Below are 144,179 nucleotides of genomic sequence, written 5' to 3' on the forward strand. Positions count from 1 at the left end.
AGGAAGCTCAGATCCGATACTTTGAAGGGGTTAATGTACATTTTGTACTATAAAATGTTTTGTTCACCACCAGCCAAGGAAGAAACACCCTGAATAATATCTTGTCCTGATGTCCACAGGAACCCACAAACTGTCATAAGGATTGATACAGTCAGACACTATTTTCTAAGATGAGATAGCTCAAATGTGATCAGAACTAGACAAGACAAGATGGCAATTGGTGAAAAACAATTCCTAGCCAGCTTTGGACAGAGCTTTGGGGCTATATACCCCCATTTCTATCAAGGCTGCTTCATCATTGGACCAGCTGATCTGTGATGAACAATTAAAATCTAGAGTGTATCCAAAATTATTTAATGGTGGTCACCCTGATAAGGTTAAACCCCCCTTGGACATTTATCAAATGAAATTAATGGGCCCTAATTAGATCTCAGCTGATGAAATACTCCGTCATAAATGTGACAGATATGCCATCTGCTGTATTACGATCTCCATAGGATATAATGGGATCGTAATATGGCAGACGGGATAACCATCATATTTGTGATGGAGTATTCCCCTCTGTCAAGATATAAATCAAGCCCTAACTCTGCTCCCTCCCCCATAAATAATTTTCTTGAAACTCCATAATCAAATAACAGTTCGTCTTCAACATTAACATCTCAATATTAATACACTATTTGTATTACTGCCAAATACAAGTAGTGTTACCTGATTAAGCCTAATGTGGCACATTTTCCGACAATGATTGTGACTGTCCTATTGTTTTCTCTTCTTCTCCTAGCTGTTCATCTTAAAGCTCTGCTTCACTTGGTCGGTAAAGTTAGAAATATGCAATATTTGAAACTTGAATGGAGGAACAGTGCGAGTTCTATTGCAATGTTTTCTTGTGACTGATAGGAAATAAATGCATAGAAAAGTCAAGCGACATGAGGCAAAAGTGTTGTTTGATTTTGAGATTGTTACATGCATAAAATAAATAAGCACAAATAGGCTAGCATATAAAAATGCATACTTTACCTACGGCTTATATATACTTATTTGTCTTGTTATTAAAGTGACTTTTCAGACTTCCCATCAATAAAGCATCCACTTGACTCAAGCAGAATGATTACGTTTCTTCTGTTAGTTTCATCAAAGAGTCCCTTAATATTCTCATTGAAACACCCATCCATCCAAGATGTAAGACAACCTATTCTTTGGCTTCCATCACAGCTGTCTCTATAACCTCTGGAGAGCAGCTCTTCATGCCTTCTCCCATCAAGTGTGCAACAAGGGAGAATATGCTTTTTAAGCAAATGCTACAAACGAGGGGGATGCACATGGTGTTTCAGGACTGCAAAGCTTGTGGTAGAGGTGCAGTGGCACTGCACCAGCGGTCCAACTGCCATATTACGAGTAGAGTGGTTGGACCTCGAGGGGACCACCAAAACCACTATCCGCGATCCCTGGTGATCTTGCGTTGGTCTGGGGCAGTAATATGCTTGACTGTACCGCTGTGGCACTGCCAAGCATTTTACGAGTTTCTCCACCCCAGCCTTTTCATGGCAGTGAGCCTGCTATAAAAAAGCTGGTGGTGGGGAAACAAAGGGTGCCTTACAGAGCCCGCTGTTGCCTCTGTGCACGGAGATGCATGCAGGGGTGCTCCTTTTGTGACCCCCTGACTGCATGCACCCCCTTTCCTGTACAGCATGGATTGCACAGGCAATGCAGTGCAGTAATGGTCTTAGGTGCTCACATTGCATGGCCTTTTTAATAGGGAATGGAATGTGACCTTTGTGCCACCCACCGCGAGACAACGAAGAAACTCGCAATCTGGCGGTGGGCGGCAGTCGACTTTGGCGGTCTGGGAGTGGGCGATGGCTTGGAAGCCGGCTCCCAGACCGCCAAAGACATAATCAGGTCCAAAGTCAATATTTAGGTCGGAAATTTGAATATTCTGAATACACACTCTGCTGTAATTTGGAAGCTTTATACCTGGTATTCAATAGATAATTGATTTAATCTCAGGTACCTACTTAGCAAAAAAGCAGCCCAGCAATTCAATTGCTATTGCTAATGGTAAATTATTATTTAAGCTAACCTTTATTTTAGTTTATGGGATAACAGACATGCATATCTGTAGGCCAAGCACTGTGGCTATCGGTGCTGCAGTTTAGGATTCTGAGTCTCCAATGTTCAAGATATTTTCCCAAAACGAAATGTTTTGCTACAATATGGGTTTCTAATAAAGCATTTAGGGCCTTATTACGTTGAGTGTCAAAAAGCCTCCGACATCAGGTTGGATGCTTTCCGAGCCTCATCGTCGGTTTCACTTCCGACAGCCTAATTACAATCTAGGTGGTCCAAAGTGGAACAGGCCGGTCACTTGTAACAAATTGAAGTCTTTAAGTCCAGTATATGAAACAGATTAGGTTTATTGAAGATAAGATTCAGGTCAGGTAGATAAAATAGAATAAAGTAGATCCAATAATAGAAACCCCACCAGGAGCAGTTGGACTCCAGCTCAGCCTCAGATGTAACTGTCCCTGCTTTCAAGCATACACAATTGGAACACTATGTGACATCATAGATGCCTCCTGACAAGTAATGACAAACACTAAAGAAGGACAGAGAAGAAATGAAAGCAGAATGCTACATCCCTCCTTGAGCCAGTCGGTCAGCCGGAGACCAGCCATAATCCCTATGGACAGTGTTTCCATGGTAGGAATTACAATGCTCGGTTTCTGACAGGCTTTCCATTCTGGGCTTTCCAACATGGAAAGACTGTCAAAAAGCGAGTTTAGGGGTCCCTGGGAAGGCCCCCTTCTCCTTACAACATTCAGTTGTGGGCAGAAGGGACACATATGGTGCCCCCCTGTTAAACTCAAGGTGCCTGCCACATGGTGCAGGGATTAACACAATCCCCCATTTCTCTATGGGCGCTTGTGCTATTGCCAGTATACGGCCACAGCACAAGCTTCCATAGAGAAATGGGAGAATGCGACCACACCATTGTGGTGTCAAGACATATATTTTAAAGTGCATAATATTGATGAGATGAGTCCATCCTGGTGCGATACTTTTCATGCCTCTGGCTTATTGCTAAGTGGCTCAAATTTATTTTTAAATTTATACTAAATTTTGCTTTATAGCTGTGAGCAAATCAAAGTGCAGGACACCTTTTACATCATAAGTCTGGAACTGTGATGGATAGAGACGCAATTTCAAGTATGGCCTGCCAACCTGTTTTGCCCAAACATGAGCTTCTTCAGGGTGCTGTACTCCGGACAAGGTCATAAAATGAGATCCGCAATTCTATCGAGTCCATGTCAGTACACTCTACCTCACCAGGCGGGATACTGATGCCACCGTACACGGATTGCAGACTCATTGTTACTTTGAACCACCCCTTTCCTCTGACACGGACTAAACGTGGCAGAGGCAGAGCACCCTGGTTGCTGACCCTCATCGGACCATTGGTTACCTTTAACACAAGGGAACCTACTCTTTCAATTGATACGTCCTGACACGGACTGGAAAGAATTGCGGATCTCATTTTATGACCTTAGCGGAAGTACAGCACCCACCAATAACCCTGAAGAAGCCTATGTTTGGGCGAAATGCATTGGCTGTCCATTTATGAAAATCCAGCACTTGCTAAATAAAGACACACCAAGGCTACAAACAACAATGTGGACTCAATTTGTTTGAACACTGTACCCTGTAATTATTGCATTTACATGTTGCCTCTCATACCCCTTGCATGAACGTTTAACTTTATGGTCATGTGGCAGTTGACCATTTGAGGTGGGCATATCCCGGAAGGGTAGTGACTAGTCTGGGCAGTGCAATCCTCTTGAACACCCAGCTGCCTCCTCCAATAGTAACACAATTTAAAGTGTATAATATTGGTGAGATCAGTCCACCCTAGTATGCTAATGTATGCTAATGTGCAAGCCTCTGGCATATTGCTAAGTGGCTTGAATTAATTGTAGAATTTATAGATTGTTTTGCTTTATAAGTCAAAACCAAGATAAATAGAGACACATTGTAAAGGGCATAATATTGTTGAGAGATGTGCACCCTAGTATGCCAATTTGCATGCCATTGGCTCACTGGTAAGTGGCTCAAAATATTGCTAAGTAGAACTAATTATTTTTGAAATGTATTATCTGGTTTTGCTTTTTAGCTGTGAGCAAATCAAAGTACAGCATACCTTTTACATCATGTCAGGCAATGTAATAGATAGACACATTGTAAAGTGCACAATATTGCTGAGATCATGCTGCCCACACGTGCCAACCACTGTGCCTCTGACTGATTCATAAATGGCTAAAATTAATTTTTGAATTTGTAGTTACTTTCTTTATAACTGATAGCAAATCAAAGTAGAGTGCACTTTTTACACCATAAATCAAAGAAACATTTTAAAGTGCAGAATATTGCTGAGATGAAGCTGCCCTAATGTGTCAATCTACATGCATCTGGCTTATTGTTAAGTTTTCCAAATACATCTGTGAACCTTTGGGACCTGTTTACGATGCCGGGTCGGAGGCAATTTTGGTGAGGGAACCGCCCGACCATAGGTCAGCGGTTCCGAATTTCTGATTATGAGGCAACCATGCGTGGTCGCATTTCTCAATGTGAGCTTGTTCGGCTGGTAGACACTGCCTGCAGCTCACCCTCCCCTTGAGAAATGGAAGTTTGTGAAAAGCCCTGCAGAGTGAATGGATTTTCATAGGTGCCCCCCATGTCCAGATGCAGAGGGCCGGGGTAAAAGGGTCCTGCTAGGGTCCCCCAATGTCACTTTCTGACAGCTTTTCCATGTCAGAAAAGCTGACATGTAAAGGCCAAAAGCGACATCATAATCCCAGTGTCAGAAATGCCATCATTAAGGGATTGTGAGGAGCTTCCAAATGAGCCTGTCGAAAGGCATTCGTCGGTCCCTCAGACTGCTGCCTCCGACTGCACGCATCCTAATGCGTCGGTTGACCGCACCAGTAGATGCGGTTCTGACCTCAACCGACAAGCTGTCAGTTGTGGTCCGAACTACATCATTATGAGGCCCATCGTTTATTTTGCTTTTTAGGTGCTAGCAAACAAAGTGTTTCACATGTTTTACACACACCATGATAGATGGAGACAGTATTTAAAGTGCAGAATGTTTCTGCAATTAAGCCACCCTATTGTGAATAGGTTCACCCCTCTGGCTTATTGCTAAGTGGCATGAATTAATATTTGACTTTATAGTTCATTTAGCTTTTTAGCTGCTAGCCAATCAAAGTACAACACACGTTTACACCATAAATCAGGAACCATGATAGCTAGTGACATGATTTAAAGTGCATGATATTGCTGCAATCAAGCCACCCTAATGTGCACAGAATAGGATAAAGTACACAATGATGAAAAAACTTGCTGGCCACATGTGTAAATGTTCATGCCTCTGGTTTATTGGTAAGTGGCACAAATTAATATATAAAGTTATAGTTCATTTTGCTTTTTAGAAACAATGACTTCAAAGTCATAAGTCAGGAACCGTGAAAGATAGAGAAATGATTAAAAGTGCTAATAGTAGCAAGACCAGTCTGCCCTGCTGTGCCAATGTCCATACCTCTAGCATATTTTGTGGCCTTGTTAAAACTTTTAGCTTGTATTGTTTTAAAATGTTATGGGGTGTGTCTGCAGGTGGCTAGTTGTCCTTCCCTCAGGCTGGTGTTAACTGCTGGCCATCTCAGGTCCTAAGCATCCTGAACTGAGGCATTAGGACAGTCCAGGCATGATGCTTGCACTAGCATAACCATTAATAAGCCAGAGCACTGTCCAAAGTTCAACTTGCCTTTCAAAATGAAAATATTTGACAGCCATGTAAATGTAGATAATGTTGTTTATATCTATGCAGTTATTTCTATGGCTTTATAACGAGAGTTTGACTTTGTTTCTATGTTAGCAACGCTGTCAGCTACTTCTAATAAATGCAGAGGTTGTGGCTCTGTTCTGTTATAATACGTTTTTAATTCTCTTTCCTATTGATCCCTCCTACCAGAGTAGTCTCTTGGTAACCTCCGTTTCAATATATAAGCTAGTGTGGCCAGGGATTGGGAAAGACATTTGATATTTTAATTGCTAATTTATATTAGGTTATCTCAATGTGCTTTTTGCTTCAGAATCTTCAGAGGACACCTTTTCCTTTATATGATAATTCAGGAATCGTATTAGATATAAACGTAATTCAAAGTGCACAATACTGCTGGAATCATACCATCTTAATTTGCAAAGATTCATGTTTTTGACGTATTTCTAAGTAGCACGATTTAGTACTTTAACTTATAGTTTGGATTGCTTTTTAGCTACAAGCCAGTCGAAGTGTAGTGTATTTTTTACTCTGCAAAAGGTGCACCATGATAGGACAAACTTTAAAGTGCACTATATTGCTAGGAGCAAGCCGCTCTAGTGTGTAGAAGTTCATATGTCCTTATTATTATTAAGTAGCACAAATTAATATTTGAATGGATAGTTAATTTGGCTTTTTAGTTGCAAGCCAATCAAAGTACAGTCTACCTTTTACACTATAAAACAGGAACCATAATAGATAGAGACGCGATTCAAGGTAAACAGGATTTCTGCGATCAGGCCTTACTAATGTGCAAAGTTTCATGCCTGTGGCTTATTGCTAAGTAGCTTGAATTAGTATTTGAACATATACTTCATTTGCTTTTTAGCTGCAAGCCAATTAAAGTACAGTGCACCTTTTACAATATAAAATGGAAACCGTGATAGAGACACAATTCAAAGTGCACAATATGTCTGAGATCACACTGCCCTAATATACACAGTATCATGCCTCTGGCTTATTGCTAAATGGTGTGAATTATTTTTTGAAGTTATATTTCATTTGTCTTTTTAGCTGCAAACCAATAAACCTATATTGCACCTTTTACACTCTAAAACAAGAACCATGATTGATAGAGGGACAAGTTAAAGTACAGAATGATACAAAAACATGCTGACCCCATGTTTCAATTATCATAACTCTGGATTATTGCTAAAGGGCACACATTAATATTTGAAGTTATAGTTTGTTTTGCTTTTTAGCTGCTAACCAATCAAAGTACTGAACACCTTTTGCACCACAAATTGGGACTGATCATAGTTACGATTAAAGTGCAAATTGATGTGGAGACCATGCTGCACACCTGATCACATTTGCAGGCCTCTGGCTTATTGCTAAGTGGCATTGGATAATATTTGAATTTATAGTTTCTTTTGCTTTTTTGAAGCAATGACTTCAGAATCATAAGTCAGGAACCGTGATGGATAGAGAAATAATTCAAAGTGCATCATATTAGCGAAATCAGTCTGCCTTGCTGTGCCAATTTCCATGCTTCTTCCATTTCATGTGGCCTTGCTACAACTTTTAGCTTGTTTAATAGAATATTGTTTGAAAACTTCTTTAAGGGGTATGTCTGCAGGTGTCTGCTGTTGCGCATCATTGAGGCTGGTGTTAACTGCTGGCCACATCAGGTCCTAAGCTGAGGCATTAGCACAGTCCAGATGTGATGCTTTAGCGGAGTTCACTTTAGGAAGAAGTAATTCAACTTTTCATTATCAGTGTGAGCCAATTTAATCTTTTTAAGGAATGTTCCTTCCACCTGAATGTCTGTATAAATAGCAGCCTTATTTCCCAATAAACACCAGTACTTGAACAGCTCTGCTGAATCTAGACATATATAGGACCTCAGAAATGTTTTATGCTTCCCAGAGTCCTTTGTTCTTTCAAACATTTAAGAATGATTCACCTGTGAGGTAAGTCTATATATTTGTGTTATCTTTGCAATTTTTTCCAATATTTAATGCTTTTAATTAGTGTTTCCTTTTTGGTTGTTTTTACATTAGTGGCCAATAAGTACATTTTACGTTTGTAGCCAGTCTACCTACCTGTTGCATAAATATAAGATTTTGATGATTGGGATTTACTCCATGATAGCTTTCAATTTTTGCTGAAAGGTAACCAAAGAATCCTGTACTATTTGATTCATATTTCATGAACAATAAAAGATTTACTATAAAGTGCAGAAGATGTTAGCTTTTAGAGTTGTTATTTTGACTTTATTTTTTCAAGTAAATCAAGAATGTACCCTGGAAGTTAGCATTCTTTTTCTCATTCCTGGCCTTTCCTCCAATGTATAGACTCTAATAAAAGGAGAGTGTTGCACTGTCATTTTTCTATTGTTATTTTCATTTTGTGTGCCACATGTAATGTCATGTAAAGCTGTTTTCTTCATCAGTTATTTTACCTGATATTTGAATCTTTCAAAACTATTAAAGAGGCGTCACCAGAGTGTCACATTTTTATATTCTGGTGGCGCCATGTGCTGCAAAATCATTATTAGGCCACAAAAAGCCATTTTATGTGTATTTTCAAGGTTTTGTAATTATGTGCATAAAAGGGCGCTCCATGGGTGTTGCTCAGGGTGTTTCCACGCAACACTCATGGAATCTGAAGCATTCCCAGATTTACGAGGAATCGTAAACCTGGGAATGTGTCAGATTCATACACCTTCCTAGGAGAGGCGTAGAAGTGGCACAACAGGAGAAACACTTGTATTTCATCTTGTTTTTTCCTCTTTGTATGCATGCTCCATTCTGCAGCACACAAAGAAAGAGGAAAATGCGATCAATGATTGTTTTTATGCAGGAAAGTATCTCTTCCTGCAGAAAAAACAATCATCCCTGCAACACAGGCACCTTTGCAACATGACACAAGGGTGTCTGCATTTGTGCATGGCTGCTGTTTGTGCACCAGCGCAGGGGAGGACAGCAATACTCCATATCTGCTCTTTTGGCACACTGTAGCACAGCAGGAAGGCGTGCTGCACTGCCGTGTGTCAAAAGATTGTAAATGAGGCCCTATGTGTTTTAACACTTTTGATAATTTTTATTCTAGTGCCTTTTAATAATATTAAAAGTGGGTGCTGTTCCTCTGTTGGTGGAGCCTGAGCAGTAGGTGTGCACCATCCATCAAAGAAAGATGGTGGTAATGGAGTGATACTAGGAGGGGTCGGGAATTGCAGGGGATCCCGCTTTAGCGGAACTAGGATCCTTACACACCCAGCAAGCTAGGTGTCATACTTCATCATCTGGGCCTGCTCCTCATTGGGTTGGCGCTGCAATACCATACGGGCACCGGTGAAGGGGCTCTTTGTCGGAGATCTTTTGTTCCTTTGCCGTTTGATGAAGTGGGGGTGTGTGGCAAGTGAAAGTGTAGATACAGTGAAGTGTAGTGAGTGCGTTGGTAAAAAAGATCGGATATTCCAAAGGATAATTTTATTCAGGTTGGTTATCCGCCTTATTTAAAATGTGTGAAGAGTGGCAGCTCCCCTGACGTGCGGGTTCAGTTGAAGCTACGCTCATCTTTGTGTGGTCAACATGTTTCTTGTCTCGTGGTTATAAACTTCTGTGGCAACCTAGAAAGTGAAAATGTATCTACACTTTGTTGTGCTGCTAATTGCTAACTACCACTATGGAAGAACACTACCTCTTGAATCCCCAGTAGTGTTGGTTGAGGACCTCCCTGTAGTTGGACTATCTCCTCAGCTGGTGCGGCGAGTCAGAAAGACACCTCAGAAGATGGTGTCATGTCCATTGCGCGGCCAAAGCGATTCACCTACCCTCTCCGTCTGTCCCAGTGGTCCAGTCATGCATAATATATAGGCCTGTGTGCTGCACCACCACCAGGGAACATTGGTTCTCGGCCGCAGCCGGCGAAGCAGTGGACAGTCCATAAAGCCACCTTTTAATACGGCGGCCACAGCACTGCTACCGCTGTGCCACTGCGAGTCTGGCCGTTAAAGACCGCCAGACTCGAAATTGGGCCCTTAGATTTCTGAGTATTTACATGTTTAATTTGCTCTTACACGTTTATTATAAAGTTTAATAAACATTTTTATTGTTCCTTATACTTTATGATAGGGAGATCTCCAATGTAACTATGCAGTCTTCCTATGGTATAACATAGGGAAAAGTAAAAAACTAATTACCTAAACAAATATGTATTTATTTTTATGTTAAATATTAACGTACATCAATTATGTATATTAATTTTACATGTAGAACAACATTACAAAAATGCTACAGTGATAGTTGTTTCATTTCGATTTTGAATTTTATTTAAATAAAATCATTTTGCTTAAGTTTGAATTAAAAAAGAAATTCAAACGTACAATAAAATACATGTTTATGTTATGTATTAGTAATTACTAATAGTGATGTATAAAAATAATTTAGTTATTTAAATATATCTTAATAAAATTAATGTACCATTCATTTATACATTCATTAATTTTAATTTCAAAATTCATCCTTCAAAATTAGATTGTTAAAATATTTTTGATTACATAATGATTATAAATAATTTAATTTAATGTAAAATTATTTATAAACATATATATATATATATATATATATATATATATATATATATATATATATATATATATATATATATATATATATATATATATATATATATATATATTTATATATATATAGCACTACCTTTAATAGTTTCTATGGTACGATGCTGCAGTACCAGTGGTTGGCCATGTGTGGTGATTGACTTCATTTTTTTTGTTATGTATTCTTAAATAATATATTTACTATTAGTCATCTTCCCTGCATTTGGAGTCATCTGTGAGACTTTCTTTAGACCCAGTTGATTGTCCCACATCCCTTACGCTCTCCTGTTTCTCCAGCACCCTGTTGGTCGGCACAGCATCAACCGCTTTGCTGGCCATTGGGGTTTTGGAAAAACTGTTGGTTGAGCAGCGGCTGTGGTTTGTATACACTCTTTGCTGGCTTCCTGTCAGTGGTCTAGTTAGATGTCATTAGGACAGCATCCATTACTTTACTATTTTACATTGAGATATTTTTGTAGATTCTGAATTATTGTAACACATTCTATTTTAGTGTTTGAATTGAGATCGTAAATGCAAGATCACAGTAGAAAAGGATATTGTGCGGTGTCTTCTTAATTCTGATGTTGGCCTGTCCAATATCCTTTCGAGGGATGAACACTGTGGATTCTTCTTAAGTTTGATCTTGACTTGTCTGAGGTATGGATGCACCATACAGATTTAGAACATGGAGAAAAACAGTTCTTGCTTGCAGGAATTCCAATTGAAAGGAAATAGCCATGGGGCAAAAAACCTCCCGAACAAGAAGTGGCTTGGCAGCTGTCAAACTGGAGAAACTCAGGTGGCTCTGAAGAGTAACAACTGAAGGAATGCTGTCATCCCAGAGGAACATAGAAAGTAAGTAACTAGGCAAGGTAACTGTCTTGTACAGGACTGCAAACAACTTGGGGTGAGAAAGCAAAAGACACACAATTGATGACATTGTTCTGCATTCTGTCCATGAACTGTTGTTTTTGCATTTGTAACCCTGAGTTGTTCGGGTATGCTCATACATGAGCCCTGTGCTCTCCATGCCACTGGAATCAAGCTATCCTGGCTGATGAGGGCTGAAAGCCCAAACCCGGTCCTAGGATGCTTGTTTTCAGTCCAGGCAGGGCCTGGCTTTGCAGTTCAGCTTTGACTGTTCCCATGGGGCACAGGGTCACGACTGATTTGCATATGGCTGGGTTCAAACTGGAATGGCACGGTGAGCAAAAAAAAACGATGGATTTAGGCCCAGATCTCTGTACTGGGGTGAATGTATGACATTGTTCTGCATTCTGTCCATGTAGTGTTGTCTTTGCAAACAACTTGTGACACAAGGAGTAGACTCCTGAAATAGTGCTGAAAGGAAGCAGGTAGCATGAACCAGGAAGCAGCCAAATAGGAAGTATTGTCTTGGTGGATTTAAAACTGAAATAAAGAAGTGTGATTAAATGTCAATATTGGATTGTCCTTTAAAGGAAATTTCTGGAAATTTTTGAAAGGTGCATGATGATGGTCTTGCATGTATTATATATTCCCATTCACCCTTCAAATACAAGTCCTCTTTCAAGTAATATATTTTTTTCTGGCCTTCTTAATACATTACCTGTCCTTGGCTGGCACTGGAGTGGTTAGTGCTGCACACAACCAGGTCAATAGACTGACACTCAATCAGTGCGAGAATGCCCTTTCGGAACTTTGTACAGAGCTGGGTCTAATTGTGAGATTTGAGTCTGATTATGGGATTTGATTGCTGAGTAAGAGAACACAAGCAGACCCTTGCCATTAGCTATGGAGGCAAGATTTCTGCAACTCCTTCTTCCGCCCAAGTTTCTAGACTAATGTTCTCCTTCAGAACAGCTCCTACAGCAGATCTGGCAAACGTAAGAGTTTTTTCATTTTCAATTTGTAGCCATCACTGCATTTTACCTTTGTTACTAGATTCCATTCTGAAGTGTTTTTGCAAACACATGTTGAGGCATATGCATTCTTTGTATGTCTGTTTGACATATTGTCGGTGACTTTCCTGGGCTTTCACTTCTTGAACCAGGGTGATTTACTTGGATCCTGAGAATGGGACAACAGTTCAATAGTGGGCCTATCTGAAGAATGTTAAGAAAATACATTGATTCTTGGGATTTACACATTTTATAGACAGTTTATTTAGTACTACTCCTCAATTCTTCTACCAATTACACATTAACTAAGATGAAGTACCATTTGTTTGAGCTGCAGCTTAAGAAAATGCCTTCAGTTAGCTAGAACCCATATTTACTTCTGCATCTATTTCTGCAACATGCTGGTCACGCTCTTCGAGTTATTGTGGCAAAAATGCATCTTCATATGCAATGGGTCTATTCTGTCTCAAAGACATTCCATATCACAACATCTCACGGCAGAGAAAGGGTGACAATTTGAGAAGACTTTATCCATTGCAACATCATTTACAGGGGTCTGTACATCCTGTAGTAATTTAGACCATAAGAATTTAGGTTGTCTTAAGTCTGTGAAGTGCATGAACTCCAGACATGCCCATTGATAATTGTTCTTCTCGAGTGTCAATGATCAGGGGCCAGATGTATGCATGCGCAAACAGGTTTGCGACCCGTTTGCGCATGCAAAAATACCTAAGGGCCTTGTACAAACCCTAATTAGCGAGTCACAATTTATTTGCAACTCAGTGTTAGGAATGGGTGTTTCAAGGGCGTCCCTTCCTAATAGCGCATTTACGGGTACAAAACAGTCGCAATTTACCACTTATTAAACACTTGGTAGCCCAAGCAAAGAGCATGTGAGTAGAAGCAACAAATAAAGTCCAAATGCCTGTCCTGGATGTATTCATCTTGTTTTATTCCAAGCTTGCAAGGTATCTTTCAATTATATCCATCTTCTTAACGAAGTGCCTTCAAACAACAGACCATGCCAACACGTGTTTCGTCCACGCGGCTATTCACCATGGACTTCATCAGGGCTAAAAACAAGAAAGAATGGCCTAATTACATAACACAACTCTATTGCAACATATGGGAATAATACATCCTTCTCCCATAGTGAAAGTTCCATAAGTGCAGTAACCAAAACAAAACATGCAATGGTGCAAAAACTAGATACAACATGGTCTACAGAAACACGGGGCGACTAACTGTATCTCTACGTGTCCCTGGGCAAAAATAAAAAGACATATTGCCATATGCCTAAGAATTGAAAGAAAATCACCATATTAGTAAAAGTGTATTCCCATAGTGAAGAGTTAAAATCAAACATGCAAGTGCACCTTGCACAAACCCTCAAAAAGTTAGGTGATCATTAATAGTAAATAACACCTGTGCGCCTCAATTCATATATTGTAAGTGTAGCTAGCACTTACCAAAGAACAAATATTCATGAATATCGAAAGTAGAAGCTAGCGTCAAGAAGATTCCTCTGAATTCCTGGGAAGTCAGATTACACCACTGTAATATGGGTAATGTATTACTTTAAGGAATGTTGGGTAGGAATGTTCTGTCTTGTAGTATTCTTCATAGTAGAATGTTTGTATAGGCAATATTGGAAAACCTGCTTTTGAGCTCTTAGCTGGCGGTAGTGGGTCCTGTTCATTGAATACATTTATTCAACTTGTTTGGAAACCTTGTCTTGGATTTCATTATTGAAAACCTTACTACATTTATTGGCGACGATATTTCAGCTAGACCCACTGACAGAAGTTTCAATTTCACAACTTTAATTGCTTTACCTAGAGCTTTATATTTGACTCTAGTGCTGACGGTTTGTTCTTTAAATAATTGTGTGTACAGCTATTTCCGCTTTTGTTCTGCCAAGGGGATTTGTATATGTGGTGGAACCGCCTGGGAATTGCGAATTATTGATGTTAATTACCTTCTTGTCTTCGTTGCTGTTGCCGTTGTCGAGCGCGTTGTTCGAGTGGTAGAGAGGAACTCGGCATCTTTTAAATCTGCAGCACGTCTCTGTTGGTGTGCATCTTTCGATTTGCACAGCAGCTTTACAAATTGTATCCTGGATTCTGTAGCCAGTGCGCACTAGAGAGGCACATACGGAACAATCTCTGACGTTTGATCATCCAGTGGAGAAATACATACGTCATTACGCTACGTGCCTCTATTTTGTTTTTGCAAAATTAACATTGGTTTCCTAGCAACAGTAGCGAGCGCACCGTAACGTAATTATCATAGTTGGATCATATTTTTTTTGTCAGCAACAAGAAGAAGCACATACCATCATTTTTAATGTACTTGGAGTATTTATGCTTTATTTTCTTCTCTTTAAACGCTCCATTTAATGGTGTTAATTGTTTAAGATAATTTCTTTAAAAATAAGCTTACTACATTGTATAACTTTACACTTAACTGTACACTTCAAACATTTTATCTGAAAATTCTATCAAAATGCCTGCAGATATTCCAAAAGTGGCTGTGGTAGAAATGAATTCAGCTTGTAATGGAACTAATGTAAATTTCACATCACACAAGAATGTAGTTAAGAAGAGTAGTGATAAGAGGGTTGGTGGAACCTTTTATGGATGTGTTTCTAAGTTTCATTTGGGTAATTTTCCTAATTGTCCTGTCCAAGGGAGGCGATGCAACAATTGCAAAATAATTGGAGATCTTTTTAATGTTTGTCATGCAAACAAATCTGAGGTTAAAGTTAGTCAACTTGATGTTGAAAATGATATTTTATCTGATGCTATTAGTAACATATCTGTATCATCTGGTGAAATTAACGCATTAGGAAACTCTGAGAAATGTTGCAAAGGGTCCAATATGTGATGTAAAAATTGGCGTAATTGATTTAAATGTTATGGCTGATTCAGGGTCTCCCATTACAAAACTCGCTGAGAACACATTTTACAAATTTTGGTCAGGATAGTTACTGAAATCAACTACTATCAACCCTAAGGCTTTTGGGGAGTATGATATTATTATGAGGGGTTGTTTTGATGATAGCATTTTATTTAAAAGAAGAAACATTTACACAAAAATGTATGTTGCAGTTAATGGGTGTGACATTTTGGGATGGCAAGTTCAAGCTAAACTAGGAATCATACTAAGACCAGGACATGATGAACCTGTCACACTATGTGATATGCCCATTCTTGCAGTTCAGGAAACTTTTACAGAGGATTGTTTTACCCAAAAATTACACATTAAATTTCCTGAAGTATTTACCAACAAAATTGGCGTTAAGAATTTTGAACACACCATTATATTAATAAAAAGTAACGCTGTCCCTGTTATACAGAAGGTTAGACCCGTACCCCTTTCAGACAGAGAAGATCTGAAAAAATGACTTGATAACATGTGTTCTCAGGGCATAATTAAGCAAGTACATTCCTCAGAAGTGATTTCGGCTGCTGTTGTTGCTGGCAAATGTTCTGGGGATATATGCTTGTGTGCTGATTTGAGAGTTCTCAATAGAAACATCCTTGTAGATTGCCATCTTCTCCCAAGGATTCATGAAATGTTAGCTAGAGTATGAGGAAGTAGGTATTTTTCAACTATTGATTTACGCTCTGTGTAACATTAAAAACCTTTATCTGAAAGTTCCCAACATCTCACTACATTTGTAACACCTTTTGGGGTATTTATGTACAAGCGTATGCCATTTGGATTGCCATCTGCAGCAAGTGTATTTCAACGCTTAATGGATCACATTTTTGTAGATCAGAAAAGTATGAAAGCCTTCCAGGATGACATTTTAGTGCACACAGAGAGTATGGGACAACATATTACGTTGTTAGAGGAGGTTTCGAGAAAGTTCGGTTCTCATGGGATGACTGTCAACATTGATAAATGTAAATTTTTAACACAAGAGGTTAATTATCTAGGACATAATATTTCAGCAGAAGGTATAAAACCGAAGGCATCATTGTTGAAAGGAATTAATGATGCAGCTGTTCCCAAGGACAAAGATTCACTTAGAGCTTTTTTAGGCTTAAGTGAATACTATGCACCGTGTGTTCAAGGATATGCTGTTATTGTTCAACCTTTAAAGGATCTCTTGAAAAAAATGCCAATTAGGTTTGGTCTGAGGAATGTCAACAAGTTTTTGAATCAGTAAAGAAATTAATTACTACAGCTCCAGCTATTAAACCACTTACACAAGGTGCAAAATGTATGATTACAGTGGATGCCAGTGCTAAAGGTTTGGGTGCATTTCTTAGCTAAATAGTTGGAGCTGAAGAATGTACTATTGCTTTTGCTTCACGTACATTAAACATTGCTGAAAAGAACTACAGCACAATTGAACGTGAAGCACTGGTGTGTTCTTGGCTATCTGAGAAATGAAAAATGTACATTTGGGGAACGAAATTTGAACTGCACATCGATCGCAAGCCCTTAATATATATGTTGGGTGATAGTTGTTCGAATAAAGCTTCTTCAAGACTTATAAGGTTATTGGCTAGGTTACAGGAATTCAATTTCGAGATAAAGTATATTCCAGGAGGAAAAAATGAAAGAGCGGATTGTTTATCAAGGTTAACTGTTGCAGGAGATGGTGTTTCTGAATGTGGAAAACTGGATTGGGAAGATGTGTATGTATTCACAATTAGTGACATTAATGAACAGTTTAAGATATCTGAAAAATAATGGTTGGAGTGTTGTGACATAGATGATTGCATGGTTCAGGTAAAGAAATTTCTCATAGTTGGTTGGCTAAGTGACAGGTGCATGTCAATGGATTTAAGATGTTTTGCACAGGTTGCATCAGAATTGTCTCTATTTAATAATATCTTGGCTAGACAATATGTATTTGTTCCTCCAGTCAGTCTCAGGTCGAAAATTATTTCACTGGGACACCAGGGACATTTAGGAATCTCAGCTACAGTGAAGAAAATCAAGCCAATTTATTGATGGCTGGGTGTTGACGGTCAAGTTCAAAGATATGTGGAAACGTGTGCTGAATGTTTATGCTCTGACAAGCATTGAAAAACTTCTACAGCTCCTTTATGTCCCGTTAGTTGGCCAAACAATGCTTGGGAGAAAATTCATCTTGATTTCACTGGTCCCTTTAACGTTTTTGGAGGTGACAAGAGATTTCCTATTGTTGCCATTGACTACTCTTCAAAGTGGTTATATTTTTCATTTGTTCGTAGTGCTGATTCTTCGTCAGTAATTTCATTTTTGAAACATCTATTTAGTATTGAAGGTAGAGTTAAGGAAGTGGTTACCGACAATGGGTCCCACTTTATTTCTGGTGAGTTTACATTTTCTATACAAACATGATGTCAAGCACCTTAGGGTTCCATTATATAGCCCAGATTCCAATGGTTTGGCAGAAAGTGCAAATAGTTTAATTAAAGAAGGTGTTTAGACGTCTGTTGCAAACAATCTAGATATTGCAGAATATTTACACTTTAAAGTTTGGAATTACAATATTATCGCACAGAGAACTACTGATGTAGCTCCTTTTGTTCTGTTGAGAGGAAGAAAACCCAATTCTGCTATTAGTCCAACATGGTTATTAGAAAAAGTTGAGCGGTATCATAATGTTGATTTACAAGGTGTACGTGAACATGTAAAAGAAAAACAGAATTGTTATAAACAGAAATACGACATAAGAATGCATGTAAAAGATGGAACTTTGAACATTGGTGATTGGGTTTTGATTAAAAAACCTAATAGAGTTGGTAAAGGACATTCCAAATTTTCGGAACCTATAAAGGTTTTGAAAATTAACAAAACAGCTGTTTTACTACAAGAAAAAGGATGGTGGAATAGTAAGGTTTTAGTTAAGGTTACTGGGGAACAAGCCAAAATTATTTTACAAAATGTCAGTTCTGGTAGAGGAACTGTAAGACAGGATTGGTTTGATATAGACACTGTAACACATTTTAGTCACAATGTAATTGTGCAAACTCATGAAGATTGTAATAACTATGACAGAGGTGATTTTGGAGACAATGTTGCTAGGATTGCAGCTTCATCTAGTACTATTCCTGGAAGTGGTGGAGTCAATTTAATCAGAAGTAGTTCAAGAGTAAGATCTGCTCCTTTTCATTCCAGAGATTATGTGTATTATTAATTGAATATTGTCTATGTAAATTTCATATATATATATATATATATATATATTTTATTTTATTAAGGAAAGGGGGTACGTGATATGGGTAATGTATTACTTTAAGAAATGTTGGGTGGGAATGTTCTGTCTTGTAGTATTCTTTATAGTAGAATGTTTGTATAGGCATTATTGGAAAACCTGCTGTGGAGCTGTTAGCAGGCGGTCGTGGGTCCAGTTCATTGAATAAACGTATTAAACTTGCTTGGAAACCTCGTCTTGGATTTCTTCATTGAAAACCTTACTACAACCACTCGCAAATGGGAAGGGGTCCCCAGGGGACCCCTTCCCTTTTGGGAATGCATGGAAAAATATTTTTTAAGGGCAGACTGTGGTGCCAGACATGAGCTGAGCCCAGCAGGCCACCATCCCTGGGAGGGCCAGCCATTCCCAATGGGGTCGCAAATTGCAAATATCTTATTAATATTCATGAGCCTTGCTTTTTTTCGACCCCATAGCAATCGCTAACAATGTCTCTGTACAGTTGCTTTTGAGACTCTCAATATTTCACAATTTGCGAGTCACAAAAGCAAATGATTGTACATCTGTTGCTAAATCACATATAAAATAGGGAGTTAACATGGAAAAGCTGACTTTTTTTGTCACGCAACACATATGTCATCACAGTGCCCAGCCACCTTCTATCTTAGTGATTCCAACAGCAAACAACAACTTCTTTAGTTAAAAAACAAAAGAGTCAGGGCGGAGCTACGGGAGCACTCTAGATGGCCGCGTAGGCCAGTAGCTCCGAGTGAACCACGCCTCGCCCACTACTATCCTGTGCCCATCCTGATGCGCCTTTGGCTGGCTTGTTCTTTAAAAGTGAAGCGGTACGTATCGGTGCTACTCTGGGCCCGCGGCGTGGTGCTGGAGCGAAGCAGTGTGCCTGTGAAGTTTGGGCCTCTGCTGCTATTAAAGCCAGGAACTGGCATGGTGAGACGGCCGGCCACGAGTGCGACAACACCCGCAAAGCAGACCGGAAGTTGTTGGCCACACGGTCTTGCATCGGGCGAAGTGACCTGTGCCCCCGCGACGCCGGCAGCGGAGCGCTGACTGCGATCTCCCCCCCGCCGGGACCTGAGTGGTGTCCTGGCTGTACTCCCCGGTCGGGATCAGTGGTGTTGGATGAGTGGGAGACCCGCGAGGCCGTGATTGGTGGAGGTGCCCGCGGCTGCGGTTCCTCTGGTGGTGGTGATTCCTGAGCACATCTACTGACCCCCCCCGAGCAAGGGGAGGCCCAGCCCGACAGAGTGGAGGGTGGGTGACTGTTTGGAGCGGCGCACCGGGGGTCTAGCTATTGAAAAACCCTGAGTTGTGGTGGGCTACTGGAGGAGAGCTGGACGAAACTGAGGTGGGACTTCTCATTGTGCGCTTACTGCCTGCAGTTGCAGACGGAGGGCCACCTGCCATATCACCTCTCCTGTTTTGATACTCCTGCGATTGCCTGGTGTGACGGACTGTGTGGGGGGCTTCCGGCCACCGCCTCAGCACTGCTAGTGCCTTGGGGACAGTTGGCAGTCGCGGCGCGGCTGAAGCTTCCCCTGGGGTGCCCAGTTGGAACGGGAGAGGCTGGTGGTGATTGAACGTGGCTGTTGGCCCCATTGGTGGGCGCCTCTTATGCACTGAGGATGCGGACGGGCAGTGCCCCGCATGGTGGTCTATGGTCCTGGACTCCCTCTGCTTCACCTCCATCTGTGTCTGGATACAACTGACCCCGGGGCACGTAGAGTGACCTGCTGACCTCACGACAAATATCTCGCCGCTCTGGTGGTCGATCCACCGCACAAACACAGGCTTTTCTAACGGTGGATCGACGGGCTCGGATTAGCAGTGGCAGCATTCCTGTTTTCCGACAGACCATCATCGCGGCCACTGTAACTGTGGTCTTGTAGCCCTCCACGAGTGGCCCTACATTGGCGGCGCGGCTGGAGAGTGTGAAGCATCCAACCAGGTCGACTAAGGGGTCTCGAACCATTCAAAGTAATAAGTTGGAGCGCTACACGCAGCCCAGGAGCTTGCCTTCTGGGTCGGGACGAATACTGGACGGGCATAGAGAGTCCGTGGGTCCTGCACCAGAACCCACATTGCAAGATGTGATGGCCACCATTGATGGGGTCTAGACATCCCTGGGCCATCAGATGGAGTCACTGGATCATAAGCTGGACACTGTGTCCACTGAAGTTAACCTGATCCGAGCTGATCTCACCAAAACCAGTAAAAAGATCAAGTCGCTGGATGTCAAAAGCGTGAGCTTGACGGACGACGTGTCACAACTACAGCAGGAGGTTCGAGCTCTCAGAGCTTCCAGTGACTTGACGCACCGTAAGCTGGTTGAATACGAAGGACAGGCTCGGAGGAATAACGTACGCATAATTGGCGTTCCTGAGAAAGCTGGAGGTGTGGCCCCGGATTTCTTCATTGAAGACATTATCCTTAACCATTTGAAACCGAAAGGGTTGGGACGCTTCTTCACGATTGAGTGAGCTCCTAGAATTCCGGGGGGACGGAATGATCCAATGATTGCAAGGGTGCTCAATTTCAGAGACACTATCCTGCAGGCCTCCAGATCGGGGGGCCCTCTGAACTATGAGAATTCCACCCTCACCTTCTTTCCGGATTTTACTCAGACGGTGCAGAGGCAACGGCAGAGTTTTCTCAGAGTCAAGAAGCGGCTCAGAGATAGGGATTTGAAATACGCTATGTTGTTCCCGGCCAAGTTGCGCGTCGCGGTTGCGGGGAAAGTTTGGTTCTTCGCTAACCCTGAAATTACTTCAGATTGGCTGGAGGTTCTTCCCCCTCAGGAAGATCTTCGGGGAGGAGGCGGCGAGGATGGACACGAGGCACAGAAACAGGAATGATAAGTATCGATGTGGTTTGAGCAATGCGTTTCGTAGGGAGAGGGACTGCTTCCGAGACATTTCTATTGAGCGGCCTTTCTGCACTGGATGTTACACACGGTGTAAGATATTGTTTTTAGGGGCAGGGGCGGAGATGCGGGGCCCTGACATCCGCCTCTGATCTACGTTTAGATAATTGGTTAGTTAGAGCATGGGGCGAAAGGGCATGCTGCGAATTGGAGTGTTGGCGAATGAAGCGAGCAGGGGTGCAGGGTGGGGGTAGAAGGGTTGGGAATGTTTTTGTGTGGTTGTTGTCTTCTGCTCTTTTCTTTCTCCCTTTTTTTCGAGTCAGGTGATTACAATGTAGTGCAATGTTCTAAACATGGGTTGAATGGCACAGGGTAGTCGAGGATCGGGGATGAGAGTGCTGAAATGGAATGTGAATGGCTTGGGTGACAAGATCAAGAGAGGGATGGTTAGCCAGCTTATTTGGAGACACTCCACGGACATGGTACTGCTGCACGAGACGCACTTAGTCGGTAGTAGATGCTTGGCCCTCCATAAAGGGCAATATAAGTTGGTGGCGCACGCTGGGTTTACCACCGGCTCTACGGGGGTTGGGATTTTGTTCAAGAATTCCTTCAGCATTTCCGTGCAGGCTACGTGGCTGGATCAGAGGGGCAGGTATGTGGGAGTGTCGGGGTGAGTGGGAGACAGGATGGTCACCTTTCTATCTATCTATGTACTGCCGGGCTTCCAGACTGAGACTTTTTGTGATTTGAGCTCAGCCTTTCTTACGCTGCCTCTGGTTAGCCTAGTCTTGGGAGGCGACTTCAATGCCGTATGGGATGGAGAGTTTGACCGTAGCCCACTTGGAGCGATTGACAATCACAGAGGTGGCTCTCAGAATTCCTGGATACGTTAGGGTTGGGTGATAGCTGGCGAGTCTGACACTGACACATTTCACTCACATTTCAGCAGCGCATGATAGCTTGTCTAGGTTAGACTATGTATTGCTGCCAGCGGCGACGGCGATGGCGATCCAAGAGGTGAAGTATCTTGGCAGGGGTATTTCTGATCACTCTCCACTGTGGTTACAGCTTTCCCTTGGTCGACCGGCAGTGGGCAGGATAGCTCCACTCAATGCCTGGCTGCTACAGGAACCTTCTATTAAAAAAGAGGTACTTCGAATGTCAGACTGTTAATTCTTGGAAAATGTGGGCTCAGTCGACTCTTCGCTGTCATTCTGGGAAGCATATAAAACAGTAGCGAGGGGTGAGGTCCTGTCCTTAGTGGCGGGGAAAAAGAGGAAGAGACAGGCAGAAGTAGCTCAGAAGAAGGCAGAGGTTCTACTTTTGATGGAGAGGTTTTCTAGGTTGCCACCTTACTGGGACTCCGACAGGAGGAATATAGGGCCTTAAGAGAGATAGAGCGATTGCTCAAAATAATGCAGTGCAGAGCCGTATATATGAACACGGCGATAAAGCCGGTAAACTGATTGCTTGGCTTGAACACGGGGAGCGGGCATCCAGGCTGGTTCATGAATTGGAGGGGATGGAATCCCGTATAATCACAGATCCGCAGGCGGTGGCAGATGAGTTTTCGGAATACTACCAGAAGGTCTATAAGCCGGCAGTGAATTCACCGAGGCTGAGAATAGTGAAATGATCAAGGACATTGCTATGCCAAGTTTGGCGGAAGAAAACAGGAGCTATCTAGATTCTCCTTTTTCTGATAATGAAGTTGCGCAGGCCATTACACAGATAAAACCTGGCAAAGCAACGGGCCCCAATGGGATACCGATCGAGCTCTACAAGTTAAATGCCGGTAGACTTGCCCCACATGTCCGTGCCATGTTTTTGGAAAGCAGAGAGAAGGGTCAACTTCCTTATGACCAACGAGTGGCCAATATAGTAGTTATACGTAAAGTGGGTAAGCCTACGACACAATGTTCCTCGTATAGGCCCATATCGCTTTTTAATGCGGAGCCTAAAATAATAGCGAAACTCCTGGTCACCCGACTGGTCAAGGTGATTATAACTCTGATTCACCCGGACCAATCAGGTTTTATGCTGCTTCTTAATACGGCGCTGAACTTGCGGAGGCTGCACAGCGTTCTTGGGGGATCCTAGAGGATCCACGAGCCGACGGTGCTGGTCTCTCTGGATGCCACCATGGCCTTTGATAGAGTGGAGTGGCAATATCTTTTTGCGGTGTAGGCGAAGCTGGGCTTTGTTGGTGAGTTCATCGGTTGGATGCGCCTATTATATGCAAACGCCCTTGCTAGGGTGGTTGTCAACAACTGTAAGTCTAGTGATTTTCCATTGGAAAGAGGCATGAGACGGATGCTTGCTGTACCCGTTACTCTTTGCACTTGCGATGGAGCACTTGGCGGCTTGGGTCAGGTGGGATAGATCGATACAGGGTTTACAATGGTCACCCGACTGGGAGGACAAAATCTCGTTATATGCAGATGACATTTTGCTCTACCTTACCAAACCCAAAGAATCTTTCCGTAACTTTTTAGATATACTCGTCATTTTCGGTGGCTACTCCGGATTGGCTATAAATTGGGCAAAGTCGGTGCTCTTTGTCCTGCAGTCCTGCCCAATACTGATTGAGACGGTTGGATTTAAGTATTTAGGCATTTACATTACGCTCGATCCACAGTTGCGCTACATCAATAACTTGGTTTCCCCCTTGAACAAGTGTAGGAAGGATGTGGAGCGCTTGAGGGCGCTCCCACTCTCTATGCTCGAAAGAGCCGCTCTCTTTAAGATGATGGCTCTGCCTTGGTTCTTGAATGCTTTGCAGAATTCAATGGACCCGGTGCTGACCTCCTATTTTCGGGGGATTGAGGCTCTTCAGCGGCAACTCCTCTGGGATGGCATGGCCCGTATAGCATTCATTAAGTTAACTCTCCCGTGGTTCGATGGCGGGATTGGACTCCCAGACTTGAGAAAGTACTATTGGGCTTCACAGCTGGCTGCAGTGAACCATATTATTTATGGACTCCCAGGTGATCTAGGCTACGCCATGGACCGGGGTCAGGCCCCGGGTGGGATGATTGATAGATCCCTATACTTAAAGCTGGGAACGTTTTCATTGACTGGCCCGACCGCGCACGTGTTACAGGTGTGGCACACGGCCAATAGATATCTCGGTTGGGAAGGCAGGTTGATGTTGGCCACTCTCCTATTGAACTCAGAAAAGCTGGGTAGTCTGTGGAAAACTAAAGAGATTGACAGGTGGGACCTTATCGGAATTAAGCAGATAAAGGATGTGTGGGGGAAGGATACAGTGCATACATTTGAGTCTCTTAAACAATTGTATAGTTTACACGATAATGAACATTACAGATATTGGCAAGTGAGACATGCCCTCACCACCCACATCCCTAAGAACTCGGTGCTCCGGGAGGCGTCGCCTCTTGAGGACCGAGTGCTGGATGGACACATTCCCGAGAAAACTATTTCTTTGATGCATAGTGTGATATCGGGTTCCCAAGGCCTACATGCTCCGTAGATAACCCACTTACACTGAAAGAACTGTTGGCACGGAAACTGAAAAGTACAAAGAACAAGTTTATTAAGACCCCATGGGGTGGTGGTACATTCCTACAGCACCCTTCGGTAATGCAAGAAGTATCACACCGAACGTTGGTGTGATTCGATCTTTTATACATTTTACAGGTAATAAAAAGATAGGCGGAACAAAGTTACAGAGCTTTATGTACATATATGGTCATTTTTGGAACACAGCCAACTCATGGGAGGGGTTACAATCTCACTGGTCAGTTGGGCGGCACATTCCTGAGGGGTGACTGGTCAGTTGGGACTGCGCATGTACAGGCTTGACCGTTACTAAAAATAGCCTGTTGCTGGGCAAACTTGAGTGGTCAGTGGCACGGACAACGGACTAAAGGGCACGCTGGCCACGAGGCCGCTCATGATCTAAGATGGCCGCCGTAACATACAAGATGGCGTTTTCTAATATAGCCAAGTTAAGGAAAATAACGTGTAGCAAAGCCAAACGCTAACCCAGCCATCGTCAAATTACGACAGACGACCCTTTTAGCGTTTAGCTGAAGCTACCTCATAGTGGACATAGTCCGGGTATTCATCCTCGATATCAATCAGCATTATTTGAGCAACTTCTTTATGTAGTACCATTTCATTCTGAGCAAGAGTACGTCTGGATGGGATGCAGACCGATAAACACATGGAACATAAGGCAGGACCACATTGCATACATAAGCATATGAAAAACAGTACCCCAATAATGACACATAGAATTGTTAACAGTTTCCAACCCCAAGCTGACCAGAACCATCCTGAAAGAGTCCAAGTTCTATTATCTGGGTGTATTTCGGCAGCTATTTTGTGCAACTTCGAAATGGCATCATAAACAGATGGCGAATTATTAGTTACGTATACACAGCAGCTGCTTCCGATAATTCTACATGCCCCCCCACGGTCAGCTAGAACCACATCTAGAACCATTCTGTTCTGAAGCGTAACAATCCTAGAAATCTGGAGTTCTTCAGTAATATTCCCTAGTGCAATAGCAGTATCATTGGCTACAGCCTCAACAACACGGGTCAATCGTCGTATTTTCCGACTATTCAAAGCAGCCCCCACAAAGGAAAACAATCCCAAATTGAAGTCCACATATTGTTGCAAAGCAGTATCAGTCTGGTCGATGTCGTCCAGAACAACAGTACGTTTAACGCGATTCAACACGAAGTCGTGATAAAGTACATAGTCATTATGATACATTGGTGGGGCAATGAATACAGGGGGCAATACAAAAGATACGTAACAAGTGCCTAACCATCCCAACGGGAGCTGATGATAACCCTTTGTTCCACAGATAAAATAAGTATTACGAGATGCCACAAACGATATGCCATTCGGACTGTCAAATGTGAGTATAGTGTTGCATTCACTTTTTCCAACCGGGATTGTACCTTTATTATGTATGCACAAATCAGCTTTAGTTGCAATAACATTAATAACATGTGAACTGGATACGTTAATGTTCCTTTGGTTGCTGTAAATATGGGGTGCAGATGCATTGTCGGGGCGGTATTCCTCCCATTCAAAGCGAGTACCCTCAGCTCGTGGATACCCATCCCGGTCATGATAGCAAATTTTATTCAACCGAAAAAGCACCCCCCCTTTCGTTGGCCATCGCAAAGTAAATAGAAGAGTGTACCAGGCATTGCAGGATCCATTATGTGAAAACGGGAGTGGAATGAGTGGAGTGCCCCCTTTCTTCTGATGACCAGGCAACATCCCACACACCCAACAATTGGACGTATTTGTCATATTATGAGCATGATGCAGAATCTGAATAAAACTATTGTTCACATAAGTCTGTCGGTGTCGTTCTTCATGGTAGGGTAAGGTGAAGTGAAAATGTTCAAATGGAGCCGGGGTAGTCGGCAGCAAATGTTCACGTGCAGGTACCACGAGTTCAACTACCCAAGCTATCACTGCTATTACCACAATTGTCAAGACGAATAAGATGGCACCAAGTATTCTTTTATCTCGCGATGCAGTGGACGCCATAGTTCAAAGAGTTCACAAAGTCTCAAATAGCTCAAAAAGTTCACAAAATCATAAATGTACATATATATATATACCTAAAAAAGAAAAATACGGTGCTGAGCTCCGAGGTAGCCGCTGTTTTCTTCTCCGGGGTCAAGACGGGTGTCGCTACTCTTGGCAGAACTGATCCCCCCCCCTTGAGATTCCCGGTCTCCGTTTCACAAACCCCAGAGCGGTAACCAACCAGTCTCGAAAACCAAAAAAAAATCTTCTTATCGTGGCCGCAGATTGTAACGCTGTCGTCCAGAAACAGTGTGGTCCGGGAAGGCTCCCTCGACTTCAGCCGACGTCACAGCTGGGCTCTTTTCTTTATCCAGAATCTCCTTGTAGTCAGTCAACACGGCAGGATTCACCAGGTCCGGAGAGACACGCCGGCAGTGAGTTGAATGTATCCACCTCTTTCTGTTGGTCACCCGTACAGCTGTTCGGGTAGCCAGGAGGACCTGCTCGGGGCCACGCCACCTCGGTTCCAAGCTGTTCGCCCTCTCAAACGACTTCAACATCACAAAGTCACCAGGACGAAGATTGTGAGCCTCTCCAGTAGAATTGTCAGGGAGCGCTTCTCGAACCTGTTGATGAATAGAAAGCAAATCATTTGTCAATCGTGCCAAATAGTCATTCATCATTATACAAGGCACATCATGTATCAATCGCGGCTTAGGCACTCCCCAAATATTCATAGGCCTTCCGAACACCACTTCATACGGTGTGAGGCCTTTTCGAGAGTGGGGCACTGATCTGAGAGAGAGCAATGCTAGCGGTAAAGCATCCGGCCACTTCAATGACGTGGATGCTACAATCTTAGCCAGTTTTAGCTTCAACGTAGAATTGTACCGCTCAACAAGACCTGCCGACTGAGGGTGGAACACAGCATGAAACTTCTGCTGGATCCCTAACCCCTTCAGCACATACTCCACAATTTTCCCGACAAAATGAGGCCCATTATCGCTCCACAAAAATTTGCAAACTCCGAAGCGAGGAAAATACTCCTTAAGCAACACCTTAGCTGTTGTCAAAGCTGTATTATCTTTCGTGGGGAAGGCCTCAACCCATTTGCTAAAAGCGCATACCACCACTAGGATATACTTAAGGTTATTGCAACGCTCAAGCTGGATATAATCCATTTGGAGTACCTCGAATGGTGCAGAAGGTGGAACGAACCCTCCTTTCGGAGTATGGGTCCCTTTCGCAGGATTGTGTTGTAAACATATCAGACAGGTCTGCACTACTCTCTTAGCTGTATTGGCAATCTCGGGATGCTCCCAAACTCGTGATAACAATCGAGTGATCGCAAGAGCTCCCACATGTGCTAATCCGTGAGTCATCTGAACCATCGCTTGCAAGTAAGCTGCAGGCAATTTCCATTTCTCCATGTCTTTGCTTCTCCAACAACCCTCATCATCTAGCACCCCATCTGCTGCCCATGCCGCGAGTTCTGATTCAGTTGCTGATTTCTGAATATCTAGTATCTCTGCTCTAGCATCATACCATCGCTCAGCCTGTGATTGTGTCACGTACATGGGAGAGTCAGTTCGAGACATAGCCGTTTGTCTAGCTTTGCTGTCCGCAAAAGCATTTCCTTGGCCCACTTTATCAGTGATCTTTTTGTGGGCACTGCATTTAATAATCGCTACTTTCTTTGGACAAAGCAACGCGTTTAGGAGATCACGCACTAGTTCTCCGTGCATAATGTGTACTCCATGAGAAGTCAAAAACCCACGTTCTCTCCAGAGTAGCCCGAAGTCATGCGCTACTCCGAAGGCGTACCGGCTGTCTGTGTATATGTTCACACATAGGCCAGCACTCAATTCACAGGCTCTTGTCAAGGCTATCAGCTCTGCTGCTTGAGCCGATTTCTGTGGTATTCTAGCTGTTTCTACCACTGTCTTGAGTGTCGTGATCGCGTATGCTGCGGAAGTCGTACCATCTGGCAGCCTCAAACACGATCCATCAACCCACAGTTCCCCATCCACATCTGGAAGTGGCATATCCTGTAAGTCGACACGACCCTTTGTCTGTTCCTCGGTCAGGAAAACACAATCATGATGTTTTTCTTCCTGACCCTCCTCAACCGGATAGGGCAATAAAGTGGCAGGGTTCAGGGTAGCGCATCTTTTCAGTGTGATATGTGGCGCCAAAAGTGTAAGCTCATATCCTGTTAAACGTGCACTGGTAAGATATTGAGTCTTTGTTTGATTTAACAGGGCATCTACTGCGTGGGGAACTAGCACCAACAATTTATGCGATAAAACTATTCCCTCACTCTGTCGTATAGCTACCGCTGTTGCTGCAACTGCTCAAAAGCACCCAGGTAACCCTCATGCTACAGGGTTAAGAACCACCGAGAAGTATGCGCATGGCCTTTGTTTGTCCCCTTGTGCTTGCACTAACACTGATAACGCGCACCCATCTTTCTCATGCACGTACAACGTGAAAATCTTTGTATAATCTGGTGTACCTAACACGGGTGCAAAACAAAGGGCTTGTCTCAATTGTTCAAAGGCATTTTGACATTCATCTGTCCAGTCAAGGGGCATTGGTGTTGTTTTGGACAGTAATGCTAACAAAGGTTTTATAATGTGCGAAAACCCCATGATCCACTGTCTGCAAAAGGACGTTAGACCTATGAAAGCACGTACATCTCTCTGTGTGCGGGGGACTGGTGTATCTAAAATCGCCTGGATTCGATCTGATGTTAATGCACGCCCCTCTTTAGACAAAAGATGACCGAGGTAGGTCACCTTGGGTCTACAGTATTGGAGCTTCTTCTTCGAGACTTTATGATTATGCTGAGCCAAAAAGGAAAGTAAAGAAAGCGTACTCTCCTCACATTGTGCATAAGTGTCAGCAGCCAACAAAATGTCGTCGACATACTGAATAAGGGCAACTCCAGATTGCAACTGAAAGGAATCAAGCTGTCTTTTCAAAGCCTGGCTATAGATGCTCGGACTCTCTGTGTAACCTTGAGGAACACGACAAAATCTATACGATTTACTATTTAACGTAAAGCCAAACAAATATCTGCTGTCAGGGTGAACAGGGATAGAAAAGAACGCATTTTTCAAGTCAATAACACTAAATGTTGTTGCCGTTGGTGGCACCAGTGTAAGCAATGTTGTGATGTCAGACACCACCGGGTATTGGGGAATGACAATTTTGTTAATTTCTCTCAAATCAATAATAAAACGATAGACTTTGTCGTCAGTATCTTTCTTAAGGATCGGGAGAATAGGACTGTTACAAACATTGTAGGGAACCTCCTCCACCACCCCTGCAGTTATCAAATCTTGGACAATCTGTGTCAGGGCAATTTCACCTTCCCTGGAAATCTTATACTGTGGCACACGTGGCAAAGAGACTCCCTCCTTTACAGTAATTCGAATAGGTGGAATACGCATCTCTCCCACATCCGTGTCTGAGGTCGCCCATAACGTATGCGGGAGAAAGGCCAAGGCTGCAGTGTCTTGTATAGTACAAAACCTGTCCGATTCAGGGTAATTGTCATTCAAAATAACCCGCACTCCCTCGGGAGCGCAGCGTATAGTTGCTCGGAAGTATTTAAGCAGGTCAATGCCCAAGATGTTATCTGGTGTATGGGGAGAGAGCAAAAATTGACCAAAACTGAAAAATGTATCGAGACAAAGTGCAAGAGGCTTCGATAATGGGCTGGGAGTGGGTGTGCCATCAAACCCAATACATGTAATCATATCCCCAGACAGGGGAGCCCTCGGAACCAAGTTTTTAGACAAAGCGCTACGAGTAGCCCCTGTGTCGACTAGAAACTGATCAGTAGAACCCAAGATGCCCGCTGATACGTATGGACCACTCTGATCTACTGGCACTTCAACTGATTCCTTACCCCATCCTACGCAATCCTATGCATGTACATAATCCTGATGCTCCACATTCTCGCCTTCCGATATCTGGTACTGATTCCGTCTATCAAAGGTGTTACGCTCATCCTGGCCACGGCCCCTCTCCTCAAACCTGCCACGATCACCTCCACTACCTCTCGCCCCCGAATAACTTCCCCTCGACCGTCCACCTCCACGACCACGCTGACTACGTTGCTCACGAAGTACCGGGCAATCATCAGCCCAATGCCCAACCTCCTTACAATAGGCACATTGATCCTCCGCTATATCCGTACGCCCATACGATGCATTACCCCCTCCTCGTCTGCCTCTATCATACCCTCTAGATTGCGTTCCCCGAACCTGCGCCAACATCACCTTTGTTTTCAATTCCTTCGCTTTCTTATCAACACTTTCCTTAGCCTCCAATTCCTGTCGCTCATAATACTGAGCCATAGTTAACAAAGAAGCAGGGGTCGCCGTGGCCCAGGAACTTTCACTCGATTTTAATCGTTTTGCAATCTCCGGTAGGAGATTAGCCACATACTTATCTACAAACAAATGCCTACCCGTATCGTCTGTTAACGATTGACCACTGTAATCGTGAAACGCCTCTTCGAAGCGTGTAAAGAAATCTGAAACCGTTTCATCTGACTTTTGTTTACACGAAGCTAACATGGTCCAATCAATCTTTTTGGAAGGAACAAGCGTTTTTAATTTAATCAAAATAGCTGCCGGGAGGTTTAGAATCAACTCACATGGCTTGCATGCAGGTTCCCTATCTAAATCAGCTGCATTTATTTCTTTCCATGTTCCCCGAAGTATTGTTTCATCATTATTTTTACGAATTAGTCTCCACATGTCAGGCGGAAGAATTAACCCAAAAAACAAATCTATATCAACCAGAGTCATGACACAGGACGAAATAGCCCCTTCAACCCCTTCATAAAATGCTGCCGGATTTTTACGAAGGTCAGGCAAAGAATTTTTCAACGCCATAACATCCGCTCTATTCCAAGGCGTATACACCCAATTATATATTAAATATCCCTTCGCATCCTTTGACATTTTGTCATCATCTGTACCCTCCCCTTTAGGCGGAACATACAAAGGTGCGGCTTCACGCATAGGCATAACATGCACGTTAGAATTCCTATCTGAACCCCGGAGAGAACACTCCTTAGCCTGTCCAGTGGTCCCCGACCCGGACTCCTTATTCTTTTTCCGCTCGTCCCGCAACTTGGACGTCTCATCCCGCAGCTGGATCAGTTGCTTGTAAAAGGCATCGACATCTGAAAGATCAAATACACCTTTATCCAAATTCTCACGGTGAACTGACACAGCCTTAGATTCTAACGTATCCGAAAATTGACGATACGCAGTAACAACTTCATCTGCCAAAGTAGCCAAAAAATACAGTAATTCTTGTTCTGTCCATTTACCCCTTTCAGTAACAACTTCGGCCAGAGTAACAAAATTTGTATTCACTGTACGGGCCCAACTACGCAAGTTCGCGGATTTCTCCGCAGAAAACCTGACACTGGACGTATCCCCTTTTCCTGGCTTATCCTGTCCTTCGTCGTCAGATTCTGCAGTCGGAGCCATAGGCGAGACGTACGGAGGCGGTGATCGATCTAGCAATGAAAAATCATCAATTTCATTATTAAGGACAGGATAAAGTGGTCGACGAATAGGGAATTGACCAGTCGTTTGCAATTTACGTTCCCGTTCCTCCCTCTCTCTCTTTTCCTGAGCCTCCTTTTCCTCAAGCTGTAAAGCCTTATCACGAGCAGCCTTGCGCTGCTCTTTGTCCGCCAAGGCAACCTCACGTTTCATTCGTTCATGCACCGCTTTCTCCCACATTCGCACACAATCAAACATATTTTGTCTAGACCTTCGTTGAAACAAACACTGCTCCACAAACTGAACCTTTCTCAAATCGAACGACCCATGTAGTGGCCATTGCAATTCAGGATCGGTTCTGGTGTATTTATGCCATAATTTGCTGTACATTATAGGGGGAAGACCAAATTTGATGTACATTTCACGGTTTGGAGTTCCTTCTGGGGGAGCCGGCTGTGATTCCGCTAACCTAATTGTGGTACCATTCCCAAGACAGCACATCCCTTGGAGTGTGCTTAAAACAGGCATGTTCAAAAAGTATCACGAAAGCGTGATACCGTATAAAATGGCACTTACAGTACTTCACACAAATGTGCCGCTCACAGTAGAAAACAAAATTAGAGAAACATCTCTACATGCCTGCCTATGTGAAGTGCACTACACATATAAATTCAAAGTTCACAAAGTCACAAATGTTAGCTAACTCAAATCAAAGTCACAGTCACAGAACTTCGGCAAGCGTCCGTAGACTACCTTACCGATCACAAATCGTAGAACTTCAGTAAGCGTCCGCAGACTACCTTACCGATCACAAATCTTACCCAAATCTCAAAGGTCCAGATTCCAACTGCCAAGGTCTTTAATCGAATCAGCCAAACGGCACTTATCCAGCAACGCAGACGATCAAGAACTCAGTCGGAGACCGGCGCCACCTGGAAGGTCAGATCGGAAGGAAAGGAAGAAACACCCTGGGTGCCAAGACTCGGGTCACTCAGTGGCAGCGTACGCGTCCATGGCGAGTGTCCAAACCTTCGTCACGACCTCTCCTTCGGGCATCCGAGTCGCCGATGAGTCCCTTCGTGGTCGCCAATTTGTGGTATCGGGTTCCCAAGGCCTACATGCTCCGTAGATAACCCACTTACACTGAAAGAACTGTTGGCACGGAAACTGAAAAGTACAAAGAACAAGTTTATTAAGACCCCATGGGGTGGTGGTACATTCCTACAGCACCCTTCGGTAATGCAAGAAGTATCACACCGAACGTTGGTGTGATTCGATCTTTTATACATTTTACAGGTAATAAAAAGATAGGCGGAACAAAGTTACAGAGCTTTATGTACATATATGGACATTTTTGGAACACAGCCAACTCATGGGAGGGGTTACAATCTCACTGGTCAGTTGGGCGGCACATTCCTGAGGGGTGACTGGTCAGTTGGGACTGCGCATGTACAGGCTTGACCGTTACTAAAAATAGCCTGTTGCTGGGCAAACTTGAGTGGTCAGTGGCACTGACAACGGACTAAAGGGCACGCTGGCCACGAGGCCGCTCATGATCTAAGATGGCCGCCGTAACATACAAGATGGCGTTTTCTAATATAGCCAAGTTAAGGAAAATAACGTGTAGCAAAGCCAAACGCTAACCCAGCCATCGTCAAATTACGACAATAGGAAACTGGTTAATAACATAGAGAACCCACTGGAGCGAATTAGAGCCCAGTGGAGTGCCTGATTCTGATCCTGCAAGATACCACATTTATAAAACACTGATTGAAGACGCTTTAGTATTAGATAAAGGGCTTCAACAGAGCCTGTGACTTGCATAAATATTACATAAATTACACAAATTAATCCTCTTACTGAGCCCTAATTCTTCTATTACTAAAAGGTTGAACGTGGTGAACCCGTAGATAAACAATAAATGAAAGAAAAATTGTTAGAGATTGCAGGGGACGCCAAAAATGACAGCACTTTTAGAGCCTGAATATGAGTCTAGCGGTCCGAGGTCTGCCAGACTCAAGGTGGGACAGTACTGGCAGTCCAGCCACTGCCTCACCAGTGGCCTGACCGCCCCAATATGAGTTGGGGGGCCGGACTGCCCTGGGACCACTGCCGCCGCCCGGGAACGCCATTCCCTTGAGGTGGCGCAGCAGTCAAAGGCCACAATATGCTTGGCGGGACTGCTGCAGTCCCACTAAGCATATTACTAGTTTAATCTCCGCCGGTGGTGAGTTGGAGGTTTGTCCTCCTTAACAACCTTGGCGGAGAGGAAATAAAGGGGTCCCTAGTGAGGGCCTTGTACCTCCTGTGCTAATGCATGCACACAGGGAGGCACAACATATGTCCCCCCCCCCCATGAGCATGCACAAGAGCTCCTTTTTAGTCCATGCCATGCAGGAACTTTGTGAGTGGTTTCCATTCTGGTGCCTTTTTCAAAGGCACCATGGCCTTTGAAAGAGGCACGTTCCTGGGAATGACGTGCCACTCACCCTCCAGACTCCAAATAACTTAATCTGTCGGGCGGGCGGAAATTAGTCTCGCCGGTGCAAAGGCGCAGCAGGGGTGGGGAAGTACCACCCACCCTTGCACTACAGAAACTTGTAATCGGGTTCTTAGTGATAAACAATGGACTTTATTGCAATAATTCCTAAGTGTTTTGAAACTCTAATTATTTTACTGAAGCATTGCTGGATGTGAGGAAGCAAATTATTAGTTGGGGTGAATGGTGGTCCACCGCAAGTAATAATTCACTATTCCTGGACTTCTTAAAGTTATAAATGTAAGTAGTGACTCGGGCAACTGTCACAATAGGCCGGGGCCATGAAATCCCTTTAGCTAATTACATGGGAATATGAAATCCCTGGAAAGGTTATTAAGCAATTTATACTGATCTCATATGTCTGAGTAGGTGGGGGAGTTCTGTCCCTCCAGAATCACCTTTAAAGCCCCTGGCAGTGGCACCTCCCATCCCGCTAACAGTGGTAGGAACACTATTTGGGAGGGTGGGTATTGACATTGCCAGATGCTAACACAAAATAACAGTTTGTCAGATTAAATTCCTAAGTACTATCCCAGAATACCACTTTCTGGCAGCACCAACTCCATTAATCTTAGGGACTAGAATTTTGATGTGGCCAGATGAGAGGACAGGATGTTAAGGAGGGTACTGCTGGGAGGAATACCTGGAATAGGATACAATGCCGGTTGAGAATGTGTTGACCTGCAAACTAAAATGATCTAATTATACAGCACTTACTTTTCAACAATTATGCCTGTCCTAGAAGAGAATTAAAGTTCACATTCGCATGATGCTCTTATGTTTTGTTATAATACTTTTTCTTCCACAGATTCTATGAGATCTATTCTCTGAATCTTTTCAGTAAAAAATGAAACAATACTAAGACAAGCCTCCTAGTTCACAAGACTATTGCCATGCATCGATTTACTCAGAAAGAAGAAAGACATAAACTGTCTTTTATCACAGTTCAACTTCTTATAGCAATGTCTACTCCAAGGGTTTGTTGAGGCAGAACACTTACTTCACATACCTTTGTAGTTTTATTGGGATTAACACAAGCAAAACAGTTAAATTCCCATTGAGGGTCTCTAAACACTTTTTCTTGCCTCCCCCTGACTTGACCTGAATAATTGTTTCTTGAAGTACTCAACTTCTCAAATAAAGGTAACTCTCAATGAACCCAGTCTCAAGACGATCCACTCTTTCTTCAGGCTTCCTGAAAGCTCTAGCAAGAATTATTATTTTCTTCTTTCTACTTAAAACCTGTGTCGTAACGGTAAGCGTTGTGAAAGCACGCGTTGCACCGTCATACATCCCTCACAGTGATTCCTCCCGCTGACTCCTGCTGTGCGGTGCCCATTCATTGAGCAGACCCGTCATCTTGGAGGTTAGCGGTTCAGTTGTTGGGGGCTCAATACAATAAAGGCGCACGCTGGCGTGGTCGCGCAGCGTGAAAGAGACCTAATTGTGTAGACCCTAAATGCTGTTGCTCGGGGGGCTGCTTTGAAATTGATCGCGTTTTTTCACATTATTCATTATCCTGATTTTTAAAACATTGAGGCGGGATTGCTCATAGCGTAGGAACTTTTTTAAAATTGAATTGTGATTAGCATAGGAATCCTTTTTTAAAAGAATTGATTGTACTGCACAGAGCTTGTAGGATTTTTATTAATATTAACAGTGGCATTGCTCTTTTTTCAAAGGGTGATGGGAGCGTAACGGGGCTACTCACAGTGATTGCTCCCGCTGACTCCTGCTGTGCGGTGCCCTTTCATTGAGCGGACCCGCCATTTTTTAGGTTAGCAGTTCAGTTGTTGGGGGCTCAATATAATAAAGGCGCCTGCTGGCGTGGACGCGCAGCAGGTGCTCCAAAGGCAAGCCTGTCTGCGCTCTTCAGCTCACTGTCAGCACACAGCGCCAGCCATGCTGCCCGGTTGAGGTGGTCCCAGGGAAACAGCACGCCCGACCGCTATTTAAGCTTTTCAGGTGATGAACTGTGGAGGATAGGTGAGACCGAGATAGAGAGGGGAAAGTGGAAAATAGAGGAGTCTGCCTATCCCCTATCAGATTTTATTAAACAGGATCGCCCCATATGTGGTCTACTGGATGTTAGATCACAGCCTAAACATTGTGTTGAGATCCAATTCTTATTGGAATCTCATAAATTGGATATGTTATTTATGACAGAAACCTGGACACATCCAGACTGCGATCTAGAGCCAGGATTGGCTTGTCCGCCTGGTTATTAAATTATTCATAAACCTAGAACAAGCTGGAGGGGTGGAGGGGTAGGGGTTATCATTAAAGATACCTGGAACCTGACTGTAATAGATATTGATGCGACAGAGGGGTTTGAAATACTGGGATTTGGGATAAAAGACCTCAATGGTTATGTATTGACTGGGATTGTATGTTATAGACCTCCAGTGGCTATTCGTTTACAACAACTACAGTCAGTGATTGAAACCATTAGTAATATAGCAGCTACGCACCCCAGACTATGGTGTTGAGGGATTTTAACCTGTGGTATAATGGAATTCTTGACTTCAGCCTTACTAACCTACTCCAATCATGTGAAGGTTTTAACTTATATCAGCTAGTTGAGGAACCAACACATAAGGGAGGTCACATGCTTGATCTGATCATCGCAGATAAAATTTGGTTGGGAGTCCTGGACTTATTACCTATGGAATGGTCCGACCATTTTCTGATTAAGTTCCAGGTTTCGGATCTAAAATCTTATGATTTGAATGTCAGAGAATCTAGGAACTATGGGGATCATTAGGATGGTGGACGGACCTGCGTCCGTCCGCCACCCCCGAGGTAGAGGGACCGTCCGCATGCCCTCCATGCAAATTAGGATGTGACCGCCACCCTGGCGGTCACATCCTGTATCTTTAACCTTGCAGCGGGTGCTGCTTGAAGCAGCACCTGCCACAAGGTTAAAAATGCATGTATTGCATTTACATGCACAAAGCAGCAGGCACTGCGCGGTACCTGCCGCTTTGTTCATGTAAATGCAGGGGAGTACCATAGGTACCCCCATTGTGCACCCCCCACCCCCTGATACCCTGGGGCCCGCAACGGGCCCCAAAACTGAAAAGACCACATGCTTTTCCACGGCGGAAAAGCCGCAGTGGAAAAGCATGTTTCCTGCCCCATCCTAATATGGCTGGCGGTGTCTGATAGACACCGCCACCATATTAGAGCTTTTCCGCCACGGTCGGAAGGCGACCACGGCGGAAAAGCGGCAGACGGTTTTTTCTGTCCGCGATTACCCCCCATCCATCCTAATCTGGCAGGGGGTCTTTGGAGGCACTGCTGGGGTGATTCCGCATCCTCCGGGCCGGCGGTGGCTTCCTCTGGCCCAGAGGATGCAGAATCACTGCAATCCTAATCGGCCCCTATGTTAGTAGGAATTGGAAATCCCTCTTAAAAAACATGATACCCTTCTGGTGTTTGCTCTTGAAGACTGTTTTAAGGCTAATAGGCAGGTGGAGGAGAACTATTGATCTTTGTGCACCGAGATTATTTCAACACTGGATTGGATCGCCCCATTAAAGAACCATAAGAAATTGGGTAGACCTTTGGCACCCTGGTTCAATGATATATTGAAAAATCTTAAACTTGAGTGTAAACAGGCACAACGGAGGTGGAGAAGGACGTATGAAGGGAAAGATAAAATCACCTGGAAATCTTTAATTACCAGTTATAAGAAGGAAATAATCATTGCAAATGTGAGTATTTTTTCAGGGTTATTTTAAAGGTGCCAAAAATGCACCAGGAGCATTTTTAACATCTTGAATAATCTGTCCAGCTCTGAGTGTGCTAAGAATCAAACGCCTCCTACTCAGGAGTTGTGTGACAACCTGGCAATGTTTTTCAATGAAAAAATTAAAAATATCATTGATGGCCTTGGAGGGGCTTTGATACAGGAGGAGATTGAGGGCATAGAATATAAGGGGCAGGATGAGGGAAATCCTATTGATGTCAATGAGGTAGGTGAAGAGACAATGCTGCGGCCCACCGTAACCGCTTTTGAGATACCATCGGAGGAGGAGTTTTTTAAAATGGCTTTGGGTATCTCTTCAGGGTCGCTTTTGGACCCTTTACTGCATAAGGTGTGGAAGGGGATGGTAGTAGAATTATTCCCTATTCTCTGCTGTGTTTGTAACCAATCTCTTTTGAGTGGAACAGTACCTACAGGGTGAAAACAGGCTTTGGTAACTCCGCTATTAAAAAAGACAAATTTGGATCCAGCCTGCCCTAAAAATTACAGGCCGATCTCCTTGTTACCCTATCCCGCTAAAATTGTAGAACACCTGGTTAGTTGTGCGCTCTCCGAGTACCTGGAAATTAATGGAATTTTAGAGGATGTGCAATTTGGGTTTCGTCCAGCCCATGGTAAGGAGATGGCCTTAGTGATGGTGATGAACGAGCTTCATATGCGTGCAGACTGAGGTCAAGCGGTGGTTTTAATCCTGCTTGACCTGTCTGCCACATTCGACACAGTCTATCACGCCACTCTTATAAAGAGACTTAAAGAGGTAAGAATAGCAGGTACGGCTTTGAGCTTTTTCCACTCTGTAGTAAGCTGTGATGTCAATCACTGATTTTCATGAGTAGTGTTGCTTTAAGATTATTCCACTGGTGCTTAGTTACTTTAGAATGTGTAAGAGTCATTCTTGAGTTTCTTGAGTTCCTTAAGTTGAGGAAATTAGCTGGGGACTGTAAGTTTGAGAACTTCACAGACCAACTTATTAGAGACCAATTTGTATGCCATTGTAAAGACAAAAATATAAGACAGAATCTGATCTCTACGGGTGATCCTTCTTTGGATGAAACTATAAAGGTAGCTAAGAGTATCGAAATATCTATGGTTTCTTTAAAAGAATTGGAATAAAAAATTACTGAGCAAATAAATGCCATCAATCTTAATTCTTCATTCAGGACAACTAAGAAACCAGTTAAGCCTACCAATATCAACCCAGCTAAGTCATCTAAATTTTCCAAGTATAATGTTACAGATACTAATGTTTGTATAAGGCGTGGCAACATACCCCATCCTAAGGGTTCCCGTTGTTCGGCTTCCAATGTTACTTGTAATTACTGTAAAAGGGTTGGACATTTCGCTAAAGTTTGTCTCAAACTAAAGGGGCAAGGGCAAAAGAATGTTAAAAAACCTACCGTATGCATGATTGATTCAGATTCTTCCGCAGATAGTGAGATTGTCTCTGTTGTCACTGATCTTATACATGAAGAAGTTGTTGAAGGAGATCCTAAAGATTGCGTTGATCCTATAGTGGATATTAAAGTTGGGTCTAAATCTATAAACTGCTAGTTGATTCAGGCGCAAAAATAACTATGATAACGCCAAAACTTTTTGACGAAACATGGGAGGGTACACAACCTCTTCTTCCCCCTGACCGCACGCCGGTATCATATGAAGGCCGGAAGATTGACCTTCTGGGTTATTTTGAAAAAGAAATGTGTTTTAAGGGGTGGAGGATTGTTGCCATCAAAGGTCTTAATATATTAGGATGTTTCACCAGGGTCTCTTCAAGATGATTTGGAGACCTGGATCCAAAGACCAAGTCCTTGTTGTAGACTGTACTGATGAAGTTCAGTCTCTTCAAAAGGAGTTTCCATCTGTTTTTAGTGGGGAACTTGGTAAAATAAAAGGATTTAAGCACAACATAATTGTCAAGGATGGATCGTTGCCTGTAAAGCATAAGATGAGGGGTGTACCTTATAGTGTAAGGGAAGATTTAGGCAATGAATTAAAACAACTATGTGAGAAAGGTGTTATCGAACCAGCAGAGTCAGCCCTTTGACTTTCACCTTTAGTCGGGCCAGGAAGCGATGTGGTCAACTTTGGGTATGTGTGGATTTGAAGTCAGTGAATAAAGGCATTTGGGTTGACTCACATCCCTTGCCTAAAATTCAAGATCTCTTTGCGTCTACCAAGGGTGCTAAAATTTTGACTAAACTCGACCTGGCTAGCGCCTATCACCAAAGCGAATTGCATCCAGAGTCACGTCATGTAACAGCTTTTGTCTCTCCTCTGGGGATGTTCCGATACTGACGTATGCTGATTGGATTGGCATCCGCTGCGTCGGTGTTTTAAAACAACTATGTGAGAAAGGTGTTATCGAACCAGCAGAGTCAGCCCTTTGACTTTCACCTTTAGTCGGGCCAGGAAGCGATGTGGTCAACTTTGGGTATGTGTGGATTTGAAGTCAGTGAATAAAGGCATTTGGGTTGACTCACATCCCTTGCCTAAAATTCAAGATCTCTTTGCGTCTACCAAGGGTGCTAAAATTTTGACTAAACTCGACCTGGCTAGCGCCTATCACCAAAGCGAATTGCATCCAGAGTCACGTCATGTCACAGCTTTTGTCTCTCCTCTGGGGATGTTCCGATACTGACGTATGCTGATTGGATTGGCATCCGCTGCGTCGGTGTTTCAAAGTGTGATGAATAACATCCTCAGAGGGGTTGACGGGGTGTTAGTTTTTCAAGATGACGTACTGATTTTTGCAAAGGATTCTCACTCACATGACCAAATTCTACATAACTTTTTAAGTCTTTTTCAAGAACATGGGGTTGTTCTAAAATTGGAAAAATTTAGGTTCTTTTGTACAGAAGTGGAATACTTAGGGCACATTCTCACCCAAGATGGAATCAAACCAAGGCCTGGACTTTTAGAGGCTATTTCAAATGCTGTCACTCCCACAGGCAAAACAGGTGTGAAGTCTCTTTTGGGTCTCTGTAAGTATTACTTCAGGTTCATACCTCACTATGCTACCATTGTTCTTCCTATCAGCAATTTATTGAAAAAGAGAAGCAAGTTTGTGTGGAGTGACGAATGTGTGTTGGCTTTCCAAAAACTTAAAGACAGTTTAAGTGAAAGCTCCATTCTGAAGCCTTTTGACCTGAGCCTACCTTGTTGCTTGACAGTCAATACTAGTCAGGTAGATTTGGGATCCACTATGACTCAAGTAGAAGATGGTATTGAGAGAGCAATAGGGTTCGCTCCTAGAGTTCTACGAGCTCCCGAATTACAATATTCTGTCATAGAAAAAGAACTCTTGGCTTGTGCGTGGGCCATTGATAAATTACGTTTTTATGTGTGGGGTAAGCAATTTTTGTTACAGACAGGCCATAAGCCGTTGGTGAATATTTTAGGTGGGACAATTACCAAATGTTGTACTTCTAGAATTATGCGCAAGGTGAGCGTTTTGATTCTACCTCACAGAAATGTATTTCCCCTGACGAAGTGCAGACAGCACGAAATGCATTGGGTATTTGGATGAACTTGTGGATAACATGTTGTCAATCGGAATGTTGATGAATATTTACACAGCTGTGATGCAACAGCTTTATTTGAAAACAAATTGAACGATTTATCTATGAGAATAAAACCTGAGCAACAAATGGTTTCCTTTTGTATACCTTATGAACACCTTATGATCAAATTGAATTGGAATTGAAGGGATTGATTTCCCCAGAAGAGTGCGACTGGGTAACCTGTCAAACCTGACAGCATCCAATTTGTACATCATGTTACAGATGACAGGACTGGATAGTTATTATTATCAAAGTGTAGCCAACTGTATCAGTCACCTGCTCCCATTACCATAGAGGTCTAAAATGTAACAATGGGACAGGAAGCACTACATCATATTCCTAAAAGTAGTAGACTATGTCTTCACCCCCGGTTATTGCGGAGCACTCACAGATTCAGAAGAGTGACCAGCATCACAGAATAAGTATTTTCAACATGTGGCAGATTCGGCTCCGTTGAGTTTAACAGGACGAAATCTAGTGGGTGTACCAAAATATCTAAATATACGCACTGGAAACACTTTAATAACTTAGCATGCATTTATTATTACCTGTCTATAGATAACACGATTATGTAACTAATGCTATTTGGTAATCAGGAAATCAAGCCCTTACCAATATGTTTGTATTTCTGATATTATTGGCGTACCTGTCGGGTAGTCTAAAAGAGACTTAATATTACTTCCTGGTATTCTAAGTATACATTATTATTTAATAAATCTTGATTCCTAAGATATGCCACGATATAATAATGGATAATCACTAATCGTCGATTGTCAATGTCAAAGGGCAAAATATGATTGTGTCTAAAATCCGATAACAGATGTGCATATAAATCAGCTCAATGGGGACTATGGTACATGGTAGTTATAACCATTATCATTAGTTACACCATGCAATAAAAGGTTGTGAGGAGAGTGAACTGAATTGGAATAAAATCGAGAAAAAAACATTATTATACAAAGGAGTTAGTAAGACCATAGAATTCCATCCACCCCTAGTATATATTTATTTATTAAGGAGTTTTTTACAGCTCTAGCCAGACCCGAAGCAATCGAAGCGCTTTTCAGCACTTTGTAAAGAGGAAAACATATATTATAGCAGCAGTGAACAGGAAGACACAGGGTGCAGTAGAGGACTTTACGCTTTGTATAACGATAGAGGGAAAGTTACATAGTCTCGTAATAGTGAACACAGTAGTTCACGCAGCGCATCCTTCCAATCCAGGGGGATAGTGGGGAGGAGTCGGGCAAGGTATGAGGTTGCGGTCTTGATATAAAGTGTCATACTGCCGTTATGTGCACCCTTGTGAGTTTTGGTTGAAATCTATCCATTTTGGAAGGTACAATTGAGGTAGAGGTTTTTGAGCTGCCTTTTGAATTTTAGAAAGGAGGGAGTAGTCCTGATATGGACTGGGTTGGAGTTCCATATTTTGGATGCATTTTCAGATAAGGATCGAGCTGCGTTTTTTTGTTTGCGGGTTTTCGGCAGGATGAGGAGTAGAGTGTTGGAGCTCTTGAGGCTCCTTGTCTGACCGACCTTCGTGATTTTCGAGGCCAGGTAGGTGGGTTTCCCTGTGTGGAGGGCTTTTTGCGTGAGGCAGGCAGTTCTGAAACTGGCTCGCAATTCAACTGGGAGCCATTTCAACTCTCTGAGTGCAGGCAAGATATGGTCATATTTTTTTACTACAGTGACCATTCTTGCAGCTGCATTAAGAGTTGATCGGAGGGGAGCTAGATGAGATTTTGCTGTGCCTGGGAGGGTTGTATTCGAGGTCGTTGGTCGGGATGAAGGGTTTTGTCTTATTGAGTAGTTTCAGGTTGAGGAAAGCGCTCTTTGCAGTGTTCTTGATGTATTTGTCCATGCTTAGTTTAGGATCCAGGGTGATTCCCAGCAATTTGATGAAGTCGGCCAAGGAGAGATTGTTGTTGGGAGCATAAATTGCTTTTAACCATTGTGCGACTTGGGGTTTCACTGTTTTATTGGAAATGAGGAGGATTTTCATTTTTTCTTGATTCAATGTCAGGTGGTTTAGAGAGAGCCAGTGTTGGGCTTCTCTAAGAGTGTCATTGAGTCTCTGGATGTCTTCAATGGAGGAGGTTTCACGATAGATGTGGGTGTCGTCGGAAAGAAGGTGGAATGGAATGTTGGCTCTTTTGAGTATAGCGATGAGGGGTTTCATGTATATGTTGAAAAGTTGCGGAAGAGGACTGATCCTTGGGGGAAGCCTCCGCTGACAGGGTGAAGGTCCGACGAGATGTTTTTGATTTTGACTCTTTGAGAGCAATTATGGAGAAAATAGCCGAACCAGCATAAGAGCTAAGCATGGGCGAATTTTGCGAATCTCGCGTTCGCGAATTTTGCGGATTTGCGAACTCGCAATCCGCAAAATCCGCGAATTCTCGCGAATTTGCGGATTTTTTTTTTGTGTTTGCCACTCTCTGTCACCACTGCCACTCTCTGACTACTCATGCCACCTTCTGGCCCACCCATGCCACCCTCTGTTTCATCACAGCACCCTCTGGTTGTCCAGTCAGTGTACATTATTGTGGCAAAGCAAAGCACACCTTCCCTGCCTCAAGTGACCTGAATTAATTTAGGGCTGATTAATGTGTCACAGAACATTATTTTAGCTGGCACCTGCTTCCTTAGTGCTTCCTGATTAGTGATCTTTTGCACTTGCTAAGTGCTTTCATTGTTGCAAAATTAGTTACAACACCTGCCCTGCCCCAACTGACAATAATGAATTAGGGGCTGATTAATGGATTTGAACTTCCAGCCTGGCTCCTGCTTGTCTCTCTTAGCTGTAATTCAGGACCTTTGTGGCATATGTGTAACTATTCTGAGGTTCAGAGCAGGGTCACATAATAGTTGCAACTGGCAACTGAACTCTGGAGGGGCCCCTCAGGAAGCACTACAGGAAATGGCTACTAATGATGAGCCTGAACTTTTGAACCTGGTAAGTAGTTTCAGTTTTGCTAAGATCGTATTTCTGCAATTTAGCGCTTATTCGCGGGGCGCGAAGTTGTACTGGGAAGCCGCGAACTCACGCGAACAGTGCGAGCAAGCCATAAAATCCGCTGCTCGCGGATTTGTGGATTTTGCGGGAGATTCGCGAATCTCGCGGATTGCGAATTTACCGAAAATCAGCAAAATCCGCGAGCGAAACGGATTTTCCGCCCATGCTTAATAAGAGCACCTCTTCAGCCCCTAGCCTTTCTTGGAGTACCTTAATGGGTAGTTGATGGTCCACTGTATCGAAGGCTGTTGATAGCTCCAGTAGGATTAGTAAGGAGCAATGGTCTCTCTCGAGGGACTTGTATATATCATCTATCATATTAAGGATCGCTGTCTCTGTGCTGCACCCTTTTCTGAAGCCCGATTGGTGGTGGTCCAAGAGGTTGATGTTTTCCATATGCTGAGTCATTTGAAGGAGAACACACTTTTCCATTGTTTTGGCCAGGAGAGGGAGATTGGAGACAGGTCTGTAGATGTTCAAATCCTTGGTGTCCAAGCCTGTTTTTTTCAGTAAAGGAGTAACTTGGCCAACTTTGAGGCAATCCGGAATGACTCCAGAGCTCAGGGAGCTGTTTATGATCCTGGTCCAGAGCAGTGCTAGGGAGAATTTTAGCTTCTTGGCCAGTTGGGCAGGAATAGGGTCCAGGGTATGTGAGGAGGGTTTAAAGGTAGAGATCAGTTTGACTATCTCAATTTCCGATACATGGTTGAATGAATTCCACTGATTGGGGGATGATTGGTTTTGTTGCCCTCTGCTCTTGGTGCTGGGCTCCTGTGGATGAGCTTGCGGTTGATGACCCAAGGAGAGCTCAGCCTTGGAGATTTTGTCATTGAAGAAGTTGACAAAGTTCTTTCACAGGGCATTAGAGGCCTGTGTTGAGGATACCGGGGGCTTGAAGTTTGTTGCCTGATGAGGGTGAAGAGCTTGTTGGGTCTGTTTTTAGCATTTTAAAGGGCATTGCGAAAGAAGGACATTTTTTCAGAATTGATGTGGACTTTGTACTTCTTGCGTTTTGCTTTGAGTTGGTCCAGAAGGATTGGGGACAGATTGTTCTGCCAGAGTTTTTGTGCTGCTCTGAGTTGTTGCCTTTTGTCGTTTATTTCTGTGTTGAACCAGGATCTGGAGGGTGTGGTCCTGGCTCTTTTTTGTTTTAAGGGGGCAAATTGTTCCAGAATGTTGATCATAGTGGAGTTGTAGTGAGAGGTGAGTTCTTTAGTGGATAGATCGCCAGAGGAGATGGGGAGGAGAAAGCTTATCCTTTCTTCCAAAACGTCCAGGGGAATCTGCTTTAGATTTCTTGCCAAGTGGGAGTTTCTTTATTAGGGGGTTGGCGTAGGATCGATTGGTTGATGTGGAATAGGATGATTTGATAGTCAGACCAGTCGACAGGCATGGGGCAGCCGCGTCAGGTTGGGCAATGATGGCATCAAGGATTGATCCTTTGTTGTGGGTTTCCTCTGAGCAGTGTTGGGTGAAGTTGTTGTTATGAAGGAGTTCATTCAGGTTATGAGTCAGCTCGTTCTGGTGAAGGTTGAGGTCTCTTAGATTTAGGATACTGGAGTCCCCGAGTGTGTAGTTAGATACCAGATCAGATAGGTGTTCTCCAAATGAAGTGTTGGTGCCTGGCGGACGGTAGCGGAGATGACAGGATAGAGTTTTGTTTTCAATTGTCTTGATGTTGGCGGTAAGACATTCAAAAGTGTTGTACTTTAGGGCTTCGGTTTCCTTCATGGTGTTCTGGTGTATGATTGCTATGTCCCCTCCACAGTGGATTTGTCTGTCTTTGTTGATGATTGCAAAGCCTGGGGGCACAAGCATGTCCATGGTTGGAGAGGAGAACTCGTTTAGCCAAGTTTCGGTGATGAATGGAATATCTATTTCATGGGTCAGGATGGTTTCAGCCAGCTCTGTGGCATGTTTGATGTCTGATCTGCAGTTAATAAGCATGCAGTTGGTGTTGGTCTTTCCGTTTGTGCGTTTTTTAGTTGTGGAGGCCCTCTGAATGGCCGTGAGGCATGTTGGGGGTCTTGGAGATCTGGGTGGAGAGCGATCCCTTCTAAATCCAGTGATGACCTGGATCTGTGGATTAGAGGTGACAGTCAGGAAAGAATCGTAGGAGGAGGCAAGGTCTAAAGCTTTTCACCTGGACATTGCAACTATTGTTCTTTTTGGTCTTTGTGCTGGGTCAAGGAGAGGGGTTGTGTTCCAACAGGGCCATGGAGCCCTAAAGTGTCTTAGGCATTTATTGTTGGCAGTGGTGGGGGTCGGGAGCGGGTGTTGGCTGGGCCTACGGAGTGAGGAGAGGTTCATTGTGATTTCTTTAAGGCCTAGTAATGCCTTTTTTAGCTGGCTTTCTAGCAGGGTAAGACTTAGCTCCATCTCCTCTGTATAGGAGATGAGGGTGTTCTGGGATGGCAGGAGGTTGTCATTGATAAAGTGGATTTTGGTGTTTGTGTTGTCACGGTTGACTCTCTGGGTAGTCATGGGGAAGGGGTGAGAGGATTTACATCCAGAAAACGGAGGCCTCAGCTTGCGTGTGGGAAGGGAGAAGGAGCTGGGCGACATAGATTGTGGCTTGGTGGCGCTGGTAGATTGTTGAGGGGCCAGGGTGGGGCGGAAGGGGGGAATTATTCGGGCCTCAGGGGGTTGGGAGCCTCATTTAGACTTTGCGGACCCACAGCCTTTTTGCGGTGACGGCGGGGACTGAGGATCGGGCGGGGGTTCTAGCACACAGCCTGCCAGTAGTCTACCGCATCTTGCTCCCTTAACCTCTTGCCTAGACTTTGATGCCTGCAAAACGTGATATCGGCAATAATTCTGCACTCTCAACTCTAAGGCGCCACAGAGCAGAAAATAATCATAAGGTATCTTATTTTCTCCACTCGTCCCACATTTTTAAAGCGCCATTGTTCATAAGGGCAGGGGTCACTAACTGAAACCATAAATCACTGCCTGTACCTCCAGACGCCCACGAGGCTCCTCGGCATAACTCCTCCACGCAGGTTCACCAACATAGAGATAGGACTCCCTCCCAGAAGGCCTGCCCTGCCCTCAAAGCAAGAAAAACAAACAGAGGACTACTGCCTCCGACTCCCCCTTCTTGGCGACCACTTTAGACTGATCTCCCTCAGTGGCAGCCATTTTGGACTAGTCAATCTCATTAGTGGAGTATGTCCTGAGAACCGGACACATAGACTAAGTTCTACTATCGCACACCCCTCTTAGCCTGCATCGACTCGCTCTTGTGTTAGTGTCTGCCTTCTATTGCAGCATTTTTACATCTATCTTGTTTTTATGCATTTGCTTTCTGACCTGTAATGCACCGACTGCTACAACTTATATTCTTGGGTACTCACAGTATACATTTATTTTTGGTTTTATGTATTGGTCCTATAACCTGTTATGTAATTGTTTACTTGTAATACATCGACTGCTACTTTATATATTTGTAGGTGCTCATAGACTACAACTATCTGTTTTTATGTAGCGGTATTATAACCTGTAATGCACCGACTACTACCTCATATTTACTTATGCATGTTATGTTGTTATGTAATTGCTTACCTGTAATACACCGATTGCTACCTCATATATTTGTAGGTGCTCATAGACTACAACTATTCTGTGTGTATGTATTGGTATTATAACCTGTAATGCACCGACTGCTACCTCATATTTACTTATAGGTGCTCACTTTTATCACCTGATACATGTAATTCCGGTACTGCAACATTTGCCACCGCTTATATCCTTTGGTTGCTCGCTAATGTCACCACTCGCTATTCATGTAACTTACTGTTACTTCTGTATTCTGCCCCATTACACTGACAGCACCATACATCTGCCGGCACCCGGTACATTTAGGTAAACTGCACCCGTTTTAACTTTAATTCTTAGCCTCCTGGAATGCACCGATGAATCAACTCACCGCCAGTCCCTTCACCCCGGACTCCACTACCCGCACCCGTAACCCCACCCCCTCCCCACGCACCAATCCCCAATCCCCAGAACCGATCCCCGGCTTAGCAGATTTTTTGAGGGTTTGAATGAGAAGAATGTGGGTAAGAGGGAAGGAAGATCACAGAATACTACCTCATATATGAAACAATGTCTCCCTACTAGCTTTACTCTGAACATTCGTAATGAACAGGTATAATCCCCCTTCCCCACAACGTGGCCGCTCCCAATCCCATTTCCCATCCTACTCTCAGCCCCCACTATCCTCCCGGCACCCCCATCTTGACTATCAGTTCCCAGCACACACCCTGACCCACCCACCTACCTTCTATGCCACCACTCACACCACCCACCCCCTCCCCACCTCATACACACACCTCCCGCCCAAAAGACCCCTTCTCCCTATCACCTTCCCGTACAACAATACAGCGCACACCTCCTCGAACACCAGCCCACTCTCCCACCTGCATACGAACTCCCTGGTCAGCCATTCTCCTCGGTAGGCCGCCCCCACCTCCTCCATCTACCCCACGATGACCCCTCGCCGCACACCTCATTCACCCACCTCACCCACCTCCCCTCCAAACCTATCCCCTACCCTCTGGTTGACTCACTCACTTAACACGTCACAAGCCTAGCGCCAATCCCCACTCTTAGACGCAGCATATGCTCCCCCTGTCGCCCTTGCAACACTTCACTCAACTACACCTCCCCCCCCGAACTCTCTCACTCAACCTTTCAGTACTGTTATTAATTGCACATCACAGGGGCAGCTAAAATTCCAGGAGCCTAGTCCCGACAGCTCGACGACTTCGGAGGGCTGGAAGAGGTCCCCCGCTACACGGCGGAGGAGGGCACTGGACATCGAATGCTGTCTCATACTATGTGACCTATTGTTCCACCTGTCTGTCTATGCTCCCCCAGGTACTTCTCTTGTAAAGCGCTCTGATATCCGCAAGGATCTTGTCCGCGCTATATAAAACTTTCTAAATAAATAAATAAATAAATAAAAAATAAATTTATGCTGTACCTTATGCTAATGTTTGAAGGGGGTCTGGAGAGTGTGTGGTTGGTACGGGAGGGACGGAGTGGAGGTCACGGTCTTGGGGGAGGGGTAGGTGCTATAGGCAGTTAGAGCAGGATTAGATTTTTGTAGCATCCAGTTAGTAGGACTGCCTGGAGGTAGAGAGTTGTTCAGGCTGGAGTGCCGTATGTGCAAGGAGGCGTTGCGTAGCAAGGGGAAGAGTGATTCAAATGCATCTAGGTTGTTATTGGTGGCTTGGATCAAGACTGTGCCATTGGAGTTAAGGGTCACCGAGGTGAGGCCACTCAGAATGAGATGGTTGGGGATTGTGGTCAAGAGTTGACAACTGTGGGGGGTGTTAGTTGTTTTTAGTTACGGGGAGATGTGTTCTGAGGATGGCTATCCAGTTTTCAAGTCTTTCCGTATGGAAAATGAGGTCCATTTTTTGCTGCCCTTTGGCGGAGCAGTGGTAAAAGTCCGCGAATAGTGTTTCCGAATGATGTCTAATCAGTCTGTGTTTGAAGGTCTTTTTTGTTTTAGGTGAGAGGTTGGGGAGGAAAGTGATGGAGAAGAAGTTCGGGCTGTGTGGTTTTAGATGGTTATGTGTGTCATGGTAAGGTGATGTTGGAGTGACGGGTAACAGTTTGTCTAAGTTGGAAAGGGGGTTTGGCTATTCAAAGCTTCTGCTTTTAGTGTCTCCTAGTGGACCGGCATCCTGGCCATTCCAGCTGTGCCTGCAGAGGCTGTCGCTAGGTAATTGGGTTATTGGGAGATCAGTCTATGGTTGTTAGGGAATCAGTCTAAGGATCAGTGCTATGACTTATATAGAGAGAGAGTGAGTAACTTGGGGTTGCCGGCTAGTGGACAGGCCTCAAGTCGTTGTCAGGGACCAGGAGTTGGATCACGGTGTCTGTGTTGTGTGACTGCTGGAGGCTAGCGTGGTAGTCGGGCAGTATTGGGGTGCATGTGGGAATAATATTGGGGGGTGGTTGGGATGAGGTTCGTTTGGCTAGGGAACAGTATTATTCTAATGGTCAGGGTAGTGGGAGGGCAGAAACAGCCTTCTTTGAACCAGGCATTGCATTAAAGACTGGCAGCTATGAGGTTGATGGGGCTGTAGGTTCAGTCACAGGAACTTGTGTGTAATGTGTCGGTGTCGGAGTTGTGTTTCTGAGGGGAGGGGAGGTTCGCTGTTTATTTCGATAGAAGAGGGTTGGCGAGGCTGGAGGTTAGAACACTGGAGCTAGTGTGGTTTGTGTGGGTGAAGGATGATGCGTTTCTGTTGGGAAGGGTCGGATGATTAATCCAATCGATGGGGGTTAGGGGGTGACGGGCAGAGTTTTGGGTGCCAAAAGTTTACTGCATGAAGACGGTGTAGGATCTGAGCTACACAATATGCGGAGGAGGAAGCATGCTGGCGGGGGTTTAATTAGACAGAATCGGCGATTGCTATTGCATTGACAGCCCGCTGCCATCTTAAGGTCAGGCTTCAATGTCACATGACCTGTTTCACATGATCCCTAGGTCAGAGCGCTAATGATAATATGGGTGACATGGACCCGGTGAGTATGCCCTACCTGATTTCATTAATTGGAGGCTCACCGGAGAATAGTTTCAAGTACAACGGCCAACTCATCGAAGCTAAGCTTAATGTGTAAAAGGGCGGAAAGGAAATGGAGGAGAAAATACCTAGACCAGGAGAAAGCAAACTGGAAAGTGGTAGACCTGGCGAAGCTTTCAGAGTTTCACTTCATGGAATTCAGCAGAGTTACTGAAAAAGTAAGCAGCTACTTAGGGAAGGCAAACTGACTGAAGCTGGAAAAATTAAAGAATTAACTCGGGTTCAAGTTAATCCTTAAACAAAAAAACAGACCTGGGGTGGGTGGAACAGCCCCACGCAGAAGCAAGAAGGGAGAAACACAATAAGGGATTAACTTTCCTGCACAAGTTAATTACAGTAAACATACTTGAGCATGAAAGGCAAGAACCACTACAAGATTAACTTGCTTTCCAAGTTAGTTCTAAGCAAACAAACAAGCTGCCTGGGGATATTATTAACATCCTGGGTGACTGTTGATAAAAGGAAAGAACCACAGGAAACCAATAAAGCCTTTATTCCATAGCAGTTGCAATGGTCCTATTTCTGAACCATCAAAGATAACTCCAGGCCCTGCAAAAAAATGTCTGGGGCATGAAGGGATTTGAATCAAAAGGTGCTTGATGTGATCCAGAAAGGAAAAATGTCCTTTCTTGAGTCCCCTCCCTCACCAGGGTTTGTCCACGGTGACATGCTTCATCATATGGGCCATCCCAACCTGCTGCGGGTTGAGGCGTGCTGCGACGTGCGAAATACGTAGGAGCACTTTAGTGAGACTCTATGTGTAGTGCAGTGCTGTGTAAGGAGTGACGTGATTTAAAAATACCTGACTAATAATGCTTTATTCTTGCTCCTAGCCGATATATTAAAAGTAGGGTGGTCTCTGGGTCAAACTGATATACAATGAGTCAGGAGTCCTAGTAGAGTGCCAACATGTTTCAAGCTTACCCCCAAGCTCTTCTTCCGGACATCACAGGGACCAGCCCTGTGAATATCACTCCAAAATGTGCAATATATACAGTGATTATAAAGGCTGCCTGAAATAGGAAACAACGAAGTGGTGCACGGTGTCCCCTTTGTGGTCTTAAGCGGGTACTTCCTTCTAGCAGAAAGACCAAAAATAAATAGTGCCACATAGAATACATACGAAACGTAAACACAATTCAAACAACATAAACATACTTTTCAAAAGGTTTTGATGTGCCTCATGGTCATTATGAGGGGCTTAGAGAGTTCCACTGGAATTTTACAAACGGAAGAGAAAGGTTTGTTATCTCTCCGTTTTTTTAGGGCACCTGGGGTCTTCTGTGGTTGTAAAACACAGGTTGGCCTTGCTTGTTTCTGAAAAAATACAGACTTACTTCCATTTCTTTTCTCCCGGCTGAGTACCTACTTCTGCTTCCCACGAGATCGCATATTGGCGTGTCTGTCAAGGGAGCTTGTATTTGAGGAAGTGAAGCCGCCTAGTCATGTGCGAGTGACTAGAGCGGTAACCTTCCCAAAATGGCCCCCAGCTTTGGGCCAAAGGTGCCTCCCTTTTGGAAAAGCTCTGCACAAGACAAACAGACAGAAAACAATAGTACAGACGAAAAAACGAAAAACACGCTGTGATTATAGAGCCAATAGTTATAATACTATCTGAAAAATACAGAAGTGACTGGGATTTTGTACATGGTAAAAACGGTGTACATTAACTAGACTGTTGGAACTTTCTGTGAGGTTATGTGTTCGACCGGTTAGAATTGTTTCGTCAGGCAAGAAAGAGTGTTATAAGAGGGTGCGCCAGGGTTGCATTATCCAAATGGTGCGTAATTCGTCCGGGGTAAAGCGGCCTATTGTTATGTTAGATGTCAATCTGGGCAGACTCTATGTCGGGCATCATCCCGCTTACTCGAGATATAAGATGTTTATTCAGGAAGCTGAGTTAGCTACTATGATGGGCGTCCACCTGGCTGGCTCTTGCAGTTAATGGAGGGGCCCAAAAGCAAGACACATAAGGGAAATTGCCTCTTAAAAGTATGTCTTGGGGAAGCGTGGCTTCGGAGGCGATGAGATAAGCGATGCCTTCGGAGAGCTCCGGTGCCCCGCTGCCAATTTGAGCGGTTTAAAGCGGCGTTTGGGGGCTGAGCGCCAACACCGGGTGTCAAGGAGACCCCAGGAGAGTGGGGGTGCTGTGGGAGTGGCGAGAGTGATCGCATACGCCACCTGAGGAGCTGCGGCCCGCTGGCGGAGGTCCTTGCGGGCAGCCGAGCCCGCCATCTTGGCTGTGTGGACGGTGGCGGGCTCCCCCATCTGGGCTCTGGTTGCTCCCGGTTTGCAGATCCCAACCGGGGCTTGGAGGCACGAGGCAAAGTCTCGGAGTGTGCCGCTGCAGGGTCGCCTGGTGGTGCTCACTGCCTGGGTGGAAGTGCCGGAGCCTGGTGTGACCTGTTGCGCCCCGGCCTGCGGAGATCCCGGCGCCCCGGAGCTGGGCTGGACGGTGGGCCTGGAGGCAGGCTCCGTCGGGGGAGTCTGAGAGGCCCTGGAGGGGGCCTCGCCTGGGGGCTACAACAGCGAGGGCGTGAGGACGGACTGGTGTGGAGTGGCGGCCGCCATTTTATGGCCCTACCCGGCGCAGAGGTCCCGAGAGACTTCAGAGCCCTGCGTGGACGACGTGGAGGTGGTGGTGAGCTGTGCCTGCTGGGGGCCGCGAGAGCTGGGGCTGGTTGGAGGGAGCGGTCCTGGGCCCCTGGGGATTGTGGTGACTCTGTTTCAGCGGGCTGTGGCCAGAACTACTACCCCCCCCCCCTGTGTGGTAGTGAGACTCTGAGGCCTCAGCTGGAGGTGGGTAGTCGACGAGGGAGTGCTAGAGCCCTGCGACCCTCTGTGGCAATAGATATGGCGCGGAGCTGATCCTAGGTCGGCGGAGCTGCCTGCTGCCCGCCATTTTGTGTGCATTGCTGGCACGGCGGCCTGAGGGGCCATAGGCCTGTCCTGGGAGGCAGAGGAGCCACGGTGAACTGTGCCTGCTGGGGGCCCTCGGGAGCTGGTCCTGGACTGCGAGGTGAGGATTGGCGGAGAGCTGCGAGCATCCCTGGAGGGAAGCGCAGGACGACCCGGGCCCCTGGTGTACGCGGCGGACTCTGCCTGGCATTGAGAGGTGCTCTTCTCGGCTAGACTTTGCGGCGCTGCAACCTGCTCCCCTGGCTGGAAGCGGGAAGTCGGCGAGAGGGTGCTGGGGCCCTGTGCGCTTTTGAAGTTGCCTCTTGCTCTACATTGCGACCTGGGGGCAATACATTTTGGGCGGTGGTGTAGACACTGGACTGATTGTGCGGAGGAGCTGGCTGAGGAGAGTTGAGTCGCTGCCTGTTCTATACATTGAGACTTGGGGGCAATACATTTGGAGCGGTGGTGTGGACACTAGACTGATTGGGCAGCGGAGCGGGCCGGGGAGCATTGAGACATTGATGGTTGATGGAGGGGCCGGGAAGCAGTGAGCGGAGTACAGGCGGGTCCCTGTGCATTTGTGGGGCTGTGGTGTGGACTAGACCTGGGCCCTCGATGGTAGAGGTGGCCCTCATTCGACCTGCAGGCTCGGACGCTGGTGCATTGCTGTGGTGTTGGCGGCAGTGATTCGTCCGGGGACTTGCTCCTGCATGCTGTGTACGCTGCTGCGCCCTGAGTTCATACCTACCTGCTGCTTCTTTATCCCCTACAATGGCGGCTTGACCATTGCTTTGGGTTGATGGGCTCTGTCTTGTGGCCGTACTGTGCGTGTGCACCCTCGAGATGCCCTCTAACTTGGACCCGGGGTGAGCTGGGACGTCCTGGCCCCTGCTCCCTGCACTTCTGCCACCTGGGGGATTTGAGGCCTTGGCGCATTACTGGGGGGGTGAAGAGATCTGAAGTGACACGGCCCGGGTGGAGCCTCCCCCCCGCCTGCTCCCTTGAGCCCACGGTGCTACGCCCTGACTATACCATGTGGCACGAGCTGACGGATTTCACCTACAGATCTGGCGATGGCGAGGTCCAAGGGGGCAAAGCGGACCCGGCGTCGACGGCCAAGGACACGTCGGTGATGGCTATGTGGGGCAAGGCTGGAGTGGCGGCGTCGACCGACAATCCCTCACAGATGGCTGCAGACTCGCCGCCAGTGACTCAGGCCTTTATGGCCTCCTTCATGCCTGAGCTTAAGACGGAGATAGGCTCCTTGCGCTCGGAAGTGAAATCATGCATCAAGGAACTGCGAAAGGAGGTCACTGAGATGGGCTATAGGGTTGACGGACTTGAGAAACTAGTTGATGCGCGCACGGAAGACCAGGAGCAGGTGTGGCAGAGAGTGGCGGCTTTGGAAGAGCAGAACATTGAACTGCAGGTTAAGCAGGAGGATCTTGAGAACAGAAGCCGCCGGAATAATCTCCGAATTCGGGGTGTCCCACTTGAAGAGGATGGGAAAGACATCCTGACCTATGTGGCGCAGCTCCTGCATGAGGTATGGGGGGACGAGGATGCCCCCCCCGACTTTGGATCGTGCCAATCGGGTTTACGGGCCGGCGGGTAGGGCGGGCCTCCTCCCGGACATCTTGACGCATGTGCACTACTTCGCGGAGAAGGAGGCCATCCTGAAAGCGGCAAGGGACAAGCCTAATCTTACCTATGGAGGCCAGAAGATACAAATCTTCCAAGATCTGGCTCCGAACACCCTGCGTCGACGGAGGGCTTTCAGACCGGTGACAAAGAAGTTGAGGGCTCTTAACATCTCTTTTCAGTGGGGCCACCCCTTCACTCTCATCTTCCACTGGGAAGACAAACGCAGGGTCATACGGTCTTATCATGAAGCGGCTCAGCTGCTCAAGATGCCGGAATCGCCAGCGCGCAGCCCTTCTCGACCGCGGCATCATGAGAGGGTCCCCGCCCGCCCGGACTGGACTAAGGTTCAGCGGCATCGCCGCTCCCCTCCGGTGGATGAGAGAACCTCCTTGCAGGCCAAGCAAGACATCATAGCACACATTCGCTCTCTTGAGGGTGACCGTGATGGCCAGACATCGCATCCACATACCCCGTGACCCGGAGCCCGCTGGGAAATAATATCTTCACGGTTTCTGTCGCTGATATAGGGTGCTTCCGTTCCACCCGTCTGCAGTAATATGTTAGCCCGCTGATTGAGATGGCCTTCCTTGCAGTGCCTTGACTCCTGCCATCCGCTACTATCGTCGGAGGCGACTCTGATCCCCTTGCGGCATGGATGCTCTTTACCCCCTGTGGCATCTTGGCCCTCCCTACGGGTTGCAGTACCATTAGATGCCGAAGAAGGCTCCCTACTTGTGCCATTCATGTGATAGATCTGGAAGCATAGGGGGTCCATCTTGATTGATGTGCATTGCCCGCTTCGAGGGGGTGTGTGATGGACGCTGTCACGCCCTACTGATCTGGGCAGCTGCATGATGCCCCCAACTCCAGATTGGGCAGCGGGGCTACCGGGATCGAGGTTTCCTGTGCTTTTAGTGGGTACCCCCATACTGTCCCATAGGGAGTGACATTCCTGAGTGCATCCAAACCCTTGGGTAGAGGATGCTCGGTGACTGGGGCAGTCTAGTACAGCCCTGTTGGCCTTTGTTGTCCTCGGTAGCTACGAGGTCTACTTGGCCGCTTATTGTTCCACCTCTCTCTTTCTTCTCTTCCTATTTCTCCTTCTTGCTTTTCTTTCTTCTGACCTTTTTTCTTTCCCTTTCTCCTGATTCAGTGGGTGGTGGGGTGGGGATCGGGTGGCTGCTGTCTCCTGGATGGGATGGGCGGGGAGAGGGTTCTCCTGGACTTCTCTTCCTGCATTGGTGGGAGTGGGGAGCGTGGGCGGCTCCTAATTGCTACATGCAATAGCAGTGACTGTTCCTAGGACCCTGAAGGTCTTGACACTCAACGTCAAGGGCCTGAACTCCCCTAATAAGCGCAAGCAGGTTTGGCGCTATCTCCTCCAGCAGCAGCCCAACATTATTTTCCTTCAGGAAACCCACCTACTACAGGGAGACACACACCGCATGGCGCACCCCAAGTACCCTATCCAGTTTTGGGCAACTGCGGACACTAAAACTGCGGGGGTGGCCATATTGTGCAGAGCTGGCTTCAGGAGGGGAGATACAAGGCCCTGTAAGAGTGGGTATGGGCGCTTTTTAAAGGCCACAGTACATATGGGGTGGCGCAGATTCACTCTGAGTAACGTGTACGCACCCAATCAATTGCCGGACCGATATCTTCAGACACTCCTGCGGGAGCAGATTCTATGTGGTGATATTGGGAGGGGACTTCAACTTAGTGTGGGACCCGGACATGGATCGTGGCGATGTTGCTTTCAATGCCACTGGAGCGATGTCCTCTACGCTGTGCAAGCAGATTGCAGACTTACGGGTAATAGATGTGTGGCGTTACCGCAGCCCGGATCTGAGAGACTATTCATTCTATTCACACGCCCTCAGGTCCTACTCCCGTATAGATTTCCTCTTTATATCGCTGGAGTTGCTCCGGGACACGTTGAGAGCCTCCATCTCGGACATATCACTGTCGGACCATGCCCATGTGGAGATGTCCTCCAGGACCCGGCTGCGCGCCCCATGCGTGTGGTTCGTTGGTCTCTCCCACCGAGCGTCCTTCGGGATGCTGAGGACGTGGACAGCAACTGGGAGGCCATAGACTCCTATTTTGCTTCTAATGATAGCCCGGAGATGTCTTTTCCGGTGGTATGGGACGCCTTCGAAGCCACGATCCGGGGACACATCACCTCTCTGGCAAACGGAGGCGTGCTGCCTGCAAATTGGAAGCTGATCTGGCAGTGGACATTAAAAGGGCTGAGGTGCAGGATCGGGTGTGGTCGTCACTGGAAACTAGGAGGACATTAGCCAATCTCAGAGGATAACTTCGGCTTTTACGCACTAATAAGGCGGAATGCTCTCTGTTGGCTCTGAAACAAAAGTACTTTGAGGGTGGTGACAAGGTAGGACGACTGCTGGCGGGGAGGCTGTGGGCGCATACTGCTAAGGCACACATAGCCAGTGTTCAACTGCAGGATGGGTCGAAAGTGGTCTCCGAGAAAGCTAAGTAGGCCGCATTCGTGAACTACTATGCCTCTTTGTATGGGAGGGAGCCCGTCTCGGGGGACGCAATAGCGGCTGTCCTGGATGACTAGGAGGGGACGACGCTGTCTGCAGGGAGTGAGGCGGAGCTGGAAGGCTTCATTACAGAGGAAGAGGTAATGGCGGCGATTAAAGACCTCCCTTTGGGGAAAACGCCGGGCCCGGATGGCCTGCCCCTATCTTTCTATCATACATTTCAGACCCAGCTTCGACCTTATCTCCTCCGACTGTTCAACTCTTTTACCGACGATGTGGGACCGTCCACTGACATGGGCATGGCAGAGATAGCGTTGATACCGAAACCCAGAAAAGACGCCACGTTGTGTGCATCTTACCGCCCTATTGCCTTGTTGAATACGGATCTTAAAATATATACTAAACTCCTCGCCAAACGCTTAGATCCGTATATGCCGAGGCTTGTGGACCCTGATCAGGCCGGATTTATTCGAGACCGTCAGGGAGCAGACAATGTACGTAAACTCGCGAACCTTGTAGGGAAGGTGCACCATTGGAAAATCCCGGCTTGCCTCCTTTCCCTAGATGCGGAGAAGGCGTTTGACCGGGTGGACTGGACCTTCCTTAGGGCGGTGCTCCACAAAATCGGGTGGGGTCCGAAGATGATCGCAAGGGTTATGGCTCCATACATAGGGCCCCAGGCTAGAATTCGGGTCAATGGAGGCCTAACGCCTCCGCTGGCGGTACATAGGGGTACTAGGCAGGGGTGTCCCCTCTCGCCCCTTTTATTTGCCCTCACAGTGGAACCTCTCGCAGAGTTGATACGGCGCGAATCGGACATCTACGGGATAGCTCATGGTGGTCAGGACAGCAAGGTGGCGTTGTTCGCGGATGATCTGATTCTTACTCTTACGCGTCCGTGGGAATTTCTACCGGCCGTCCATAGGGTGCTTTGCCTTTATGAGAGAGCTTCCGGCCTCAAGATCAACCATGATAAGTCCTGGGCTCTTAATCTTACTATCCCGGCGGAGGAAATCCCCTATTTGAAGGGGGATGTGCCCTACCAGTGGGCCGAGTGCCATATCCGCTATTTGGGCCTCACCTTGACCTCCTCCCTGGATGCTTAGACATCTGTGAACTGGCGAGACTGCCGAAAAGAGATCCTGGAGGATCTGCGGCGATGGAAGCCCCTGATGATGTCGTGGTTAGGCCGACTCAACGCTGTTAAAATGTCGATCCTCCCCAAAATTCTCTACGTGTTCCAATGCCTCCCCACTCCAATCCCGCTCCATTGCATACGAAGCATGCAACGCGAGCTCACGTCCTTTTATGGGGCGGTGAGCGATCACGCTTCTCACAAAAGATCCTTATGGCTCCGTGAGACAGGGGAGGTCTAGCCTGTCCCAATTTAGTGCATTATTATTGGGCTACGCACCTCCGTTTTGTGATAGAGTGGGGGTGCGAGAGAGTGAAATAGGATGGCTGCATATGGACAGGGCGGTGACAGGATACTCCATTTGGGATCTGCCGTGGCTCCATCGGGCGGCTCGCTCTAGGTGTGCGTACCTAGCGGTGCCCACAAAAATGGTGTTGGACCCCAAATACTCCCATAGCGGCGAACCCGCACTTCCCACCGGCTCATCAATCTCGCGCGTTTGAGAAATGGGTGCAAGGAGACTGCAGGGTGATCTGCGACCTCTTTGAAGGGGGCACACTTAAATTATTTGACCAATGCCGGGAGGAGTTCCACTTGCAGTCAACGACGGGGCTGCAATATGCTCAATTGCGACACTGAGTCTCTGATGGGGGCATGCACCAAGCGGCCACACATGCCTTTACCCCTTTCAAAAAGCTGGCGCGTTTCCTTGGGGGTTTTAAAAGGCTGGTCACCCAGATTTACCACATTTTGCAACATCCACCACTTGTACCCATCCACCCGTACCAGGGCCAATGGCAGCTAGCGATCGCTGCGGACATTGATCTCTCACAATGGGACGCAGTGTGGAGGGATATCCCCAAGGTATATCGGAGTATCCTGCAGAGGGAAAACGCCTATAAGCTTCGAACTCAATGGCACTACACTCCTTTACGGCTACATAAGATGTTCCCCACTGTTTCCCCACTGTGCTGGAGATGTCGGACTGCGACAGGGGATTTTGTACACATATGGTGGGCGTGCCCGCTCTTAACTGTTTTTTGGAAGGAGGTCCTCAGCCACATTAGGGGGGTGTTGGGGTTTCCCTTGCCTGAAGCCATAGGCATGATCCTGCTTGGTGTTAGGCCCCTGGACCTCAAGGCCCTCACCCGTAGTGACTGGGTTGTGACACTTCAAATGCTGGGGGCGGCCAAGCAGCTTACAGCCTTGTACTGGAAAAAGACCGAAGCACCCCCCATAGCATCCTAGGTTTGTGCGGCTCTGGCACGTCCTAGCTATGGAGCTCCTCACAGCGCGAATACAACTGCGCGACACTCGTTTCGGGGCAGTCCTGAAGCCTTTGGTGCGCTATCTTTGCTCAACAGAACATGCAAGACACATGCCCACTAGACTCGGGACTTTACGCCTCTTTGACGATGCTGTCATTCCTGCAGACCCCACTAGATTGATTCCATAGACATCCTACACGACGTGAGAGCTTTTGAGGCTGACTCTAGCTACCTGGCACCCCCCCTCTCCCACTGAGCTGCGCACACACCCTGCTTGCGCGATGCCCCTCCTACCTCTTTTCTCCTGCTCCCTTATCTATACTTTTCTCTTTCCTCCCTTTCTCTCTAGATCTCTTAAGTGTTTGTGGGCCCCTGTTGGGTCGTCCAGAAGTGTTGGACTTCTTGCCTGTTCACTTATTCCCACTGACCCGGTGCTCGGGCTTTCTGTGCACTGAATAGTTCTGACAGCTGATTCTAAGCCACGCGGCCGGCCCCCCTGGGGTTCTAGGCACAGCACTGTGTTAACTTTTTTTCATATGCAGGATCTACGGCCTTACTGCTATATCTCCGTGGCCGGCCTCGGTTAGAGGTTGTAGGCTTAACGCTGTGTCTATGTGCCACTGTCAAGGGATTTGTTCTAAAATAAAAACAGACTTGAAACAAAAAGTATGTCTCGTTTTGCATTTCTTGCAGTTTATCGGATCCTGACATGTTTTCTGGATCTGGGAATACAAAGTGAGTGTTTCCTTATGTGGTAAACTGTCCCCATGGGATGGAATCGTTTAGACCCTCGCTGTCAGTGCGTAATTTGAACACCCAACGTTGCTCTTTTTCAAGGAAGCATTTTTCTAGGTTGTCACAGTTCTTAAGATGTTCCAGGATGACCCATGTCATGTCATTTGGGGTGTGTTGTTTCTCTGTGAAGTGTGACGTCATTTTTTGTGGTGTTTCTTTTGCACCTAATGTTGCTAAGGTGTTCTCCCATCATTGTGCTGGCTTTTCTTGTGGTCATCCCTATGTAATGCAGGTTGCAAATACAGGTGATCATGTAGACTACTCCAAAGGTATTGCAATTCGTGAAATTGCGGATTTTGTCATTTTGTTGTTAAAGAGGACTTTCTTAGTAGTAGTAGTGAGGTGACACACTGCAATTGTTGCAGGGGTAGTGTCCATTTGGTAGGGTTTGTATGGTTCTCCGGTCGCTCTTTTAGTCATTCTTGGGCCGGGTATGTACTAGATAGTCCCTTAGGTTCTTCCCCTTTCTGTGGCTGAACATAGGTTTAGGGATCTCTAGATTGCCACTGTTCAGGGTTCGCCAATGTTTATTTATGATTTTGGTTACCTTGTCTGACGCGATATTGTAGGTTATGATACATATCAATCTTTTCTCTATGGTATCTGTTTGTCTACTTTTTGGTTCCAACAGAGCGTCTCTGTGGTTATTGGCAGCTCTTTTTTTGGCTTTTGAGATTAACTGCTTGGGGTAGTTGCGTGCCATTTGTTTGAGAGGTCCTTAGCTTGGATGTTTTCGTCCTTTTTTGCTGTACAATTACGCCTTAGTCTTAAGAACTGGCCGAACAGTAGATTTTCCTTGAGTTGTCTCGGGTGGAAGCTGTCATAAATAAGTAAACAGTTCCTGGCTATTGGTTTCACATGGGTGGTTGTGCTTAACATATCATCGGTGGCTATGATGTTGAGGTCCAAGAAAACTAATTGGGACCTCCTCATAGTGTAGGTGAATTTAAGAAAGGGATCCTGGAGATTTAGCCAGTTAATGAAGTGTCTTGCTTCCAAATATGTTCCTTCTCAACAACACATCATCGATGTATCTTTTCCAGAGCCTCAGGTGTCCATTCTGTGGGTTTGATTCAGTTAGGATCTTCTGGATTTCTAGTTGGTGGACATAAAGTCCCATCACACTCGGCACAAAAGTGCTGCCCATGCTGGTACCATGCGTTTGGCGTAACAACATATCCTCAAATCTGAAGAAGTTCTCGGTCAAGGCCAGGCGGCAGCATTTGAGTATTACATGTCTTGGGGTCTGACAAACTGACTGAAGCTGGAAAAATTAAAGAATTAACTCGGGTTCAAGTTAATCCTTAAACAAATAAACAGAGTAGGGGTGGGTGGAACAGCCCCACGCAGAAGCAAGAAGGGAGAAACACAATAAGGGATTAACTTTCCTACACAAGTTAATTACAGTAAACACATGCACTCTGGAAAAACTTCCACTTGAGCATGAAAGGCAAGAACCACTACAAGATGAACTTGCTTTCTAAGTTAGTTCTAAGCAAAAAAAACAAGTTGCCTGGGGATATTATTAACATCCTGGGCGACTGTAGATAAAAGGAAAGAACCACAGGAAAACAATAAAGCCCTTATTCCATAGCAGTTGCAATGATCCTATGGTCTTATTTCCGGGCCATCAAAGTTAACTCCAGGCCCTGCAATAAAAAAAAAACAGAGGTCATGTCTGGGGCATGAAGGGACATTAATAAGCACAGTTTAATGAGGCACGATTCTATGCGGTAGCAGAGAGGTCAAGACTACAAAACCAATTCCTGGCACAGCGCCAGGAATGGTGTCAACCTGAACAAGCGCAAGTTCTGCTGGAGACAGGACTATCCAATTAGAAAATAAACAAAAAATTGCCATAAATAAACAAGGTAACTGATGCTACTACATTCCACCTGACAATGCAAGGCAATCAAACAGCAAACGTTTAATTTATTATAATAGTTTAAAAAAAAAAAACAAATTGGGTGGCAGGTTACATAATGCATAATGAAAACGTTTGCATTTGTTTCCCCTCGGTAGGTATTTGTGGTATATAAGCAAAACCACTTCTTCATCCTTGTATCCTTGTTAACATTGTCCCTCCTCCTTACTGTGTCATAGTAGAATGTCTACATGTCATCATAAGTGCCTGGATGTAGAGCTTGGTAACTAGAGGCTGAGTGTTAGTTGGTACTTCAGCCTTTTCCTGTTGGATGTGATCTTTCTCTATGAATAAACTTTTAACTATTATCCATCCTGTTTCCTGCGTTTATCTTCAAAATACTACAGTATTCCCGATGATATTGCTGCACTAAATCAGCAGCTTTTGTCGTGAGTGATCATGTACTCACGGGAGGGATAGTAATAAGCTGCTGAATGTTAGAAAGAGAGACACCTGGGTTCAAACTACAGCCTCCCCTGGGGCTATGTTATGATCCGAGCCAAAGCATTTCCTCTCCTCGAGCCGCATCGATTAGGGTATGTGAAATCAGAAATTTGGTCCAAATAAATAGTGTGATAAACTCCTGGGGAGTACTTTGTCTTTTGGATTCTTGTTTAAAAATGAATAGCGCGGGGGGAGGAGCCAAGATGGCGACCGGAGCAGACGTGTAAGCTCCCGGCTCCGCCAGCCCTTGAGCCCCGTGTTACTATCCTGCCTGATATCCTGCTCCATTCACCGGCTGTTCGATTGGGGACCGCGCACTGACTTCACCCATGTCCCTCCGACACCTCAGCTCGGTCGGGATGCGAAGATAGACCGTTGCCCGCCCCGACGCCATGACCCCGGTGTGAATCGCCGCCGGATGCCGGACCTCGACGGTGCGGAGACGGCCGGCCTGCCTGCAGGACACCCACAGTCTGTGTGGAGCTGCTTCTTTCTCGATCGCGGACCGCGGCGCACTGCTTGCCGTGGAGTGCTGTGTACCGCGACTACCTTGCGCTTGGAGGGTGGACTACACTGAACGACCGGCTCCTTTGTTACGTGCTGGGTGAGGGCTGCCTAGACTCCATTGCGGGACTTGCCCGGACTCGGTGGACCGCCCGTTCGCCCTGATTGCCTGTTCAGGCCGGCGGGGGCCCCTCGCTGGCGACGCTGGGCTATAGCTGGCTGCAATGGGAGACGGGGCAACTGCTGACTCCTGTCGCACCCCCCCATGTTCTTGTGACCGGCTTGGGGGCGCTGTGGATGTAACCGTTGACTCACGGAATGGAGGAGACTGCCCACCTTCGCCCTGTGCCTGCGGCACCATGGCCGGGCCGGGGTCTGCACTGACTATACCCACTTTTGTCCCAGGCACGGGCGGACCGCAGCCTACCCTATCCTATGGCGATATCATGTCTGCCCTTGGCGAACTGCACTCAGCGCTGATTCATGGCTCCCACAGGCTGAGCAAGAAACTTGATGTCATAGCCTTCGACTTGGAGCTGATGCGGAGGGACTGCTCCCAGCAACAATTGCACTATCCCCTGCTGGTGCCTGAGTTTGCTACTATGTTGCCAAGCGCTTCCAGCGGTGGAGAGACCCGGGACGACTGGACTGGCGACTGTAGAAGACCGCCTACCGACTCTGCCTGTGCTACATTGTTTCCACATTCGGGGACTGATTTTTTGTATTCGCTTCCACTATCGACGATGAGGCTGCCGGCTAGGCGACTTCTGGCTCCCGTCAAGACTCTCTCATTGAAGCCTCCGTTCTTTCCCCTGATGTATTTGTGCTATCATAACGACTTGGAGACTCTTTTGGATGCGATCACTGCACTGTTGGGTATTTGGCACCGACCATTTTGTATTTACGAGTCTCCCCCTTCTTCTTTGCGCCCATTTTGTTTCTCTGTTGTGGAGGGGGTTGGCATTCATCGAGGGCTGGGTTCAGAGGGGCATCCGAGATCGGGCCAGGGTTAGGCAGTTTCCTTGTTGTATTGCTTTCTTGCCTGGCGGGGATTTGGTTTAGAATGCTATATATAGTGGCTGCATGGATCACACGTATAATGAAGGTTGTTTTCCCCCATCTGTCTCTGTCATTGCTAGTTACTGCTTTGCTCACACATTCAAGGCATCCTTCGTGACATTGCGACCCTTGTCTATGGCACAGTCGGCGCTATAACTGGCTATCCTGGTGAATGGTGAGCTATTGGCTCCGCCACATTCTCTTTGATGCCTGACTGCTTTGTCAAATATGTTCATTGGGACAGGGGGACTGTTTGTTGAGGGTGGCGTCCATTTTGCTCTTCTTTGTCCCTGCGCTACCTACGGCGGCCATCTTGTTCCTTTGTTCCGGCTGGGGCGGGCTTCTGTCGGGTATCATGGTGTAGTGGTCGCTCGCGACCTGATTAGAGCTAGGGGTCTCCGGGTGCTAATTTTTGTTGGTCTGTTTGGTGCGATCTCGGACTGGGCCGCCTCTCTGGCGAGTGTTGCAGTTATGGCTCCCCACATTTGTTCTGCTACTGTTGTCTATCCTGGCACCTTCGTACGTGGGGTGGAGCTGTACATATCCTGTTGCCTATCTTTATAGACGGGGTGGTAATTCATGTACTGACTCAGGGACCTGGGTGTACCTGATTCTGCTCCCTTTTTGGTACTATGCATTTCGATATTATTGTCTCACTCGGTGTGGGAGTTGCAAATGGCTGGGAGTCCGGGAGATCTGTTATTGTGTGGGCTCCTCCCTGTCTCCTTCTCTTTTTTGGGAGTGGTAGAATAGCTTGTTCTTTTCTTCCTCCCTATATTTCAAGTGTTAAAAATCTTCTATTTTTCTTACCGTTTCCTTTTTCTTTTCTTTCTTTTCTTGGTCTATATTTCGGGTTCTTTAATGGGCGACAGGCACATTGCCGGGGGGGAGGGGGTAGGCCGTAGCCTCCGCATTGGTGTAGGGTGGGGGGAGAGATTTAGTTTTCCTTATTTAGTTTCTATGGGCCTTATTTTTCTAAACTTTCTGCGCTTTCTTGTTCTTTTTTCTGTTCTGGGTCTGTGACAGGGGTTAGTAGGGAGTGGGTGGCGCTGTGGGTGGTGCACAAATGCGGACTGATGCTCCTGTTGTTTTACACTGTACTGCCATATTGACGGGGTGCTTACCACTACTGTTGTTTTCTTAATGATGCTGCCTACTCATGTTGTGAAGCTAATGTACGGACTCAGTTCTCCTTGATCCTATTCTTCACTGATTTATATTTAGATCGGAAAAAACTTTAAAATTAACCTTCAATGCTCCTTCTCCTCGGCGACATGAATCCATTCAGTGTAACTGCTATTAATTGTTGCTATGTCGCCTGATGCCGCTGGGGAACCGCATTGCTTGCACTTGTGCTTCAAAGTATCGTGGCCGGCCTGATGGTTGTAGGCCCGTATTTGTTCCTTTTTTTCATGCACAATAAAGGTTTTCAAAAAATTAAAAAAAAAAAAAAAATGAATAGCGCCTCACCCCTGTATGTAGCACCAGTGCAGCTTTGCAGCAGGAGCGCTTTTAGCAATAACGTCAGACAAAAATACATATAAAATGAGGTAACAGTGCATGTGTGACACTACATATATTTCGTGGACCAACCAGATACAGGTATGTCAGTTGTGCAGTGTGGTATGTCTAAAAATAGACAGAAACTCAGCAACTTACAGTGCACAACATTCAGCAGCAGCAGCAACCTTGAATGCAGTTTTAAACGGATTTTTTCAAATTCACCTCAGATGTTTCTCCAAGTTTCAGGCTGTTTTACACTGCAGCGCTTGTCACTCCTCCTTGTAGCCCCTGCTGCCTCGCCGTCAGCCAGTCAATCCATGCTCTCCGCATCCAGCAGCGTGTCAGTCCATATTTGCTTTTTAAAAAGGTGCCCATTATTTGTGGATTCAAACTAGACTGGCTAATGAAGGATAATACCCAGAAGCTGGTCCTAGGATTCTTGTTTCCGGTCCACGGAGGACCTGGCTTGACAGTTCGGCCTAGACTATTCCCATGAGGCACAAGGTCAAGACTGATTTGCGTATAGCTGGGTCTAAACTGGGGTGGCATAGTGAGCAGAAGAACAATGGATTTAACACAGATCTCTTGATTGGGGTGAATGTATGATTTATTCAGCATTCCGTCCATCATTTGTTTGCCTTTCACTTTTCGCCCTAATTGGGATGGGGATGCCCAGACGTGGGCCCCTTGCTCACTTTGCCATTGGATTCAAACTGGCCTGGCTAATAAAGGGTAATACCCAGAAACTGGTCCCCGGATTCTTTTTTCCGGTCCAGGGAGGACCTGGCTTGGCAGTTCAGGCTGGACTGTTCCCATGAGGCACAGGGCCAAATCTGATTTGCGTATAGCTGGGTTCAAACTGGGGTGGCTCTTGATGGGGGTGAAGGTATGATTTTTTCAGCATTCTGTCCATCATTTGTTTGCGTATTATTTGTTGACCTAAGTGGGATGGGTTTGCCCAGACGTGGGTCCCTTGCTCACTTTGCCACTGGATTCAAGCTAGCCTGGCTGATGAAGGGTAATACCCAGAAACTAGTCCCAAGAAGGATGCTTGTTTCCAGTCCAGAGAGGACCTGGTTTGGCAGTTCGGGCTTGACTGTTCCCATGAGGCACAGGATCAAGACTGATTTGCGTACAGCTGGGTCCAAATTGGGGTGGCGTAGTTAGCAGAAGAACAATCGATTTAACCCAGATATCTATACAGGGGGTGAATGTATGATTTATCCAGCATTCCGTCCATCATTTGTTTGCGTATCACTTTTCGCCCTAAGTGGGATGGTTATGCCCAGACGTGGGTCCCTTGCTCACTTTGCCAGTGGATTCAGGCTAGCCTGGCTGATGAAGGGATATACCCAGAAACTGGTCCCAGGATGCTTTTTTCTGGTCCAGAGAGGATCTGGCTTCGAAGTTTGGGCTGGACTATTCCCATGAGGCACAGGGTCAAGACTGATTTTTGTATAGCTGGGTCCAAACCGGGGTGGTGTAGTGAGCTGAAGAATGATTAATTTAACCCAGATCTCTTGACTGGGGGTGAATGTATGATTTATTCAGCATTCCGTCCATCATTTGTTTGCGTATCACTTTTCACCCTAAGTGGGATGGGTATGCCCAGACATGGGTCCCTTGCTCACTCTGCCTCTGGATTCAAGCTAGCCTGGCTGATGAAGGGTAATACCCAGAATCCGGTCCCAGGATGCTAGTTTCTGGTCCAGAGAGGATCTAGCTTGGCAGTTCGGGCTGGACTATTCCCATGATGCACAGGGTCAAGACTGATTTTCGTATAGCTGGGTCCAAACTGGGGTGGCGTAGTGAGCAGACGAACAATGGATTTATCCCAGATCTATTGATTGGGGGTGAATGTATGATTTAATCAGCGTTCCATCCATCATTTGTTGCGTAGTAACTTTCTAAAAGGGGCATTTTCAGAATTGCAATTTAAAAACCACTGTAAGTTGTGTTTTTAAATTGTGATTCCAGAGACTCCATATTTGGGGGCCACATTGTTTTCCGATTACACAATCCCAATGTTATCCTATGGGAGAGATAGGCCTTGCAGTAGTGAAATACAAATGTAAGAGTATTATGGTACCTGGACATGTAAAACCTAAAAGTAATGTCCCTACTTTTTAAATACACTGTACCCTTCCCATGGGATGTCCAGGGCCTACCTGTGGGGTGACCTATATGTAATACAAGAAGATTTGGGCCTGGCACTTAGGTTAACTTGCCAGGTTGACATGAAACTGCACACACAGGCGCTGGCTGGCCTGAGACATGTTTAGAGGGGCACTTAAGCGGGTGGCATAATCAGTGCAGCAGGCCCACTAGTAGCCTACTAGTACAGGCCCTGGGCACATGTAATACATTTTAATAGGGGCTAATAAGTAAATTAAAAATGCCAATTGAGGATAAGCCAATGTTACCACGGTTTATGGAAAGAGCACATGCACTTTAGCACTAGTCAGGATTTTTAAAGTGCCCAGGGTCCTAAAGCGAGCTAAAATGAAGTCAGCAAAAATAGTCAACAACAGGAGGTCAGAAATCAAAAAGTCAGGGGAAAACGCACCAAGGGTGCCAGGTCTAACATGAAAGAGTGAACAGGAATTCTGAAGAAATGACAATTACATCAGTTTTTTTTGTTTAAATGTATTTTATTGTTTTTTTATTATATAAAGAAAAACAATCATTGCTGGTACAGTGAATTAAATTAACAGTGTTGCACAAGATGATATTAATAAATGGGAAGTTATTAACAGCACTTATTAGTGTCATATTAGTACAGATGACAAGTGCTCTCAAATAAGTACTGGCAATTTTCACATTTATTACATGCTCGCAATATTAGATCCAAACAGTATTTGCTTCAAACAAGCATAATTCTAACATGAGCTTATGATATAACTAACTAAATCATACCGGCCTTATTGCAAAATCCCATCACTACATTAATCATTGATTCTTATACAGTTATATAGGTGAGTTTATGCTTCCATGTCTTCAACTACCACTGTGTTGTTAAGTATTGATTCAAGGTGGGTGACAGCTAATAGTGGTGTCCTAAGGAGTTCTGCTGTGTCTGTAAGTTTGTTTCAGTCTCTCATCCTCACATTCACCTCTCTCAAAATGGATGCTTTGAGTTATGGAGCAAGCAGGTGGACCAGTGTGTAAAGCGGTCATTGAAGCTTTCCAATACTTAACAATAAAGTATTTATGGAGCCCCAAAATTTCCTCTCTATGTGGAGCGGTGCTTTGTGCGTGCACCCAGTTATGGTAATTACATCTGTTGAAGTGATATCTGGAAATATAACTCTATTTTATGTTATCCATGCTTTTAACCCCATGTTGCCTTTATATCTCCCCATTTCTCTCCTCTTTTCATTTAACACAACTGATGTTCAGTCCCTGCTCTACTACCATTTCTTCCTCTCCTCTTCTTTTGCATTATGTCTTGTGCTCATTATCTTATAGCTGATGACTCTCTCACTGTAATATTTATCCTGCATCTTGGGCCCTTTGTCCTTTTTTCATGTAATATATCCTTTATTGGGTTTTCCTTTAATTTCATGTAAAGAGATCTCCATCTCTATAGTTTTTGTCTGTGCAACCTACAGACACCTTATTGGTAAAGCTGCACTTCATAAAAATGAAAATTAAATAAGTAAATATACTTATTTGAGGTGATCTGAAAGAAAACATTACACATTTAAATCCTGTATGAATTTGATTACTTTGCTATAAGAAAATCTCCTGTGCCGAATTGCACCCACTTGCCATAAAGATAGACCTTTACCCAGAATAGAAATTATTATTTTTTATTTAGGTTTATATCAATTTGAGATATTTGCATTACAAAAAAGGTGCAAGGAATGTTAAAGGGTAATTTTTTACAAAATCATTTGAATTCATATTCATTGGCAATGCAATGCCTAATTAAAAACAAGACACTCTTCATTGACTGAGGGAGATTTGTCTCCAATGGCCATTGTGGCATGTGCTGACTGTCTTCACGTTGCCTTTGGTTCATGGGCTGTTAATTACTTACCACAATATGAGTGGCTGCCACAATTTGTCAATTTATTTTGCAGTCACTTTTCTTGCTATTGTTTGTGAACACTTTGAGGCTCCCACTTCAAAATATCTGGGTGAAATCTTTTGACTTCAATATCACATCATGACCACAGGAACAGGTGGGGTTATGAGGGGCATAAAAAAGTCATCAGTGATTTCATCAAAGATTCAATTTAACATGTCATAAGTGATGTAACATTTGAGGTTATAAGCAGTGTATGATGAGGCTCAAGTTGTAGTTAGCTCAACAAACTATAACTGGTCAATTTAAGAGTTCTTTTTGTTTTTCAAACCAAATCCACTTGAAATGTAATATATACATCATGCAAGGAAGTTCTCTCCAATATGATAAAGGATATCTCATACACTTGTTTTATGTAGTGAACATGATCTGCATATATCAAAATGTTTGGACGTCATTCGTGCAGTGGGGACCGAGAAATAGGGACATCTAAAAAGGGTGCATTTGTAATGTTAATTCCCATAGAAATGCGTTGTGGAACCTACAACCCGACCAATGAACGGAATTACCCAAAATCTGTCAGAAAGGTAGATGTTGTTACACACATTAGGCTTTTTGTTATTTGATGTCAATCTGTTCAGTAGTTTTTGAGAAATTTAAGCCAAAAATAATCAATATATCTCTGGTCGTGGATATTTTGCAAAGGTTTCGCGATTAATTGCAAATGCACGCGCCAACGGGAATGCTCTGATTGGCTGGACGCAGCCAGAACAGAAAGATGCAGCTGCCATTTTATTGTCCAGGTACAGTTCCTGGGGCTGACAATTTGTGTGAAAGATAATTTAAGGGTTCATGCTGGAGATACTCTGACCCCATGTTTGAGAAATGAGTGTGTTAGTGACACAAGTTATGTGTTAAAAATGGATTTTGTTTTATTGCGTGCGATATTTTTAACAACGCCACGACCGCCAGAGCAGCCCCTGTGTACTGTCACTGGGGCGTTGCAGCTATTGTGACGTCATCAGGAATACTTGTGGAAATATAAAAAAAAATCAGTGAATTACTAATTGGCATTGTTAGAAAGATATTGAGATTCTGATGAATGTTTTTGTAGAGTTATTTAGATAGTGAGTAATCTATTTTGATTGTTAGATTTTCTTATATAGTTATAATGTTTAAATGTGGTGGTGGATATTGTGAATTCCTACTTTTGCTCTCTGCTTTTGCTCCGTAACCGTGGGATTTGCAATTTTAGGTATCATCGCGATCTCTGGTATCATCACAGAATAGAGATGGTTGTTCTAGAAATACCCTAGAGAAACATGAGTTTGAAGTGTACAGTAATAAACCGCTAGTGTGTAAAATACTGTATTATGTGTTCATATATGTGTTTTTTACATTATGGGAAAGGTACAATCATCGTGGTTAACGGCATGGTTGCGACTTTCCGAATAACACTGGAAAAAGAAACTAGGTCTTAAATATGGATTTTAAAGAAACTTAGTACCGAAACATGAGTTTAAACGTGTTTTTAAAGAAGCATGTATATAGTGATATGTGTAGCTTAATGTTTAGAATGGATTTTTGTACTTATTATTTTTGGATGTGCTGTTGCCTGTTGGATGTCTGCTTTTGATTTTCGTTCTCGTAATGACTCTGCAACCATTGCGACGTCGTCGCAAAGATTGCCACAAACTAAAAAAGGGATCTTTTAAAAGAAAATTTGCAATATTTCTGGTACTAGGGTGGGTCTGAAAAAGAGCTTTGTGTTGACTGTTTATATATATGAGAGCTACAGATAAGACCAGATGCAGAGTTTCAGGTTACTTAGAAACACTTTGTTGCATTTGTCTGTAAAGTGTACTCCATCAGTTCTATAAATTCCATCCATGTCAAAATGCAGATTGTGGTTATAGATACAGCCCATGTGATGGTCTCTGAGAAATGCAAGAACAGTGTTATTAATCGCTGCCTAAACAACAATACCATAGTGGTGAATAACACACCCCACTCATGGCTGAAAAGTTTGGTTGAGGGTTTGAGGAATAGAGTGGTTACCCCTCGATCCCCCCTAGACCAGCAGGATTCACTACCCACTTCTTGATTGAGAATATAATGATATATGGAAGTAGAGTGATATCCCAACTTCCACCCCCCCTTTGATTTGATTGTAAAAAAATCTATTTCAGATGAACTGTATGTGGAAGAGGGTATGTTGTGTTTAAGATGTTAGTAGCATGATTAATGCCTTTAAAAATGACAATATTTTAAATGTCTAAGCATCATGTACAGAACAGACAAATCTATGTTATTTGAATTCTGGGAACTGTAGTACTTTTAGTCACATTATTAAATTGGAGTAGTGTAGTCATAAATAAAACATAAGAAAATGCGCTGTGCCTGTATATAAATTATAAAGTAGCATTACTTGTTAGGTATGTATTAAGAAGTGTTAGTCAATGTGGTTTTAATTTATATGTCCGGTTTGCATATGTTTAGATGGTGAGATATGTTTTTTTCGGTTGCAGATAGTTATATGTACGATGAGACTCTTGAGTTTACTTAAAGATGCAGAGAACTATATATTTTTGGAAAGATGGCCTGAAGGTGTATATCTATTAGAAAATCAAATATGTGTCTACGTGGTAATGGATGTTCTTTAAGGCTGTTGAAAGTTTCATATATATGGTGAGGGTGGGTTATTTCTTTAACCATGGTATGTTTAAAATTGAGGAGGGTTGAGAGTGTAGAATGTTTCTTTAGATTTCTTTTGCTAGCTTCACTTGGTGTGTAACTTTTCTTTGACAAATGCTAAATACATGTTTTAAAGACAGAAGAAATGTTTGTGAAATGATGTAGGTATGCCATTAAGACAAGGTTTTTTGCTTTGGAAAAAGTGAGAATTGCTGTTTTCAGTTTTAGAAACTTACTGATGCTTGTGCACGCTGAGTAACAGAGCAATGTATGTTCTTAGAGAGCCATGTATGCTATTATATATATCAAGTGTGATATCTAACCACAAAATGGCATCCTTTATATTGATCTTGGTGGGGTAGATTGGACACTATCAAAATGATGCTTTCCTCATTGGTTTAATTCACAATTTCCAATATTCCGTTCTCTATCCCTTTATTTCATTTCAAGAAAATTAACTCCATCTTATCTTCGTTCCTATGGGGGCGCAAAAAGGCTTGCATGTCTATATCTAAATTAACACGCCAGAAAGCAGAGGGTGGGGTAAACTTCCCGAATTTTTCTCTGTATCACAAATCCTTTCAATTAAATCAAGCATCTAGATGTATTGAAGATTCTTCCACATTCTCCCCCTTGTGGACATTGCTAGAATTGGCATATATTTCTCCCTTCTCTTTTCTGGAGTACCTCTCTTTTTCTAGTCCACCGCAGTCTATTTCCACTCCGATTCTCAAATACACTTCTAAAATTCTGCCATCCCCTTTAATTTCCTCCTTATTTGATCAACCTATGTGGCATAACTCATCGATTTTAATAAATAATAAACCGTTTTTTTGGAAGTCTTGGAGAAGTCGTGGTCCCATATGGGTACATCAATTATTCCAGCAATATCGTATTATTCCTTTTTCAGAAGCTGCGGCATCTTTTCATCTCCCTTCCTCTTTTCGCGCTAGGTATCTCAAATTAACACAAGCACTTCAGGAGTCTCCTATCATATCTCAATTGCGCACTCTACTTATCAGAGGGACTAGGGCGTCCAAGATTTATTCTCTGCTACACGCACCAGCATCACCACATACAAAGACTAAAGTGGAAGAAGCATGGGAAGTGGACATAGGTCTCTCATGGTCTACTGAGTTATGGGACAAGCTGTGGGTAATGTTACGGAAATCCTCCAGGGCTGCAAATACTGTTCAGACTTTGTCTGTCATTTATAATCGACTCTTACTTTCCCCACTTACTCTTAGTAAAAGATACCCGACCTGTCACATACATGTTGGACTTGCTCTGCACCTCATGCGGATTTGCTTCACTTGCTTTTCAATTGTACTCCGGTTCACACGTTTTGGGTTAAGGTGTGGTCTCAAATTAATAATATCTTTTCCACAAAACACCCTTTTCCTATATCTCATATTTTTCTAGGTAGTATCTCCCCCATTTGGGATCACTGCACTTTCAGCATAAAAATAATTGACCTGCTTATTGCAGTAGCTTTTCAACAGATTACTAAGGCTTGGAAGGATCTCACTAAACTCTTGTATCAGGCTTGGTGGTACCGTGTATGTTACAACCATAGGCTAGACACAACGTTTGTTTATCCACTCGCTTTGGCCCCAAAACGAAAACAGCTGTGGGATCCAGTCACCTCATTTTTTTAAAAATGTGCTCTCCGCTCTCTGCCTGAATCCCACTTTCAACAGGAAGTCGCTAAACCTCCATGAGTTCCCTTAGTTGCTTTATCTACTTTCTATTAACAAACATTCAACCATCCTTTAGTTTATCATACATCAACAATTGTTGCATATTTCATTATTGCTGGTTCTGTCTGCAGTTTATTTCCTTTGGAATGTCTCTTTTATTTATTTTATTGTATACTTTATCTTTGCATTGATATCTTTAATTTGTATAAGTGAATTATATGACTGTTAATAAAATATATCTGAAAACTTAAGTATTTACTCCTTACAAGTACGCCAGTATGTACATCACTGAATGCAATAAACACTACTGCACATTGCAAAGTCCGCATTCAAGGGCATTGCGTTAATAGGGATTGATTCATGGCACCTTGATGGTTCCAGCAAGCAGCATACAAACCCATAGATGTGAGTGGACGGGTGTGACACTCAGAAATCTATTAGTATCTAATCACTAGCTAGCACAGTAGCACGACTTGCACTGGGGATAAAGAGACATGACTTTAGCAGAGCACACGTGAATCTGCATATTTAGTAGGCTTCTACCAACAGCAAGCATCAACATTCATGTAAATCAACACAGAGGCAGCGAGAAACCCCCTAAGCAGATACAGTTTGAAAGCTGGCACATTTAACGAGGCAGATTTGTTTATCAGTAGTTTGCATCATCTCTTCCACAAGCAGCTTTACCCTGCACACTTGTAACCACTGAGGCGGGGTTGATGATCAGCTCATAATTCAGTAAACAATGCCCACAAACCAGCAGTCACCTTCACTTTTGTTTTGAACCTTCTTCTACATTACATATTCATTTCCAAGGTGCGTAAAATGAGAGGACTCACATCACTCAAACCAAAGAAACTCTGAACTGAGCAGAACAAAGACGGATGAGGCTAAAAGAAAGCGCTTGCCTAGTGTAAAGGCGCTTGTTGCTCTTCAGTAAGACATGGCGAGCTGCGTGGCCCGTGTCCAGTCTTCCATCAGCAGCAAAGGCAGCAGTGCGACGAGGAAAATCAGAGCAGTGACTCCGCCCCAGTCAAGTGCTGCACTCATTGATTTTAGCAGCCTGGTCTCAGAGTAGGGGAAAGTAGCCGCAGCTCTCATGTGGCATCCGACATGTGGCTGCCTGCAATCACCTTATGGGCGCCCAGTCCTGCCTGTTCTACTCAGTTAAATCTATTTCTTATTTTCATTGTCCTCCTCACAGCTGCTTTAAATTCCGTGTTCCGTAGCGTGTACACCATGGGATTTAATAGTGGTGTGACCACAGCATAGAACAAGGACACCACCTTGTCCACATGGATGGCGTAACTGGACGTTGGCCTCACATACATGAAGGTGATAGTCCCATAAAAGATTAAGACCACGATCAGGTGTGAAGCACAAGTGGAAAACGCCTTCCTCTTCCCCTTGGTGGAAGGGATCTTCAGGATGGTCTGTATTATATTGGAATAAGATAGGAAGATAAACAGCAGAGAATGTATTATAATGGTCCAGGTTATAACGAAGACTAGAATATCACTGAGCTGGATATCCATGCAGGAGAGATTGAGTAGGGCAACAATATCGCAGAAGAAGTGGTCGACAGAAAAGGATCCACAAAAGTAGAATCTGGACACTGGGATCACTAGTAACAACCCAGTGAAGAAGCCACTTGTCCACGAGCCGCTGTTAAGATACCTGCACAGTCTCCTGGTCATTATCGGAGTATATCGCAAGGGGTGACAAATGGCGACGTATCTATCAAACGCCATGGCAGCTAAGAGGAAAAGCTCAGTTAGACCCAAGGCGACGAAGAAGTAGATCTGCAGGACACAGCCACTGAAAGAGATTTTCCGGCTCTCTGAAAGAAAATCGCCCAGCATCTTGGGGACAGTGACGTTAGTGTACCATATCTCCAAGAATGACAGGTGACAGAGGAAAATGTACATTGGGATCCGGCGCAGGTGTCGATCCACCTTCACCACCACAATAATGAGCATGTTTGCTGTTATGGTCACAGTGTGAAAGAAGAAGAACACTCCAAATAGCAGGAGCTGAAACGTCCTCGATGTTGGGAATCCGACCAGAACAAACTCAGTAATGAAGGATTGATTTCTAATTGACATATCTTCATCTGATGGGTTTCTAGAAGGAAGAAAATGATCCAAGAAACTTTGTGGTCAATGACGTTCAGCGAAAAGAGCATGTAATATGGATCTACAAAATAAATGATGGATTTAGTGCTATATTGATACACCAGGAATATGAAGACTGAACGAATTGTAAGTGGTACCTGAACTCAAAGAAATCTTTCTAGATCTGTGATATAGGCTATCGGTTTAGTACTCTGTAATACATATAAATAGTATCTTTTCACTGGCCCTTTTTTCTTAAAAATCCACACTGCATGCAAATTATGTATTACTTGATAAGCATTGGCTAGATCTAGAGTGAGGTAGTGTGGCTCACTGGTTAGAGGCGGCAGACCCGAGAGCAGAGGACGGCCCGGGACCAGGGTTCGATTCCCGGCGCGGCAGGTTTCTGGACCAGGGTCAGCGGACTCGATAATTCTCTGCCTCGGTGCCCACTCTGATCAGCGATCACACTCGGCAACTCTGGGCATTAGCTTGCCTCATCCTCACTAACGGCCCCACCAGACCGCCGGGGATACCTGGTCTCACCCTGGAGATACCCATTAAGGGACCATCTCTCAGGGAAGCCAGGAAGGGTTTCGCAGCGGTCGAAGCGCCTTGGGACCCTACGGGTAAGTAGTGCGCTATATAAATGCCTATACATTTACATACATGCCTATACATACATTGGCTTGGGTATTTATGTGATTCCTATAAACTCAGATTTGCAAACTACTGCTTCTTTGCAATGACGATAGACACTCATAATATACCAAGATGAATATATATCTACAAATAATGCTCGTTTGAAACTTAAGACAAAAAGAGTATGAATATATGAGCTATAAATGGTTTAGTAAAGGACACACAATTTCTGCAGAGTACTACAAGGGCTGTCTTTATGATGATGAAATCCATATTTCTCAGGGAACCATGAAATGCTTTCATATTTCCCTGTAAAAGAATGGTTTTATAGCACTGCTTATAAAGTACCCAGACAACTAATACATATACATGTATGCAACACACACTATAACTGATGGCCCACCATATTTAGTTCATGGTAGACAGAATTGTTTTACATGCCTTTCAGCAAAGAGGTGTACTGATCATTGTGGGGGAAACATTCATTGTGTACAATATTTGTTACATACCATATTGTGGAATGTCAGTGTTTTCTCATAATTTCTTTGCTGAACCACAACCAAGCTTTAACTGGGTTTTACCATGTGAACCATAACCAAGTTTTAACTCGGTTTTACCATGTGAAAGAATTGGCACAGGATGCACAGACACCACAGCTGCAAAGAAGCTAAATTGGTGGAGACCTTACTTGCCTTTCAAATAAGTGTTGTTTCATTTTTGCTTACCAATGGTATCCTATTAAACTGTGACAGTCCAGCGATGATATGTATGCAAAAGGGGAAAGGGCCACGTGGCCCCCCTGCCCGAGCCATATAAAAGCCCTGGGGACCCCATCCCCCAGGGCCGTAACTTAACAACAGAAAGGAGGAGGCTGCATGCCCCCCTCCCTGAGCCTTCCCTGGCACCAGGGACCCTATCACCCGGGACCAGCTCACTTACTGTGTCCCAGTGTCCCAGGGAGCCCACCTCTGGGACAGAGTAGTTTCCCCGACCTGCATGGTGTGGGCAGGGAAACATCTGTTTGTTTCTGCCTGGCTAGAGCATTTTCAAATCTCCTGCCCAATGGGAGCAAACATAAAGTCTGCTCCCAAAGGGTGGGAGTTTTAGCAAATGCTCATGTTTTCTGGGAGCAGACTTGTGATCTGTTTGTCTACCCGGACTGATGCAGGCATGGAAACAACACACACTACTCCAGCCCAGAGGGAGAAGCAACAATGCAGCTGCTCCCTCAGGTGGGAGCAATGCTGGTTCCCACACCATGCATGGAAACAGTTGGGTCTAGGAGGCCCTGGGACTCCTCCTGCAGCCCCCAATGTTGTGCTTGGTGGGTGGCCTGAGTGGGCACCAGGGCACCCATCTATCATAAAGACATGCACCGCGGTATGGGATCCCTGGGACCAGAATGGGCTATAAGAGGGGTGCCGCGCATTCCCCTCCAATTTTATTTATATTTCATCCATGGGGGATTTCCTCTGTCTAATTATGCTCAGGAAGGGGTGCCACACACTCTCTCCCTTTAACAATTTCTCAATTACTCAGCCCTGGGGGTGGGGCTCCTGTGATTTACTAAAACTCAGGGAATGGGGATGCATGGCCCCTCACCTTTTTTATTGGCATTGGCCCCAGGGGATTGGGTCCCTGGGGCCTGATAAGGTTTGAGGAGTGGGCATGCACGCACCTCTCCTATTAGAATTTAGCCCTGGAAGATGGGGTGCCCTGGGCCTATTAAGGCTCGAGGAGGGGGCCCCCTGGCTCCCTCCCCTTTATTGTTAAATTTGGTGCCAAGAATGGGGTTCTTGGTGCGTATTAAGGCTTTGTGAGGTGGTTGCAAGCCCCTTAACCTTAACATACATAAGTTGGCCCATGCGCATGGTATCCCCGGGGCCCAAAGGTCAACCCTACGCCGTGTCGCCCCAGGCTGTCTGCTGTGTGGTGTTGGCTGCCTCTAGGAAGTTGGCCTACCCCCTGCCACTAACAGCCGAAGGCTCTGCGCAGCATGGGGTTGGCTGCATGCGGGTGTTGGCTTCAACAGCGCGGGTGTTGGATTTATATATGGGAATTGAATATTATTTTACATTTTAAAAAAAACCTAGAAATCCACCCAAAAAAAACTAAGTTTAAAGTAACGTTATAGTTAGGTGAAATGTTAAGGAAGACCATAACATTTTAAGCGCTATAAACAACAGAAATTCTCCAGTAAATGGTATAGTTATCTCCAATGACTATACCATATGGCATAAGGCAACTATAACTTGCGCCCTGCCATGCACTGCTGTTTACCCCACATATTACATCAGTCATGACATCTTCTATGAAATCATTGATATTACTGCAACATTTTCAATTAAATTATTGATGAGGAAACTGTGCATGGAGGGTAGTCCTCTGGCAGCAGGGCAGTCTTTCTTCTGTAGTATTCAGAAGCCCAGGATTGTACTGAAGTGTGGGTCTGAGGGTCCCATTTTTGTACCTGGTGCCTCCTTTGAAGCGAGAGAAGCTTCTGGAGTCTCTATGCCCTAGTCCCAGTCTGTTCTGGGGGATAAAGGGCTAGTGGGAGGTCCTTTCAGTGTGAGCTGGGCCAGTGCCTTTGCAGTGCAAGTGACTGCTCCACGCCCCCATCAAGCCAGCTGCCTGACCCTCTATTGTGATACTGTCTGGAAGGAATACATAAAGGCCAACTGCCATCTACACCTAGGGCCAGATGTAGGTAAAAGTCATTTACCGATTTTTAAATACCGAATTTTACCGATTCGGTATTCAAAAATCGGTAAATGAGATGTAGGTAAAAAATCGGTATTTTCTACCGATTCGGTAAAAGTCGGTATCTGACTTTCGGAATTTACCGAATCGGTAATTACTGAATCGGTATTTCCCGAATCGGTATTTCCCATTCATCCCTATGGGCCGAAAGGCCCATAGGAATGCATTGAAAATACCGAATCGGTAAATACCGATTGGGTAAATACCGAATCGGTAAATTCCGAAACGGGAAGCAAGCAAAAGTGAAACTAATGAAAACAGCCAATCAGGTGCCACCACCCTCCCCCTCCCAACCAGGAAGTGGCTACCCAGGCAGCTGCAACTAATTAGAAGGTTCTGGAGAGGCAGTCAGAGCACAGCACAGACACAGAGCTGCAGGGAGTGATTACTTGTACTTTACCTCAGTGAAAATGGCCAGCAGCAGTGAGAGCCAGAAGGCAGAAAGGAAAAGGAAATCAAAGTTCAGCAGCATGGAGCTGCAAGTACTAGTGGAGGAGGTGGTGAGAAACCACAAACAACTGTTTGGCAGACACTCCCTCACAGTAGCTGAGTCAGCAAAACACAAGCTGTGGCTTGATATTGGTGAAAGGGTGAATGCTGTGGGAGTGACAAGCAGGAGCTTAGATGACCTCAAGAAACGCTTCTACGACATCAGGAGTCTCACCAAGAGAAAGATGTCAGAGCTACATAAGCAGGCTGGTATCACCGGTGGAGGCAGGAACCCAGCGCCCCCCCTGACTGACCTTGAGGAGTTGGTGGCGTCTACCATCGAGCCAGACAGTGTGGTGGGACTGGGAGATGTGAACAGCACAGCCAGAGCTGGAAAAAAAAGGTAAGACGCATGCGCAGCATGACACCCCATACCAACTTGCCTCCCTTAACCCTTTGTGCACAGGCCAACCCCAGTCCAGTACTGCTAGCACCATACAGGAGCAATGTATTATGGGAAATGTAGTCAGCTAACATAAGACCATGTGTAACTGCACAGACATCAGCAAGGCAGTGAAAGTAATGCAGAATAATGACAGTAAAATGTGTAATGCATTTATTTTAGTGACTGTGACACAGTAGTACTCAGTTGACATACGCTTATTTATACCTAGGGGCAACATTAGCCAGTCAAGCCACAGCTACAGCAGGGACTGCACCAGCGAGGGAGCAGAGTGTTGTGCCAGGGCAAAGCCAAGTCCATGCCACGCTGGAGGAAGAACACACAACTGTCACCTCCCAGGAAGAGGACACAGTCCACACACCCGAGTTTACCCACTCCCCACACCTCTCACAATCGCCTTCATTGCTTTTCTCTCCTGAGACCTCCCCAACACTGTCCCAGCCTGCACCTGCAACCTCACCAGCCAGGAGGCGAGTCGTGGCCACACTGCCACTGATGGAGGCAGCTGAGGGAGAGGCCCAAGCCACTGCACCTGAGAGTCCTGCTGCACTGCAGCCCACCACAGAGTCTTTCACCTTGCGCAGACGGCAAGGCAGGCCCAGCAGTGCAGGTGTTCCTGGAGAAGGCACAGTGTTCCGTGGTCTGGAGGGGAGTATGGTGCGAATCCAACGCATGCAGGGGAAAGCAATACAGGCCTGCCACCGCCAATTTCGTGTCCTAAATGAAAACATTGGAGAAATGGGGATGGGCATCAGAGACATGGTGGAAAGCAACAGGGAGATATCAAAAACCAATGCTGACCTAGCTGCAGGAATGCAGCAAATGGGCACTGCAATCAACTAGCTGTGCACAAAACTGGACAGCCTTGAGCACACACGGCGCAGGGACACCCGTGTAAACAATAGGGCAATGAATCGCCTAGCCACTGCCACATCACAGCTATGCCGCAGAGGCATTAACATGCAGGAAAGCCTAACTCAGAACACGGCTGAGGTCACCAGGGGCATGGCCAGGATAACCACTGCCCTCGAGGCAATGATCATATCAAACACTACACTGGATCCAGCCCTGGATGTGGCTGAGGGAGATGATAGCAGCAGCCGCAGCAGCATGTCAAGCGCTGTGGTTCACCCACGTAGGAGCAGCAGGCGCCCAGCTGAGCCTGTAGGCCATGAGGGAAGCAGTGAACAACACCCCAGTGGCTCTGGGAAGCGCGGGCGCAAATGACTTGGCCGGTGTGGGTGATGTAACCCAGGACATGTAGTCCCCATCTTTCTTTACTTTGATTTGTTGCACTTATGTGGATTAATGTTGTGGCAACATAAACATACGTTGGTCCCATACACTACCTGTCTGTGTCTCATTACTTACTCAGAAATAGTTGCTTGTTATTTCCTCACGTCTGTATCTGCCATCACTTGGTGTTGTCACTCCAGCAGGTTGTCTTTCAGGCACAGCATAGTCGTCCTCATGATCCTCGTAGTCAGACAACTCCACCTCAGTACCCTTCCTCACAGCCAAGTTGTGCAACATGGCACAGGCAGCAATTATCTTGCAGCAGATGATGGGGGTATACTGCCTTGCACCTCCACTCTTGTGAAGGCATCTAAATCTGCTCTTCCAGATGCCAAAGGTCCGTTCTACCACATTCTGTGTACTTTTGTGGGCCCGGTTATACCTCCTTTGGCTGGGTGTGGAGGGGTTGAGGTAGGGAGTGAGGATAAATGAACGTAGGGCATATGCACTGTCTCCTAAAAGGGAAATGGGAATACATTACTCACATGCATACTTGTAATTCTTACTGCAATAGATGTGGATGGGGTCGCACACTGTGTCTTACCTAGGAGGAATCCTTCGCCAAATTCCCCTGCAGACAGCCGTGCATAGATGCCGCTGTTCTGGAAAATATAGGAGTCGGGGCTACTCCCAGGGAATTTCGCTACAAGGTCAGTGATGACAAACTTTGCATTGCAGATCACCTGCACATTGATGGTGTGTGTGGACTTCCTATTCCTGTAGATGTATTCCCTGGCAGCAGGGGGACAAATGGGGATGTGCGTGCCATCAATGCAGCCGATGATATGGGGAAATCTAGCCATCTGGTAAAATTCAGATTTGGTTTGCACCAGTTCAGCATGGGTGGCAGGAAAAGAAATGTAATGCTCCATCCTCTGCAACATGGCGTCAAGGAATTTGTGAAAAAACCTTGAGAGGCTGCTCTGGGTCACCCCACCCACCGCAGCAACCACGCTCTGGTAGCTCCCAGACGTGAGCAGATGGAGGCTGCACAGCACCTGTACATGGGGTGGAATTGCATGTGCCCTTGGGGTAGTGTGCTGCAACAGTGGTTGGAGGTCCCTAATTAGTTCCAATATGGTGTCTGGATCCAACCTGTACCTCTGCAGTATCTCTGCCTCTGTGAGCATGAACAGGGTCACCCTCTGCCTGTAGACCTGCTCCTGTCTCAGCCATTCCCTCTCTCCTTCCTCCTGTAGCCGTAGCCGTCTTGCGATGACATAAAATGCCGCCATTGTGCAAACAGTACAAAAGGGGGTGGTGATGGACGGAGCATCTGAATCAATCAAACACTCACACCCAGTCAAAAGATCTGGGTTTAATCCATCACCGTTCTTTATTCCACTCTGCCACCCCAGTTCAGACATGGCTATATGCAAATCAGTCTGACCCTGTGCCTCATGGGAACAGTCCAGCCCGAACTGCCAAGCCATGTCTTCCTTGGACCGGAAACAAGCTTCCAAGGACCGGTTTCTGGCATTCCAGCCGTCTTCAGCCCGGCTTGCTTGAATCCAGTGGCAAAGTGAGCAAGGGACTCACGTCTGAGCATACCCTGCCACACTTATGGCGGCCAAAAGCAGTACAAAAGGTGCATAATTATATACATTTTCTAGGTAATTCACTTGTGTGTTTTTTCACTTGGGACCCCATACACAATTCCTTTTTTTGTATTATTCTGTTGTACATATTTATGTAAATGTCATGATTTATATGCCTTGTCACTATATGTTCATTCTCGTAAAAAAATCACCATTTGTGTCATAAATGCGATCATATGCAGTTAAGGCCACTAAACTGTGGAATACAATGCCGCTCCCTCTCCATCTGACTGAACCTGAGCCCACCTTCAGACGAGCTCTAAAAACCTGACTATTCAACCGTAACTAAAGCCTACTTGTGCCCAGTATCGATTGCCTTAGCCCCGGGACATCTCTGGAGGTAGCTGCGCCCTCTACAAACTCTAAATTTAGTTTGTATAATCGATAAATATATATATATATATATATATATTCACTGAAAAAACCATAGGTTATAGACCATATATAGTTAGGGATTAGCATTTACAAAACCCTATTTTACTCACACAAAACCATTGAAATTCGCATATATAGTTAGTTGCACTAACTATATATCGCGCACCCGCAATCCACTGCTGATGATGTCACATATTACATCATTCATGACATGGTCAGTGACATCACTGATGACATCACTGATGACAACTCAAATGACATCACTGATGACAACATCCAGTGACTGTATGTTTCTGTAAAGTTAAAATATGTTTTACATATTGAATAATGAGTGGATGTATAAGTGTCTGGATGAAGGATTTAGTAGGTGCATGACAGACTGTATGAGAGAGTGATTAAATGTGTCTCACTGAGTGCATGGGTTAGTGACTAAACTGTCTTAATTTGTGCATCATTATGTCTGTTGTTCTGTAAACTGCTGCATGTGTTGATCAGTAGCTATAGGAGTAACTATATGGGTTATTGATTGGTTGCCCAAGTATTTGTATGGGAGACTGAGTGGGTGTGTGTGGGTGGCTGGGAGGTGTGTGACTCTGTGCATAGATGTGTGAACAGTTGATTCACTAGATGTATGGGTTCAAAAGTGCATGTGGAATCAGCTGTATGGGCGGTTGACTGTGTGCATGAGTGTATTGGTGAGTGAATGGATATCTCAGTGCTACATGTCAAAGTAAGAACATATGTAAAACACAGTACATGTGAGAGTTGACATATATAAATAACTGTGCATAAGAGCCAGTGAATGTGTGAGTGGCTGCATGGATCATTGTAAACTTGTATCAGGGATTGTATAAGAGAGTAAATATGTGTTAGTATATGTTTGAATAAGTAAGGTGTGTATAACTGTATAGTTGAGGAAATGGAGGTGTGATTGATTTTTTGCATGACTGACTAGGTGTGTGAGTAACTCCATGGATGAGTGACAGTCTGTGAGTGTCTGTTTACACTGATTGTATCTAAGGTTATATTAGAATCTGAAGAGGTTCATCGTATTATCACATGAATGATATCATCAGTGATGTGATGAGTAATGTCAAATGAGATGTCATCAGTGATGTCATTTGAGTTGTCATCAGTGATGTCATCAGTGATGTCACTGACCATGTCATGAATGATGTAATGTAAAATAAAGTTTTGTAAATGCTAATCCCTAACTATATATGGTCTATAACCTATGGTTTTTTCAGTGAATTTCAATGTTTTTTTTATTGCAAATATCAAAAACTGTTAAATGTATTATTCTTTTAAATGAAAAATATATTTTATATGTTTGTAATATAATTTTTTTATGCATCTGCCAAACCCTAACCTCTTAATAGTGCACTGTGGTGGAATTGATTTTGGGACTATGACTGGGGTTGGTCTGGAAATGCTTTTAAAGGACACCTTTCATCAATTGATGACACTTTTTCCCCAAACTGCCTTGGTATATTCCAATATATGCCAATGACAGAAATGGAAGTGGTCCAACCAATTTTTTCCACAATTTGAGAAAGCACGGAAACATGTGAATAAATCTGTTTCTGCTTACATGAGAGAATTTACAATGGGTTTAATATACAACAATAACTTGCGTTACAACATGCAAGACATCTACAGAGGAGATGGTGTGCACTTCTCCGATGAGGGGAAAAGAATATTCCTCCTGAATTTAAAACTGTGCATTGGAACCTACTTGTAAGTACCTTAATTAGCCACAGAACCCATTAGCTCTTTTCATTGCTTCCCTACCTCTGATCATTCAAAACGTTTATCTTTTTCTAATTTATTTTTTTTTCACCAAAGTACGCTCCCCGGTTCGCTTACCGGTGCGCAAAATTTTTCAAATTTTTATTTTTTATTTTTGCATATATCACCGTCCTAAGCCCCCCTCAGAAAACCTAGAGGGTCACAAAGTATCTACCGTGCCCCCTTCTACCCATTCCGAACATTGTTTGTCCTCCTTCTTGTGTCTCAATTCTACCGATACAGAAAATGGAGGACTCCCGTAACGCTGCCGGTTCGCGTACCGGGGCGCGCACTGGTGAGCGCTCGCAAAAAAAAGGTGGGAAAGTAATTTACAGAAAAACCACTAGAGACACTTTCATCAAATATAGAATAGGCCCTACTACATAGCAGTCCCTACCATTTACCCAAATTTGATGGAATTCCATTGAGAACATTATGCTGCAGGCCTGACTAAATATCCTGATGTAAATTACCTAACAAAAACACTTATGAAGTGTTAGAATTGACAACCAATTAAAATGCTACTTTCATTATCTTCTATTATTTCATGACATTTGTTGGTTATGTACCTGAATATATATAAAGAAAGAGAGAGAAACACAGCCATTTTGACTACTACTTCCTGAAGTACATTTCAAGTGCATTTCAACTGAGAACTTAAACTTCTTTTTGAAAGGTAAGATGTTATTTTAAAAACTGAAGTATGTTGTGCACTTTAAGTTAATTAGGAAAACATTTTCTGATAGTTATATACTATCCCTCTGTAATAGTTATAGAATAAGATAGACTTCTCTGTTATAGTTATGGATGGAGTTAGGCTTGTCTTGTATAATTATGAATTTACTTAGGCTTTATCACATACACTTTTTTATATTTCTACTTCCAGTCTGATACCATACACTGCCCAAAGATAAAATCACTGTTAAAAAAACCAAACTACCTGTCTGAACTTAAACCCAACAGTGCCCTATCTCTACTGATATATTTTTTTTTAATTCAAATAACAGCACAAAAATGGAAGGAGAGCAAAAAAATACCATCAAAATTGTTCTGGAAAGCAACAAAGATACAGATATTGAACGCAATGACTCTGAATTCTTTGATGAATCACGGGACTATGAACTTCTTCAATGTGTAGAATCAGTAGATTTCCTGATTGAAAATGAGGACATTTCTGACAATCAAATATTAGAAGTTCTTTTAAATTTTGAAAACGAATCTGAGAAATAAATTTATATTTTATAATAAAAAAATTATTTGAGACATTATTCATTTTTATATGTATTTTTTAAACTAGTACCAAATTGATTATAATGTAAAGTCAGACTTTAAATATACTGTGCAACTTTTTTTGTAACATAGTAAGTTTGCTCATATTTACTTCCTTTCTCCCACTATTTTATCTCCAATGTGTATTTAACATCTCTTTTTCATCTCCTGCCTCCATATCCTTTCTGCTTTCCTCAGATACTATGCTATGAATTCCATATACCACAATAACTTCTGAAACAACATGCAAGATATCTACAAAGGAAACGGTGTATTTTTATTTTTAGACTCTGCATTGGTACCTACATGTTAGTACTTAAATAAAAAAAATTAAAAAAAATACAACAAAAAGAACAATCAATATACATACATTATTTGAACATTCTTTCATTCTATTTTCCCTATAATACGCTCCCCGGACCGCTTCCCGGTGCGCGTACCGAGCGCTCCCCCCGCAAAAAAAACGATAATAAAAATGATTATTTTTTTCCCCGCGGGGCCCTTTTAAAGCCCCCTCATCAAACCTAGGGGGTCAGGGAGGATGTACTCTGCCCCCTTATGCTCATTTCCCCCTTTGTTTTTGCCACATCTTGTGTCTCGATCCTACCGAACCGGGGCGCTAACCGGGACGCTGTCACAGATATATCTGTTTTTTAAAACGTTATTTTCTCAAAATCCACTGGAGCACATATATTGAGACATAGCAAAGGCACGTCGGGCAAACCATATCTACAATTTTGCCAAGTTTCGTGTAAATCCATTCAGCCGTTCGAGCTAAAAGTGATTCCAACCGCCCTATGGAAAAATGAATGGGAAAAACGCGTTTTGGGACCCCCCTTTTTTCTCGGCCCCCCCTTCATGAAACCCCCCCAAATTTTCAGGGGCTGCTCAGAAACAAAATGTGCCATTTTCCTGAAAATCTCAGCCAATTCCGTCCACAAACACCAAAGTTATTCGACATAGAATTTTCAGAAATCCCATAGGAAAAAAATCCTAACTATATATACCTACTGGCGACCGCCATATACAATGGTAATTTTTTCAGTACTACACATTTAGAGCATATAAAAAAGTGACATCCTACAGCCTTTCCTTTCACACTCTCTGTACCCCAGTAAGATTGTCACTTAATTGACGTTACTTTTCTTTCTCTGACTGTAAAGCGAGACAGGTTAATAAACACCAATCCCCAAGGTAAAAAAGTAAGTAGCAGTTTGTCAGAAGGCACAGCCTGACATTTGACCTCTGTCTTTGAAAGGCAGCAAAAGTGTGTAGATAAATGCAGAATTCAAAGGAATCTTTAGTCATTGCTTGAACTTCACAACCGGCTATCATATCGATGACATGGTGCCAGGACTCTAAACCTAGCAACATAAAGTAAATTTGGTTTGCAGGATTGCCAGACATGAATGTTTTCTTAACAGGTATATCAGATGAAGTGCATCCATTGCGTGTACAGAGAGTGCCAAACACCAGCAGTCTACTCAATTTGTGGCCTGGCTTTGGTTTCCCTTGTCTTTTATTATGAGGTGGGAAAAGGCAAGCAGACTCCTTGTTGAGTAGCTCTTAATCCTGTATCATGGAGAGAGATTTGGTGTTGAAGGTGCCATATGCCAGTATTAAGTTAGTACTAGTTCTCCGTTTCTTTCCAGTCCCATGTTTTGTTTGTTCCTCCTATTACCTTAGGGATGAAGAGCTTTAGGTCTTTTAGCAGATATATTCGAGAGTCTGCAGTCTCTAGTGGAAAATAAACATTAAAGATGTCAAATGACCAGAAGGCTTTTTGTTGTATACTATATTTCATTTCTGTGCTTTGTTGCATTGTAACTGAGAGGCACGCTGATGAGCCAGAGGTTGAATATTCAAATTCCGTCTTGCCCACAATGTCTTGGTTTGCTCTCTGTCTTCAGGTGGCCTGGGATCCAGGAATTGCATAGATAGTAAGGGCCAGATGTATGAACATTTAATTATGCGAGTCAGAAACTGTGTCGAATTAAGACTCGTAAAATTGAATGTACAACAGTGTCTCAGACACTGTTTGCGATTCCTAATGGGTCCCAAATTGAATGCCTCATTAATATTCATGAGGCAGTTGCATTTTGAGACCCCATTGGGAATGGTTAGCACTCCCAGGGATGCTGGTGTCAGCAGATCACCATGTCTGGGAAAGCTTTTAAATAAAGCATTTTTTTTAAATGCAGTCCATTTTCCTTAAAGGAAAACGGGATGCGTTTAAAAAAGAAAAATAAAATTCTTCCGTTTCATTTTTAATGACAGGCAGTAGTCCCTGGAACCACTGCCATCTCTTAAAAAATATTTTGCTCACAATGTCTTGGTTTGCTCTCTGTCTTCAGGTGGCCTGGGATCCAGGAATTGCATAGATAGTAAGGGCCAGATGTACGAACATTTAATTATGCGTGTCACAAGCTGTGTCGAATTAAGACTTGCAAAATTGAATGTACAACAGTGTCTCAGACACTGTTTGCGATTCCTAATGGGTCCCAAATTGAATGCCTCATTAATATTCATGAGGCAGTCACATTTCGAGACCCCATTGGGAATGGTTAGCACTCCCAGGGATGCTGGTGTCAGCAGATCACCATGTCTGGGAAAGCTTTTAAATAAAGCATTTTTTTAATGCAGTCCATTTTTCTTAAAGGAAAACGGGATGCATTTAAAAAAGAAAAATGAAACTCTTCTGTTTCATTTTTAAGGGCAGGCAGTAGTCCCTGGAACCACTGCCATCTCTTAAAAAATATTTTCGCACACACTCACAAAGGGGAAGGCATCCCCTGGGGACCCCTTCCCCTTTGTGAGTGGTTTTCCACCTACTTGAAGTAGGTGGTAAACTGTGAATGTTTTGCGATCACAAACGTGATCACAAAACAATAGTACTTGACATTGACACTCCCTATTAGGAAGGGCTGCCCCTTCCTAATAGAGAGAGTTGCAAACAAAATTCCTGCAAAATTGTGTTTGTACATGCCTGGAAATCTTTTTTGCAGTCGTAAATGGACCGATCTCCCATTTGCCACCCCAAAAAAGGGTTCATACATCTGGCTCTAAGTAATTTGATGAGACAAAGTTCAGCCTAGATAAGGAATTGATTTTATTTAATATATTCCCTTTCTTCAGGAAGTTTTGATCACCCCTGGATCGATACCTTGGGATAAAGAGTACAGTGCTATATCTCACATTCTTTGGGGGGCCAAAGATTTTTACGATTGCTGATACTTTATGCAATTTTGACAGTTTTCACAGTATTAGTTCTTCTTCTCAAGGCAGTATCATGGGCCCAGTCAATTCACATAATTTTTTCCTTGTATTGTTACAAATTTCCACTCGATTATATAGCTACTTATAGTTTGGTTTTGTTCAAAAATTTCAAGCGGTGCAGGCTAATTGCTAGGTGGGAAGATCGATGCTGTAGTACAGTCTACTCTGCCTGAAGCAGTCCCATAGGCACTTTTGTCCTCTACCTGGGCCTCTCCCTGTTCTTGGGTGGCCTCCAAGGTGGACTACTTAACTGGGTTAGTAGGGTCATTGAGTTATGTTTTGAGGTGCGCCCATTGGTAGTTTAGTCTTTGACCAGTAGAAAATGTTTAGATGTGGGTATGCTGTCTACATGGTATCACAGAGTAACCCAAGGGATTGCAGTTCGCTATTATTACATTTAGACTATGCGATACAACAACTTGCATGTCCTGATTCTTGATTTTGATCTTCTGGATCTCATAATCTCTATATTTGTATAGCAAGTAGATTCCAGTTCTCTGTGCTTTTTGAGGCAAAATAATTGATTGAGTAAATTCAAATTCAAATTCAAAGTAGCTTTATTCGATTTTGCATACAGAATCATAAAAGCACAAAATTACATTCCAATTAAAACATTATTAAAAGAGAAATCAGTAAATGTAAATGTAAATGTAGGTATACTTATATAGCGCAACCTGTCACGACAAGGGTATCCTGGCGCTTGCCTAGGGAACCCGTCCTGATATTCCCCTGTGAGAAGCCCCGACAGGGTGTCCACAGGGTGAAAGTCAGGCATCCCGCCGCGAGGGGCCGTTGTGGAGATTAAGCAAGCTATTGCCCAGAGTCGCAGAGTGTGAACCCGAGAGTTGAGGAGGCACCGGGACGAGAATTATCGAGTCCGTGGAATTTTAGCCCAAGATCCGCCGGGGCGGGGAATTGAACCCTGGTCCAGGACCGATCTCAGATTCCGGGTCTGCCGCCTCTAACCCCTGAGCCACACTTCTCCACATAGTAGATAAGACCTTTAAAAGAATTTCATTATTATAATGGTTAAAATGACAGATATGTCCTATCTCAAATTCATTTGGAAGTAAAAACATAAGTGCAAGAGTTCATTGAACGTTACATGGACTTTCTGAGGGCTGATTGAGTAATTGGAATGACTCCAGTTGCATCTTTAGATGTGATGCTTAGGGGGGCACACGAGGAGCCATAGATATAACTAGGATGGCAACTTACAAGTGGTGATCGTGAGGATTCTGCATAAGTCACCAGTAGGTGGTTATAGTTAGGACCATGTTTCGTTAGGAAAATGTTTTTTTGACTTGCCTATATCTTTGCTTCCGCTTGATGATTCTTCATGAAATGTTCACAAAAAGTGTCATAGTAAGTCTTGTTGTGCATGGAAAGTTTCAAGGTGATCCTTCAAATGAGGGCTCAGGAAGAGAAAGAGGGCATCAAAAAAGTGTTTTTCCAATGTTCATTTCTATAGGGAACTTTGAACACAACTACAGCCTGAACTGGTAGACGGAATTACACCAAACTTGACAGAAAGCTAGCTCTTGGTCCTGAAAGAGTGCTTTTGGTTATTTGGTGTAAATCCGTTAAGGAGTTTTGGAGAAATACAAAAAAATGAATTTGTATAACTAGGGACGTGGATCCTCAGAGGATCCAGTAGTCCCGGAGCTGAAATGGGATTGCCTGCCAACACTTCAACCAGGAAGTGTTGGCAGCCATGTTGGGACTCAAAAACATTTAAAAAAAAGAGAGAAGGAATATGGTAGGAATACCCTGACCCCCTTAGGCCTCTTGAGTGGGTCCTGCCGAGTAAAAGGAAAGGAAACTCTAGCTCCTGCTCTTCACTACTAATTAGCCATCCAAGTGGGACTGGTCCAGGGGGCATGCACCCTAAAACAAAATTAAAGGAGGGGAGTGCACGGGCCCCCCTCCTTGAGGATTTGTATGCCCAAGGAACCACCACCTCCATAGGGCTATTTCTTTGTGATGGAGAGCCTCACAGAACCCTCCACAAGTATCACCACCCACCCAGGGCCAATTTGCATTTTAAAAATGAGGGCAGCTGCGCAACCCCCCCGCCCCCAGTTCATTCTTGGCCCCATAGTCCACCACCTCCCCGAGGCACACCCTAATACATCAAAGGACAGGGGGCATGCGGCCACCCTCCTGGAGCCAATAATGACCCTGTGGACCACCTCCCCCCAGGGCCTGCTCCTGTTATGTCCCAAAGTACCCACCCCCAGGACATAGCTGTTTGCTGTGGCTTGGATGAAGCTATGACAGCTCCCGTCAAGTCACAGCAAATTGTCATCTTCCCATAAGCGAGAGCGGCGAAATGCTCTCACTTGCTCGAAGTAGCGCTTTCGTCTATTTTCCTGCCCGCTGTCAAGTGAGCAGGGAAACAGATGAAAGGATTGCTTTCACACAAAGGGGGCTCAATGTTTAGCAGCTCACTGTGTGTGAAAGCAGTGAGCGCTCCCTTAGGAGGCCGGGAGCAGGCATGGACCACATGGCCTTGAGGAACCCCATGGTCCAATGACACACTGGGTGCCCTCAGGGTACCCAGGCCAACTGTACCAGGCCCCAGGGTTGAGATCCCAGGGGCCAAAATTGGACCATTTGGTAATGGCTGGGCCCAGGGGAATGGGGTCCCTAGGTCCCAAATTTTCAAGGGGAGGGGGCCATGCAGCCCCCTGCTTTATTTGTGCCCGTGTTGAAGCTCTACTACTGTAAAAGTACTAATGGCCCTAATTTTGTGTGCATGGCCGAAGCAAAGCAAGTGTGTTTTCTCTGCACTCCCACTGTGAAAAGTTATCTGTAATCTGTGATGAAGGTGTTTGTATCCTTGTTTTTTCAAGCGCACTATCTCACGTAGTGACTGCGAGGAGGGGATTATTTTGTGTCATCTACTGCTGAGAGCAGAGTCCATGGTTACCCCTATCAAATGTCTGAAGTAATGCTCCAAATCCATAGCACCGTTTACACACCCACTCACAGACACACAGGTTCTCACACAACTACTCACATGCCCACTCACAGACCCATAACGCCACTCACAGACCCAGTCACAGACCCACACAGGCACTCACACACCGGAACTCACACACCCACTCTCTAAGGTTACAGCTAGGAAATACAATTAAAACCGAAATTGAGTAAAAAAAAATAAAGGTTACAGGGGCAATTATAGTTACGATATTGACAATTGAAAAACCTTGGAAATTCAATGAAAAACCAAAGGTTCCAGGGACATTATTGTAAGGAAATAGAAAATAAATTCGCAAATTCACTGAAAAAACAAAGGTTACAGAGATATTATTGTTAGGACCATATTCCACTCGTACAAAACTAGTGCAATTCAACAGTTATAGTTACCTGAGCTAACTATAACTTATACCACTGCAATGCACTTCTTATGACCTCACATATTATATCACTCATCTCACTTGCTAAAAGCAGAGCACAGTTTGCAATGTCTTGGTGGGAGCGATAAAGCTCCTGCCAAGTCATAGTAAACAGCTATTCCCCGGAGGTGGGCCCCCATATCATAAATTAAAAGCCCTGGGGAGGTGGGGGTCCCCAGGGCACAGGGTGCAGCAATGGCATTTCTGTGGGCTTCTTAGAAAAGATAGGCTGGAGCTTGCACATCTTTTTTTTTATTGTGATGCAGATCTGTGGGTTCACCTTTGAATATGCAGCAACATTTAAAAAGAAAATGCTTTTAACCCCTGGTGGGGTCCCCGTGGGACCCCCACCATATCTAGGGGTCAGGGTATTCCTAGCCTGCTGCATTTTCTTTATTTTTTACTTTTTTGTGGGACTCCGCTTCAAGCCGAGCCCCAAGATAGCTGCCAACACTTTCTGGTTGAAGTGTTGGTGGCCAATCAAAATTCTGTAGCATCCACAAGGCCACTGCAAGGACTCATGTCCTCAGAGGTCTATATTTCTTAAACTTAAATATCTCTGAAACTACAGAACGGATTTAAACCAAATCACAAAAAGCATTTCTGGCCCAACATCTAGCTTTCTGCCAAATGTAGTGTAAATCTATTTAGTGATACGAGCTGTAGTCGTGGTACAAAAATGATAAATCCCAGTAGACATAACATGGGGAAAACATATTTTGGGACCCATCCTTTTTTCTCAGCCCCTGCTTGATGGATCACCCTGAAATTTTCATACAGCAGCTGAACCAAAAAGTGGACGTTTGTTTAACATTTTGTGAAGCTTTGTCAAGCTGCGTCAAAGTTAAGGGGAAACAAAAAATGCTTTTGCTATGGAAACTTTGGTCCTAACCATATCTAATTTCTGGCTATCACCAGTAGGTAATATCTGTCCATGACTATACAACTATATATTTCTATAACTATGTTATATATATATATATTCACTGAAAAAAACATAGGTTAGAGACCATATATAGTTAGGTGGACATTTTATTGACATAAAACCAATGAAATTCCATATATAGTTAGTTGCACTAACTATATATCGCGCACCCGCAATCCACTGCTGATGATGTCACATATTACATCATTCATGACATGGTCAGTGACATCACTGATGACATCACTGATGACATCTCAAATGACATCACTGATGACATCATCTAGTGTCTGTGTGTTTTTGTAAAGTTTAAATATGTTTTACATATTGAAGAATGAGTGGATGTATGGAAGACTGAGTGTGTGTGTGGCTGGCTGGGAGGTGTGTGACTCTGTGCATATCAATGTGTACTTGTATCAGTGATTGTATAAGAGAGTAAGTATGTGTTAGTATATGTGTGAAAAGTATGGTGTTCTGTGTTTAACTGTATAGATGAGGAAATCGAAGTGTGATTGATTCTTCACAGGACTGACTAGGTGTATGAGTGCATATGATAGTCATGTAATAGTGAGTGACTGTATGTATGAGTGATTGTATGGGTGAATGAGTGAATGTGTGTGTAGACGTAGGAATCAGTGAGTGCGTATGTAGTAACTGGTATTGGTGTGTCATGATGTCATCAGTGATGTCATTTGAGATGTCATCAGTGATGTCATTTGAGATGTCATCAGTGATGTCATCAGTGATGTCACTGAAGTATGGTGTTCTGTGTTTAACTGTATAGATGAGGAAATGGAAGTGTGATTGATTCTTTACAGGACTGACTAGATGTGTGAGTAACTCCATGGATGAGTGGCAGTGTGTGAGTGTCTGCATAGGTGTATGAGTGCATATGATAGTGTTGTAATAATGAGTGACTGTATGTATGAGTGATTGTATGGGTGAATGAGTGAATGTGTGTGTAGACGTAGGAATCAGTGAGTGCGTATGTAGTAACTGGTATTGGTGTGTCATGATGTCATCAGTGATGTCATTTGAGATGTCATCAGTGATGTCATCAGTGATGTCATTTGAGATGTCATCAGTGATGTCATCAGTGATGTCACTGACCATGTCATGAATGATGTAATATGTGACATCATCAGCAGTGGATTGCGGGTGCGCGATATATAGTTAGTGCAACTAACTATATATGGAATTTCATTGGTTTTATGTCAATAAAATGTCCACCTAACTATATATGGTCTCTAACCTATGTTTTTTTCAGTGAATTTTCAAGGTTTTGTAAATGCAAATTCCTAACTATATATGGTCTATAACCTATGGTTTTTTCAGTGAATTTCATTGGTTTTTTAAAAGCTAATATCTATAGCTGTAAAATATATTCTTTATTACGTGACGTATCACGTAGCCACGTGAGACGCCTCATGACGCATCGCATAACCGTGACGTATCGGCTCTGCAGCGCAAACAAAACCCGTAACGTAAGCGTGCCGGAGCACGCTTACAGATATATATATTTTTTTAACCTTAATTAGACAAAATCCACACGTGCACATATCTTGAGGCCTTGCAAAGGCACATCAAACAAACAGTCCCTACAATTTTGTCAAGTTTGCTGGAAATCTATTCCCTTAATTTTTTTTTACTGTTTCTCTTGGTTTTCCCCTTGTTACGCTTACCGGGACGCTACCCGGTACGCGAACCGGACGCTCCAAAAACACAAGATGGCGGACTCCCGTTACGCTGCCGGTTAGCTGCCCGGTTCGCGTACCGGGAAGCGCCTCTACCGCGAAAAATCGCGGGGGACTTTAATATCCCCCTCATCAATCCTAGGGGGTCAGGAGGGGTTTACCTTGCCCCCTTTCCTTCATTTCCCCCTTCTTTTTTCACCACATCTTGTCTCTCGAACCTACCGAGAGACAAGATGGCGGCCGCTCCGGACTGTTTACAATGTTGACAGCTACGCTGCCGGTTAGCTGCCCGGTTAGCTGCCCGGTGAGCTGCCCGGTTCGCGTACCGGGACGCGCCTCTACGGCGTAAAATCGCAAAAAAATTATTATTATTTTTTTTGCCCCGCTGGGCACTTCAATATCCCCCTCATCAATCCTAGGGGGTCAGGAGTGGTCTACCTTGCTCCCTTTCCTTCATTTCCCCCTTCGTTTTTCACCACATCTTGTCTCTCGATCGTACCGAGAGACAAGATGGCGGCCGCTCCGGACTGTTTAGAATGTTGACAGACACCGGAGAGCCAATCAGCTTCGCTTCGCGAAGTTCCGTTACGCGTCAGGTACGCAAACCGGGGCGCTAACCGGAGCGCTGTCACAGATATATATTTTTTTTTAAACGTTAATTTCTCAAAATCCACTGGAGCACATATATTGAGACATAGCAAAGGCACGTTGGGCAAACCATATCTACAATTTTGCCAAGTTTCATGTAAATCTATTCAGCCGTTCGAGCTAAAAGTGAGTCCAACCGCCCTATGGAAAAATGAATGGGAAAAACGTGTTTTGGGACCCCCCTTGTTTCTCGGCCCCCCCTTGACGAAACCCCCCCAAATTTTCAGGGGCTACTCAGAAACGAAATGTGCCATGTTCCTGAAAATTTCAGCCAATTCCGTCCACAAACGCCAAAGTTATTAGACATAGAATTTTCAGAAATCCCATAGAGAAAAAATCCTAACTATATATATCGCCAGTAGGTAATATACATATATAAACATATATAATCTGCATATCTATATAAATATAAATGCATGCATACATATACATATATGCATACATATGCATGTTATTTACATGAAAGTTTTAAAAACACTAATAAAAGCAAAGCTAAAAAGCCACCTCATTACAAACAGAATGGCTTTAACTTAAACGAGGGCGAGATCTATTGCATTTTCAATGCTTGTTTACTTTGGTTCTATCAAGAAGGCATTCAGATGTTTCACACATTTGCCATAAATTCTGAATGTTCGCACTCTAGTTGCTCATTAGATCACTGTAGTAAAGCTAGTGCTCACCAGGGAAGTCTGCTGCTAATCATGGTTTGCAGCCATTTTCCCGCATTTTTTATCCCGCAGACTTTCAGTCCGCATACCATTATCCCGCAAGGTCATTGACCTCGCATACCATTATCCCGCATTTTTTCAAAACGCATGTGCATTTATCGCCCATGCCTTTACAAAGAATTACGTTTTAAAGGCATGTATGGTAAATGCATTTGCGTTGTGAAAACCACGATGACGAGAGAGGTAAGTGGGTTTGTGTTAATTTTTTCGTGGGTTAGTGATTGTGTAGTGTAGTGTAGTGTTGTGTAGTGTAGTGTTGTGTTAGTGTAGTGTAGAGTTGTGGTGGTTGTTTAGTGTAGGGTCATGCTGGGGGTGGTGTTTTAGGGTTTAGGGTTGTGTTGTAGTGTTTGCGTAGTGTAGGGTCATGCTGAGGGTAGTGTTTTAGGGTTTAGGGTAGTGTTGTAGTGTTTGCGTAGTGTTGGTTCATGCTGGGGGTAGTGTTTTAGGGTTTAGGGTTGTGTTGTAGTGTTTGCGTAGTGTAGGGTCATGCTGGGGCTAGTGTTTTAGGGTTTAGGGTAGTGTTGTTGTGTTTGCGTAGTGTAGGGTCATGCTGGGCGTAGTGTTTTAGGGTTTTGGGTAGTGTTGTAGTGTTTGCGTAGTGTAGGGTCATGCTGGGGGCAGTGTTTTAGGGTTTTGGGTAGTGTTGTAGTGTTTGCGTAGTGTAGGGTCATGCTGGGGGTAGTGTTTTAGGGTTTTGGGTAGTGTTGTAGTGTTTGCGTAGTGTAGGGTCATGCTGGGGTGTAGTGTTTTAGGGTTTTGGGTAGTGTTGTAGTGTTTGCGTAGTGAAGGGTCATGCTGGGGGTAGTGTTTTAGGGTTTTGGGTAGTGTTGTAGTGTTTGCGTAGTGTAGGGTCATGCTGGGGGTAGTGTTTTAGGGTTTTGGGTAGTGTTGTAGTGTTTGCGTAGTGTAGGGTCATGCTGGGGGTAGTGTTTTAGGGTTTAGGGTAGTGTTGTAGTGTTTGCGTAGTGTAGGGTCATGCTGGGGGTAGTGTTTTAGGGTTTAGGGTAGTGTTGCAGTGTTTGCGTAGTGTAGGGTCATGCTGGGGTGTAGTGTTTTAGGGTTTAGGGTAGTGTTGTAGTGTTTGCGTAGTGTAGGGTCATGCTGGGGGTAGTGTTTTAGGGTTTAGGGTAGTGCTGCAGTGTTTGCGTAGTGTAGGGTCATGCTGGGGTGTAGTGTTTTAGGGTTTTGGGTAGTGTTGTAGTGTTTGCGTAGTGTAGGGTCATGCTGGGGGTAGTGTTTTAGGGTTTAGGGTAGTGTTGTAGTGTTTGCGTAGTGTAGGGTCATGCTGGGGGTAGTGTTTTAGGGTTTAGGGTTGTGTTGTAGTGTTTGCGTAGTGTAGGGTCATGCTGGGGGTAGTGTTTTAGGGTTTAGGGTTGTGTTGTAGTGTTTGCGTAGTGTAGGGTCATGCTGGGGGTAGTGTTTTAGGGTTTAGGGTAGTGTTGTAGTGTTTGCGTAGTGTAGGGTCATGCTGGGGTGTAGTGTTTTAGGGTTTTGGGTAGTGTTGTAGTGTTTGCGTAGTGTAGGGTCATGCTGGGGGTAGTGTTTTAGGGTTTAGGGTAGTGTTGTACTGTTTGTGTAGTGTAGGGTCATGCTGGGGGTAGTGTTTTAGGGTTTAGGGTAGTTTAGTTGTTTAGTGTATGCTAAAGGCATATTCGTTCTAAAAGTTTTCGTTATTTTAATTTGCGGCCTAATAGTACATGCGGGATTTTTTTTGCGGACTGATGGTATGCGGGATTTCGTCATATATTCGCTAATCATACTTTCTATGGCAAAATGAACCCCCTCATTTTGTTCCTTTTTAAATTAAATGTTTTAAGAGTTACCACTTTATTCCAATCAAGATGGCTTCAGGTGTGCCATACCTTTGTAATAAGTAGGACTGTTAGCACTCTAGTTGTTCTTTAGAACACTCTGGGACATTCTGTCATTGGGCTATAGTTGGGCTACATCTGGCTGATATTTGGGCTACATTTGTTTTTTTTGTCTCTGGTGGCCATCTTTGGGCTACATTGGGCTACATTGGGCTACATTGGGCTACATTTGGGCTCCAACATATATATAGCCCAATGTAGCCCAATATATATTTTTCAAAGTTAATTTTCGTAAAAACCACTGGAGCCTATATCTTGAGACATAGCAAAGGCACATCGGGCTACCAGTCCCTACAATTTTGCCAAGTTTGGTGTAAATCCATTCAGCCGTTCAGGCTAAAAGTGAGGCCAACCGCCCTATGGAAAATTGCATGGGAAAAACACGTTTTGGGACCCCCCTTTTTTCTCGGCCCCCCCTTGACGAAACCCCCCCAAATTTTCAGGGGCTGCTCAGAAACAAAATGTTCCATTTTCCTGAAAATTTCAGCCAATTCTGTCCTCAAACGCCAAAGTTATTCGACATAGAATTTTCAAAAATCCCATAGGAAAAAAATCCTAACTATATATACCTACTGGCTATCGCCAGTAGGTAATATATATATATATATATATATATATATATATATATATATATATATATATATATATATATATTCACACGTGTAGTCCGGCGCAATCCTTTCCAAGTAGAGCAAAAGGAATCACACAGGAGCCGTGGCCTCTATTTCAGTGCAGATTTATTGCAGACACAAACGTCCTACGCGTTTCGGAGTGGAACACTCCTTCATCACGGGCCCGTTACAAGTAAAATCATAGTGATATCTAGAGACAGAGTGCAGCACGTGCACGGAAATCCGTTCAATTGCGAGCGCGAGCTGCATGCTGATTGGCTGTGAACTGTCTGTCAGCACTCGAAACCAGGAAGTGTTGGCGGCCATCTTGTGCCTCGGTAGAAACGAGTCACAAGAAAACAGTAAAACAAAGTTGAGAAATAAAGGAAGGGTGCAGGCTAGAAACATTCTGAACCTCTAGGCTTGCTCAGGGGGTCATACATGGATGTTTAGGCTCAATTTATTTATTTATTTTTTTTAAATGGCGGGGTACTCGTGCAGTACTTGTACGCGGTGGAAAAGGTGAAAAAAACTAGAAGTCTCTTTTATTCATTAGGTCCCGGGGGCAAATTACGGGGGCAATTATATTGCATAATGGGGGCTTGTAAGGTGCCCCGAGCACTTGGGAACGGCACTCCTCTTTTTTATTTTGAAGTATGCAGGTGGGGTTACGGTCCTACTCCACACAGTCTCTCTACCTCTTTCCCCGTACACGTCGCGGGGAACGTGTGTAGCAGTTGTACTCTCTACGCATGCGCAGCCTCGTTTCGAAGTACACGTTTTTTTCCTTTTCTTCAAGTTCAACAAGCTAACCTTTCTTTATTTCAGGCAGTAAATTTGTCGCTTCTTTTTCCCGGGTCGTGTTTGTCTTCCGCTGCTGTACTTTTGTAATATATTAATAATCATATTTTTTCTATATTTATTTGAAAGGTAGTGTAGAGGCGCCAAACATTGATTATGTACTCCGACCATGGACATTTTAGTAGTTTTTTATTGTTATTTTCATTATATCTGTTACTTAGAACTCAGTAGTTTTCAATCCTAGTCTTAAATATCTTACTATAGTATTTCAACATTATTTTTATTGTGGACCGTCATACCCCTCCCCAACAAAATAAAAGATGTATGTAGTTTTTTTAATTAACTTTTATTAAATCAATAAATGTAAACAAAACTGAATTATAACTATATTAGAAGCAACTAGAAAAATAACTTTAACAACAACAATATTATAAACAAATTGTTAAAGGGACTCCAGAAGATGTCCGATTGGTAATCTGCAAAACAAAAATGAAAATTAGAGTTTAGAATTATGTAGATGTGAGTAAATGAGCTGAAGCATTACAAGTTTTGGTAACTCTACAGTTTTATGTGTAAAGTGTGCCTCGTACATTTCAGTTCTGTTATACTGCCACGTTCAAGTGGTGTCTATATGGAAGTGGCTATGGAATTCCAATCGAAGCTCATGTCAGATGTCCTTCACATCTAACATGAGCTTCGATTGGAATTCCATAGAGCATATTATCAAACCCATTATTGCCACTTTAGTGGCACTTTCCTGCCGATAAAGTAGCGATAATTTTGTCGCCAAGGCTTGATAATATGGCCCTCTCTCCTTTCACAAATAAAGGTAACACTACAGTTTTACGAGTGCAGTGTACTTGGTACATTTCACTTGTTATAGTGCTGCATTCAAGTGGTGTCTATATGGAAGTGCTTACTGCGTAACTGACGCCCGTTATGCCAAATTATTTCTAATGCATTGCTATAAAAGGTTTTGTAGATCTAGGCCTCTGTGGTTACTGTTGTATAAACCTTGCGGCCAAACATTTCAGGCAGTTGAATTTACAACTTGTTTTGAACAATTCTTCTACACGTCCAAACAGACAGAAGTGTCCATAAGTTTAAGAGAGGAAGAGAAATAATGTCACAGAGAGTGAGACAGAGAAAGTGAGAGAAAACAACATTAAAACTGTGTCACAGAGTCTGGAGTTGAGATTTTTTCTTGAAAAGTCAGACTTAGATTTACAAGCTCTTTGAGTCACTTTACCCATGTTAAAAGTGACTCAAAAGTGGCATAATAAGGTTGTGGATCTGTTTGTCAGACTTTTGTAACGTATCTGATTTTACAGAGAAGCTGCTGTACACTACGCACTCTGGGCCATAATATCAAGCCTGGGCAACTAAATTATCGCCACTTTATCGGCAGGAAAGTACCGCTAAAGTGGAGATAGTGGGTTTGATAATATGCTCTATGGAATTCCAATCGAAGCTCATGTTAGATGTCCTTCTCATCTAACATGAGCTTAAATTGGAATTCCATAGAGCATATTATCAAACTCATTATCGCCACTTTAGCGGTACTTTCCTGCCGATAAAGTGGCGATAATTTTGTTGCCAAGGATTGATAATATGGCCCTCTCTCCTTTCACAGATAAAGGTAACACTATAGTTTTACGAGTGCAATGTACCTGTAACATTTTACTTGTTATAGTGCCGCGTTCAAGTGGTGTCTATATGGAAGTGCCTAGTGCGTTACTGACACAACAGTGGCATAATGGCATTGTAAATATGCCGATTTATTTCTAATGCATTGCTATGATAGCATTGTATATGTAGGCTGCTGTGCTTACCTTGTATAAACAGTGCGGCCACCGGAGTTCACCACTCGACTTCAACTCTGCTTCTATACGTCAAAGTATATTCAATACGTTCCAGACAATTCCATTGCTGTTGCTCGATAGGCCATGGTTGCTTCTGAAGGATGTTTGCTGAAGGAAACAAACAAAAGGACAGTTTGATTAGTCATCGTAAACTGAGTTGCGTGAATATATTCTGGACATTTCAGCGATTATAAAAACGTTACTGCTATTGGGAAAAAAATTAAATATGTAAATTAATACATTATATAGGAGTGCGTTCGTCTAAAATATTAAGTCACATTTTTGTATGTAGTCAGCTTCAACCCTTTGACTCCTTCTGATGCATACTCAAGTGTCACTGCTCACCTTTTGTGGAAACGAGTTTCTTCATGATGTAGTCACGATCTTCAACAAAGAAGTCTCATACGTGTTGCTGAGTCTTGATACCTCTATAGCTCACGACATACTCGTGCTCTCATCATCATCATCATCGCAGGTTCTTCACCCGCTCAGTGCTTCAGGCACTACTAACTCAGTGACCAAAGAGGCCACGCATGCGGTAGTGGGCCCTTTGCTCAGTGCTTTGGGAACAACTCTAAAATGGCGTACAACACGTGCGCTCCGTCTTTTTTATAGATAGGGTCACGTGTCTAGTGAGTGATGCGTTGAATGGGTGTGGTGTGGGTGTATACCAGTCATGAGGGAGTGTGTGTTTCAATATGATAACTAGACCTGCAACTAAGAAATCCCTACAATGGAAGTTTGGGCCTTGTACTTTTGTTGTGTTTTCCTGGTAGCGTCAGAGTGGCCTTCTTTTTTCCATGTGATGTTATAGAGTCACCATGTATGTGACCTATTTTGTGACGCATTTTATTGTACAATGTGTTTGAAAAACTAGTTGTGGTAGGGTGTTTTTAAAATTAAACTGTGTACTCTGGTTACGAGTTTGTTGAGTGACATGTAGTATTGCTGCTAACAGTTACCTCGATCATGCAAGCTACATGCACATACATGACACGATCATTGGCAAAGCCAATAGCTCTGGCGAAATACATGACCTATTGGCTATGCCAATGGTTGTTTTGTTTTATATAGGCACTGTGATATCAAATGATTTGCCCAGAATCACAGGATGTTAATTGCAACCACTGGCAAGCTGCTAATATATAAAAGTGGTGGGGTTTCTATAGAATTCCTGGAGTGAAAATACCAGGAGAATGCAGCTCAGCAATTCAACTGCATCACGGAAAAACAGCAGCAGTGTAATTTACTAAAGGGAATGTTTTCTATCATCTACTATTTCATCCATTTCCAATCAGTATGGCAATGGGTAACAGGGTTTACAGAACGAAGAGTGGGTCCAAGTGAGACTAGATTAGTAAATTGTAAATTGATACTTGTATAGCGCACTACTCACCCGCAAGGGTCTCAAGGCGCTTGTATGAATACCGCTGTGGAACCCATCCTGGCTTTCTCTGTGAGGCGTCCACTCCAGGGCACCCCCAAGGTGGAGGCCAGGCATCCTTAGCGTTGTGGGGGCCGTTGTGGAGATTAAGCAAGCTATTGCCCAGAGTTGCAGAGTGGGACTCCATGATTGGAATAGGCACTGAGGCGTGAATTATCAGGTCCGTGGAAGTTTGAGCCCAAGACCCGCCGTGGCGGGGAATTGAACCCTGGTCCCGGGCTAGACCTCTGCATCAGGGTCTGCCGCTCTAACCATTGAGCCACACTTCTCCACTGAGATTAGCTGTAAGTGGCGAATATTCCCTTAATACTGGTATCTGTACATAGCTGCCAAGGTTTCAGATTGCCATGTGTGACATTTTCATAATTTCAGTGAAATTATGAATGACATTTCAACGACTATGAGTGACACTCTCTGGCGAGCAAAATCATGCAATGAAAACGAGGGAAACTTATAAATATGAGAAATTATAGCAATTTGAGCAACAAGAAACTCCAAGAAGTTCTTTAAACTGCTGCAGAGCACTGAAGGGCACTAACACTAGTGCTCCCTCCTGTAACCTGACAAAAGTCAGTGGCAGGCTGGCTGCCTGACAAAAACTTTGCAGAGATGCATAACCTTGAGAAAGTTTGGAACTTCAGTAGGCAGACCTAATTAAAATGATGTATTGGCTCGTTAGCTACACCACGTATCTATCAAAGTGACCAGGGTAGCCCAGGTTGAAATTCAGGCGGATATTCCCACGGTGGATTTTGTAATTTCATTTATTTTGCTCTGTATTCATGACAGGGTATTGCTGGACAACTTAAAGAATATTTGGTGTGTCTTCTGTCTGTGTTTCAAGTTTTCAGTGATTATAGAATTTGGTTGATAATGCTTTAAAAGACTGTCTGTAAACTCTGGTGGCCCTGCATGCTAAATGCTTGATTCACATGCTATCGGATCCCATCTGCACCGTGGGATTAAGTAGATGCCGGTCTACCTCACTTCCTGGCTGTCCTGACAGCCCTGTTACATCAAGGGAAGCACGCACTGCTCTGCGACGCCTCGGAGGGCTCATGGCGATAGGGGCCGTAAGTGAGCCTGAGGCAGAGGCTATTGATTCATTTATTTATTTATGCGGTTTTTATATAGCGCTGACTTTACCCAAAGCGTCAGAGCACTTCACAATAGGACCAGTAATGATACATGAGGAGAAAATTACAAGTGAACAAATTACAAATACTGACGTTAAGTTACGAGGTAAAAGTGACAATTGTGAGCAAACAAAATACATGAGGCAGCAAACAGTGCATTACAGGAGGAAAAAGTGACAAGTGTGCAGGTTAAAAAAGAGTACAAAGTACAATTAGAGGTATAATACTGCAATAAATGCTAGAGACACTCAAGCACCAGAAGTGTGCCCCACATTGCAGTCGGCAGGCTGTGCCTTTGTAGCTGTACTGGAACTCTCGGCTGCTATTCTCATTGTGCCTGCCTGCAGCGAACACCACTCACCGCACTATGGAGCTATCGGGTTAGGCTTTGAGTCATCAGCTTCTGCCGCCAACCCTGCTGGACAGCCAGCAAGTGCAACCCACCCCACCCCCCTCTCATACCACGTAGGACTCACTCACCTGGGGGGCGAATGGCATTGATGCCTGCGAATGCTTCTTGCAGCATCTGCCCCGATACAACACAGCTGGTGCAGATCGGCCCACAGCTGAGGTCTGACTGCGGCCTACTTTCCATCGGCTCCCTGAAGCACAGCGAAGGCAACACTGTGCCTCCCTCCTGCCATCATTGCCCACCAGGGACCCAACCCCCCCTACTACTCCTACTATTATCTCCTGATGCTATATCGGCTCGCTTAGGAAAATGAGCAAAAGTAAAACTGCAGGAATGCCGGAATCCTGTGTACAGTGAGTACAGATAGGCTCCAAATAAATTCGGGTTTAATTTATACTAAAATGAAACTCACAACTTACATGAAAGGGAAGTCTCTGTGCGCAGGGGCCCGGTCCGGCGGCCGTGGCAGACGGAACGCCAGCAGACCCGGCGATGATCATTCATGCCTCGCCCTCAAGCACACTAACATGATGCCGTGCCGCGCGGCCATGATGCTGACCAGTCAGTGGTCGGACCGACGAAACAGGCAGCACATCTAGTCCGACCCCGGCCCGCCCATTCTTCTCCAGCCTCACTTTCAGTTCCAGAACGGACGTGAGGTCACATACGACCCCGGTGGCGCCACAGAGCTGCCCATCTGTACACGCAACGAGTCACTGCAGATTTGTTACATTGTAGCAGAGCACCAAGGCACTCAGATCTTTTCTTTAACTCTTACTATCCTGAGCCTGGCAAGAAAACTTTGTGCTGCCTGGGGCCCGGATCGGCCGGGTGCATTGTACACAGCCAAATGACAAGGCATCAGTCTGTGCTAGAGCCTGCCGCGGCCCCAACGGGCCTCTCCAATCCCACGGCTCTCGTCCACCCGCAAGCCGTCAGATTTACATCAGAGGACCTCTCCTTTTTCTACTTCACTATCAACCGAATCGTCATTCTTTTCAACAAGTCTTGTGCCCATATAATTGAAAGTGGCTGTAAATACGCTATTAACACAGGGCCTAAATTGAGGAACCATACTATCAGTACTTGACGTTGGGGTACAGTCCATCATACCTACCCTTATTCATCACTAGCTCAATCAGGACAGTGAGTGGTCTATGACTGGCTGCTTCTATACGCTCCCTCTCTTTTTGTGTATGACCTGGATAGTTTTTCTTGCAATAGACGGTCACCTGAGGAAGGCTGCCTAGCCGAAACGCGCGTAGTCACTACCCTACCGCATTGCCTCCATCATCTGCCATGCCTAATGCTAATTGTTTGTCTGTTATGTGATTTTAATAACTTTTGTACATGAATTGCAAATCATCTATATAAGAAAGAAAAAAAGAAAGAAAGTGTTATAAAAAGATAAAATATATATACAATCTATGAGCAATAAAACGAATAATTGATTAATCAACTGGGTGATTAGTTTTTGTACTGTTGGGCGATATCACTATAAATTCTATCAGTGTCTTCCATATATATTGTATTGTATTTTCAGCTCTCTCACTTGGCTATAGACCTTTCTCAAATTAATTATGTTTCCCTATGTATAGCAAGTGCATTATTAGTATATAGGGGTCCCCTTCTTTCTAAACAGAAGTGAAATATTAACATCTTTTTGTGACATTTGTAATAAAGCTTGAAACATTGAGAGAACATAGTTGAACCAGTTGTTGTTGAATGGTTGCGCAGATTATTGCTGGGGTGGCGCTGAGTGGTGCTGTGGTGGTGCTGAGTGGTGCTGTGGTAATGCTGAGTGGTGCTGTGGTGGTGCTGAGTGATACTGGGATGGTGCTGAGTGATGCTGGGGTGGTGCTGAGTGGTGCTGTGGTAGTGCTGAGTGATGCTGTGGTGGTGCTGAGTGATGCTGTGGTGGTGCTGAGTGGTGCTGTGGTGGTGCTGAGTGATAATGTGGTGTTGCTGAGTGATAATATGGTGGTGCTGAGTGATGATGGGGTAGCGCTGAGTGCTGGGCACCTTGGGGGTGCCCAGGAGTGGATGCCTCACAGGGAAAGCCAGGATGGGTTCCACAGTGGTATTCGTACAAGCGCCTTGAGACCCTTGCGGGTGAGTAGTGCGCTATACAAATATCAATTTACAAATATCAATTTACATTTAGTGATGATGTGGTGATGCAGAGGGCAGAAAGGCACAAAAAGCAGTCTAACAAAGGGCAGAAGGGCAGAAAAAAAAGTCTAACAGAGCACAGAAGGGCAGGAAAAACAAGGGAAAATGAGTCTAACAGAGGGCAGAAGGGCACAAAAAACGAGTCTAACAGGGGGCAGAAAGGCACAAAAACGAGTCTAACAGAGGGCAGAAGGGCACAAAAACGAGTCTAACAGAGTGCAGAAGGGCACAAAAACAAAGGAATAACAGAGGGCAGAAGGGCACAAAAAACGAGTCTAACAGGGGGCAGAAAGGCACAAAAACGAGTCTAACAGAGGGCAGAAGGGCACAAAAACGAGTCTAACAGAGTGCAGAAGGGCACAAAAACAAGGGAATAACAGAGGGCAGAAGGGCACAAAAAACGAGTCTAACAGAAGGCAGAAGGGCAGAAAAACAAGGGAAAAAATGAGTCTAACAGAGGGCAGAAAGGCACAAAAACGAGACTAACAGAGGGCAGAAGAGCACAAAAACGAGTCTAACAGAGTGCAGAAGGGCACAAAAACAAGGGAATAACAGAGGGCAGAAGGGCACAAAAAACGAGTCTAACAGAAGGCAGAAGGGCAGAAAAACAAGGGAAAAAACGAGTCTAACAGAGGGCAGAAAGGCACAAAAACGAGACTAACAGAGGGCAGAAGGGCACAAAAACGAGTCTAACAGAGTGCAGAAGGGCACAAAAACAAGGGAATAACAGAGGGCAGAAGGGCACAAAAAACGAGTCTAACAGAAGGCAGAAGGGCAGAAAAACAAGGGAAAAAATGAGTCTAACAGAGGGCAGAAGGGCAGAAAAACAAGGGAAAAACGAGTCTAACAGAGGGCAGAAGGGCACAAAAAACGAGTCTAACAGGGGGCAAAATGAATCCCGCCCTGCGTGTTTGTCCACAAAGATGCCACCTTTTTGTGCAATACCTTAACTCAACTGGAGTACTTTCTAACCCTGGGCGAAGAACTATGCTCCGTTCGCGGAGTTTGCGAATTTTCGGCAATTTCGCACTTCGCGGCGAGCGCGAAGCTGTTGACTACTTCGCAGTCTACAGCGTAGCGTAGTAGTTTTTCTTCCTCGCGCGCTCAATAGCATTCTCGCGTGCGCGGTAATGAGTTACCGTGATTCTGTGTTTGCTTTCTCGCTTTTCTCTCCCGGTCACGTTCCCCACGATGTTTGGAATCCGGCCGCACAATCCCATGCAACTTTGAGAACGTGATTACGTCATTCGGACGCGCGAAGATATCATGGGACACGCGATCCTTCTTGCAGCGCCATGTTGGTAAGATCGCGTTTCCGAACAAGCAGAAACTGCAATCTGGCACAGAATATCTCTTGAGCATGGTAAAATATTCTCAAAAATGTTCATTTAACCCCTCAGTTTGTGATTTGGCTGTATTTTTTTGGGCTAGGAGTCCTCTTTTTGTTTCTACTCTTTTTTTAACGAGAAAGGAAGTGCCCCTGAGTCTCCAACTTCCTGTTCCTGTCCACCAGGCTCCTCCCAGTGCTTTGTCCATGTGGTGTTCACTTTCATTTTGAATTGGAGCTGGAAGGATCACTCTTTGTGTATGTCTGCTTCATCATAGCATTTAATTGGATTTGTTGAGGAATTTTGGATTTGAACTTTTCTTTTACAAGTAGGTTTGAGAATTGAGAATTGGTTTGGGTTTTTTTAACTACAGTTTTCTGTGCTTCTCAATCTTTCTTAAAGCTTATTATTGAGGGAGGCCTGTACTTTCATGAGGGGCCAAGTTGTATGTGTTTGAAATTTTATCCAGTAGGCCTAGAGGTACCCAAGGGTCCACCCATGTTTCTGTTGTGTCTGTAAAACATCATGGATGGCATTGGATTTAATTGCATACTCTGTTGTATTGGAATTTTTTTTTTTTTTAGTAAAATTAGGTAACCCTAGTAGTTCATGTAGTTAGTGTAGGCCTGCTTGAGTTCATTTACTTTCTGTGCGTGGCTTGGCCAGGTGGTGGTGGCCATTTTGTGTTTGTAGCCACTGTGTTTTTGCCATAGGCCTCCAAGCTTGTGGCCTACTCTGCCAGTAGGTAGGCCCAAGGGTACTACTAGAGTCCTCATCATGGGTGCATGAAAGTTGTTCAACTGTTATAGGGGTGTGTAAGTTGTAAGTGTAACATCATGTAGGTCATGGATGGCTTTGGATTAATTAGCAAAATGTGTTTTTGGTGTTGAATTGCAGGTTTTGGGTGTGTGTTGAATAATATGGCTTTTTCTGTGCACTAGGTAACCCTAGAATTCAGCTCGCGTAGTTTTGGTAATTTTGCACAGTGCTACAACGCGACCTTACAGTTTTAGTCTTCTTCGCGCGCTCAATGTCCGTGCTCGGGCACGCGATCACGACGTTTTGTACAGTTCGCGCTGCCGAACATGCCGAATTTGCATTCTCGCGAGCAATATTTCTCTCGAGTTGCCTAAAACGTTCCCGAAAATGTAGATGCTGTTCATTTAGCTAAAATTAACTCCTCAGGTTGTCATTTGCTTGTACTTTTTGGAGCATGGACCACTTGCTGTTTCTGTCCTCTATGTACTTTGTTGTTTGAGGGTGGCCTGACCATGTGGGCGGCTTGGTGGCCATTTTGTCAAGCCAAGCATTGTCCTTTTGCCATAGGAATGTATTGTCTGTCTTCTCTTTCTTTTCATGTTTTTGGGGGTGGCCTGTCCATGTCGTGGCGGCCATTTCCTGGTACTAGTAGTAGCCTCTGTGTTTTTGCCATAGGCCTCCAAGCTTGTGGCCTACTGTGCCAGTAGGCCCAAGGGTACTACTAGAGTCCTTATCATGGGTGCATGAAAGTTGTTCAACTGTTATGGGGTATTTAAGTTGTAAGTGTAACATCATGTAGGTCATGGATGGCTTTGGATTAATTAGCAAAATGTGTTTTTGGTGTTGAATTGCAGGTTTTGGGTGTGTGTTGAATAATATGGCTTTTTCTGCGCACTAGGTAACCCTAGAATTCAGCTCGCGTGGTTTTGGTAATTTTGCACAGTGCTACAACGCAACCTTACAGTTTTAGTCTTCTTCGCGCGCTCAATGTCCGTGCTCGGGCACGCGATCACGACGTTTTGTACAGTTCGCGCTGCCGAACATGCCGAATTTGCATTCTCGCAAGCAATATTTCTCTCGAGTTGCCTAAAACGTTCCCGAAAATGTAGATGCTGTTCATTTAGCTAAAATTAACTCCTCAGGTTGTCATTTGCTTGTACTTTTTGGAGCATGGACCACTTACTGTTTCTGTCCTCTATGTACTTTGTTGTTTGAGGGTGGCCTGACCATGTGGGCGGCTTGGTGGCCATTTTGTCAAGCCAAGCATTGTCCTTTTGCCATAGGAATGTATTGTCTGTCTTCTCTTTCTTTTCATGTTTTTCGGGGTGGCCTGTCCATGTCGTGGCGGCCATTTCCGGGTACTAGTAGTAGCCTCTGTGTTTTTGCCATAGGCCTCCAAGCTTGTGGCCTACTGTGCCAGTAGGCCCAAGGGTACTACTCGAGTCCTCATCATGGGTGCATGAAAGTTGTTCAACTGTTATAGGGGTATTTAAGTTGTAAGTGTAACATCATGTAGGTCATGGATGGCTTTGGATTAATTAGCAAAATGTGTGTTTGGTGTTGAATTGCAGGTTTTGGGTGTGTGTTAAATAATATGGCTTTTTCTGCGCACTAGGTAACCCTAGAATTCAGCGCGTGTAGTTTTGGTAACTTTGCACAGTGCTACAACGCGACCTTACAGTTTTTGTCTTCTTCGCGCGCTCAATGTGCGTGCTCGGGCACGCGATCACGACGTTTTGTACAGTTCGTGCTGCCGAACACGCTGAATTTGCATTCTCGCGAGCAATGTCTCTCGAGTTGCCTAAAACGTTCCCGAAAATGTAGATACTGTTCATTTTGCTAAAAGAAACTCCTCAGGTTGTCATTTGCTTGTACTTTTTGGAGCATGGACCACTTACTGTTTCTGTCCTCTATGTACTTTGTTGTTTGAGGGTGGCCTGACCATGTGGGCGGCTTTGCCAAGCCAAGCATTGTCCTTTTGCCATAGAAATGTATTGTCTGTCTTCTCTTTCTTTTCATGTTTATGGGGGTGGCCATTTTGTGTGACCTTCCATCCTGGTCTAGTTTTTTTGCCGCAGGCCTACAAACTTGTGTGATTTTTTCTGCCAGTAGGCCTAGAGTCCCAGAGATAGTCAGCGGGGATACTTGATGTAGCGGTTTCCATTTTGTCGGTTGAAATTAACATCATTTAGGGCATGGGTGGCAATGCATTGAATTTTCAATTGTGGTGTTTGGGGTGTAGTTAACTGTTTGGGTGAAAACTCCAAATGCCTTTGTTGTTTGTGTTGTTGTGTAACTTTCAAACCTTGTAGCCATGGGGATTTTCTTTTTTGCATTAAGCTGTGATGCAGGCATCCTCCTTTTTCTGGCCATATAGGGAGGGATATAGGCCTGCTTGAGTTTATTGTTTTCTGGCCTTTACCCATGTACCTGTGATGAGAGTGCCCATGTGGAGCTGTGGTGGTAGTAGTAGTGTGCTGTTTTGTTTTTGACAAATTGGCCTGGGTCTTGCCATTGTTCCTGTTGGCTTACTACTGTTCACATCCCCATTGCTATCTGCTGCAGGTCACTGATGCTGCATCCATCCGAAATGATGCACAAATTAAGGATAAACAAGTTCCACTTCCACTACATTTGCATTTTAGTTCTTTGCTATTCTTACTCTTACTGGTTGTACTAATACTTCTAGTAGTAATTAAAATTAAAGCTAAAAAAAAATCCACATTCTGCCTTCTTTGCTTGTAGGTGCACAAAAGACTGAAGAGGAGGTGTCTGTCATCATTCATCGCCTTGTCTACTGCCAGACTGACGTCCTTCTGTACTACGTCACGTGTGGTGTGACTAACCTGACCAGACATCATTCTCAGCAACTTGTGCAACTGAGTGCTGCTGCTGACATCTGAAGAAGATGGGCCCAAAGAAAGCAGGTACCAGGTCCTCCAAGACCAAGAAAGTTGCTGAGAAGAAGGAAAAACAGAAGAAGGAAGTGACACTTAAGTCTGGTGTTGACCCGAAAACCTTTTTTGGGAAAAAAAGTACGCCTGCAGCAGCAGTGACCGGGGTCCAAGATGGGGCCAGCACCTCCGCATCAGTGGGCCCAAGCCACCAACGCAGGCCCAAGCAGATGAGTGGGGAAGAGGTAGCCATCCTAATGGTGGAAAGCAGTGACACTAAGCCTGACCTGAATTTATCGCTATCTCAAAGTAGTACACATTCCACGCAAGAGGGAACACAGCAGAAAAGTGATGAACAACAACCAGCGCCCGCAATAGTAGATGTTCAACCTGAGCCACCGCCGGCAATAGTAGTTGTTCAACAACCACCCCCCGCAATAGTAGATGCTCAACGAAAAGAACAACCACAACCACCGCCTGCAATAGTAGTTGTTCCAAAACCACCGCCCGCAATAGTAGATGTTCAACGAAAACAACAACCACAACCACCGCCTGCAATAGTTGTTGTTCAAGAACCACCACTGGCAATAGTAGTTGTTGTTCCTCCCGAAGTCGGGGCAGTTCAGGAAATTGAGCCGGATGCAGCGCAAGAAGAGGCAGCACCTCATGCAGGAGATCTATTGTTTTCCAAATCCCCACCAAGGAAAAGGAGGGTTAGTCCATCGAGTTCTTCGCCAAGCATCCCTTCTTATGATCTTGACCTCAATTGGGAGCCACAACAATCTGAGCATGAGAGGGAGAGACATCCCAAGAAGACCAGGCTAGGGAAAAGGAAGGTTCCAGGAAGCCTACCACTTATGGAGTGCGATGTTGAGCAGCCGGATAATGATGGTGATGATGAGTCAGACCCAGTCATCACAAGCATTACTCCTGGCCCTGAGGACATGGAGACCAACCTTTTAACCCTATCAAGAATGGCTGTGACTAGGGATGTAGCACGCATGCCACCAACACAAGCCACACCAAAACTACCTCCAGCTTCCATTTTTACATTTGCACACAGCCGGCAGCGTCCTACATCCAGCACAAGTTCCACCTCAGCAGAAGTAGGTAGTGGTACTACTGCGCAGCCACATCGTGAAATTCACCACACAACCTCCAGTTCATGCGGCATTGGAAGTGGCAATTCTAGCAGGAGACAAAAGTTAAGCTCCCCAGTGTGGGACTTCTATACAGTTAGTGCAAATGAGGAGAACATTGCTATATGCTCCATTTGTCATTCCTCTGTTAGTCGTGGTAAGCTTGGTACAAACTATGGTACCGGAGGCCAAATGACCCAGATGAAAAAACACCACGCAATCAAGTGGGAGGACCACCTACGTATCATAAAAGCAGGAACCATTAATGTTGGTGGGGAAGCAGTAGAAGCTCCACGGGTCGAACAGGAAGAAGAGGGAGACATTCTATCTGGTAGTGGTACACTAAGTACCCCTGTCCCACTCCCCAGCACTGCAGTGGTAGATCCCACATCCTCCGCATCAGCATCATCTCTGTGGCACCAGAGTAAGAGTAGTAACCCGGAGACACCAAGGAGTATGGGTGCAAAGTCTGCGACGCGAATGACAGCATCGGGCATAACTGAAAGAAATACCAAGCAGCGTACCATTGTTAGCATGTTTAGGCAGGAGGGAAAGTACGAGCGCAACTACCCAATAGCATGTTTGTACAATTCTAAGCTTGCCAAAATGTTAGCTCTGGACCTTCTCCCTTTTTATTTTGTTGAAGGGGTGGGTTTCCTGGAATTTGTGACAACCCTCTGCCCAAAATGGAATGTTCCCAGCCGCTACTATTTTGCCAGAGTTGCTGTTCCAGCACTACACCACGGTGTGCTGGAATTGCTTAGAAAAGCCTTGCAGCAGAGTGCTATGCATAGTATCCACCTGACAACAGACATGTGGACCAGTTGCCAAGCCACTGATTACATGTGCATCATTGCACACTGGATCTCTTTTTCAGGTGTTAGAGACAAGATATCTACAGGCATTGACACTACTGAGATTTTTAAGGATACTCGCAGACGCTACTGTAGCCATGTTTGCTATGGAGAAATCGAATACTGCTGCAAACATTTTGGATGAGTTCAACAGCAAGGTCTTTGAATGGCTGTGACCAAAAGGCCTCAATATTGGTTTTGTTGCCACCGACAATGGCAGTAATGTAGTTAAGGCCATGGAAGATGGTCGCTATTTCAGGGTCCCGTGTTTGGCACACTGCATTAACATTGTGGTTCAAGACTTTCTGAAAAATGAAAGCAAAGTCAGCAACTTACTGACCATTTGCAGAAGAATCTGCATGCATTTCAATCATTCTTTTAAAGCCCGGAAGCAGCTAGGGGTCATTCAACGTGAGTATAAAATGCCAGTCAAAGCACTCACCCAGGAGGTACCAACGCGTTGGAACTCTACTTATTACATGCCTGATCGGCTGTTTGAGCAGTACATACCACTTAATGCTTATGTCATGACAATGTCAAGAAGATCAGGGGATGCAACTGTTATTAAAGCCATGACAGTTGAGATGTCGCAATGGGACCTCATTAAATGCCTGAGAGAGATGCTACTTCCTTTTGAGGTCTTCACACGTGCAGTCAGCAGGGAGGACTGTACTATTAGCCAAGCTATCCCATTATTGTACATGCTAGAGCAAGAGCTGAAGGAGGTGTCTGAAACATACAAAGGTGTTGAAGGAAAACTTGAAGCATGTAATATGGCGAAGTCCTTAGCCGGCTGCTTATCTGAGAATAAAAGGATTCAAAATAAGATTGTGTCACATCAACATTACATTACTGCCACAATTTTGGATCCACGGTACAAATTATTTGTGAACAGTAATGCAGTAATTCCTTTTTCAGAAGGGGATGTTTCCAAGTACAAAACTGTAATAGCTGAGGAAGCCACTGATTTAGAAAATGAACGGCTCTCAATTAGAGGCCTGCCAGTGCCAGCCCAGGACAGTGCAAGTACTACTGAGCATCCTACAGAGTCAAGTTCTTCTTCACAGCATGCGAGCAGTGCGTTTGCTTCCCAGCAGTCACCAACACAAACAATAACAACAACCGCACCAACAGGATCTTATTCATCAGACACAAGCAAAAAAATAGCTGTTTGGTTTCTACAGAAAGGGATGGGTAAGTCTGTTGCTGTCGCAAAGCAAAAAGAGGACGAGCAAACCCGAGCACCAATGAACATTGAGCGGATGGTCCAGGCCTATCTGGATGACACAACAGAGGTGTTCATGGAGCAAAGCCCATTCGTGTATTGGTATATGACAAGAAGCCAATGGCCAGTGCTCAGCAAGCTGGCGATAAAGTATCTAGCTTGCCCTGTTGCAAGTGTCTCTTCTGAGCGTGTTTTCAGTGCTGCTGGTGCCATTGTGACTGTGAAAAGGACCAGTCTCTCGCCCAAAAGCGTGGAGAGGTTAACCATGATAAAAACGAATCAGCACTTGATACCACCAGACTACAAAGTACGTGAATCAGAGCTGGAAGAGGAGAGCGAGTCGGAAGAAATAAGTAGTGGGTTACAGGACCTACTTTTGTCAGAAGAACCACCAGGGTTTGAGGACGAGCTCCTCTTCCCTGACAACTAGGCTTTGAAATTGTTACATTCTCCCTTCCTTTATTTCTCCCTTCCTTATTAGTGTGTATCTGTCTTTCTGACTCAAACTTCAAAACCAACACCATCCTCCTTTCTCTTTTAATTACCTATTGGAGTTGCACATCTGGCATTTACTGTGCACTCCACTCATCAGAGTCCTGCTCCATCTTCCTGACTCACCCTAAATCCATTTCCATCTTGCTGTACTTTGGATGGAGATGGACAATAGTGCAATAATGTAGCCTCTAACAGTCCCTCCATAACAAGTGAAATGTACGTGACTATAGCCATCTTCTGTTTTGTTTACAATCTGAAATGCATCACTGTCTTAAGGCTACACCTCTATTTGCAGGCATACACAACTCTTCAATGTCAGAACTTGATCAGGGCTCCAAAATTAAAGTAAACTTGTCACCACTTTTAGAAGACTCTGTTGCATCTGTGATCTGACAGCCACAAAGAAGAGAAAGACAGGTATATGAAATGAATGATGCCATACATTGCATTGGCTGCTTGCTGACTCAGAACAAATGTGCATGAAGTAGAAATATACTAGTAGTTTAATATAATAACAAAGTACTTGTGTCTCAAGTGATGGTCAATGTTTCCATGTTGTTTAATAATATGTATCCAATTGTACTCCTACTACTGCAGGTGCAGTCTGGACTTAATCGTAGTCACTCACTACAAACTGAGTTGCTGTTGGTGGTCTGTTGGAGAACACGTACACGTGCCACACCGGTTGATGATAATGATGACCACCATACCATCTTTGCAAGCTGTCAGTCAGTTTGATGATAGAATATTGATGGAATATGTTCAGGAAGTGGAATACAAGGTAAACACACAACCAATCAACAAGAACCACATCAGACCTAGGCTACATGTGTGTGCAGTGGTGGAATAGAATAGTGGTACGATTGACTGACATTGGCGCATTGATTTAAATTAATCACTTGTTTTGGAAAATGCTAGGTTGATGTATATGCCTTTTGTCTGAAACTGTGAAAAATGTAGGTAAATGGAGTTTGGGCCACAGACTCACGGCCCGGTGTTGTGGTGTGGCCCTGTAACTGTTCTGTGCTGGCTCCTATCTTGTTGTTCTTTTCGATGACTGCTGTGCAACTAGAAGAGTAGAGTTAATCAATGTATCCAAGCAGCCTCAGTCTGAAAATCTTCTCGCTCACGAGTCTTGTCTTTTTTGCACTACACCGTAATTGATTTTTATGTTTTCCTTCTGTTAACTTATTTTGTAATACCCCATTTCTTCTTTCATCAACACTTACAGGCCGGCCTTTCACACAGCGCTATTATACGTGGAGCAACAACTCACACTTACCTTACCAATCCTCCTCATCATCATCCAGCCAGAGGCGCCCAAGAATGATATAATCAGTCACAGTGTCCATGGAAGGGAGGAAAAAAATGAATGACGAGATACAACTACACATTTGGCCCTGGATAATACATTAACTTTAGTATCATTTTCATATTTTTCTTTGATTCCTTTTTCCTCTTCATTTATTTTACGCTTGTGTTTGGTAATTGATTGTTCACTTAAACTATCTCTTAATTTTCTTTTCTAGCTTTCAGCCCGCTACATCAGGTATTACGGTTTCTCAGAGGGCATACAGCCTAGGCAAAAGTCATATTCAAATCATATATAAGAAATACTTCCTTTGAATTGTGTAGTAGTAGTTAAGTAATTACCACTTATTATTAACCATCAAGTTAATAATAAACATGCATCATGCATCCATTTCGTTGTTCTTACTTGACTTTACATTTATTGGGTAGTTGTGGATCAGCAATCATCGTCTTCATTGTTTTGCTTTTGTTGTCTCCATGCGTACTGTTTTTCTTTGTCAAACCTTTCCCCACACCCCGTTCCCATCCATTCATCAAACCCTAACCCTCTTCCCCCGGGCTGTGTGGTTTTATATTGAGGTGTGATGTTACTACATTAAATCTACACCAACAATTGATCACACACTTGCTGGGGCAGATGTGGTGAAAGCAACACTAATGAAATCAAATGTCAACGAGGCAGGGCGAGGATCTTCTTCTGCTTGCCCACCCAAGCTCACTTTATGTATTAGTGTACAAGGCAATTAATTTCCCAAAGTGACCCAACGAATAAATGTAAATCATTGCTGGCATTGTTTGAATTTAATTTTAGAGCATTTAAGTTTATGATTTGCATTGTGTTTTAATGACTCCAACGCAACTACAGTTATCTTCTTCTACTTGGCACAGTCCCCGACACCATTGATTTCTTTGAGTTCATTTAGCAGTTGCAAAATTGTTTGTATTTTTTTGTCCATATTATGTACTGTAATTTTCTACTTCTCTCACAGGCAAATGACTGTCTCTTTGTTTTTGTTTGCCAATGCTAGTGCCAGTGTCTAGTTTACTACTACTATCACATAACCACGGCATATTCTCCGTTGTCTTGGGAAACCATGCAGCCCTTGCGGTGCCAAACGTAATCATCATCAACCACAGGTAAGAAGAGAAGTTTGCTGGGAGGTATAATGGAGGAGAGGCTGGTAGTACTAATAGGACAAATATAACTGAGTGAGGGGTACAGCATCTATCTGTTTGCATGTTACACATGTGGTCAATTAATAAAGTATTTCAATCAAACACTGGCCGCTGCCCTGCATCTAGAGTAAACCTTGTGACGTACAACAGTAACCCCACCACAAAACAACATCATATCATATGTGTAAGTTGAAAATAAATTACATTTATTCATGTACAAAAAATATCCTCCTAGTCCTCTTATCCCACCCCTATCCCCACCCTAACCCCAACCAATGTACAAGTCCAAAGAATGTCCCACAAAAGTAACCCCAACACCCAATTCCCACCCACCAACAAAAGGGGCAAATCAACAGGGTCCATTACAATTGGCGGGCTTTGAGGTGTTTGTCCACTATAATCTTGACGCGCTCCTCTAATTGGTCCTCCAGCTTGGCCACCCGGAGGAGAAGTTGTTGCCGAAATGCACGGCACCTACATTTACATTTGCATCCATGCTGTGTGGGGGTGGCAGATGTTAATTGCCGGCGGTGAGCGGCTGCCTGGCCGCGGCGCCGTACTCCTGCAGGTGGGGCCTTGCTGGGGCCAGACGCATTGGAAGAGGCAGCAGCTGCTGCCGCCGCCTCTTCCTACTCCTCCTCAGCCTCAGCCACCAGCTTGCGGTACTCCTCCACAATGGGCTGCAGTTTCCTTTGCCGGGCCCTGGCTTCCAACTCCTTCCATGATGATTTTGGGGAAGGAGTATAAGTATCTATAAAAAAAGAAACAGAATTGTAACTGAAACTCTTCAAAATTAATTCAACAGTACATTGTGGCATAGTAGCACTACCAAGCGCAGTACATACAATTGGTGTCAACTTTTAGTATCTATCTAATCTATCCTCCTGCTTCCCCTGCCTGTAGCATTTGTTGAAGTTTTTTCCGGCATTATACTTGCCCTAGTACTGGGTGGCCTTGAGTACACATAAGAACAAAAGTCTTTTTTGTATCTCCTTTCATTTTTTCAAAGTAAGACTCTGCTTCCAGTGACAGTCTTCACCTATGATGAATACAATACATTTAGGGGGCATCCACCCATTAAAAGTAAATGTCTATCATTCTTTATTATCGGCTTAGCTGGTTTCACTTTCACCAGCAATCACCCATGCGTCCACTCCTTCCTTGCCTTGGGTTTCATTGACACAAACTCCGCTCATGATTCTTGCTATCCACTGTATCCATGCACCCATATTGTTTTGCCCAACCAGGCCTGCATTTTCTTTGACCTTCTAGTTCTACCCATCCTTCAACAACCCATGCATCAGATTCATATCAGCCACGTGAATGAACCTTCCAAAGTATCCTTCTATGGTAGTTAGTCTTATTATTACATCTCTTTAGTCCTTCCTCCTTCCACCCTAGTTCACTTCTTTCCCTTTTTGTTCAACACATCCCTCAAGGTCATCTGATCTGACTTTTAGTCTTCTCCATAACTTTCACAGCTGAGTTGGAGTCTGATGGAAGAGGCCTTGTTAACTTAACTCACACTGGTAATGCTACAAAGGGTGTCTTCTTCAATCATTGTATATTGTCCAGTACAACTTCAAATTCATACTTTCTTAATAAGTCTCATAGCACAGTGAGGGAAAAAATGTCCCCCTTTCACCTTGTAATGCAAATAAGTAATGAATATAACTTACCACCGCCCACCGCTGAAGTTTCCTCCCCCACTGATGCTCCTGCAGGTGCCGCAGCATCTGTCCCCTCCTGGATGGCAATCGCATCGCCGCTGGCCCCGTTGGCACTGGTGGTTGGTAGTGATTATGCACCTATAAAAGCAAGTACACCTTTTTAGATGCCTGCACACCTCCCCCTATTTTACTAGTTGTACTTTTTTCACCAGGAAGGAAGATTGAAAAAACAGTTACGTACAACATGAATCGTAGTGTAACTAGTCCAAATTGCGTCCTAATGTACAGCAGTCACATTAGACAGAGTTTAGTTTTAATTTATTAGATGGTCCCTAGGGTCATCTAATCTCTACTCCTACTCTAGTCTTTGGAAAGTTAGCCTGAGCCATATAACCATTTTAGATCCGGGTCTACTGCTTTGCCCATGTTACCTCGCAGCTTGTTGCACAGTAAGAAAGACACATTTGAGGCCACATGAGTGTTGCATACAACTAAAGAGGTTGACAAACCAGTATTGTTAGTCCCTTTTGCTTATCCATAATGTTGCACTTTTTGCCATGACTGCTAAAAACTGGCATAGTTGTATTCACTGTTTAACGTGCAACATTTTTCTCATAGGCAGATGAGAAGAGAAGATTGCCTTCTACGAAACAAGGGATTTGCAGAGCTTTCGAAAGATGCATGTGTAACCAGTATACGTTCAACGGTGAGGGGTCTCCCACAATTCACACATTTCTCTATCGTGCACTAGATGTACAAAATGTATAGTATTTAATCTTCTTCATTTTTCATGGTGGAGCAGGATGTTTTTCATGGAAATACTTACAAGTTACAACAATACAAAGCTTGTTATTAAAAAAATAAACTTTTTGAACTTGCACATAGACTCTGTGGTATATTTTGAGTGTCTGGGGTGTTGTGGACTGAAACGAGTGAGTGAGCGAAAGGGTCTTCTTCTGTTCTGGCCTGGGTTGTGTAATAAAATCATTGGGTATATATATATATCTAACTATCTTCGTGTGGGGGGCGGGAGTGGGACAAATGACTATGACCGAGACACTTAGGTAGGTAGACGGTCATTGGATTGTGGGTTCTTCTGACTGAGTTCTGTGACTAGGGTCTAAGGTGTAAGGTCCAACCTCCCTATCACCAACATCAAAAATCCTATTTTCTTGTGCATAGTTCTGTATGAGTATGTGCAGAGAATAATTACCACAACAGTAGTGTAGCAGGGTTTCCGTTCTCCCACAGAACTGTGCATAGAGATCTAGAACCTTAGTGAGTTAGGATGATCCAAAACTCATCTCAGTGTCAGGAATCTCCTTACCTAGCTAGCTACAGTGTCTCATGGATCATTATGGAATGAACCATGTCTTAGACAAACCAGAACATGATCTTTAGAATACCTCAGGAGTCGTGGAACACATGAACACTCTTTCGTTATATAATCATTTCAAACCAAAACTGGGAGTCAAAGAACACACATGCAAGTTTGAAATATTTATTATTCAATGCAAAGTTCTCAAACGCAGTATCTTGTATAATACCAAAATGCAGATTATAAAAATCAGAGTTAGCAGCATAGTCACTAATCCATAGTAAGCAAACGGTGCTAGCATGTTATAATGCAAAACCTATAGAATCGATATCACCTATATTTCGCGCACCCTATCTAGTATATTATTTTATATCTAAGAAGGTCTCATTCGGGCTTTAGCAGGGCGGCCCCATACCTCTCAATGTCAGTAGGAGCAGTTCACATCAACAGCTACCAGCTCTCTCCATGAGCAGCACCAAGTGTCTACGTTCATTCCGTGTAACTCTATCTTAAACCCGCGTAGAGCCTAAAAACGTTGGCATCAACATTATTTGTGTTATGTCTAATGTCTAATGTGGTGCGAGGATCAGACTTCCCAGCAACCTTGTGTTAGGTTAATCTTAGAGTGTGCAGCTCTCAGTGTGCAGACAGTTGTACCAAGTGTACGAGGCAAAGCTGATAGCATAGGAATAACATATTATTCTCAAATAAAACACCTCACCGCTTCTAGGGTGAAAGCTACAACAACAAGTACGTGTCGTGTGCAAAACTGAAGCCGAAGGCAAAGCGGCTATTTAAACATGTAATACACTCATGCTAACTTAACGCAATATATGTAATGAAGTATCCATATGACACCCCCCCATTGGTCCGAGCACCGCCAATCATAAGGGAAAAGGCAATACTAAATCAGATACAAAAATTGAAAGCAAAATTCAATAATCTTGAGCTAAAATAAGCTAAAAATATGTATGAATGAATATGTATGAATGCCTACAGTGGCCTCAAATCTAAAAAAAGAACAAAAGTCTTGAACCAAAAGTCTACTGCCAGGTCCAAAAATTATGAAATGTATGACCAGGTCGCATCCTTTCAAATGTTTGTAAGAGAAAAAACCAAGGCACTTATCCGATATCCAAAGTCATGTGCCACCTAGACGTTATCTCCAGCGACATCACGTGAGTGAACTTTCCATCAGCTGAACATAGTCCATCCCTCCACTTCAGCGAGGGGAAAGTTATATATCACAACAAAGCATTCCCTCCATGCGTCTCACGATTGGAAAGTATATGCAAAGAAAGTTGCAACAGCCTCCAGTATGAAATCACTGCCATCATCCGAAAATAGTTCAGCCATCCAATTTAGCAATGGGAAAGAACATACGTGCTCCTCCAGCATCGGATCCTCCTGCAACGTCAGAGGACAACTCGGTGGGTTCACCAGCTCGCTGTGTGTCAGAAAGGCATTCGCCGCTGCAGAGATCTCCCATTGGCCCAGGACTCCATTTATTGCTGCCAAGGCCATAACTCTCTCGCCAGAACAGATCAGCTCGTGAGCCACAACGGGACGCATTAGCTGATCAAAATCGACGTCAGGAGCAGTCCTCAAGCATAGGCATAAATCAATGGCCCAATCGAACTCGCAGCTCAGGCAGTGAAAGACAGGTTGGACACACGTGAAGTCGGTGAACCGAAATGACAATCTATAGGCCGTGCTTAATGCTGCAAGCGGCAATGTTCCATAGTAATTGAGCATCCGATTACGACACAGGGTCAGGAGGCGTTGAACGTCGTCTTGCGCAGGATGGGCATCCATGTTTTATGAAGAAAAACACCAACAGAAAGCCTGCGGCCACAGCCAGCAAAACAGGTAGTCCACCAAACAAACTCGAAAAAATAGTGTGGAAAAACGTGGGAATGATACCAAAAACTTTTTCAAACGTAGTCACGAGGCCACTGCTTACTAGTTTAAAAAAATGCGCAAGGCCAGTCGTTGAAGAAGCATTAAAAATCTGGTGTACCAGCTCGCAGAAATGAAATGGCAAATCAGTGTTTAAGAGCGCCTGCACCTCTGTGCGGGTGTTGGCTATGTGAAGGACATAAGTTTCCCGGGCCGAACTCAGGGTCACTTGTTTTTGAGACAAAAGGGCCCTTATTCTGCTTAAACCATTGAATTTCGCTTCCAAGGTTGGGATCCGTGGCCAGATGGAGACATCTGAAGAGCCATGCGTGGGTGGGTATAGCACGTTCTTGCAGCACACTACACGCTCTGATACAGTAACTATATAAGCCACACCAATTAATAAACCACAACATAATTCGTTGTTTAAAAGCAAATAACTCCCATTAGCTAATAATGTAAATGTGGGCACTACTGCTGGAACTGGCGTGCCTTTTAAAACACATGCTAAATTTGGGCGGTCCTGGTTACAAGAACCGTGTAACTGAATGTGTCTGCATATTAATGAATGGTCAGGTGACTGTGTGCATTCCTCACCATTAAGATTAACCTCTTTTCCATCTTTCAGACATCTGTATGTGTATGGTAATGACCATGCCTCATGTAGGAATGCATTGCCTAGCGGTTCATATCGTCCTATAGCAATATAACGCATACAGTTAGTAAATTTATATAAAGGGAATGGTAATGTAATTAATCCATGAATAAGCCACGTGGCAGTAGTGGTTTCAGCAACAGAGAAAGGCAAGGACTCTAGCTTTTCAATATGTAGCATAGAAAATGAAGCATCACGCATTGAAAGCATGCGCTGTTTCTCAGTAAGATTAAAAGGAGCAAAAAGGGATGAAACGTTCAATGAGGTCCAGGGAACTCGACCAGCCTTAAGAGTCTGTAGCGTCCATGCAAACTGCATCACAGAACGCAATTGATTTTGACCATGGTATAACGTGGACACTTCATCATGTACAATATCAACAACAGAAGAAACAATATTATCCAATGTGTAAATTCTGGAAGAAAGCATGTTAATACTGTTATCGACCACTGCAAGCACTTTTTCCAAATTTGCTTGATCAATAGCTCTCAGGCGCTTTGCTGCCTCAACTTGTGAAAATTTCCAAATCTCATTGTATATAGCATAAAGAAAGCGTTTAGATCTACCCCTAGCTGGGCCTTTTATAAAATTATTTAGGTCTATATTTTCATTCAACTGGGACAGATGCAGTTGAACTGCAGCCAAAGTGGAATGTTGTAACCAGTTCTGACACAATTTTCCTACTGAATAAGTAGTAACAGTGTGATCTGTTTCAAACCTGGGATCTGGCCTGACGTGTGTAAACCCTTCAGACAGACCCAAAAAACGACGTTGGCAATCATCAGAGCTCCTCTGCCACAAGAGCCACCCCTCCGGGTCGAAATGGGAAACATTAAAGGAGGAGTTCTGCAAAAGTGCTTGTATCTCACTGATGGATAATGTAGTGAAATTACTCCAACCCGAATATTCTTCTAAATCAGGGATAGTAGGGGTATTTAATTTTTTAGATGTAGCCAATCCAAAACATGTTGTTTGGGAAATAGTTGAATTTAAAAACAACATGTGATTCGGGATGAGACATGCACGATGCAAAGCCTCAGTGCCTTGTACCTGCCAATCTTTGGTACCCCAAACCGATTTAAGGTCAATAGTATCCTTCCATAACTCATAGCCATCTACAGATAACCTTTCTAGAAAGGACTTTGAATACAGCAATTTTGTATCAGTAAGTCTGACTTTGGGCATGAATTTCTGGTTCACTTTAAAATAAAACGACTCAGGATTTGATTGATTAAAGTCTGTAAAATAAGAGTATTTTCCCAGAAACGTACTCGAGCTCCCCTGTAAAGGAGCAGGGCAATGTTCCCACTGAGTGTAATTCACAGGAACCCTCCTGGAACTTGTCTTGTGTAGGAAATGATTCCCATAATGTTGATAGCAAAACAAATCACCATAATTGACAGAATCTAAGTACAAATCCTCAGCATCAAAGGCCGAATAATATTTTAAATCTGAGAACAATGCTTCTACGGCCTGAAGATCCCAGTCATCAGAATGAATATTTTGCTTAACCACATCTCCCATGTTTACTCTAAGCACATTAGGAACATTAATAACTTCTGTGGGGCCATGTATCTGAAACCTAACTGCATCCCACACAATCCCATCAAGGACAGGCCAAGCAGTAATTTGTACTGTTTTCAAGTCTCTCCTTAGCCTGTGTGCTGAATGTGAGGAGGATAGAGGGGCCAATGTTCCATTAAGGTACCGAATTCCTGTTCTTTCTTTCACATAATGGCCATCAATCAAGCGGAAAAAATAAAACACAAAACCAATTGACATAAAAAGATAAAATGAAAATAGTATCAGCCAAACGTAGGTCCAAGGGGGAATTAAAAAATGTTTTTTAAATAACGTGGCATATTTTGCAATAGTCGATGGTTTCTTTGAAAGTTCCGAAACAGAGTCAAAAGAGAATCTGGACTGGTTAGCCAAACGAGCATTTAGATCAGACATAGATAAATCAGCAGGATCTGCATATGTCCGCTCATCAATGTTGGCAAGAGGAATTGTATTTAATAAAGGATTTGATAAAGCAGGCATCTCGAGGGACACCTCCTGATCTGCACCAGATGTAATAGCCAGCACAGAGTTCCTCACCATGGAAGGACAGGATGTAGCCGGTGTCATACTATGAAGAATCGGCCACCCTGTGTATCTTGACATTGTCAATAGAAATAAATCTGTTTTCTTTACGACCTGGAAGTGGTGGTAAAATGACTGTTCTTGTGCCCTTCACTCCAAGGACTCGAACCGGCGGTCGATATGAGGGACCAAACTCTTTCTTGTTATTGATCTTCTCTCGAACCAGTTCTCCAACTTGGGGTAGCCAGCCAACTACCTGGATCTGCAACGCATCATCCGATGTGGAGGGCAAGTGTTCCTTTGCAAGACTGTCTCTGGTCTTTTGTAGATCCTGTAAAACATTGCAATGTTCATCTACGTCAAAGGCCGCGGCCTGGGCCTGGCAGTCTGCACCATCAAGGTCAGGGACGTACATCTTGATACCAAAGAGCATTTCGTATGGGGTCCGCCCACCCAGAGACCTTCTAGGGAGATTATTAAGCGCACGCTGCACGCCATAGAGGTGGGTCAGCCAGTTTCTACCAGTGCCTATAACACGGGCTGTCAAAGATTGCTTTAAGTCGCGGTTCATTCTTTCTACTACAGAATTGCCCTCAGGCCTGTAGGGGCTTGAAAACTTCACCTGTACTCCCAACGAAACCATAGCATCCTTATACGCCTTAGAGGCGAAAGCCGGACCCTGGTCCGAATGGAAAGTACCACAAGCAAAGATTCCCACAAAGACACGCAAATCCTTAATGACAGTTCGCGAATCAGCGCTTCGATGCGGCCATACCCATACAAAGCGTGTGCATGAGTCAACTGCTACTAAGATGTATTTACAAGCAGTATCAGAAGAAAAAGGACCGCAGTGATCCAAATAAACGCAACCAAGCGGTTTATTAGAGATGCACAACTGTGTCTGAGGCGGACGCGCAGCAGTAGAAGGCTTAATCTGCTGACAAATGTCACACATAAGGACATAATCGCGCGTCTGTTTGTACAGTCCCCGCCACCAGAACCTCTGTTGTAGCTGAGATACAGTGGCTGAGACGCCCGCATGCGCAGACGCCACACCTTCATGAGCCGCTGTAATCAGAGAAGCTCTGCGATCCGAGTTGGGAACTAAACGCTCTCCAACTTCAGGAATTTTCACATAAGGAACCTTATCGGGACTTAAGTGGTATGTGTACTTCGAAGGGAACCCCGCAGGATATTTACTTCCCTTCGCTGTGGCAGCAACAGCCGCCAAGATGTCATCATCTATTTTGCTTTTGGACCTCGTGACCGCTGCAACTAAGTATTTTGATACCGCTGACTTCGCTGCTTCATCAGCAAGCGAGTTGCCAACAGCGTGGACTCCCACGCGCTGGTGGCCGAGAGTATGAATCACAAACACGAGCGGCAGTTTCTCTTTAAGTTCCGCCACTCGGACCCAGATCATTTTATGTTTTATTGTGCTACCCTTGGAATCACGAAAATCATTCTGAATCCAAAAGAACAAGTTCTCATTGTAAGACTGGACACAGTAGTAAGAATCACTTACGATTAAAGTCGTCACACAAGGATCAGCGTACTCCAATGCAAGCATAAGAGCACGAAGCTCTGCCAACTGTGCGGTGCAGTCCCCTAGCGTTTGCGTGTGCACAACACTGGACTTGAACTCATCGTTCACCATGGCACCGACCACAATGGCGCAAGCGGAAACGTAGGCATGTTTAGAGCCATGCGCAACCTGCGCCGAACCATCCGTGTAAATGATACAGTGGAAATCCTCCAACGGTCTCATTGCTAAAGGAGCAGGATGAACAAATTCATACTGTAAATACTCCTGCGACCGTAAAGCGGCGTCAAATATAAACGTGACATCCTGAGATGTCAAGGATGTAGCCCACTGAATCCACCGAGGGTGCAAAGCTTTAGAATTTGGTACACTGGCTTTCGTGACCGCCTCCAAGGCTGGACACGGGGTGACAACCAACATGCGCTTTCCCTGCGACAGGGCACGTTCCTTAAGAATTGCCATCTGCACAGCCGTTAAAACTTTCTCCACAGTGGAAAAACGCAGTTCAGCCGAAGTGTACAAGTGTGACTTGTAAGCAATAGGTACAGTATCCCCTTCATTAAAAGTCAGGTACGTGAAACCCACCGTCCCAGGGATAATTCTTATCACCAGGTTGGTCTGGTTATCACGAGTCTGTAAGTAGTCAGAAGTTAGCAAATCAGCCTGCAAGGACTGCAGAATGGCTGAATGCTCAGGCAGCCAGCATGATTTGGAAAAAGATGGTTGTACCAAGGCATATAAAGGCTTGATACGCTGGGCATATTCCGGAATGTATGTTCTCCCGAAATTCAAAAAACCCAGTAAAGACTGTAATTTTTTCAGCGTTGTCGGAGAGCGCAACTGCGCACACTTCTCCAGGAAGTGAGGTGCCAACCCCTTTCCTTCATGGTTAAGTTCATAACCTAGAAACAACACTGTGTACTCCGCAATGTGTGATTTTGCAAAGTTAAATTTGTAACCCATGTCTGCAAAGTTACAAATGATGCTGTTTACTCGACACAGATGCACCCAAAGCTCGTCGTCTGTGAGATAAATATCATCCACATACGAACATGCAACTGGATCGAATCGCTCCAAAAGAGAGACAATGCGGGCGGAAAACACTCCAGGACTATTCTTATATCCCATTGGGAGTCGTTTAAACCTTTTTTGTACGCCGCCGCACGTAAAACTGGTCCATTGGGAACTTAGACCATCTAATCTATGTGCATAAAAACCATTGGAAATGTCAAGCGTGGTTTTGAACCGTTTACGCTCAAGACTATTCACTAGGGCAGAGCCGTGAGTATTCTGTACCGCACAGTTACGGCAATGCGAGTTCAAATGCCGGTAATCCAAAACTAGACGATAAGAGCCGTCCGGCTTGTTAACAGTAAAAAGGGGATTATTCATTGGTGACACACATGTTTCAATTACACCTTGATATTCCAATTGTTCAAGGATAGCCGCGACCGAAGCTTTAGCTTCACGTCGTATGGGATACTGGGGTTGTGGCTGAGGCTGTGACCGTAAAGGAATCTCATGGCTAGGGGACAATTTATCCCAGCCACACTGATTTCGGTACACAGCCGGCGCAAGCGCCAGAGCCCACTCTTCTGCAAAATGCAGCGCTTCCACTCTCGAGACAGTGTGCGCGAAACTGGGGAGGATTACCTCCTCCCCTCGCGGAGCTGCGAGAACAAAAGGTGGGGGCCAGTCAGCCTCCGAAAGCAAAATGTCATACGTATCTGAAAGATTTTCCCAAAACACCCCTTTTACAGTTCGCTGCATGTCACCTTCGATGAACAGGACAATTTCAAAAAGCCTTTCAGGGGGAGCAACATGTGTATCAGCCGTTTCGATTACAACATAAGCGTCAGTCGCTGTCACCTTCAACAGTGGACGGAGGGCCTCTCTCACTATGGTAATCTCCGCCGCGCTGTCCAGCAAGGTCAGAGCCCACGTCAGATTCCGAAGCCGCGTTCTCACTATCTGGGGCATATCGATGCGCCGTTAAGGCAGCGACTTTCTTCTTGGCAAACTGCGGTCTCTTTGGCGTAGAGTCGTCCCGCTGGTCCCCTTCACTTCGCGTGCGGGGCTGGCCACGTCCTTGCTGACCACCCCTTCCCCTGCCGCCCCCTCCACCACCGGTTGACGGAGCCGATGAGTCCTGAAAGGAACGAGGAGAGCGTTGGTCAGATGCCTGATATCTTTCAGGCGATTTAATCGTAGCGCGATCGCGCAATTCATAAACACGCTCTGACTGCGCAGGTAGTGAAGGTGCCGGACTAGAGACCTGTGTCTGTTGTTGTTGTTGCTTACCCTTATTCTGCTTTTTGGGCCAAGTTTGTTTTTTGGACTTGGGCTGTCCACTTGTTTCCGAAGACTGCCCCTGGGGCTGCTTCTTTTCTTTTTCAAGAAAAACCTTCGCACCCTTAGAATTGCGGCCAACCGTTTTATAAGCCGCCACAATAATTCTTGCCAGCTGACGGGGTTTCTCGGCATCGGGTACTAACGCCAGACCATTGGCCACCTGAAAGTTCACTGCATCCCCTTTTACATTGGCAAGGATAATACCGCAAACTGTCTCAAATGAACCGTTCAGGCGCATACCCAACTCAACCGCCGACTCAGGTCCGTGATCATCCTGAACACGTTTGAGGATCGCAGACAGGTTCGAAACTGACGGTGTGCCAAAGCACCTCGAGTAAACCGCTGCAAAAGTCTTACCCCATGTCTCACAGTCAGCAAGTTCCGGGGCTATTTCCTTCGGTAAACTAAGCGTAAGAATCCGGTGTTTTTCACTCGGAGTCGTATTAGGAAACACAGCCTCTAACTGGTCGAATTTCTCGGCAAGCCAGTAAGGAAATTCATCCGTACTATCTGGCTTTCTGCCCATAACGGAATTCACCAAGACAGGACTGATTTTCAAACCAGCCTGTTCTGCTCGAAGCTGCGCACCTGCGGGAGCTGCGCCTTGAATATTACGACTAATGTAATGAACAAGCGCCCTAATCACGCCAACCGAGACCTCATGAAGACGCCTCAGGTCACCTACGTTACAAGTGGCGCGATTAGGATGAGGAGTAAATCCACCTAAGGCGGGCCAATTTGTGCCCGGAATGGACAAAGGACCTAACCTCGTAGCGTTCAAAGAATGGGGTAGGGCGCCACCAAACCAAACTCCGTGCTGCCAAGCGTCTATAGGTACTTCCAGTGCCCTGTACGGAGCATAAGCCGCCGGTACTGCCGAGGCAGTGTATGAATGGAAGACGCCCGAATTAGCGTCCACAGCCGGAAATGTTACCCAGGAATAAAATAATTCGTACGGGTACGCATGTTCCGCACTCACCACTAGAACCACAGCCAAGCCGTCCACAGGGACATTGTATGTCCGCAAGTGGTCGCGAACCGCGATGCGGCTATGCTGCGCAATTTCCACGGCCATGGTAGCAAAGGAAGCGAAAAGAGACAAAGAACAATTTATAGCACAACTGGGTAGTAATTCAAAGAAACCGTTTAAAGTAGAATTCAAGCTTGAAAAGACCTATTTCAAAAACAGGTAGGTTTTCCGACACCACCGTTTACCGGAAACGGGAATGAAGGTGTCAAGGTATGAATGATATACTACTCGAGTGTCATGTTTTAAGGCCAACCAATCCGTTGGGCGCCATGTAGCAGGGTTTCCGTTCTCCCACAGAACTGTGCATAGAGATCTAGAACCTTAGTGAGTTAGGATGATCCAAAACTCATCTCAGTGTCAGGAATCTCCTTACCTAGCTAGCTACAGTGTCTCATGGATCATTATGGAATGAACCATGTCTTAGACAAACCAGAACATGATCTTTAGAATACCTCAGGAGTCGTGGAACACATGAACACTCTTTCGTTATATAATCATTTCAAACCAAAACTGGGAGTCAAAGAACACACATGCAAGTTTGAAATATTTATTATTCAATGCAAAGTTCTCAAACGCAGTATCTTGTATAATACCAAAATGCAGATTATAAAAATCAGAGTTAGCAGCATAGTCACTAATCCATAGTAAGGAAACGGTGCTAGCATGTTATAATGCAAAACCTATAGAATCGATATCACCTATATTTCGCGCACCCTATCTAGTATATTATTTTATATCTAAGAAGGTCTCATTCGGGCTTTAGCAGGGCGGCCCCATACCTCTCAATGTCAGTAGGAGCAGTTCACATCAACAGCTACCAGCTCTCTCCATGCGCAGCACCAAGTGTCTACGTTCATTCCGTGTAACTCTATCTTAAACCCGCGTAGAGCCCAAAAACGTTGGCATCAACATTATTTGTGTTATGTCTAATGTCTAATGTGGTGCGAGGATCAGACTTCCCAGCAACCTTGTGTTAGGTTAATCTTAGAGTGTGCAGCTCTCAGTGTGCAGACAGTTGTACCAAGTGTACGAGGCAAAGCTGATAGCATAGGAATAACATATTATTCTCAAATAAAACACCTCACCGCTTCTAGGGTGAAAGCTACAACAACAAGTACGTGTCGTGTGCAAAACTGAAGCCGAAGGCAAAGCGGCTATTTAAACATGTAATACACTCATGCTAACTTAACGCAATATATGTAATGAAGTATCCATATGACAGTAGTAGTAGTATACTAACTGAACAAAAATTAGAAGGCAAACATCTGGTTGTGCATTTTGTTGGTGGGAATTGACAAAGACTGGAGATTACAGAGGACAACGCAAAAGACAGGAGTGGACCCAGTGGCTACAGCTATTCTATCACAGCTTTATTCAAAAGAATACCTTAACTAAAGAGTGGCCAACAGGGAAAGCTTAGCTACACACAGTCTAATAGTAGTGGCACAGAGAGTCTTAGGGCAGAAGCAGTTTGAAGGAACTGAAAGTCAGGGAGGGCATTGGATACCCAAAATTTGGAAAACAAATTTAAGACCAAAGAAGGTTTTGCTAACATTGAATTAGGAAGGAGGCTTAATAGGTCGGAAAAAATAAGGTGCGTTAAAAAGTTAGGGAAATATAATTGTTAATAATATAAGCACTGTAGGACTTACTGGGGCCAGCAGCAGGATCCTCGGTAGAGGAGCGCTCCTCATGTGGTTGTCCCGCCAACTCGGACCCCGTCTTCTTGCCCTTGGATGGTGCTGATCATGTAAGAAATAATAAAGAAAGAGAAACATTAAGTGCTGTGAAACAAAGACCTCATTCAAAAATCCTCTCAAACATTTTAGGGAACAACAATTCCAATAACATTGACTTCGAAGTATAAATGACTACTGGCTTGCAGGATCCACAGACCCTCTACTTATAGAACACTAATCAAATGTACCATAAACATTCTGATTGCAGAATATACTAACGAAGCCAGTACCACCTGACCTACACCACCTATTCAAGAATCCAGACGGGCCATTTGTTCAGCAAGTCGGCATTTCAATTTTATTTTTGCCTGCAAACATGCTTAGATGATGAGAAATTTGTGCATACACGGAATTGTTGGTTTCTTGCGTCATATGAACTGCCACTGACTCCCCTGACCATGCTATTGCTGCTAAGCCTACCACTCAGTAAACAAACTTCAAACCGGTTCTATGGAGGGGTGGGGTAAATAAGAGCTAACTAAGCATTCAGTGACAGAGGAGGCATCATGCAGACCGTTAAAAAAATATGAACTAATACTATCCATCCACCACTATTTCACTAAAGGACAATGTAAGGACTAGACTCTAGCAATAGCATTAACTAACTTCAGTTCTCTAAAAACTCTAACATCAATAATCAGCAGCCCAAGCTAGCGCTAAGTTACAACCAAGTAAGAGAAGTGGCGAGCAGAACCTGTGTCATACAATAACAGAAGATGTTGAGACGGAATTGATCTGCAATGTAACTAAGCGCACCAGTAACCGTGTTACTTATTCGTTCAAGAATTATACACAATACTTATACTACTATAATATATATTAAATTATTAATATTACTAGCTACTCACCAACCCCACAACTTCGACACCTAGCAGCTCCAACAGGTCCTGCTCCCTGTCCAGAATGTCTGCCCACCGGTGATGCTCCTCTGGGAGGTAACCTGAGCCTGGCCTGCCGCCTGCTGCCAAGGTCAAGGGGAGGTGGCGCTGGATGAAAAAAACCAGGGCGGCCACCTCCGCCTCCCCGAAAAGATTCCGGGCCTGCACCCCTGCAGGTCGCATTCTGCCGCAAGGCAGCCGGCTCTTGGGCGCAGGCGCCTTTCCCTTCAAGCCGGTTCTTCTGCTCCCCTTTGCCATGGTTCTGGGGTGAAGGTGGAAAAGAAAAGTTAGAACAAAAGGAAAAAAAGTTAGGGGGAAGAAGTAGGAGCTTAAATAAAGAAGTAAGATAAAACAGTAGAAAAGTTTTTCAAAAGGTGGAAAAGTAGAAATAAAATGCAAAATATAAACTTAGGGACAGAGAGAGATAGATGATAAGTAAAAAAAGTAGGAAAAACTGTGAAAATAGGTAAAGATTGCACAGATATAAGGTGGATAGAAAACTAGGCCCAGAACTATAGCATACAGTGTGAAAAACAAGATGGCCGCGCCCATCGTGACCACGTGGGTAAGTTCGCGCGCGATTTCACGCGAACACGGATTTTGTCAGCGTGAACAAGTAGTTGTGTTCCCGAACAAGACGTGCACCGCGTGAACACGTTATACACGACCTGGAAGAGGAAATAGGGGACGCGGGCGGGCGGGACAATTGAAAAAACAAGATTTATATACACAATACCCGAGCACACCATACTGTTGTAACAAATCAAGTGATATAAGAATTCTTTTTTTTTGTATAGAACAGTCCATTAAGTCTTAACATCCAGTGAATTTCTAAATCCCAACACTTCTCAAAAGAGCATCCAAACGAATCTTCTTGGGTTTAAATCTGATATTTAATATCCAATGTTCATAAGAGGAAAAGCGGCAGCCGACGCGCGTTTCGCCCGCAGGGCTTTTTCAAGGCTATTTGTTCACTCTCCTCAGATGTAAGGCTATAATCTCCCACTGGACAATAGCAAAATAGAGCGCTTGCTGTAAAGTTGTATATGTTGTATTTCCGCTCATTCATATGGTAATTATGGCCCCAACAGCATTCGAGCCTATCCTCTTCCAATGTCACCACTCAAAGTGAGTGTTCAAATCCATTCTATTGTGCATATACACTCTTGAATCTTGATACATCCAAGGTTGTTCTTGTTTTTAAGTTCAGGTCGTGTATAGAAGCGCCGGGTGGTATTTCTTAGGATAAGAAATACCACCCGGCGCTCCGATACACGACCTGAACTTCAAGAGTGTATATGCACAATAGAATGGATTTGAACACTCACTTTGAGTGGTGACATTGGAAGAGGATAGGCTCGAATGCTGTTGGAGCCATAATTACCATATGAATGCAGAGGCGGCTTCCCTTATTATATCAGTTGCGGGAATGCGAGGCCGATTACAAACAGGATAAGAAATACTACCCGGCGCTTCGATACACGACCTGAACTTAAAAACAAGAATAACCTTTGATGTATCAAGATTCAAGAGTGTATATGCACAAAGAATGGATTTGAACACTCACTTTGAGTGGTGACATTGGAAGAGGATAGGCTCGAATGCTGTTGGGGCCATAATTACCATATGAATGAGCGGAAATACAACATATACAACTTTACAGCAAGCGCTCTATTTTGCTATTGTCCAGTGGGAGATTATAGCCTTACATCTGAGGAGAGTGAACAAATAGCCATGAAAAAGCCCTGCGGGCGAAACGCGCATCGGCTGCCGTTTTTCCTCTTATGAACTTTGGATATTAAATATCAGATTTCAACCCAAGAAGATTCGTTTGGATGCTCTTTTGAGAAGTGTTGGGATTTAGAAATTCACTGGATGTTAAGGCTTCATGGACTGTTCTATACAAAAAAAACAATTCTTATATCACTTGATTTGTTACAACAGTATGGTGTGCTCGGGTGTTGTGTATATAAATGTTTGACCTAGGTTCATCTGAATACTAGGACGGATTGACACTTTGGTGGGTAGGTGTCATACATCTTAGGAGCACCCCAGCCATAGTTGCTTTTTTCAACTCACTTTTGCGTATACTATAATTGGCTTAACTCATTGATGTGCGGTGGAAAATAGCAAACCCATTTGTCCTTTTTGTGAAAAAACAAGATGTCCGCGCCCATAGCCCACCACATGGGTAAGGTCGCACGCTACAATCCCCTGAACACGCAGACAGCACCCCGAACACGCACAACACGCTCCCGAGCAAGAAAAACGGCTCGCGAACGGGACCAGCAAGCTACTACGCATGCTCGCGAAGCTCACGTAGTGCGAGAACGTCTTCGCGTAGCTTCACGTAGCGCGAATATGCGTACTACGCCCAGGGTTAGTACTTTCTACTGTCTAATCAGTGAGTGCTCCCTCGTTGGCTAAATGTATAGGGGGACTTTTACAATAACTGGCGCATCCCCAGGGATGCACCAGTTATTGTGCGCCGCAGCTCCACCACCCATGGTGCGCCGCATTTACAATGCGGCGCACCATGTGGCAAAAACGGCACAGATGCGTCACGCATCTGTGCCGTTCAAAAATATGTTACACTGTGGCCCTAATGACCCAACTGCTAATTAAATAAGCAAAAACAGAAAGGCCATTACAGGGTCTATTTTAGCGCTGGTGCAAAAGTATTTATTGGCGTCCAACCACTGACCTCTTTCTCGGTAGACACCTTTACTACCACCCTCCAACAGTGCACTTCATCTCTCCAAAGCCCCTCCCAATGACCTCCTCCTCAGACGTCCTTGCATATGCCCTCCACCAGCGCCCCTCATTGCTCCATAGCCACTTCCCCATTGACGTCCTCCTCTGATTCCCTCACTGCCACACTCCTCCTCAGACTTCCTCCCTACCACCATCCACTAGTGCCCCTCATCCCTCCATAGCCCCTTCCCCCATGACCTCCTCCTCTGATTTCCTCACTGTTATCCTCTACCAGTGCCCCTCATCGCTCCAAAGTGCCTCCCCCTCATGACTTCCTCTGCGGATTCCCTAATTGCCACACTCCTCCCAGACTCCCCCACTACCACCAGTGCCCCTCATCACTCCAAAGCCCCGAATGACGTTCCCCTCATGACCTCTTGCTCAGACTTCCTACAACCCTCCACCAGTGCCCCTCATTGCTCCAAAGCCCCCCCATATCACTCTATAGCCCTTCCCCATGACCTCCTCATCAGAGTCCCACCCTCCTCCTCAGAGTCCCTCCCTACCACCCTCTACCAGTTCCTCTCATCACTCCAAATCCCCTCCCCATGACCTCCTCCTCAGATTCCCTCACAAATAACCTCCACCAGTGCCCCTCATCTCTCTGTATCTCCAACCCGCAGGACCTCCTCCTCGGATTACCTCATTGCCACCCTCCACCAGTGCCCCTTATCTCTCCAAAGCCCCACCCCCATGATGTCCCCCTCGGATGCCCTAATTGCCACCCTCCAACAGTGCCCATCATCTCTACGTAGCCCCTCTCTCATATGCATTTTATTTGTTGTATAGCGCTACTCATAATGTAGGGTGTCACAGTACTGTACATCACACACACTATGCAGGGACAATGATTCATAAAAATATGCAAATCAGCCTATAGGGAATGTCACATGAGGATTAGCAGGTGTAGGAATCACATGTCATCCTTGCTGCTGGGAAATATGTTTTAAGAAGGTTGGGTCTGGAGAAGCACACACACAGGATTTAAAGCATACCCCAGTGGTTGGCTTTACTGATTAGAATGTATATCTGGCCAAACTCTTTTTTGCAACATTAGAATAATGAAAGACTGGGAAAATTCGAACGAACTAGCAATACAAAAACAAAAACAAAAAAATCTAATTATACTATTCTGGTTTGAATGCAGGTTCTTGATGACAGTCCATAGGTCACTGTCCTATGTTAGGATTGTAACTTCTGAACTGAAAATAATCAAAGGATCTCTGTGACAAAGCAGTAACCCACTGAGCTATCCACATTAACTGCAGTTTCTCTGCATTTAAAAACTACAAACAGACAAAAGATTGCTCGCCAGTAGTATATCAATTCCCAGAGTTATCTGGACATTTAGTTGCCGTGCATTCTTGGCAGAACAAGTCATGAAAGATAATGATACGATTGAAACAAATGATTTAAATGAAGTATACGCGGCACACAAAGATTGTGTCTTGCTCACAGGTTTAAAAACACAACAATAGCCATACCGTCTCTTACCTGCTAATTCCAAACTCTGCACAGCCCGATCTGATAAACAGTTCAAAGGTTCAGGAAGGTCAGGAAAATGAATCGGCAAAAACAAACTCCTCTTCACCAGCTGAAAAGAATGAAGTATCCACGCAGCAGTACGGTACACAAATCCAGTGCCAATGAAAGGATCTGTCCCTTTCGTCATGCCCCAATTGTACCTGCTGCACAAGTAGGCGGAGACAAAGCCCACCTTTCCAATAGGAGATACGTGATTGGGGGTGTGAGCCCAGGCCCAATCACACAACTCCTAAAGAAAGAAGAAAAATAATGTTCAGAGAATGTTTTAAATTGCAGTGGACATTTTCTGCTGGCCTTGCTGACGTCACTGCCAGGGCCCAGGTTTATGTTCGGGTGGGCCAAGCCGATGTTTGGTTGGGCCTGGCCCACCCGCTAGAACCGGGCCTGGAGAGCAGTATGTAAGGTATGACCAAAAGCAATTCCGGCTCCCGAATGATGCAGGGAGGCGGCTGGTACCGTGGTGGATTTGGGGCTCTACCTACGGTCTCGAACGTTATATTTGAGGCTTGGTGGATGGGGTGTCCGGTGATTGTAAAAAATGAGTGATTTATGCTATTTTTTTTACGGTATATTTATTGTGCGCGTACAGTGTGAATTTTGAAAGTTGTTCCATAAGCGTACGTAAGCAAGAAAAATGAATTAAAAATAAATCTTTTACAGATATTTATCAAGTTTATGTGTGTATATCTTTGTTGCTTGTAATGAGACGTTTTTGCTTTATTGGTACTTATAAGTAAGTGCTTATCCATAGTCTAAATTTGTTGAGGAGCAGTGTTTTATACAGTGCTGAACTTTTGACCTCTGTTGACAGTTGACTTTTGCATGATCTGTTGGGGGAAGGGTGGAAAGTTATGTCAGTTGGAAAGGTTTGGAATGTTAAATCAATAGAAATGTGTGTTTTGTTTTGAATTAATGTGTGCAGGATTTTAATTGGTTATTTATATGTATGTATGTGTAAAATGAGAGGGGAAAATGTTCCATTTGACGGTTCTGCTGCAAACACGGAACTAGAGAGATTCTGTACAAGAATATCCACTGTGAGTGGTATTCTTCTTAATCTACAAATCAATTTGAAAGGTGAGTTGATAAGTTGTAGGGGAGTGTGCGGTGCATCTTTGTACATTAAGAAATTATGGGGTATATCAAGACAGGCGATAATATTATTGCCGCTTTATGGGTAGAAAACTGCTGATAAAGCGGTGATAATGTTATCGCCTGTCTTGATAATATGCCCCTATATTCGTCCGTTGTTAAAAGTTTTATAGTAGTAAATGTGTTTTGCTATAAAGCATGCTGTTATGTTTTTTTGTTTAATATCAGTTTGTGCGTCTCTGTACATTAAGGGATTATGGGCCATATTATCAATAAAGGGCGATACATTATTGCCGGCAGGAAACTGCAGGTAAAGCGGTGATAATGGTCTTGATAATATGTCCTTGTGAAATGCCATAGAAGCCCTGGTTAACACTAGAACCTGGGCTGCTATGGGAATTTACAAGGGCCTATTATCAAGCCCATTATTGACGCTTTAGCGTCAGTTTCCTGCGTATAAAACCGGCGATAATGTATCGCCCTTTGCTCATAATATGGCACTGATGGGCATATTATCAAGGACCGGTGTTAAAATTATCAACGTTTTATGGGCAGGAAACTGCCGATAAAACGTCGAAAGTGGTCTTGATAATATGCCCTTGTTAATTCACATAGAAGCCCATGTTCTGGTGTTAACATGGGCTTCTATGGGAATTAACAAGCGCGTGTTATCAAGCCCAGACGCGGCCCGTGGAGTGAGTTGCGGTGGGAGAAGCGGGGCGGGGGAGGGGCAGGGTGGGGGGTGATAAAGAACGTAATCTGGATGATTGTAGGTAAGTAAACAATTAAATTAATAAAACTAATTTCGGGCCATATTATCAACAACATAAGGCGATACATTATCGCTGGTATTATCAACAGGAAACTGCCGATAAAGCGGCGATAATGGCCTTGATAATATGCCCTTGTGAATTCCCATAGCACACCAGAATCTGGGCTGCTATGGGAATTTACAAGGGCCTATTATCAAGCCCCTTTTCGCCGTTTTATCAGCAGTTTCCTGCCAATAAAACCGGCGATAATGTATCGCTTTATGTTGTTGATAATATGCCCCTTCGTTCCGTGCCCTGTATTGCATTTTGCGATGCAGGGAGCGCTACGAAATTCGGGGCATAATATCAAGGACCGGTGTTAAAATTCCCGCTGATTTATCATATTCGTAGGGTATGCTGAGAATGATTAGCAGTATAAACTATTGTGCGATCACTCTCTCACTGTCAAATCAGAGCACAGGGCGCGCTTTGAGAATAGTTAGAAGTGGTCACTTATTGGAGATCCGATTCAGCTGTGTGGCTTATTGTGCGATGTTACATGATTACGGTAATTGAGCGTGTGGTTTGCTATAAAAAAGTTGTGTTTACTCCTCTGTATGGGAAGCTGAATGTTTCCATCTGGCCGTTGATTCCGACCTTGAAAGAAGAGTCAACCAAATGAGCCGTATATGAGTGCTATTGTCTCAAAAAGAGGTCGCTCTTACATCTGCTAGAGAAACATTTGTCCTTCATGTAGCAAACATTCTCACAGAAATGTATGCTTTATTAAATACAGACGTGCCCCGGAATTTTAGTGAGTTAATTTAGACTATCTTTAATGCGTCCTCGAGTAGGGGGTTTGCCTTCTTTTTTAAAGTTATAAGCATTGGCCTTGTGACTTCTGTAGAAACTATATGTGGTGTCTTGTCGGTGTTTTTTCATTCGATTTCTTCCAGCATCTTTGGTGAATTGAACTTAATGCTAATATTAGTTGCCGGTGTGCTTGTATTAATTTGTTTACTTAAATATGGATGCACATCTTGCAGCAGACGACAATATTTCTCGTTTGTTGCTGGTCCGCAACTGAATGCTTAGTTACTATGGAGCGCTGCCTCTTACAACTTTGAGTGCAGCTTATGGATTATCGTTTTGATTCTCCTGTTTTCCATTGCCTGAGCTGTGATTTCGACTGGGCCCTGGATTTGTGTCTCTGCAGTACGGTGTCTCCCAACGCAGAATATGACCAGCTGATGAGCCCCTTAGTGGTTCATGACTTGCTCTGTTCTGGCGGCGGGATTATGGCCTTAACAGCGACACATGGAATTATGGGACTTTGGAGTGTTTTTGCAGTAGCGCATGACTTCTTGGCACGCAGTTACATTGAAGATGACCCGAGTTTTCCTCCGATGGCGATAGAGGCTCCGGTCGTTGAGGAACATGTATGCTCATTCCCACTATTGAATTGGATAGCTGAAATGTTTTCAGATGAGAACAATGACTTCCTGTTGGAGGCTGTTGCTACATACTGTGCTTATACGCTGGTGGAATAAGACTGTTTGATTTTTCTACCTATTCTTTATTATTTAGTTACTGCTTTTTATCAAAGATCGAATAATTTTTTTTGCAAAATTTAACTTGACTCTGCTTTTTAGGCGTGGAGTCTGCGTTCGTAATTTGCCAACGTTTATATTATGTGCTTTAGTCAAGGAAATGTGTCGTGGACTGAGCCTTGCACTCACATCGTGTTAAGTTAGCATGGGTTTATAAGAAGCTTAAACACCATTTTTGTTTTCCTGCTCTGGTTTGTACACAACATGCACTTGCAATATTGTTTAGAGAAGGCTGAGTATTTTGCTTCATATGAGAATAATTTGATATACTACATTTGTAGACTGTCTCGCTACTTTAGTGTGTATAGTGAGAGCATGAAACATCAAGGTTATGTTAAATACTG

General features: G+C 44.3%; 1 protein-coding gene and 1 long non-coding RNA gene across 2 annotated transcripts; both read right to left on the bottom strand.

The window, feature by feature from the left end:
• Nucleotides 1-13,188: 13,188 nt before the first annotated feature.
• LOC147659243 (uncharacterized) lies at nucleotides 13,189-53,299 on the bottom strand. The gene is made up of 3 exons (XR_015307290.1): nucleotides 53,247-53,299; nucleotides 14,298-14,458; nucleotides 13,189-13,392 (listed from the first exon to the last, which is right to left on the bottom strand). It is a non-coding gene; the product is annotated as an uncharacterized LOC147659243 (long non-coding RNA).
• Nucleotides 53,300-77,183: 23,884 nt separating this feature from the next.
• On the bottom strand, nucleotides 77,184-78,125 carry LOC147659244 (olfactory receptor 6Y1-like). Its single transcript, XM_086951860.1, has one exon. The coding sequence runs from the start codon at nucleotides 78,123-78,125 to the stop codon at nucleotides 77,184-77,186; it is 942 nt and encodes a 313-aa protein (XP_086807986.1).
• Nucleotides 78,126-144,179: the final 66,054 nt, after the last annotated feature.

The sequence above is a fragment of the Lissotriton vulgaris genome, unplaced genomic scaffold (genome assembly GCF_964263255.1).
Source record: "Lissotriton vulgaris unplaced genomic scaffold, aLisVul1.2 SCAFFOLD_2552, whole genome shotgun sequence".
In the NCBI taxonomy this organism is placed as follows: Eukaryota; Metazoa; Chordata; class Amphibia; order Caudata; family Salamandridae; genus Lissotriton; species Lissotriton vulgaris.

What these genes read in the sequence shown, in the direction of transcription:
- LOC147659244 (XM_086951860.1), bottom strand. Translation starts at nt 78,125, where the DNA reads ATGTCAATTAGAAATCAATCCTTCATTACTGAGTTTGTTCTGGTCGGA.